The following is a 116,915-nucleotide window of genomic DNA, read 5'->3' as shown; positions in this document are numbered from 1 at the left end:
CAAGGTCCCTTCCAGCTTCTATTCCAGGGGTCCTCAACCTTGGCAACTTTAAGACTTGTGGACTTCAACTCCCAGAATTCCTCAGCCGGCTTCCACAAGTCTTAAAGTTGCCAAGGTTGAGGACCCCTGTTCTATTCTGATTCTATTCTATATTCCATTCCATATTCCATTCCATTCTATTCTGATTATATTAATTCTATTCCATGTTGACACTTTGGGAAAAATGCAAAGAAGAGCAATAAAGATGATTATGGGTCTGGAGGCTAAAACATGCAAAGAATGGTTGCAGGAATTTGCTATGTCCACCAGGACATAGCCTAGCCCAGGGGTAGGCAACCTCGGCTCTTTTATGACTCGTGGACTTCAACTCCCAGAATTCCTGAGCCAGCATGGCTCAGCTTGGAAACCTCTCCCTTTCCCCTCAGCATGGCTGGCTCAGGAATTCTGGGAGTTGAAGTCCACGAGTCATAAAAGAGCCAAGGTTGCCTACCCTTGGCCTAGCCTATCCTGGTGGCTGAGGAATTCTGGGAGTTGAGGTCCACGAGTCATAAAAGAGCCAAGGCTGCTGAGGGGGGGTTGAACTAGATGACCTCCAAGGTCCCTTCCAGGTTCCGTCTTGGGCCCACGACTCTTAAAATATCTTCATAAACGACTTAGATGAGGGAATTGAAGGGGAACTCATCACATTTGCAGAGAACACCAAACTGGCAGGAGTAGCCAACACCCCAGAAGATGGGCTTAGGATCCCAAAAGATCTTGACAGACTTGAACAATGGGCTCTATCCAACAAAATGAGTCTCAATGTGGAGAAAAGCAAAGTTTTATATTTAGGCAGGAAAAATCAAATGGACAAGTACAGATTAAGCGAGACCTGGCTTAAAAACAGCAACTGTGAGAGGGACCTTGGAGTCCTAGGGGATGATCCCTTGACTCTGAGCCAGCCATGTGCAGCAGCAGCCAAAAAAGCTAACACAATCCTGGCTTGTATAAATAGAGGCATAGAATCAAGATCATGTGAAGTATTAATATGTTATATTATAAAACCCTAGCAAGGGTCAGTGTGTCTCTTGTGTGTGTGAGAGAGTGAGTGTGTGTGTGTGTGCGTATGTATGTATGAGTGTGAGAGTGAGAGTGAAGCTTCTCGGAGCTTTTGTTCTAATCCAAATATATACACACTAAGCCAGCTTCTGGCAATGATTCCCCTCATATTACATTTTGTGTGTGTGTCTGTGTGCATATGTGTATACAGATAGATAGATAGATAGATAGATAGATAGATAGATAGATAGATAGATAGATAGATAGATAGATAGATAGATAGATAGAGATAGATAGATAGATAGATAGATAGATAGATAGATAGATAGATAGATAGATATAGATATAGATATAAATCAAGATCATGCAAAGTACTAGTACTGCTTTATAAAACTGTAGTAAGACCACACCTGGAATACTGCAGCCAATTTTGGTCACCATATCACAAAGAAAGACATTGAGAGTGTGGAAATAATTCAGAGAAGAGCAACTAAGATGATCAAAGCCTGGAGACTAAAACATATGAAGAACGGCTGCAGGACTTGGGTTTGGCTAGTCTAAAGAAAAGAAGAAATAGGGGAGACATGATAGCAATATTCCAGTATTTGAGGGGCTGCCACCATGAAGAGGGGGTTAAATTATTCTCCAAAGCACCCGAGGGCAGGATGAGAAACAATGGTTGGAAAATGACCAAAGAAAGAAGCAACCTGTAATTAAGGAGAAACTTCCTGAAAGTGAGGACAATCAACCAGTGGAACAGCTTGCCACCAGAAACGTGAGCGCTCCATCACTGGAGATTTTTAAGAAGAGATTGGACAACCATTTGTCTGAAATGGCATAGGATCTCCTGCTTGAGCAGGGGGCTGGACTAGAAGACCTCCAAGGTCCCTTCCAGCTCTATTCTATTCTATTCTATTCTATTCTATTCTATTCTATTCTATTCTATTCTATTCTATTCTATTCTATTCTATTCTATTCTAATTTTGCTCTAATTTTGCTCTATTCTATTCCTTATTCTATTCTATTCTATTCTATTCCTTATTCTATTCTATTCTAATTTTGCTCTATTCTATTCTATGGTGGCACAGTGGTTAAAATGCGACATTGCAGGCAAATTCTGCCCACTGCCAGCAGTTCGATCCTCACCAGTTCAAGGCTGACTCAGCCTTCCGTCCTTCCGAAGTCTTTAAAAGGAGGACCAAATGGTTGGGGGCAAATAGGCCTGACTGTGTAAACCACTTAGACCAGTGGTTCTCAACCTTTTTAATGGCACGACCCCGCCCCCAACCGGTCGTAAGTCGAGGACTACTCAACTGGTGCAGCCCCGTTTGCAGAATGGGACTTTTGGCGGGCTCAGCAGGGCAGAGACAGCCTGGACAATTCCTATTGGCTTTGGAAAGCCAATAGAATTAGACTCTATTCAAGAGAGTCTATTCTATTGGCTTTCAAAAGCCAATAGAATAAAAGGGAGTAGCACAGCCAAGGAAAAGGGGGAAAAAATGGCGGACTGCGTTGTTTGGCGACCCCCGTGAAATGGTCGTTCGACCCCAAATGGGGTCCCGACCCACAGGTGGAGAACCACTGACTTAGAGAGAGCTGTGAAAGCGCTGTGAAGCGGTATATACTGTAAGTCTAAATGCTGTTGCTATTCCTTCCCTTCTTCCTTCCCTTTCTCCTTTTTTCGCGCTCTTTTCTTTCTACCTTTCTTTTCCTTCCCTCTACTCTCTCCTCCCTTCCCTTCTTTTTTGCCATTTTTTCCTTCTCTCCTGCCCCCTCCGTCTCTTATTTCCCTTCTCTTTTTCTCTCGCTCTTCTTTCCCCTCCTTCCTCCCTCCCTTTTTCTTTCTCCTTTTCTTTCTTTCTTTCTCTTCCTTCCTTCCTTTCTCTGCTAAGAATTGCAAGCTAATGCTGCCCACAGCCAGCAGTTCGATCCTGACCAGCTTGAAGTTGACTCAGCCTTCCAACCCTTCTGAGGTCGGTAAAATGAGGACCCAGACTGTAAACCAGTGTAAACCATTTAGGAGCAGGCTGGAAACCACTATGGAGCTAAAAGCAGTGTTTCTCAACCTTGACCATTTTAAGGCATGTGGACTTCAACTCCCAGAATTCCACAGCCAGCGTTGCTGGCTGTGGAATTCTGGGAGTTGAAGTCCGCATGCCTTAAGATGGTCAAGGTTGAGAAAGGGAGATCCAACATAGAGGTGAGCGGAAATTTTCTGACTGGAAGAACAATTAATCAGTGGAACAGCCTGCCACCACCCCCACCCCCCCGGAGCTGTGGGCGCTACATCATTGGAGGTTTTCAAGCACAGACTGGGATGGTACAAGGTCGCTTGAGCAGGGGGTTGGACTAGAAGACCTCGAAAGCCCCTTCCAGCCCTCAGATTCTATGTTCTGGGTTGTAAGGCCCAGTCTTCGGTACTCTGCCCAGAACTGCCTCTTTTCAGACAGCTCAACAAGACCGGATCCTGTCCAAAGTCGGAGGGAAATCCTGATCAACCACATGCCGGCAGAAATGAGATGGGTCTACGAGCCCAGCCGAGGCGGTTTCAGCTCCGGCTGACCCGAACGAGCGAGTGAGACCAACCACTCTGGCTGACCAGTCAGCCCCGTCGTACGTCCACACACCATTAAGGCTACGGAGACCCCCGTGGCTGTTATTTCTGTAAGCCGGATGGCTACAGCGTTTATTTTTTATTTAAAAAAAAAAGGACACCCTCCGGTTTGCCGTCAGTTCGTTTTCTGTCGGTGTCGTTTTTGTTTGTCTCTTTCTGGGATCTCGAGATTGGGATCCACTCTCAAAAGGACAGGGTTCTCTAAGGCAGAGCAACATCACTGGGCAACGAGGAGGGGGAAAGACAAACAGCACCCCCCCCCTCCCCACCTACATAGTGCAAAAAATATAAAAGGGGCCGAGAGAGTCAGTGGTGGTGGGAGCCGTGACGGGGGGAACCGACCTTCTGGGTTTTTGCACGTGGCCCGTCCGTGTCTCTGAACAAGGCCTGCTGACCAGGCTGGACCCCCGGGCCGGAGAAGGGGGGACGGTCAAGCCCCCCTTGGGGGGGGGACCCTCTTGGCAGCCAGGGTTCTGGGAAGCAAAGCTGCCCCTGACACACGTGCACACACACACGCACAGCCCCACCGACAAGCTCCTTCCACAGTGATGTTTAGGAAGGGAGAAGGGCCCTGAACACAGCCGCTGGAAACTGAGAACAGTCATAAAATTATAATTACAACGATAATTAGGGTACTATAATATAAGATAGTTACGCGGGTCAAGGGAGAGGGGTATCCTTCTCCCCAGTGGGCCTCTGAGGACGGAGCGGGGCCGAAGGGCGCCCCTCGGCGGGCCGCGTCCCCAGGCCATTGCACACGCCCCGGGGAATCGGCTGTCTCTCGGCGGCGGGAGGGGGACGGGGGGGCTTGACCGATGACCGGGACGGCCAGCTCCCTTCCGGCTGGACCAGAGGTTTGGACAAGTCCGCCTTCTCGTCCTTTCGCCTTTTTCCTCTTCCTGCCTTCCGGCGCTTCGGAGCAGGGGAGGGAAACCACGAGGGGCGAGCCTGGCTCACACGGTGGTCTCGTCGGCTTTCTTCTTCAGCAGCTTGGCCGAGAGCAGGGAGTGAGGGGCCGGGGAGGGGTTCCTGGCGTCGGGAATCATCAGCCGGACCTTCTGGTTGGTCCTTCGCCACTCGGAATAGAGCTGGCAGTGGTAGCGGAACGACACCTGGGACGAAACAATAACAATAATAAATAACGATGACGATGATAATGATGATAATGATAATAATGAAGAAGTAGTAGTTGTTGTTGGAAGGGACTTTGGAGGTCATCTAGTCCAACCCCCTGCTCAGGCAGGAGACCCTATGCCAGTGATGGCGAACCTTTTAGAGACCCAAACTGCAACCCGAAACCCACGTATGCATCGTCGGGTGCCGAGTGGGCGTGGCCCATTGGGTGGGTGTGGCCCATTGGGTGGGTGTGGCCCATTGGGTGGGCATGGCCCATTGGGTGCGCGTGGCCCATTGGGTGGGTGTGACCCATCGGGTGGGCGTGGCCCATTGGGTGGGCGTGGCCCATTGGGTGGGCGTGACCCATTGGGTGGGCATGGCCCATTGGGTGGGAGTGGCCCATTGGGTGGGTGTGGCCCATTGGGTGGGCGTGACCCATTGGGTGGGCGTGGCCCATTGGGTGGGCGTGACCCATTGGGTGGGCGTGGCCCATTGGGTGGGCATGGCTGCAGGGGTAACGGCAGACTGGGTGGGACTAAAAAGTTCAATCTATCAATTCCAACTTTGCGAGGTCTTTTTTTATCCCACAAGAAGTTGAGATTGACCGATTGATTGAACCTTTTTTTCTTTTTTTGCACACGGCGGCAGAGGCCTAAAGCGAAAAGGTTTTATAAAACCCAGCTGAAGGCCCAGGACTGGGGCGACAGCGCGCGTGCCCACAGAGAGGGCTCTGCATGCCGCTTCTGGCACCCGTGCCATAGGTTCGCCACTACTGCCCTACACCATTTCAGACATGTGACTGTCTTGCCTCTTCTTAAAAACTTCCAGTGTTGGAGCACACAGAGTTTCTGGAGGCAGGCTATTCCACTGATTAACAGAATTACAGAGTTGGAAGGGACCTTAGAGGTCATCCAGCCCAACCCGCTGCTCAGGCAGGAAACCCTATACCATTTCTGACGAATGGCTGTTCAGTCTCTTCTTAAAAACTTCCAGTGTTGGAGCATCCACCGCTTCTGGAGCACAAGGCGAGGGAGGGGAGGAGGGAGGGAAGGGAGAGGGAGGGGGAGGGGCTTCCAATGGATCTTGCACCCACCCCCACCCCCGCCACCCCAGAGCTCCGATTCCGGCCCAGTAACTGAAACAACACAGGCAGTCCTCGACTTACGACTCACAACTCAGCCCAACATTTCCGTTGCTAAGCGAGACGGCTGCCGAGTGAGTTTTGCCTCCCGTTTTTGCGACCTTCCTTGCCACCGCTGTTAAACGAATCCATGCAGATGTTAAGCCAGTAACCTGGTTGTTAAGTGAAACCGGCTTCCCCCTCCCCCCCCGTTGACTTCACTTGCCGCAAAAGGGGATCATGTCACACACACACACACACACACACACACACACACACACACACACACACACGAACGCTGCACAACCGCCGTGTGAGCCGGTGGCCCAGCCTCTGAATTTGGATCATGGGGGGATGCCGTAAAGGTTGCTAAATGTGAAAAACGGTAAGTCACTTTTTTTCAGTGCCGCAGTAACTCTGAACGGTCACTAAACGCAAGATTGTAAGCCGAGGCCCGCCTTAACCATTGCCAATGAGGAGAATTAGCATTTGCCCTGCCCTGATTTTAGTCCCCCCAGCCCCCCCAAAAGGTTTAAAATACAATATAGTCTCACTCAAAAGACTGGTTTGTAAAGAAAGGTCTGAATTTCCCTTCCAAAAGCAGAAAGAATTGGGGAGGGGGGGGGGCAGGAGAGAGACTGAGTTTTTTATTTTGTCAAGGTAATGATTGAACAGCTGACCAGCTTATGTAATGTAAGATGTAATGATGGGAATGATCAGCAGAGTCTGTGTCCTTTTAAGAGCCAGCAGGGTCTGCGTCTTTAAGCCAGCAGGGTCTGTGTCTCTTTAAGAGCCAGCAGGGTCTGTAGTCCCTTTAAGAGCCAGCAGGGTCTGTGTCTTTTTAAGAGCCAGCAGGGTCTCTGTGTCCCTTTAAGAGCCAGCAGGGTCTGTGTCCCTTTAAGAGCCAGCAGGGTCTGTGTCTCTTTAAGAGCCTGTGTATAAAAGGGAAGGCTCCGCTGATGTGTTTTCTCTCTCTTCCGTTTCTTGTTGTAATTCTGGTGTGTTGGATCCTGCTCTATTAACACGTGTATTGTATATTGTTCCTGGTGTATGATATTATAGGTCGTGTAAGATAAACTATCATTTAATATAGACCACCATTTTACTCCTGGGTTACCTCACGCAATAAGACTATGCGCGGTCTGACATATTTATTTTTTTAATTGGAGATGTTGCCCACCTTAGCTGTCCCCCAAGCTGGAGAAAACCCCTGCTATGGCCCCACCCTTGCTGATGCCTCCAGGTTAAGGATGCTACCCTATGGCTCCCAGCTTCAATGCTGGGGTGGGGGGTCTTTTCTATTCTCTCCCATGGCCGCCTAGCTGGTCTGCTACTCCTTCAGACCAGAGTCCTTTCAGACCAGGGGTGGGGCATCTTGGCTCAGGAATTCTGGGAGTTGAAGTCCAAACCCCTGATTTAGACCCATGCAGAAAACCTTCTGCCCCTTTTAAGCATCTCGGACTAGGAGACTATTTCCCATAAAGCACAGACATCAAGCCAGGCAGATGTGTTTTGGAGGGGGGGGAGAGGGGAAGAAATTCAACAGTGGGAGAAAGGAGATGTAGGTTCAGCTCATCCTGTCCCGGAAGAGCAAGGGCGGTCCAGTCGGGGTCAAAGGAGCGGGACTGGACTTCCCAGTGGTCCACCTGGGGACGATTGTGCATTAAAAGGATGCGATCTGAAAAGGACGTGAAGGGTGAAGCTGAGTCACACGCACGGCGTTGAGAGAAATGGGGGCGGAGGCAGAAACGAGGAGAGCCGAAGCACTGATGGATTACCTTCCTTAGTTGGGTCATGGAACGTCTGCAAGGAAGCCCCCAAGCCCAGAGAGCACCCAGGACCCCCACAATCCTCCTCCCCCTCCTCTCCACAAGCCCCTTTCCCTCCCAGCACTGATGATGTTACCCAGTTGGGTCATGAAACGTCTGCAAGGAAGCCCCCAAGCCCAGAGAGCACCCAGGGCCCCCACAATCCTCCTCCCCCTCCTCTCCACAAGCCCCTTTCCCTCCCAGCTCTGATGATGTTACCCAGTTGGGTCATGAAACGTCTGCAAGGAAGCCCCCAAGCCCAGAGAGCACCCAGGGCCCCCACAATCCTCCTCCCCCTCCTCTCCACAAACCCCTTTCCCTCCCAGCACTGATGACGTTATCTAGTTGGGTCATGGAACGTCTGCAAGGAAACCCCCAAGCCCAGAGAGCACCCAGGACCCCCACAATCCTCCTCCCTCTCCCTCCATACACTGATGACGTTACCTAGTTGGGTCATGAAACGTCTGCAAGAAAACCCCCAAGCCCAGACAGCTCCCAGGGCCCCAGAGCGGGAAGGGGGCCTGGATCAGAAGCAGAGGGACACGCCTGGCATTGCAGGTCAAACGCTAAAAGTGGAGGCCCTTTCCCGAGGCGTGCAAGTGACCGTTATGGGAGCCGAGCCCACGAGCACTGACCAGTGTCCAGAGGACGTAGATGGTGAACAGGGCGATGGTCAGGGCAATGAGACCGATGGCCTCCAGGTGGCTGTTGAACTGCATGTGGTCCTGGGCGCCCCGCAGGCAGAGCCAGCCCGAGATGGCCGCCAGCGGAGTGATGAAGAGGAAGCAGGCCATGTCGCAAAACAGCGTCCGCTTCTCGTTGCGCGGGCCGGGGTGCCTGAGCCACTACAGCGGGAGGACAAAGAGAAGAGAGAACAACACCGTTGGAAGGGACCTTGGAGGTCTTCTAGTCCAACCCCCTGCTCAGGCAGGAAACCCTAGACCATTTCAGACCAATGGTTGTCCAGTCTCTTCTTAAAAAACCTCCAGTTTTGGAGCATTCGCCCCTTCTGGTGGCAAGCTGTTCCCCTGGTTAATTGTTCTCACTGTCAGGAAGTTTCTCCTTAGTTCCAGGTTGCTTCTTGATTAATGTCCATGGAGATTCTCAGCCATCCAAGCCACGGTTGTCCCAAAGGGGCTTTTTCAGAAGGCAACTGGACTCTCTTGTTTTTGCCTTCCAAGACGTTTTGCTTCTCATCCCAGAAGCCCCTTCTTCAGCTCTGACTGAAGAAGAACTTTCTCCCCCATCCAGTCAGAGCTGAAGAATCTTCGGGGAGGAGAAGCGAAAGGTCTTCCAAGAAAAACAAGAAAGTCCAGTTGCCTCCTCAAAAAAAGCATCTTTGGGATGACTCTCCTTGTTGAGTTTCCATCCATGGCTTCTCGTCCTACCTTCAGGCACCTTGGAGAACAGCTTGACTCCCTCTTCTTTGGGGCAGCCCCTGAGATACTGGAAGGCTGCTATCCTGTCCCCCCTCGTCCTTCTCTTCATTAAACTAGACAGACCCAATTCCACCAACCAGTTTTTATATGTTTTAGCCTCCAGTCCCCTAATCACCTTTGTTAACAATAATAATGATAAAGTTGGAAGGGACCTTGGAGGTCATCTAGTCCGACCCCCTGCTCAGGCAGGAAACCCTATACCATTTCGGACAAATGGCTGTCCAGTCTCTTCTTAAAAACTTCCAGTGTGGGAGCATTCACCGCTTCTGGAGGCAGGTTGTTCCACTGGTTAATTGTTCTCACGGTCAGGAAGTTTCCCCTTAATTCTAGATTGCTTCTCTCCTTGATGAGTTTCCACCCATTGCTTCTTGTCCTGCCTTCAGGTGCTTTGGAGAATAGCTTGACTCCCTCTTCTTTGGGGCAGCCCCTGAGATACTGGAACACTGCTATCCTGTCCCCCCTCGTCCTTCTCTTCATTAAACTAGAGTCCAGCCACAGGGGTAGGCAACCTTGGCTCTTTTATGACTCATGGACTTCAACTCCCAGAATTCCTCAGCCAGCATGGGGGAACTATGGCCCCTTTATGATTCGTGGACTTCAACTCCCAGAATTCCTCAGCCAGCATGGGGGAACTATGGCCCCTCATGACTCGTGGACTTCAACTCCCAGAATTCCTGAGCCAGCATGGCTCAGCTTGGAAACCTCTCCCTTTCCCCTCAGCATGGCTGGCTCAGGAATTCTGGGAGTTGAAGTCCACCAGTCATAAAAGAGCCAAGGTTGCCTTCCCCTGGTCTAGACAAACCCAATTCCAGCAACCGTTCTTCATACTTTTAGCCTCCAGCCCCCCGATCATCTTTGCTGCTCTTCTCTACCCTCTTTACTCTTTCCAGTGTCTCCACACCTTCTTTAGAGCAGTGTTTCTCAACCTTTTTAATGCCGCGACCCCCAACCGGTCGTAAGTTGAGGACTACTCAACCGGTTGTAAGTCGAGGACTACTCAACCGGTGCAGCACCGTTTGCAGAAGGGGACTTTTGGCGGGCTCAGCAGGGCAGAGACAGCCTGGACCATTCCTATTGGCTTTGGAAAGCCAATAGAATCAGACTCTATTCAAGAGAGTCTATTCTATTGGCTTTCAAAAGCCAATAGAATAAAAGGGAGGAGCACAGCTAAGGAAAAGGGGGAAAAAATGGCGGACTGCGTTGTTTGGCGACCCCCGTGAAATGGTCGCTCGACCCCAAATGGGGTCCCGACCCACAGGTGGAGAACCGCTGCTTTAGAGGTTGAGAGGAAGGAGAACATCAGGTGGGGAAGAGCTGACATGGGGAAGGGGGGGCTGGAGGAAGGAGGCACGTGGACAAGACGTCACACAATCCTCCTGCCAGTGTCTCCTGCCCAGGGCTGCTTCCACATCCCCGAAATCCATCCGGCACCTGAAGCCCATCTCAAACCACCCAGAATAACCCTGGAAGGAGTCAGACCAAATCGTACTGGTCCACCTGACCCGTCACCGGCTCCGAAGACGGTCCCAGAGGAGCCCACCTAACGCTCTCCTTGCGTGTGACAAAGCCCCCCTCCCCTCGCCCGCTCGGCAGGAGCCCGGGAAACGCACCCACCTCCGACAGGGGCCGGGGCCGCCTTTCCACCACAAACTCCGTGTGGCACAGCTCGCAGTAACTGGTGTTGGACGAGGACAGCCACTTCTCCAGGCAGCTTTTGTGGACGGTCCCCAAGGTGCCGGTGCAGTTGCAGGGCGAGAGCAGGCCCTCCCAGCTTCCGCCTTCATGGCAGATTCGACAGATCGGACCATCGCTGGAAAGGGAGACACCAGTAAGAAAAGGACCACCAGGGCCTGGGGGAGGGGAGGGGAGGAGGAGAGGTCTCCCATCGTCCGTTTTGGGAAGAGTGCCACAACCTTGCTGGAAAAACTCTCCGCTCCCAGGGCTGGCATCCCGAAAGCCGACACTCGGGCCGTCTCTCCGAGAGAAGTCAGCCCAAATTCCAGTTGGTGCGTAATTTCTTAAGCTACTAAAATTCCTCTGTTTGTAACCTACAACTGGCCGAAACGGCGCATCCCAGGGCTGTGGGTTTTGGACTTGATGTGCTTCGGATGGGCTAGGCCAGGGGTAGGCAGCCTTGGCTCTTTTATGACTCGCGGACTTCAACTCCCAGAATTCCTGAGCCAGCCTGGCTCAGCTTGGAAACCTCTCCCTTTCCCCTCAGCGTGGCTGGCTCAGGAATTCTGGGAGTTGAAGTCCACGAGTCATGAGGGGGCCATAGTTCCCCCATGCTGGCTGAGGGATTCTGGGAGTTGAAGTCCACGAGTCGTGAAGGGGGCCATAGTTCCCCCATGCTGTCTGAGGGATTCTGGGAGTTGAAGTCCACGAGTCGTGAAGGGGGCCATAGTTCCCCCATGCTGTCTGAGGGATTCTGGGAGTTGAAGTCCACCAGTCATGAGGGGGCCATAGTTCCCCCATGCTGTCTGAGGGATTCTGGGAGTTGAAGTCCACCAGTCATGAGGGGGCCATAGTTCCAACATGCTGGCTCAGGAATTCTGGGAGATGAAGTCCACCAGTCATAAAGCGGCCTAGGCCTAGGCCAGAGACAGGTAGCCTTGGCTCTTTTATGACTGGTGGACTTCAACTCCCAGAATTCCTGAGCCAGCCATGCTGAGGAGAAAGGGAGACGTTTCCAAGCTGAGCCATGCTGGCTCAGGAATTCTGGGAGTTGAAGTCCCCAAGCCGAAAGCCGACACTCGGGCCGTCTCCGAGAGAAGCTAGCCCAAATTCCAGTTGGTGCGTAATTTATTAAGCTACTAAAATTCCTCTGTTTGTGCAAATGTAAATAAGAAACCATGGGGCAATAAGCACAAATATTTCAAAGAAGAAAGAGGGGGGAAATGTAAAGAAGAGAAGAGTACTGTTATAAACTGCTGTTAACAAGAAAGGATATATTACGTTTGTATGTGTGTAATGTTTGTTGTGTTTTGTTTTGTTGGTCTAAAACAGTGGTTCTTAACCTGGGCGATATTGCCCCCCAGGGGGCGATTTCATTTTTCAGGGGGGCGATGGAATGAAAAGGGGCGATGCGGGGGCGAAGGAACGCAAAGGGGGAAATATGGGGGCGATGGAGCGAGACGTTTTGGGGACACTTTTGAGACTTTTTCGTACAGTGAACCGCTGTATATCTGTCGTACAAAAACATCAGATCGCTCGCTATTAGTGGATTGAACTGTGTTTTCAAATGTTCCTCCAGCTAGCTTCAGTACAGAACGCCGTACATATGTGAAGACGCATCGCTTATCTTCATGCGCGTTGTGCAGCAGCCTCTACCCATACAGTGGCGCATTATTGGCCAGAATATGGGAGATATGGGAAAAAGACTGGAAATAAATGATTTGCATCGATATGTCCCGATGAACAATTTTAAAGAAAACCAAAAAAGTGTTTGCATAAATTGAAGAATTATTTCCTATGTTATGACTGAGAGGTTATGGTGGGGGAAGGGGGCGATAACAACTTCCTCATTGGCTCAAAGGGGCGATTCGTTCAAAAAGGTTAAGAACCACTGGTCTAAAATAATAATAAAAATAAAAGGGGGGGGGGAGAATTCCTCTGTTTGTAACCCTCAACTGGCCGAAATGGCACATCCCAGGGCCGTGGGTTTTGGACTCAATGTGCTTCGGATGGGCTAGGGCAGGGGTAGGCAACCTTGGCTCTTTCATGACTGGTGGACTTCAACTCCCAGAATTCCTGAGCCAGCCTGGCTCAGCTTGGAAACCTCTCCCTTTCCCCTCTGCATGGCTGGCTCAAGAATTCTGGGAGTTGAAGTTCACGAGTCACAAAAGAGCCAAGGTTGCCTACCCCTGGGCTAGCTCAAAGAAGGCATCCAGAATTATGCGACTGAAATTTGGAGAAGCTGTGTCTGTTTCACCCAACTGTCATTGCATAGGCCTCCTGCAAGTTTCCCCAGCGTGGGAAGTCTCACTGGGGAAGCCAGCGGGAAGTCAGCCCTGCCTCCCCTGCCTTTTGGCCCATCTAGGCTCCTTCTGTTTCTTTGCCCAAGTGAGGAGAGACCTGGGAAACAAGGGCTCCATAAGTTGTCCAGTGTTCAACTGACCGTGGACTGATCTGTTTGGGGTATTTAACCAGCCTTGCTGCAAGCCAGGGGTGAAGTCAAGGCACTCAATCAGTTCTTTGGGGGTCCTGCTAAGCCAATGGTTCTCAACCTGTGGGTCGGGACTCCATTTGGGGTCGAACGACCATTTCACGGGGGTCGCCAAACAACGCAGTCTGCCATTTTCCCCCCCCTTTCCTTAGCTGTGCTACTCCCTTTTATTCTATTGGCTTTTGAAAGCCAATAGAATAGACTCTCTTGAATAGAGTCTAATTCTATTGGCTTTCCAAAGCCAATAGGAATTGTCCAGGCTGTCTCTGCCCTGCTGAGCCCGCTAAAAGTCCCCTTCTGCAAACGGTGCTGCACCGGTTGAGTAGTCCTCGACTTACGACCGGTTGAGTAGTCCTCGACTTACGACCGGTTGGGGATCGCGGCATTAAAAAGGTTGAGAACCACTGTGCTAAGGCTTGATCATCCCCATTCTGGCCAGAGACTGGGCCACGCGACCGAACCCCGTGGGGCAGAGGGGATGGGGTTGACTTTGACCGAGAGGGCACTTCGTCTCCCACTGTCTAAAAGCAGAGTTTACCGCTCTTATCTCTGGCCAGGGAGAAAATCCTGACGGGGGAATAGAAACCATTTCCCATCCATGGCACTTCCAAAAGGTGTTTCTCAACCTTGGCATTTTAGGATGGGTGGACCTCCACTCCCAGAATCCCCCAGCCAGCATGGGGAATTGAACCCACATTAAGAGGGGTGGACTTCCACTCCCAGAATCCCCCAGCCAGCATGGGGAATTGAATTGAACCCACATTAAGAGGGGTGGACTTCCGCTCCCAGAATCCCCCAGGCAGCATGGGGAATTGAAACCACTTTAAGAGGGGTGGACTTCCACTCCCAGAATTCCCCAGCCAGCATGGGGAATTGAACTGAACCCACATTAAGAGGGGTGGACTTCCCCTCCCAGAATCCCCCAGCCAGCATGGGGAATTGAACCCACTTTAGGACGGGTGGACTTCCGCTCCCAGAATCCCCCAGCCAGCATGGGGAATTGAACCCACTTTAAGAGGGGTGGACTTCCACTCCCAGAATCCCCCAGCCAGCATGGGGAATTGAATTGAACCCACATTAAGAGGGGTGGACTTCCGCTCCCAGAATCCCCCAGCCAGCATGGGGAATTGAACCCACTTTAAGAGGGGTGGACTTCCGCTCCCAGAATCCCCCAGGCAGCATGGGGAATTGAAACCACTTTAAGAGGGGTGGACTTCCACTCCCAGAATTCCCCAGCCAGCATGGGGAATTGAACCCACTTTCAGAGGGGTGGACTTCCACTCCCAGAATCCCCCAGCCAGCATGGGGAATTGAACCCACTTTAGGACGGGTGGACTTCCGCTCCCAGATTCCCCCAGCCAGCATGGGGAATTGAACTGAACCCACATTAAGAGGGGTGGACTTCTGCTCCCAGATTCCCCCAGCCAGCATGGGGAATTGAACCCACTTTAGGACGGGTGGACTTCCACTCCCAGAATCCCCCAGCCAGCATGGGGAATTGAACCCACTTTAGGACGGGTGGACTTTCGCTCCCAGAATCCCCCAGGCAGCATGGGGAATTGAACCCACTTTAGGACGGGTGGACTTCCGCTCCCAGATTCCCCCAGCCAGCATGGGGAATTGAACTGAACCCACATTAAGAGGGGTGGACTTCCGCTCCCAGATTCCCCCAGCCAGCATGGGGAATTGAACCCACTTTAGGACGGGTGGACTTCCGCTCCCAGAATCCCCCAGCCAGCATGGGGAATTGAACCCACTTTAAGAGGGGTGGACTTCCACTCCCAGAATCCCCCAGCCAGCATGGGGAATTGAATTGAACCCACATTAAGAGGGGTGGACTTCCGCTCCCAGAATCCCCCAGCCAGCATGGGGAATTGAACCCACTTTAGGACGGGTGGACTTCCGCTCCCAGAATCCCCCAGCCAGCATGGGGAATTGAACCCACTTTAAGAGGGGTGGACTTCCACTCCCAGAATCCCCCAGCCAGCATGGGGAATTGAACTGAACCCACATTAAGAGGGGTGGACTTCCACTCCCAGAATTCCCCAGCCAGCCTGCTCCTCCGCAGGGCTGCTGCTCTGATGTCTGCCCCTGAGGGCTGTTTTTTTCTGAAGCCACCACCGCCAGCGTGCCAGGGCTGTGGCCGGGCCCGGGGAAGCCCCCTGGACGCCCAACGCCCGGGAGGCTCCTCTCCTTCCTGGGGGGGGGGTCTCCTTGGGAGCCAGACCCGGCCTGACTTTCTCACCCAGGCAGGTCTGCTCGCAGGCAGCCCAGGTGGGTTTCGCCCAGAAAAAAGGTCTGAAGGGCATCCTCAGCCTTGCCCGCTCCCAAGGGGGCGTTCCTTGACATTAAATGAAAAAAATGAGGACCTAGATTGTTGGGGGCAATGTAAATATATATATATATATATATATATATATATATATATATATATATATATATATATATATACACATACACATTGCTTACTGGTGTACACCGCTTAGAGCAGTGGTTCTCAACCTTTTTAATGCCGCGACCCCCCAACCAGTCATAAGTCAAGGACTACTCGACCGGTCGTAAGTCGAGGACTACTCAACGGGTGCAGCACCGTTTGCAGAATGGGACTTTGGGCGGGCTCAGCAGGGCAGAGACAGCCTGGGCAATTCCTATTGGCTTTGGAAAGCCAATAGAATGAGACTCTATTCAAGAGAGTCTCTTCTATTGGCTTCCAAAAGCCAATAGAATAAAAGGGAGTAGCACAGCTAAGGAAAAGGGGGGGAAAAAATGGCGGACTGCGTTGTTTGGCGACCCCCGTGAAATGGTCGCTCGACCCCAAATGGGGTCCCCACCCACAGGTGGAGAACCGCTGGCTTAGAGAATGCTTGCACTTAAAAGCGGTATATAAGTCTCATAAATAAATAAATAAATAAAACCGGTGGGGGGGGGAGTTGTGAGTCACGACTCACAACGGGTGCAACACAACCTGAGATTCGCTCTAACTTTGGCCCGGCACGGGAGCCGTTGCCTCCCTCCTCTTCAACGCCAACCAGCCGGTGTTCAAGGTTGCAGCCTCCGAGGTGCCCATCCAATTCCTGTCCGTTGCTCTGCTCTTTGGCTGGCCCGCAGCCACCCACCCACCCACCCACACCCACGCACACACACAGAGAGAAACACACCTTCCCCTCAGACATTAGTCAAGCCGGCACGGACCGGGCCTCACCTCTGCGGGCCCAGGGCTTTGATCACCGTGGAGAGCAGCCGTCCGTCCTTGGCGGTGACCTGGGTGACGTACTGGGGGCGCCCCAGATCCGAATCGTCCACTGACTTGGACAAGGTGGCACTGCCCGGACAGTCACACAGCGAGCCAGGGAGGTGGCAGCAATCTCCCGTTGTCATGGCAACAGTGGAGGGGGGGGCACGATGCTGGGTTCAGCACCCAGACAGCCGGTTCATGATAAGCTGCAAACGAGAGAGAGAGAGAGAGAGAGAGAGAGAGAGAGAGAGAGAGAGAGAGAGGATATGAAACGAGAAAGGCCCGTGCATGCTGTTTCGTTAATTAGATTTTAATCAATCCATCCATCCATTTTTATGCCACCTGGAGCCCAGCTGATTCTAGACTCTGTCCTTCAGCCAGAGGTCCAAAGTGGGCTGCAAGGAGGGAACTTGCCCACGCTAATTCATTTTGCTCGGCGCATCCCCTGCATCGGCTAAGGTTTTTTTTTTTTTAATTGAAAAGTTTTATACAAGTTTTAAACAATATCCCCCCCCCCCTAAAATAACCCCCTCCCTCCCCCCTCACTTCCCAGAGCTGGTTACAGGGTTACAAATAAACAAACAAATTCTAAATAAACTTATCCCACTATACAAATAATAAAATCGATAATATACTTTAACTCAGGTTTTTCTTTTTTAAAAAATTAAAAGAGAGCAACACATGCACACACGCACACACACACACACAATATATATCTGTCTACATCTCCACCATGGAGGATTCCACACAACCAAATTTCCCTCAACCAGGGATCCCTGCTACATCCAGACGTACAGTGGCTCCAACTGACCGCCTGGCGCTTGAGCGGAGTCTCTTAGAGCAGTGGTTCCCAACCTTTTTAATGCCGCGACCCCCCAACTGGTCGTAAGTCGAAGACTACTCAACCGGTCGTAAGTCGAGGACTACTCAACTGGTGCAGCCCCGTTTGCAGAAGGGGACTTTGGGCGGGCTCAGCAGGGCAGAGATAGCCTGGACAATTCCTATTGGCTTTTGAAAGCCAATAGAATTAGACTCTATTCAAGAGAGTCTATTCTATTGGCTTTCAAAAGCCAACAGAATAAAAGGGAGGAGCACAGCTAAGGAAAAGGGGGGGGGGGAAATGGCGGACTGCGTTGTTTGGTGACCCCCGTGAAATGGTCGTTCGACCCCAAATGGGGTCCCAACCCACAGGTGGAGAACCACTGTCTTAGAGACAAACAACTTCTCACAAAGAGTCATTAAGACTCTCCAGGCCTCTAGAAGGCCTACAACTAACAGGATCTACGATTCCACTTGGAAAAATTATTGCGGTGGGCGCAACAGGCAACAACTAGACCCATGCAACATCTCTATCCCAGATATCTTGGACTACCTAGCAGAGGGCCTGGATAGGGGGTTAGCACCCAACACAATTCGTAGACAGGTGGCTGCCCTATCAACCATAATACGGCAACTCTGAAACTTTAGCAGAGGAGAGTTGTTTAAAAAAACCCAAAAGAGACAAGAGCAGGTGTGTAAAAACCATCTTCGACACCCCCCCGTTAAAGTTGTGGGTGATAAAGCCGCAAAAAGGAAGAGTTTGCTTGAGCTTCTCTCCTACACCGATTACTCGATAGTCAGGGAGTCAAGCTATTCTCCAAAGCACCTGAAGGCAGGACAAGAAGCAACGGGTGGAAACTCATCAAGGAGAGAAGCAACCTGGAACTAAGGAGAAACTTCCTGACAGGGAGAACAATTAGCCAGTGGAACTCCTTGCCTCCAGAAGCGGTGAATGCTCCAACACTGAAAGTTTTTTAAGAAGAGACTGGACAGGCATTTGTCCGAAATGGTGTAGGGTTTCCTGCCTGAGCAGGGGGTTGGACTAGATGACCTCCAAGGTCCCTTCCAACTTTACTATTATTATGGATCATCGCACAGTCAGCCAGATGTTCAGACTGGATTTGGCATTTTGTCTACCTATCGAGTCCTTACCCAGGACCTGGGATAGGTAGATGTGGATGTTTGATGGTATTACAGGTATCGTCGCAGGATGGAAGTAGTTCCTAATAAGGCTGCCTTTTGCAATTGACTAATAGCGAATTTGTCAATGCCAATGGTGTTCAAGTGTTGCTCCAGTTGTTTTGGGATTGCACCTAAGGAGCCTATTACTATTGGTACTACCCTTGCTTGCTTTTGCCACAGTCTTTCTATTTCTATTTGTAGATCTTTGTATTTTGTTATCTTCTCCAGTTCTTTCTCGTCTATTCTGCTGTCTCCAGGCACTGCAACGTCCACTATCCAGACTTTTTTGTCTTTCTTATTGACAGTTGTTAAGTCTGGGGTGTTATGTTGCAGGTGCTTGTCTGTTTGAATTCTGAAGTCCCAGAGCAGTTTAATTTTATCGTTTTCTATGACTTTCTCTATTTTATGATCTCACCAGTTTTTGCTTACAGGCAAATGATATTTTTTGCAGATCTTCCAATGCACCATTGTTGCTACTTTGTCATGCCGCTGCTTGTAATTATTATTATTATTATTATTATTGTTATTATTATCTTCCTGGAGACGGAACAAAAAAGTTCTATATCTCTGGAAGAAGCAAGTCTCTTGGAGAGGAAGGTGGGGGGAAATCTGCCTCTGCCCTCTTGTTTTCCAAAATAAGGGGCTGGGTCAAAGCAACGGTAGAAGATTGACTGACACAATTTAATCCACCCGTTTTTTTTCTTCAAAAAAAAAAAAAAATGAACGTGCGACGGACTGCTTGAAGGAGCCCAGACGTCTTCCTCTGCGGAAACAGCCTTCCAAAACGGGCTTTGCTAAAGGGGTCTCTCGACCTGTAACTCTTCCTGACCTGATGCAGGAAACCCCCCCCCCCAACCATTAACCTTTGGGCCTGCCGGCTGCAGCAACGGATGGAGACCAAAGGTCCCCTCCCAGACGGTGACGGTCAGGAAGGCCTTTCCCTCTTCTGAGTGACATATGCTGTGAATGCTCCAACACTGGAAGTTTTTAAGTATTCAAAAGCCAATAGAATAAAAGGGAGTAGCACAGCTAAGGAAAAGGGGGGAAAAAATGGCGGGCTGTGTTGTTTGGCGACCCCCATGAAATGGTCGTCCGACCCCAAATGGGGTCCCAACCCACAGGTGGAGAACCACTGCTCTAGAACGTCGTGCACCCCTGATACAGTCGAAATAGTAATAGTAATAGTAGTAAAGTTGGAAGGGACCTTGGAGGTCATTTAGTCCAACCCCCTGCTCAGGCAGGAAACCCTATACCATTTTGGACAAACGGCTATCCAGTCTCTTCTTAAAAACTTCCAGTGTTGGAGCATTCACCACTTCTGGAGGCATATAAAGAACGGCTGCAGGAACTGGGAATGGCCAACCTAGAGAAAAGAAGGACCAGGGGGGACAGCATAGCGACGTTCTAGCATTTGAGGGGCTGCCCCGAAGAAGAGGGAGTCAAACTATTCTCCAAAGCACCAGAAGGCAGGACAAGAAGCAAGGGATGGAAACTGAGCAAGGAGAGAAGCAATCTGGAATTATGGAGAAACGTCCTGACAGTGAGGGCAATTAACCAGTGGAACAGCTTGCCACCAGAAGTTGTGGGCGCTCCATCACTGGAGACTGGACAGTCACTTGTCTCAAATGGGAGAGGGTCTTCTGCTTGGGCCGTGGTTTGGGGATGTCTAGTTTAACGAAGAGAAGGACGAGGGGGGACAGGATAGCAGGGTTCCAGTATCTCAGGGGCTGCCCCAAAGAAGAGGGAGTCAAGCTATTCTCCAAAGCGCCTGAAGGCAGGATAGGAAGCAACAGGTGGAAACTAACCAAAGAGAGAAGCAACCTAGAACTAAGGAGAAATTTCCTGACAGTTAGAACCATTAACCAGTGGAACAACCTGCCTCCAGAAGTTGTGGGCGCTCCATCACTGGAGACTGGACAGTCCCTTGTCTCAAATGGGAGAGGGTCTTCTGCTTGGGCCGTGGTTTGGACTAGACAGAGAGTTCCCCAACCTTTCCAGGTTGGCAGCCCAGGGCAGGGGCAGGCAGGAAGAGGGGATGGTTTTGGGGGGGCGCACGTATGCACGAGACCCCTTGCTCACGCGAGTGGAGCCGCAAGCCCCGCCACGCTTGTATGAGTGAGCTCCCGAGCACGTGACACTTGTGTGAGGGGGGCTGTGTGCACACTGGCTGGCCAGCCACTCCTGCGGCCCATTTGCGAATAGGCCATGAACCAGTCACGGCCCACCGGACTAGAAGACCTCCAAGATCCCTTCCAGCCCTATTCTGATTGGCCAATCGATCAACTGAGCCCCTGGGGTGAGTCCACACAGCCCCCCGTTTATCCCACGGGAATCCACTCCTGGCGGGGGACGAGGGAGAGCAGCCCACTCAGAGTCCCATGGCAGCCGAAAGGCAGAACGGTGGAAGTGGCCAAACGAAGTGACTGCCGCGGTGGGCTTCCCGGCCCCGGGTGACCCCAAAACGGCTTCCGGCTGATGGTGAAAGAGAGCCGCGGCCGAGATTCAGATGGCCTTTGATTTTGTCCAGAGAGTAAACAGGGGGACAAGAAGGTGGGACACAGGTGTGGCTGAAGGAAACGCCTCCCTGTTTAACAGTCAAGCGACCAGCGCAGCTCCCAGAAAAAGAACAATTTAACTCCCACACTCATACACACACACACACACACACACACACTTTCTCACACAAGAGACACACTGACCCTTACTGGCTACATCTGGCACGGAAAGGCCAGACAGGGGTTTGGTCTTAGAAACTGAGCTGTCAGAAGATGGGGGGGGGGGGAATCAGAAACCTGCCAACGCCAACATCCCGAGGCGGTTCATGGGGCCTTCAAATTCTAACACAGCACCGTGGAGATGCGGGAAACGGCCCTGCTTTATTTATTTTATTTATTTATGAGACTTATATACCGCTTTAAGTGCAAGCACTCTCTAAGCAGTGTACACCAGTAAGCAATGTATGTATATATGTGTGTGTGTGTGTATATATATATATATATATATATATATATATATATATATATATATATATGCGTTTAAGAAAATTAAAAACGTGAACCCTGGGAATGTTCATAATGAGAAATAAAATGATCACCAGGGTAATAAAACTATAAAATTTATTAAAAAGCGCCTAGCTTTCGCCGTCACCTGCCGGCATCCTCAGGGCTAGTGCGCCAGGGAGTGAGAGAGTCACTTTTATAGGAGTAGTGAAGTCTGCGCACGACTCCTCGACCTCGTCATCGGGCCTAAATAGGGTGACTGCGCACGATTGGTCTGTTCCTTTCTATTCATTTCAACTGCACGTTGAAAGGAGGATGAACGTGCAGTTGAAATGAATAGAAAGGAACAGACCAATCGTGCGCAGTCACCCTATTTAGGCCCGATGACGAGGTCAAGGAGTCGTGCGCAGACTTCACTGCACCTATAAAAGTGACTCTCTCACTCCCTGGCGCACTAGCCCTGAGGATGCCGGCAGGTGACGGCGAAAGCTAGGCGCTTTTTAATAAATTTTATAGTTTTATTACCCTGGTGATCATTTTATTTCCTATCATATATATATATATATATATATATATATATATATATATATATATATATATTGTCCAAATAATAATGATCACCAAGAGAATATCTATCAAAAATAGAATTTAATCCACCGAGCTTTCGTCAAATACACTTGACATCGTCAGGTTTAAAAGGCAAACGCCAGGGGGGAGTCTTATATACAGTTGTTTAATGCCTGTTTAAACAACTGTATATAAGACTCCCCCCCCCGCGCGACGTATTTGACGAAAGCTCGGTGGATTAAATTCTATTTTTGATAGATATTCTCTTGGTGATCATTATTATTTGGACAATATGAATATTCCCAAGAGTCGCATTTTTGTTTTTATTTCTAATATATATATATATATATATATATATATATATATATTATATATATAATATTATACCTTGCCCCCAACAATCTGGGTCCTCATTTTACCTACCCCGGAAGGATGGAAGGCTGAGTCAACCTTGAGCCGGTGAGATTTGAACTGCTCACCTGCTGAACACAGTCAGATAATATGAACAGAGGAAGAGAAAAGGTGCGTGTTGTGCCCATGCTGGGGAAGCCAAGTTAAACAGCTAGTGTGTGTGTGTGTGTGTGTGCCTTCGCGTCCCTGTGGGGTCCTAACAACTGCCTGGGCAAGTCCCCGTAGTTTTCTTGGCAAGGTTTCCAAAGTGGCTGGCCTCTGCCTCTCTCCCTCCCAGGGATGAGAGAAAGCGACTGGGCCGAGGGCAGCCAGCTGGCCGTGTGCCCAAGGCAGGACTAGAACTCAGGGCCCCAGGGTTCACAGCCTGGGACTTTGAAGTGTCAGTTACTCCAAGCTAGCTGTCAAAAATTAAAGAAAGCAGCTGTTATCAAGGCTGGAAATGAACACAGAGCAAAAAGAGAGTTTTCCACACTCCAAAACTCAGAAGGGGACATGCAAGCAATCCCCTAGAACAGGGGTTGGCCACCTGAAATCTTGTAAGACTCGTGGACTTCAACTCCCAGAATTCCTGAGCCAGCCATGCTGAGGGGAAAGGGAGAGGTTTCCAAGCTGAGCCAGGCTGGCTCAGGAATTCTGGGAGTTGAAGTCCACAAGTCATAAAAGAGCCAAGGTTGCCTACCTCTGGCCTAGGCCTAGGCTGCTTCATGACTCGTGGACTTCAACTCCCAGAATTCCTGAGCCAGCCATGCTGAGGGGAAAGGGAGAGGTTTCCAACTGAGCCATGTTGGCTCAGGAATTCTGGGAGTTGAAGTCCACGAGCCATGAGGGGGCCATAGTTCCCCCATGCTGGCTGAGGAATTCTGGGAGTTGAAGTCCACGAGCCATGAGGGGGCCATAGTTCCCCCATGCTGGCTGAGGAATTCTGGGAGTTGAAGTCCACGAGCCATGAGGGGGCCATAGTTCCCCCATGCTGGCTGAGGAATTCTGGGAGTTGAAGTCCATGCACTTTAAGAGCTGCCCCTGTTGAGAAACACAGGGAGAAACGAGGCTGGCCCAGCAAGACTCTCCTTATGTGCCTGCCAAGTTGTCATCATGAACACAACAGAGGAACAGTGTGGCAGGAAACGAGTCCTGCACAACTTCCTGAAGAGCAAACCAGAGGAGTTGCTCTTTTGTCTTAAGGCTCTCCTAGGCTGCCAGGCCTTAAAGCCAATCCAGTCAAGTACGGCTCCTCTCTTATATTTCTAAAAACAACAACAATAAAGTTGGAAGGGACCCTGGAGGTCATCGAGTCAAACCCCCTGCTCAGGCAGGAAACCCTATACCATTTCGGACAAAGGGCTGTCCAGTCTCTTCTTAAAAACTTCCAGTGTTGGAGCATTCACCACTTCTGGAGGCAGGTGGTTCCACTGGTTAATTGTTTTCCCTGTCAGGAAGTTTCTCCTTAGTTCCAGGTTGCTTCTCTCCTTGATTAGTTTCCATCCATTGCTTCTTGTCTTGCCTTCAGGCACTTTGGAGAATAAGTTGACCCTCTAATCTTTGAAACAGCCCTTGAAATGTTGGAAGACTGCTGTCATGTCCCCCCTCGTCCTTCTCTTCATTAAACTAAACATCCACAATTTCAGCAACCGTTCCTCATGTGCTTTAGCCTCCAGTCCCCTGATCCTCTTTGTTGCTCTTCTCTGCACTCTCAACATCTTTTTTACATCATGGTGACCAAAACTGGATGCAGGTTGTTCCACTGGTTAATGGTTCTCACTGTCAGGAAGTTTCTCCTTAGTTCTAGGTTGCTTCTCTCCTTGGTTAGTTTCCATCTGTTGTTTCTTGTCCTGCCTTCAGGTTCTTTGGAGGATAGCTTGACTCCCTCTTCTTTGGGGCAGCCCCTGAGATACTGGAACACTGCTATCATGTCCCCCCTTCTCCTTCTCTTCATTAGACTGGACATACCCAATTCCAACAACCGTTCTTTGTATATTTTAGCCTCCAGTCCCCTATTAAACCAACATATATAGTTACCCATCGACCAGAAAGCCCTGAGGAGTGATGAGTGGAGCTAGGGTCACAATTTAAAAGAAGGGTCTCCAACCATGACAACTTTTAAGACCTGTGGACTTCCAACTGCCAGAATTCCCCAATCAGAACGGTTGGCTAGAGAATTCTGGGAGTTGAAGGCCAAAAAAAAAAAAATGCTGGCTGGGGAATTCTGGGAGTTGACGTGCACAAGTCTGGAAGTTACCAATTGTGGGAAAACCCTGATTTACATCCATCCATAAGACTAGCCCCATCTGCCAATCATCCCAGGCCATACTATTGATCCTTTGACCCCGGGGCCAAATCAACCCAGCCTTCCGGTAAGCCAGGAAGGTCCAGCCTGTCCCATAAGCCACAGCAGAGAAAGCACCCTGGCCATGCCCATCCTGGGGGACACAGCCACACTCCCTCCCTCCCCCCCAGCCGCCTGCGTAGAAGAGGAGAGAAGAGGAGAGGAGGTGGCCCCACAACAAACTCAAGGCCACCCCAACAGAGCGCACTGCCAATACAGGCAGTCCTCTGACTTACGACGGTTCCTTTAGCGACTGTTCAAAGTTACAGCACTAAAAAAAGTGACTTACGGTCGTTTTTCACACTTACGACCGTTACAGCATCCCTGTGGTCAGGTGATCCAAATTCAGATGCTTAGCCACCGTCTTGTCTTTATGACGGTTGCGGTGTCCTGGGGCATGTGTGTGTGTGTGTGTGTGTGTCATGTGATCCCCTTTTTGCGACAAAGTTCAAGAGGGGAAGCCAGATTGACTGAGCAAGCCTGTCCCCAACCGAAGCAACGCAGAGATTCGCTGAACGACTAGCGGCCAGAAAGGTCGTACCCGGGGGGAGGGAGGGGGGGGCAAAGCTCCCTGTTCAGTTTAATTCGGGAATGGGGATGGAATAGAGCTGGGAGAGACCCCCGGAGGTCTTCTAGTCCAGCCCCCCTGCTCGAGCAGGAGAACCTATCCCCGTCGCAGACGAGCGGCTGTCCGCTCCCTCCTTGATTTCTGGCTCCGTCGTAAGGCGAGGACTACCTGCAGCGGCCATTGACAGGTGACCGAGGCATGGGGGGGTTCTCCCCCCCCCCACACAGAGGACCTAGAAAGGGTGCATAAAATGTAAACCCCCCCCCTCCCCCCTCCTCCTCCCAGGGCTGGAATCGGCCCAGAAGGGGGAGGGGGAAGAGTGAAGTCCAGGGAAAGGAGACCACCAGGAAACTCCAGGGCTGCCGGGAGATGGGGAAGGGGCTTCCCTCACACCCCCCCCACCCTAATGCTGCGAGGGCTCCCCGGAGGCGGGGGGGGCCGAGACCCCCCTGGAAGGGACCCCCCCACACACCATTCCCCCCCCCCAGGCTCACCCCAGGCCGGCGGCAGAGACGGCGTCCGTCCTTCGGGCTCCGCTGCCGCAGCGCCCGCCGAACCGGCCAGGCCTCCTCCTCCTCCTCCTCCATCGGCTCCGGGCCTCCCTGCTGCTGTCACTCAAGCCGGCCTCGCCCCGCCCCTTCTCACCTGCGCCCCGCCCCTTCCGCCGCCGGGACGCTCCTCAGCGTCGAGGTCCGGCCCGACCCATCTCCTCCGGCCGGCGCTGAGGGGGCGCGGGAGGGAGGCCGCTCGCCCGCCCGCCGCCTCCGCCGCCGCCGCCGGCGCTTCTGTCAGCCGCCTCGCCCGACCTGCGCACCTGACGGGGGAGCCGGGCCCCGCCCCTTTTCCCCCGCGCCCCTCCCACCCGCGCGCGACCAACCCGCTTCCAGAGCCGTCCTAGGAGAAGAGCCAATCGGCGGCGGCGTCAGGGCGAAGAAGCGCCCGCCTCTGAGAAGGGAGGGAGGGGGGGTAAAAAAAGAGAGGAAGTTCGCGCATGCGCATCTCTCACCGTGTTTTTTTATTTTTTCCCCTTTCCCACTCCGGCTCGGCTTTTCCGCGACTGGCGGGGAGAGGGAGGACCGGGGAAGCCACGCCCCCTTCCGTGCTGCTCGTTCTTCCTCTGGCTGGGGGATTCTGGGAGTTGAAGTCCAGGCGTCTTAAAACTGGGGGTGGACAAACAAAGCCCTGGACGGCAAAGTCTTCCAGTATTTGAGGAGCGGCCCCAAAGAGGAGGTCAAGCTATTTCCCAGAAGGCAAGGCGAGAAACAACGGATGGAAACGCATCCAGGAGAGAAGCAACCTGGGATTAAGGGAGAAACTTCCTGCCCAGGGAGGACAATTAGCCAGCGGGACGGCTTGTCACCTGAAGTTGTGGGCGCTCCATCACTGCAGGCTTTCAAGAAGAGACGAAATGACCATTTGCCTGGGATGCTCGGCCAAGCACGTGGTACCCGTGTTGTACTTTGATAATAAAGGTTGATTTGGATTTGGATTTGGATTGCGATGCGATAAGGTCTCCTGCTAGAGCAGGGGGTTGGACTACAAGACCTCTAAGGCCCCTTCCACAGCTCTATTCTGATGGAAAGCTGAAAACTCATTCTAAGGTGGGAAACACACCCCTGGAATATTCAGCTAGTCATCATTAACAAGATCATGCCAGGGACATTATGGGAGGGTATGAAATGTTACACCAGTGGTTCTCAATCTTTTTAATGCCGTGACACCCAACCGGTTGTAAGTCAAGGACTACTCAATTGGTCGTAAGTCGAGGACTACTCAACGGGTGCAGCACCGTTTGCAGACTGGGACTTTTGGCGGGCTCAGCAGGGCAGAGACAGCCTGGACAATTCCTATTGGCTTTTGAAAGCCAAGAGAATTAGACTCTATTCAAGAGAGTCTCTTCTATTGGCTTTCAAAAGCCAATAGAATAAAAGGGAGGAGCACAGCTAAGGAAAAGGGGGGGAAAATGGCAGACTGCGTTGTTTGGTGACCCCCGTGAAATGGCCGTTCGACCCCAAATGGGGTCCCGACCCACAGGTGGAGAACCACTGTGTTACACGGGCCATATAGACAGGGTGTCCTTGACTTAGGACCACAACAGCCCAACCTGTCTCTTGCTAAATGAGACTTGTGTGAGTTTTGCCCTATTTTGAAGACCTTTCTTGTGAATCCCTGCGGTCGTTAAGTTAGTGATATGGTTCTTCTGGTTTCCTCACATGACCCCAGGACACTGCAACTGTCGTAAGTATGAGTCAGTTGCTGAGCGGCTGGATTTGGCTCACGTGACCACGAAGATGCAAGGGTCTTAAGCGCGAAAAATGGCGGCCAGTCACTTTTTTCACTTCCTTTGTTAACTTTGAACGGTCACTAAATGAACTGTTGTTAAGTCAAGGACTTATAGCAGGGGTCTTCAAACTTGGCCCTTTTATGATTTGTGGACTTCAACTCCCAGACTTCCTCAGCTGAGGAATTCTGGGAGTTGAAATCCACAAGTCATAAAAGGGTCATGGTTTCCCCATGCTGGCTGAGGAATTCTGGGAATTGAAGTCCACCAGTCATAAAAGGGCCATGGTTCCCCCATGCTGGCTGAGGAATTCTGGGAGTTGAAGTCCACAAGTCATAAAAGGCACTCTGGCTGAGGAATTCTGGGAGTTGAAGTCCACCAGTCATAAAAGGGCCATGGTTCCCCCATGCTGGCTGAGGAATTCTGGGAGTTGAAGTCCACAAGTCATAAAAGGCACGCTGTTACTGGCCATGTTCACTAGATGCTTGATGCTTCAAATCATGCTAGCCAATGAAAGAATGCTTTCCAAAGATTTTTCACCTTTTTAAGGGTCTTCTGGCCTTGCACCTGTGGAAGACCCATCTTATTACTCACGCATAAATAAAAAGATATTAATCTACTTTTCCAGCTCAGATCCTCTTTAGACAAAGACACATAGGGTTAAGAACCTTGCCAAAATTCACGGCTAACACAATGGAATGCTGAATGGTGAACCATTATAAGATGAGGACTATCTATACAATATTATAGATTATTACTTTTCCAGACTGCATGGGCAGAATTGTACCCAAGTGGGTACACTTCGCCCTCTTTGAGGGGCAGACCCCAATAAATCTTTAAAAAAAAATCACCCCAAAAAAGCATTTCTATTGACTCGTACTGTGGTTTGTGTAGTCCAGGAGTCTTCACACTTGGCCCTTTTATGACTTGTGGCCTTCAACTCCCAGAATTCTTCAGCCAGCAAAGCAAAGCTGGCTGAGGAATTCTGGGAGTTGAAGTCCACAAGTCATAAAAGGGCCATGTTTGAAAACTCTTGGTCTAGTCTGAGGCATGAACAATGAAGCAACGTAAGAAATAGAATAGATAGAATCAAGATCACGTGAAGTATTAATGCCACTCTTCAATGCCTTGGTAAGGCCACACTTGGAATACTGCATCCAGTTTTGGTCACCACGATGTAAAAAAGATGTTGAGACTCCTGGAGGCTAAAACATATAAGGAACAATTGCTAGAATTGGGTATGTCTAGTTTAACGAAGAGAAGGACGAGGGGGAACATGATAGCAGTATTCCAATATCTCACGGGCTGCCACAAAGAAGAGGGAGTCAAGCTATTTTCCAAGGTGCCTGAAGGCAGGACGAGAAGCAACGGATGGAAACTAATCAAGGAGAGAAACAACCTAGAACTAAGGAGAAACTTCCTGACAGTGAGAACAATTAACCAGTGGAACAACCTGCCTCCAGAAGCAGTAAATGCTCCAACACTGGAAGTTTTTAAGAAGAGACTGGACAGCCATTTGTCCGAAATGGTGTAGGGTTTCCTGCCTGAGCAGGTGGTTGGACTAGATGACCTCCAAGGTCCCTTCCAACTTTACTATTACTATTATTATGGATCATCGCACAGTCAGCCAGATGTTCAGACTGGATTTGGCATTTTGTCTACCTATCGAGTCCTTACCCAGGACCTGGGATAGGCAGATGTGGATGTTTGATGGTATTACAGATATCGTCGCAGGATGGAAGCAGTTCCTAATAAGGCCGCCTTTTGCAATTGACTAATATCGAATTTGTCAATGCCAATGGTGTTCAAGTGGTGCTCCAGTTGTTTTGGGATTGCACCCAAGGAGCCTATGACTATTGGTACTACCCTTGCTTGCTTTTGCCACAGTCTTTCTATTTCTATTTGTAGGTCTTTGTATTTTGTTATTTTCTCCAGTTCTTTCTCTTCTATTCTGCTATCTCCAGGCACTGCCACGTCCACTATCCAGACTTTTTTGTCTTCTTATCGACAATTGTTAAGTCTGGGGTGTTATGTTGCAGGTGCTTGTCTGTTTGAATTCTGAAGTCCCAGAGCAGTTTAATTTTATCATTTTCTATGACTTTCTCTATTTTATGGATCCCACCAGTTTTTGCTTACAGGCAAATGATATTTTTTGCAGATCTTCCAATGCACCATTGTTGCTACTTTGTCATGCCGCTGCTTGTAATCAGTTTGTGCAATCTTCTTGCAACAGCTTACCAAGTGGTCCACTGTTTCTTCAGCTTCTTTGCATAGGCGGCACTTACTGTCTGTTGCTGTCTTCTCAATTTTGACTTTGTATTCGTTTGTTCTTAAGGCTTGGTCTTGTGCAGCCAGAATTAGTCCCTCGGTCTCTTTCTTCAATTTTCCTGCTCTTAGCCATTGCCAGGTTGTTGTTGTTGTTGTTATTATTATTATTATTATTATTATTATTATTATTATTATTATTATTATTATTATTATTATTATTATTTTGCTTCGAAAATGTCCTAATGTAAGACGTAGCAGCTCAGTCCTGGCATATTTTCAGCCTATTTTAAGATTTCCCCTGTTCAAGGATCTCATCTGTACAAACATCGCTCTGGGCAGAAATTCAGTTTAAAATGATCAAAGGTGCTCCTGCTTAACTGAGCATTTTAAAAAAAACAACAGCTCAGCTCCTGTAATTTTCCTGGCAATACTTGAAATGTGGCTTTCCTCTGGTTCCCTGGAGGTTTGTCAATACGTTAGTTCTGTCGATTTCTGGGGTTCTCTTGGGGCGCCACAATGAAAAACCAAACCCCTGACTCCTCTGAAGATCTGTGTGTCTGGGCAAGCCACAATCTGTCTTTTGTAAATTGCAAAAGGACGATTTTCTGCCTTTCAAAAAATAAAAAACCTGGAGCCTGGTGCAAACACATCACACCGTCCAACCATTTTCGCTTGTGAGTTTTAAGCACCTCTCACTTTGCCAAAGCCCTCAAAAAAGGAGTTTTAAAGCAATTCTGGAATCAGTGGTCAGTTAAGCACCATAATGCATGCTTATATGTAAGATTTATAGATTGTAAGCGGCTTTTGGGCAGTGGATAATTCTTCCTTTGTAACTGGGGTTGGAAGCAACAAAGATGATCAGGGAACTGGAGGCTAAGGCATATAAGGAAAGGCTGCTGGAATTGGGATGTCTAGTTTAATGAAGAGAAGGACAAGGGGGGACATGATAGCAGTCTTCCAATATCTCAGGGGCTGCCCCAAAGAAGATGCAGTCAAGCTATTCTCCAAAGCACCTGAAGGCAGGACAAGAAGCAACGGATGGAAACTAACCAAAGAGAGAAGCAACCTAGAACTAAGGAGAAACTTCCTGACAGCTAGAACAATTAACCAGTGGAACAACCTGCCTCCAGAAGCGGCGAATGCTCCAACGCTGGAAGTTTTTAAGAAGAGATTGGACAGCCATTTGTCCGAAATGATGTAGGGTTTCCTGCCTGAGCAGGGGGTTGGACTCAATGACCTCCAAGGTCCCTTCCAACTTTATTATTATTATTATGGATCATCGCACAGTCAGCCAGATGTTCAGACTGGATTTGGCATTTTGTCTACCTATCGAGTCCTTACCCAGGACCTGGGATAGGCAGATGTGGATGTTTGATGGTATTACAGATATCTTCGCAGGATGGAAGCAGTTCCTAATAAGGCTGCCTTTTGCAATTGACTAATAGCGAATTTGTCAATGCCAATGGTGTTCAAGTGGTGCTCCAGGTGTTTTGGGATTGCACCCAAGGAGCCTCTGACTATTGGTACTACCCTTGCTTGCTTTTGCCACAGTCTTTCTATTTCTATTTGGAGGTCTTTGTATTTTGTTATCTTCTCCAGTTCTTTCTCTTCTATTCTGCTATCTCCAGGCACTGCCACGTCCACTATCCAGACTTTTTTGTCTTTCTTATTGACAATTGTTAAATCTGGGGTGTTATGTTGCAGGTGCTTGTCTGTTTGAATTCTGAAGTCCCAGAGCAGTTTAATTTTATCATTTCCTATGACTTTCTCTATTTTATGATCCCACCAGTTTTTGCTTACAGGCAAATGATATTTTTGCAGATCTTCCAATGCACCATTGTTGCTACTTTGTCATGCCGCTGCTTGTAGTCAGTCTGTACAATCTTCTTGCAACAGCTTACCAAGTGGTCCACTGTTTCTTCAGCTTCTTTGCATAGGCGGCACTTACTGTCTGTTGCTGTCTTCTCAATTTTGACTTTATATGCATTTGTCCTTAAGGCTTGGTCTTGTGCAGCCAGAATTAGTCCCTCGGTCTCTTTCTTCAGTTTTCCTGCTCTTAGCCATTGACAGGTCTTGTTATTATCTGCTTTCCCAGCTATTTTTTCCACGTATTGGAAATTGCAATCTATGCTGTAATCTAAAGCTTTTTAAGTTTCCAAAGTTTTAAGTTTTTAAGTTCCGAAAGGCCTTCTTCGTCAGATTTGTAATGGAAACTGAAGAGGGCGTAAGGGACATTCTTTCTCTCATTTTTCCAGGCTGCAAAAAAGTCACTCAGTGAGAAAAGGGTAATTTTTGAAGCATATTTGTGCACTGTGCTGTTTTGGGGAGGGGGCACTGATCGTAGATGCCTATCAGCCATGTTGATCTGTAGAATGTCATCTTCATTTCAGAACGATCCAGGATCTGAATCTGTCCTGTGGCCTGCTAATGATCCTGTTCAGCTTTCTGAAAGTGTACTGGGCATCTTCTCAACACATCCTTCTTATCCCCGCCCCCCAAAAAATGTAAATTAGCTTTGCGTAGGAAGGGAATTTAGGGGGGGGGGGGATGGGAAGCCTTGCCTCGGAGAACCTGCCACCATACTATCGCAATAACCACACCAACTGCACTGCTCAATCTTTAATAATATTAATAAACTTGGAAGGGACCTTGGAGGTCATCTAGTCCAACCCCCTGCTCAGGCAGGAAACCGGCCTAGACCATTTCAGACAAATGGCTCCCTCCCTAGGCAGGAACCCTAGACCATTTCAGACCAGTCTCTTCTTAAAAACCTCCAGTGTTGGAGCATTCACCGCTTCTGGAGGCAGGTGGTTCCACTGGTTAATTGTTCTGTCAGGAAGTTTCTCCTTAGTTCTAGGTTGCTTCTCTCCTTGATCAGTTTCCATCCGTTCCTTCTTGTCCTCCTTCAGGGTCCTTGTAGAATAGTTTGACTCCCTCTTCTTTGGGGCAGCCCCTGGAAGAACACTGCTATCCTGTCCCCCCTCGTCCTTCTCTTCATTAAACTAGACAAAGCCAATTCCAGCAGCCGTTCCTTATATGTTTTAGCCTCCAGTCCCCTAATTATCTTTGTTGCTCTTCTCTGTACTTTTTCTAGAGTCTCAACATCTTTTTTACATTGCGGTGACCAAAACTGGATGTAGGATTCCAAGTGTGGCCTTACCAAGGGGTTGTAAAGTGGTATTAACACTTCATGTAATCTTGATTCTATCCCTCTGTTAATGCAGCCCAGCACTGTGTTGGCTTTTTTGGCAGCTGCAGCACACGGCTGGCTCATAGTTAAGTGATTGTCTACTAGGACTCTGATATCCCTCTCACAGTTCCTACTATTGAGCAAGGTACCCCCTATACTATACCTGTACATTTGATTTTGCTTGCCTAAATGTAGAACCTCACTTTTTCCACCATTGAATTTCATTTTGTTAGTTAGTGCCCAGTGTTCAAGTCTGTCCAGATCCTCCTGTATCCTAAGCCTGTCTTCTGGAGTGTTGGCTATTCCTGCCAACTTGGTGTCGTCTGCAAATTTGATGAGTTCCCCATCTATCCCTTCGTCCAAATCGTTGATGAAGATGTTGAAGAGCCCTGGGCCCAGAACAGAGCCCTGGGGCACCCCACTACACACTTCCCTCCATGTAGATGCGGTTCCATTGAGGACCACACGCTGAGTACGGCCGGTCAGCCAGCTACAAATCCATCTGGTGGTGATGCTGTTTAACCCACATTTTTCTATCTTATCGAGTAGTAGGTTGTGATCTACTTTGGATGCGTGCGGTGTGTATGTCTATATTTACATATCCAATGGCCGAGAGACAAAATAGAACGAAGGAGATTTTATTCATTAAAGCCTGTATTTCTTTACAAGCAAGGCGTGGAAGGATGGTTACAGATTTTCACTGAGCAAAGCTTGTCAGGAGCAAAGCCCATCAGCTGGGACCCCCAGAGCCAAAGTCCTACTCAAAAGTCCCGTGCTGACGTTTTTTTCCCTTTCAAATCTAGCTGTTCCTCTTCTCCGGATACATCATTCCGTCGTTTCTCCATCAAATACACCGTGGCCAAAATTCCAGGCTGCCGATTCGCCTTCTTTCCTATTCTTCTTCGTTGAACTGTGTTAATGTCTCACTGGGCGAGTAAACCCCCACCCCACCCGAGCATCCCGCCGCTGAAATAAATGCCTACTATTGGTTTTATTTAGGCCGGCGTTTCTCAGCCTGTGTGACTTTTATGGTGAGGAATTCTGGGAATTGAAGTCCACAAGTCTTAAAGTGGCCATGGTTGAGGGCCCCTGGTCTTAACTTTAGCTTTTAGGCTGTTGGCCTTATCCTGTGTATATCCTAGTAACAATGATAATTCTGCGTGCCCATGCCTTAGCATCTTTCCAATTTTCCATATCCCTGCATTTATTGTATCAGCCGGGCATGACAATGGGTTACGTTTACAAAATTAACACCAAGTCCTAGAACTGACCTTAACGTATGAATGCACAATAGTACAGCTCAGCCAGCTAAGACACACACCACCACCCCCCAGCACGACAGATCAGTGGATTGATTTCTTGTATATAATCAATACCGTAAATAAAAGAAGGCTAATATATTAGTCCTGCTCCATTTACGACTCTATTCCATATAGAAGCAAGTCCCTCCAGGTTATAGCACAGAACAGGCTAGCGTTAAGCCCTAGCTTGCTTGGTCAAAGATGATGAAGAACTACCATTGGCTGGATTCAATCGATCAAATTTTAAACTATCATTTGTAAACACCTGCAGACAATGGCCTTTTGGTGTAGTGTGCGATGGGAAGCTGGCTGCTTCAGGAATCAGAGATTCACTCCCTTGTGGAAAGACCTTAACACTCTGCTGACAATGGAGGACTGTGTCGGTCCCAACAAGCCAAAAGAAAAAGCTTGGATGAGATCTCTTTTTTTTTTCTTTCCAGGAATCTCATCTGGTTTACTTTCCCCCCCACCCCACCCCAGCTGAAAGTTTGCCCCAAACACACCTAGGCACAATTCTACTCCTCAGAATTTAAAAAAAAAAAATAAAAATGCAAAAAAACGGCACGCACAGAAGCGGTTTGGTTTGGCAATCTTTATATATCCACAACACAGAGTAACCATGCACAAAACCCAAGGGAGCTATTTACAAAGGGAATTGCACTTAACGGGAAGCAAAGAAGAGGAGGGGGGGGAATAAAACTTTGACTCTCCTCCATCGCTCTACCGCCTCTGGAGATTTTGACAGACCCCGGTGTGTGTGTGTGTGTGTGTGTGTTTCAGTCAAACAAAGGGAGAAGTTCCACGGCCTTTCCACAGTTTTGCCGGCTATTCTGTGGCCCATTTCCAAACCCCGGCATTTGTTGGGGGGTACGGGGAGAGAAGAGAGGCCGTGCAGGACGCCCTAAGCCAGAACAGCCACCTTGCCCTCTTTAAACCCGTTGCAACGCTTGCGGGTTTTCTCCAGAGAGACTTTCTCTCCCAAGCTTGGCTGCTGGTGGCAGAGAAGGGCAGGGGGTCTTCCAACTTGGCCCTTGGATGACTTGTGGACTTCAACGCCCAGAATTCCTCAGCCAGGCACATGCGTGCCTGGCTGAGGAATTCTGGGCGTTGGAAGTCCACAAGTCATCCAAGGGCCAAGTTGGAAGACCCCCTGCGCAAGGGCTTGGCTCTCCCTGTGGCCGAGAGCCAAAGATCCTTCTAGAAACCTTCCTTGCTCACAAAATTGGGGGGGGGGGGAAGCAGGCCATCTACGCACAGGGAGGGAATGGGGCCCGGATCTTCACCCCTGCTTTTAGCCATGCAGGGGCCTAGCAGAAGCAGCCCGGGGTCCCTTCTCCTCCTCTTCCATGGTCTTGGGGTCTTCAGCCCCGAGGGGGCCAGCAGCAGCAGGAGGGGCAACAGAGAGTTAGCAACAGCAAGTCCCCAAAAAAGTGTGTGGGGTGGGGGGGGGGGAGCAGAAGAAGAGCCAAATTCAGCCCGAGGCTAAAAAGAGCATGAAAGAGACCTATGGAATTGAGTCCCGCTGCTATCCGGAGCCGGGAAGAGAGGTCCACGCCCCCGTTATTCCGAGACGCAGACCACGGGAGCGTGCGGAGCGACAACGTGCCCGCGCTTGGAAGGACTGCTAAGGCCCTTTCAGATTGGGAGTGTGTGTGTGTATGTGTGTGGGGGGGGAGTGCGTGTCTTCCAACGCCTCCCGTTCTGCTTCCCTCCATCCTTGCGGAGGCTGGTTTTTGTGACCGTTACGCTTTTGAGGAAAAGCTTCCAGGATCAAAGATGGAAAAAAAAAACACCTACAAACGGGGTGGGTGGGTGTCCCTTGAGATGGGAGTCCTTGCTGTGGGAAGAAGGGGGGGGGGGGATCTAGCCACTCTTCCAAAGGTAGATAATGGGGGAGCAAAGGGTCCCAGAAACAGGATCGCCTAGTCCAGTGGTTCCCCACCTGTGGGTCGGGACCCCATTTGGGGTCGAACGACCATTTCACGGGGGTCGCCAAACAACGCAGTCCGCCATTTTCCCCCCCTTTTCTTTGGCCACGCCCCTGGCACCCGGTGATGTATAAGTGGTTGGGGGGTCACCACAACATGGAGAACTGTATTATGGGGTCGCGGCATTAGAAAGGTTGAGAACCACTGGCCTAGTAGATTCGATCTGCTAGGAGAGGGGTCCTCAAATCCGGCCCCTTTAACTCCCAGAATTCCCCTGCCATGGCCAAGTTTGAGGACCCCTGTCCTAGGAGGTCGGGGGGTCTTGGGTCCAAAGTGGGAAAGGGTTGGGCCCACCGGTATCCCCCCCCCAAGCAAGCCATGCAAGCAGGGACAGAGACGATGGCCACGCTGGATGCTGAGAGTCCCTTCCTGCTTACCCACCCAAACACAGCCTGGAAAAGGGGAGACCCCCCCCCCAAAAAACCCCAACTCTCTTTAAAGTGGGTGGCGGTTCCCTTATTCCCAGGGTGCCAGATTTCCTTCGGCTGGTTATATAATGGCTGAATCGGCACCCTGGACTGCCTTAAGTCAAGCGGGAGAAAGAAATGCCTCGCTGGGCTTCTCCGAGCCACGGCTGCAATGTGTGGCTTTGTGGCTTGGGCAGACTGCAGCCTCCTTCGGCCTCCGAAGAAGAGTCGGGGGGTAGGTGGCCAGGCTCCCAAATAAAGGCTCTTGTTTTTTTCCGCCTGGCGTTGTGAGTCAGCAATTCCACTGGGGAGGCGGACGGGCCAAGCCCACGGAAAAGGCATCCCCCAGAGATCAGCCGGCAAGGGGACTAGAAGCTTCGTTCCTCTCTTCCCAGGCCATCCATAAAGGGGTTTTCTCCATAGGTCAGAGGTTAAAAAATTGGGATTTTTTAAAAATAATAATAATAATAATTGTGAACTGGCTTTAAAAAGCAAGGGTACAGAGCAGGGGTAGGCAACCTTGGCTCTTGGATGACTCGTGGACTTCAACTCCAGAATTCCTGAGCCAGCTTGGCTGGCTCAGGAATTCTGGGAGTTGAAGTCCACGAGTCATCCAAGAGCCAAGGTTGCCTACCTCTGGTATAGAGGAACATAAATTACTCTCTGGAGTAGTTTTGCCCAGGAAAACAGAAGATAGGGCAGCTGTCCCGCTCTCCTGAACGTGCCCCGAATCAATGGGGCCAGAGCCAAATTCCGCCTGCCAAGCACACGGACACACTGCGGCTAGCGGTCCGGCAGTAGCTGCCTCCTCCTGGCCAGGGGCTGTTGCCGTTCCTTGGAAATCCGCAGCCCATCGGCTGTTTTCATCCTGCCTTCAAAAGCCAAGCAGCCAAAAACGACAACAACAACAATAATAACCACCGTATCAAGTTTGGTGGAATCAAGATCCTTTCTTGCGAATGATGGTTTCCCAGCAAATAGTCGAATTAGGGGTACACAATGTTTTACCTTGCCCGATGTTAGATTTTCAGTGCACTAAACACATTTTGGGGGGGGGGAACCTAAATCCTCAGGGGAGGAAGATGAGAGAGAGAGAGAGACAGATAGAGACAGAGACAGACAGACAGACAGAGAAGAGGCAGAGAGACAGACAGAGAGGGAGAGAGACAGAGACACACAGAGAGAGACAGAGACAGACAGACAGAGACAGAGAGACACAGAGAGAGGGAGAGAGACAGAGACACAGAGAGAGAGACAGAGACAGGCAGACAGAGAGAGACACACAGAGACAGAGACACACACTCACACACAGAGAGACAGACACAGAGAGAGAGACAGACAGAGAGAGACAGAGACAGACACACACAGAGAGAGGGGCAGACAGAGAGACGCACAGAGACAGAGACACACACAGATAGAGAGACAGACAGAGACAGACAGAGAGAGAGACAGAGAGAGGGGGAGAGAGAGAGAGACAGACACACAGAGAGAGACAGGCAGACAGAGAGAGACACAGAGAGAGACACACACAGAGACAGAGAGACAGACAGAGACAGCAGACAGAGAGAGAGAAGAGGCAGAGAGACAGACAGAGAGAGGGAGAGAGAGAGACAGAGACAGACACACAGAGAAAGAGAGGGAGACAGAGAGACACACAGAGACAGACACACACACACACAGAGAGAGACAGAGAGAGAGAGAGACAGAGACAGAGACAGAGAGACAGACAGAGAGAGGGAGAGAGAAACACACAGAGAGAGACAGAGAAAGACCGAGAGAGAGAGAGAGAGAGAGAGAGAGAGAGAGAGAGAGAGAGAGAGAGAGAGAGAGAGAGAGAGAGAGAGAGAGAGAGAGAGAGAGAGAGAGAGAATATTAGGGTGATAAGAAATAAGCAGCAAAGGACGCTAATACCAAAATCTAAGATGCTCAACTATCATTAAAAAAAGAAGGGAGCTATCAAGTATTTGCTTCTCTACCACGATTCCTCCGAACCACCTTGGCCAGTGCAAGTGATGTACAGGGCATGAAAAATATTGCTTCACACACTCAATCCGACGGCGAGGGGGAGAGAGGTAGGGACTAGCTGGAGGAGACGAAAGCGACATGCAGGGATGGAATCTCAGAGACACAGGAGGAAGCATTCCTACGGCGAAAAGGGACCCAAGGAAGCCTGGGTCAGCTGGCCCTTCCTGTATTAAATTGCTTAGTGTCATGCCAGAGTGACCAATCGGAGCCAGTTCTCAGGGGGGGGGCGCGCAAGGCTCTGGTGGCGGCTGGCGTGAAGGCCCAGATCAGCACGCACAGACACACTTCACTGTCCCAAAGTGGAAGCAGGGGGGGAGAGGAGAGAGAAAATGAGGAAAGCTACACCCCCCCCCCAAACCCACTTGCACGAGACCGGAAAGAGGGCCAAAGAGAGAGGGGGAAAGTGACCGGGTGGCAGCGCCAGCAATGCGTTTCCAGGTGTGAGTGTGCAGGGGTTTGCACACGCCAACGAGACACAAGGCCGCCCGCAAAGTGGTTTCCTTGGCTTGAGAGTTCTTTCGTCCCTGCAAAGCAGTCTGAATGGCAATCTCCCCCCCTCCCCCCAAAATAAAATAAAATAAAATAAAGCCCGCACAACGCTCCCTTAAGCACGCATCCTTTCCGTTCTTCTACGTGAGGCACGCGTGAGCACGCCCGCACACACGAGAAAACGTTGCCAGGCTCGATGTGGCATTTCGAAGACCCCCCCTCCCCTCTCCCCCAGCATTACATTCACCCCCAGTCTCAGGGAAGGGCAGGTCAGCCCTTTGAGGACGCCCTAAAACGGAAGGGAGGAAAGAGGGCGGGGCCCAGGAAGTGCGCACGTGTGTCTCCGGCTGAAGGGCAGAGCGAGGAGGAGGAAGAGGAGGAGGAGGACGGGCAGCAACGGCCGAAGGAGGTCACAGGTTCTGGCAGCACTGGAGTTTACTGGATTTCTGTCCGTCGGTGGTGGGAGGCACGCTGATGTCCACCACGTTGTTCCCTGGAGACTCGTCGTGGGCAGACCGGTCTGCAATCTGCTTCTGGGACACAATGCGATAAATCTCTGCAAAGGAGACGGGAGGGGGGGGGAGAGTCTGGTGAGGATACATTTCTTAGGTGTCCCCCATCACCACCACCCATAAGCAACTGGGGAACATGCCACAGTGAGGGTGATTCACCCCATAACACCGCCGTCTGGGATCACACAGTCCCAGGTTAAAGGGGGGGAAAAAAACAGCTGGATCCAGCATGTTGCAAGACGGAGTCGTCCACTCAGCATTTGCTGGGACCCAGGAGCTAATGTCCTTTATTGGCTTGGGAATTGTTATGAAAAATCATCATCATCAGCAGCAGCAGCAACAACAATAATAATAAGAGACTGGATGGACATTTGTCCGAAATGGCCAAGGGTTTCCTGCCTGAGCAAGGGGTTGGACCAGATGACCTCCAAGGTCCCTTCCAACTTATTATTATTATTATTATTATTATTATTATTATTATTGATCATCGCACAGTCAGCCAGATGTTCAGACTGGATTTGGCATTTTGTCTACCTATCGAGTCCTCACCCAGGACCTGGGATAGGCAGATGTGGATGTTTGCTTGCTTTTTGCCACAGTCTTTCTATTTCTATTTGTAGGTCTTTGTATTTTGTTATCTTCTCCAGTTCTTTTCTATTCTATCCTGCTGTCCTCCAGGCACTGCCACGTCCACTATACCAGACTTTTTTGTCTTTATTAATCGACAATTGTTAAGTCTGTGGAGTTATTTTGGCAGGTGCTGTCTGTTTGAATTCTGAAGTCCTCAGAGCAGTTTTTAATTTTATCATTTTTATGACTTTCTCTATTTTATGATCCCCCACCAGTTTTGCTTACAGGCAAATGATTTTTGCAGATCTTCAATGCCCATTGTTGCTACTTTGTCATGCCGTGCTTGTAGTCATGCTGGATGATCTTCTTGCCGCAGTTACCAGGTGGTCCATGTTTCTTCAGCTCGTTGCATAGGCGACACTTACTGTCGTTGCTCGCTTCTCACTTTTGACTTGTATGATTTGCCTAAGGCTTGTCTCTGCAGACAGAATTAGTCCTCGGGTCTCTTCTTCAATTTTCCTGCTCTTAAGCCTGCCAGGTCTTCTTATATCTGCTTTCAGATATTTTTTCACGTATTGGCCAATGTAGTCTTTGTCTTCCATGACTCTATTCTGTTTCTTCATTTGGTCGTTCTGGTAGGCCACTTGAATACTAATTTCAGCGCGTCTTCATCATGTCCTTCAGATATTTTGCCAAGCCATGTTTCTTCTTCAACCATCGATGTAATTGTAGCATTCCACGCCCCACTATTTGCCTTGGAGAAAAGTCTGCAGGTCACTTGCCATTACTACTACTACTATACTACTACTACGCTACTACTACTACTACTAAGTTGGAAAAGGGACCTGAGGTCATCTAGTCCAACCCCTGCTCAGGAGGAAAAACCCTATACCATGATTTCTCAACATTGACATTTTAAGCATGGGACTTCAAACTCCAGAATTCCACAGCCAGCATGCTGGCTGTGGGAATTCTGGGAGTGAAGTCCATATGCCTTAAAAATGTCAAGCTGAGAAACACTGTCCTATACCATTGTGGGACAATGGCTGTCCAAGTCTCTCTTAAAAATTCTAGTTGTTAGTGATTACCACAATCACCTTCTAGGAAAATGTCTGCCATTCGGGCTGGCTAATAGTCCAAGTGGTCTCCCAGGCAGTTCCATGTACCAGTGCACGTAAACAGTCCACATGCACAAGGCAAGCTAAGCTACGGAACGCATCGCGAGAGGGAGACTATGAGCAGGGAGACCGAAAAGCTGCACCCGTCCACAGTGCTAAGGGGGGCAGTAGAGTCTTCCAGGATCATCCAGCCTCGGGAGGATACAACAAGGCCAAAAAGCCATGGTTGCCGCAGCACACAAACTCTTGCTCCTGGAGTCCAAAGCTTCAACCAGGGACCCGAACAAGGTGTTTACCTACAGCACAGGTGCCCTGAAAGACTGGGGGGGGGGGAACAAGCTATTCTCCAAAAGCGCTGACCAGGCCAGGACCGGAAGAACGGTGGAAACTACAAGGGAGAGAATCAACCTAGAACTAAGGGAAAACTCCTGACAGTGAGAACAATTAACAGTTGGAACTCCCTGCCTCCAGAAGTGCGTGAATGCTCCAACACTGAAGTTTATAAGAAGAGACTGGACAGCCATTGTCGAAATGCGGTAGGGTTTCCTGCCTGAGCAGGGGTTTTAGACTAGATGACCTCCAAGATCTCTTCCAACTTATTATTATTATTATCGTACAAACCGCTCCAAAAATATTAGCCATTAAAATGAGCCTGTAAAAACTGGGAAATTAAAGGAGACTAATACAGATGAAATATATGTTGAAGCATGGCATGTCTCAGTTTAACGAAGAGAAGGACGAGGGGGACAGGGATAGGCAGTGCTCCAAATCTAGGGGGCTGCCCCAAAGAAGGGGAGTCAAGCTAGTCTCCAAAGCGCCTGAAGGAGGACGAGAAGCAACGGATGGAAACTGATCAAGGAGAGAAGCAACCGGAATAAGGAGAAAACTCGGACAGTGAGAACAATTAGCTCAGAGAACACCTGCTCCAGAAGCAGTAAATGCTACCACACTGAAAGTTTAAGAAGAGAGACCGCGACAGCCATTGTCCGAAAATGGTGTAGGTTTTTCTGCCTGAGCAGGCGGTTGGACTAGATGACCTCCAAAGGTCACTTCCAGAAAAACTTTTTATTTTTTTTTAATTTTAATTATTATGTATTAGGGATCACGCACAGTCAGACAGTGTTCAGACTGGATTTGGCATTTTTCTAACCTATCGATGCCTTACCCAGGACTGGGATAGGCGATGTGGATGGTCCTTAAGAAGGCCGCCTTTTGCAATTGACTAATAGCGAATTTGTCAATGCCAATGGTGTTCAAGTGGTGCTCCAGTTGTTTTGGGATTGCACCCAAGGAGCCTATGACTATTGGTACTACCCTTGCTTGCTTTTGCCACAGTCTTTCGATTTCTATTTGTAGGTCTTTGTATTTTGTTATCTTCTCCAGTTCTTTCTCTTCTATTCTGCTATCTCCAGGCACTGCCACATCCACTATCCAGACTTTTTTGTCTTTATTATCGACAATTGTTAAGTCTGGGGTGTTATGTTGCAGGTGCTTGTCTGTTTGAATTCTGAAGTCCCAGAGCAGTTTAATTTTATCATTTTCTATGACTTTCTCTATTTTATGATCCCACCATTTTTTGCTTACAGGCAAATGATATTTTTTGCAGATCTTCCAATGCACCCTTGTTGCTACTTTGTCATGCCGCTGCTTGTAATCAGTTTGTGCAATCTTCTTGCAACAGCTTACCAAGTGGTCCACTGTTTCTTCAGCTTCTTTGCATAGGCGGCATTTACTGTCTGTTGCTGTCTTCTCAATTTTGACTTTGTATGCATTTGTCCTTAAGGCTTGGTCTTGTGCAGCCAGAATTAGGCCCTCGGTCTCTTTCTTCAATTTTCCTGCTCTTAGCCATTGCCAGGTCTTCTTATTATCTGCTTTCCCAGCTATTTTTTTCATGTATTGGCCATGTAGTGCTTTGTCTTCCCATGCCTCTATTCTGTTCTTCATTTGGTCTTTCTTGTAGGCCACTTTGATATACTAATTTCAGTGCGTCTTCATCATTGTCCTTCAGATATTCTTCCAAAGCCATTTTTTCTTCTTCAACCATCTGATGTACTTGTAGCATTCCACGCCCACCTATTTGCCTTGGTAGATAAAGTCTGTCAAGGTCACTGCCATTACTACTACTACTACTACTACTACTACTACTACTACTACTACTACTACTAAGTTGGAAGGGACCTTGGAGGTCATCTAGTCCAACCCCCTGCTCAGGCAGAAAACCCTATACCATGATTTCTCAACCTTGACAATTTTAAGGCATGTGGACTTCAACTCCCAGAATTCCACAGCCAGCATTGCTGGCTGTGGAATTCTGGGAGTTGAAGTCCACATGCCTTAAAATTGTCAAGTGAGAAACACTGTCTTATACCATTTTGGACAAATGGCTGTCCAGTCTCTTCTTAAAAACTTCTAGTGTTAGTGCATTCACCACAAGCACCTTCTGGAAATGTCTGCCATTCTGGGCTGGCTAAAGCTTCCAAGTGGTCTCCCAGGGCAGTCCCATGTACAGTGCACTGTAACAGTCCACATGCACAAGGCAAGCTAAGCTACGAACGATCGCGAGAGGAGACTCTGAGCAGGGAGACCGAAAGCTGCACCGTTCACAGTTGCTAAGGGGGCAGATTAGAGTCTTCCAGGATTCTCAGCCTCGGGAGGAAACACACGGCCAAAACAGCCATGTTGCCGCAGCACACAACTCTTGGCTCCCTGGAGTCCACAGCTTCAACCACGGGACCGAACAGGTGTTTACCTCCAGCACAGGTGCCTCTGAAAGCCACTGGGGGGGGGGGAATCAAGCTATTCTCCAAAGCGCCTGAAGGCAGGACAGGAAGCAACGGATGGAAACTCATCAAGGAGAGAATCAACCTAGAACTAAGGAGAAACTTCCTGACAGTGAGAACAATTAACCAGTGGAACTACCTGCCTCCAGAAGTGGTGAATGCTCCAACACTGGAAGTTTCTAAGAAGAGACTGGACAGCCATTTGTCCGAAATGGTGTAGGGTTTCCTGCCTGAGCAGGGGGTTAGACTAGATGACCTCCAAGATCTCTTCCAACTTTATTATTATTATTATTGTTACAAACCGCTCCAAATATTAGCATTAAAATGAGCCTGTAAAAACTGGGAAATTAAAAGGAGACTAATACATATGAAATATATGTTGCAGGCATTGGGCATGTCTAGTTTAACGAAGAGAAGGACGAGGGGGGACAGGATAGCAGTGCTCCAATATCTCAGGGGCTGCCCCAAAGAAGAGGGAGTCAAGCTATTCTCCAAAGCGCCTGAAGGCAGGACGAGAAGCAACGGATGGAAACTGATCAAGGAGAGAAGCAACCTGGAACTAAGGAGAAACTTCCTGACAGTGAGAACAATTAGCCAGAGGAACCACCTGCCTCCAGAAGCAGTAAATGCTCCCACACTGGAAGTTTTTAAGAAGAGACCGGACAGCCATTTGTCCGAAATGGTGTAGGGTTTTCTGCCTGAGCAGGCGGTTGGACTAGATGACCTCCAAGGTCACTTCCAACTTTATTATTATTATTATTATTATGGATCATCGCACAGTCAGCCAGATGTTCAGACTGGATTTGGCATTTTGTCTACCTATCGAGTCCTTACCCAGGACCTGGGATAGGCAGATGTGGATGTTCCTAATAAGGCCGCCTTTTGCAATTGACTAATAGCGAATTTGTCAATGCCAATGGTGTTCAAGTGGTGCTCCAGTTGTTTTGGGATTGCACCCAAGGAGCCTATGACTATTGGTACTACCCTTGCTTGCTTTTGCCACAGTCTTTCTATTTCTATTTGTAGGTCTTTGTATTTTGTTATTTTCTCCAGTTCTTTCTATTCTATTCTGCTATCTCCAGGCACTGCCACGTCCACTATCCAGACTTTTTTGTCTTTCTTATCGACAATTGTTAAGTCTGGGGTGTTATGTTGCAGGTGCTTGTCGGTTTGAATTCTGAAGTCCCATAGCAGTTTAATTTTATCATTTTCTATGACTTTCTCTATTTTATGATCCCACCAGTTTTTGCTTACAGGCAAATGATATTTTTTGCAGATCTTCCAATGCACCATTGTTGCTACTTTGTCATGCCGCTGCTTGTAATCAGTCTGTGCAATCTTCTTGCAACAGCTTACCAAGTGGTCCACTGTTTCTTCAGCTTCTTTGCATAGGCGGCACTTACTGTCTGTTGCTGTCTTCTCAATTTTGACTTTGTATGCATTTGTCCTTAAGGCTTGGTCTTGTGCAGCCAGAATTAGTCCCTCGGTCTCTTTCTTCAATTTTCCTGCTCTTAGCCATTGCCAGGTTTTTTTATTATCTGCTTTCCCAGCTATTTTTTTCATGTATTGGCCATGTAGTGCTTTGTCTTCCCATGCCTCTATTCTGTTCTTCATTGGGTCTTTCTTGTAGGCCACTTTGGTCTCTCCAGTAGTTAGTAAACCTTCCTGATATACTAATTTCAGTGCATCTTCATCATTGTTCTTCAGATATTCTTCCAAAGCCATTTTTTCTTCTTCAACCATCTGATGGACTTGTAGCATTCCACGCCCACCTATTTGCCTTGGTAGATAAAGTCTATCAATGTCACTGCGTGGATGAAGGGCATGATTCCTTGTCATTATTTTTCTGGTCTGCCTATCCATTGCTTTTAGTTCTGCTTGAGTCCAGTCCACTATTCCAGCTGTGTACCTAATGACTGGGATTGCCCAAGTGTTGATTGCCTTTATGGTATTTCCTCCATTGTTGTTGTTATTATTATTATTATTATTATTATTATTATTATTATTATTATTATTAACTGCCACCCCAGCTCCCCGCCCCGGGTTTGGTGCTCCCGAGGGGGATTTCCTTCTGAGAAGGGAACGCCACCATTTGGGCCCACCCAACAACAGGTGGAAGCCCTGGCCCCTGAGCATCTGCTTACCTGGGATTAAGGCTGAAGGCTGGGCCAGCAGGAAGGTGGAACTGTCCTAAAGGTCCTTTTTTTTTTTTTTTTTCAGGAGGCAGCTGGACTTTCTGGTTTTTCCTTGAAGACGTTTCGCTTCTCATCCCAGAAGCTTCTTCAGCTCTGACCGGATGGTGGGGAATAATGGAAGGATTTATACTCCTTGCAGACTGCTGGTCATTTGTCCTAGAGGAGATCAACCCCGACTGCTCTTTAGAAGGCCAGATCCTGAAGTTGAAACCCAAATACTTTGGCCACCTAATGAGAAGGAAGGACTCACTGGAGAGGGCTAATGCTGGGAAAGATGGAGGGCAAGAGAAGAAGGGGACGACAGAGAATGAGGTGGCTGGATGGAGTCCCTGAAGCAGGAGGCGTGAACTTAAATGGACTCCAGAAGATGGTAGAGGACGGGAGGAACATCATCCATGGGGCCGCGATGGGTCAGACACGACTTCGCAACTAACAACAACAAGACTAGAGAGTCTTTGAGCCATTTAGGGTCCAAGTGTGCTCAACTACACTTTGAAAGGATGCAAATGACCGGCTCTCTGCAAGGAATACAAATCCTTCCGTTCCCCACCATCCAGTCAGAGCTGAAGAAGCTTCTGGGGTGAGAAGCGAAACGTCTTCAAGGAAGAACAACAAAGTCCAGTTGTTGGACTTTGAACTGAACAAGTCCAGTTGTCTCAAAGGTGAAAAAATCACCTTTGGGACAACCATAGGGGACTGGAGACTAAAACATATAAGGAAAAGCTGCTGGAATTGGGGATGTCTAGTCTAACGAAGAGAAGGACGAGGGGGAACATGATAGCAGTGTTCCAATATCTCAGGGGCTGCCCCAAAGAAGAGAGAGTCAAGCTATTCTCCAAAGCGCCTGAAGGCAGGACAAGGAGCAACGGATGGAAAATAATCAAGGAGAGAAGCAACCTAGAACTAAGGAGAAACTTCCTGACAGTGAGAACAATTAACCAGTGGAACTACCTGCCTCCAGAAGCTGTGAATGCTCCAACACTGGAGCTTTTTAAGAAGAGATTGGACAGCCATTTGTCTGAAATCGTATAGGGTTTCCTGCCTGAGCGGGGGGTTGGACTGGATGACCTCCAAGTTCCCTTCCAACTTTATTATTATTATTGTTGTTGTTGTTAGCTTGGATGATGGAGACTCTCCATAGGCTTCTAGCGAAGGTGGAATTGGTTTCTGATACTGACTCTACTTTCCTATGATGGGCCCAACACCCCAGGTTCCCACCACATCTGCCTCAACATCTGTGTACAGGAAGCAGTACTAACCCAAGGCCCCTCGTTCCCCCTACTCCAGGGATGGGCAGTTCATTTTCCCAAGAAACTGGGACAGTTACGGGAGATCCCCAACAACAAGAACAGTTGCCACACAGTTGAATCACAGTTACGTGGCCACAGGGATGCTGCCACAGTCGTAAGCCCGAGGACCGGTCGCAAGTCCCTTTTTGAACACCGTTGTCATGTTGAATGGTCACTAAAGGAATGGTCGTATCTGTATGAATGGTCAAGGCCCGTTCTCCACTTTACACGTGCTTGATGTTCCACTTGGATTTAACACACCTTCTCCTCTTTCTCCCATCATATTAAACCAGGGGTAGGCAACCTTGGCTCTTTTATGACCCGTGGACTTCAACTCCCAGAATTCCTGAGCCAAGGAGTCAAGGTTGCCTACCCCTGTACTAAACGGAGGGTTAATTTTGTTTCTGCAAATTTAGCATGGCAAATGAATTCTGTCCTTCGGTGTGCAGCTTTCTACCTGCCCTTCAGTTAGACCAGGAGCTAATGCTAAACTTTGGTGTGAATCGTATTTTATCCAACGGAAGAGAGAAACCGTATACAAGATGTGACGAGGCTAGCTTTGGCAAGAACACACAGGAGGGGTGGAGGCCATTCCAGTTTCCATCGGGCAGCACCATCGTGATAAGACCCATCCTAGAAACCACCATTTTCCCCTCCCTTTTCCTTGGCTGTGCTGCTCCCTTTTATTCTATTGGCTTTTGAACACCAACAGAAGAGGCTCTCTTGAATAGAGTCTAATTCGATTGGCTTTCCAAAGCCAATAGGAATGGTCCAGGCTGTCTCTGCCCTGCTGAGCCCGCCAAAAGTCCCATTCTGCAAACTTACGACCGGTTGGGGGGTCATGGCATTAAAAAGGTTGAGAACCACTGGGCTAAAGAAATAGCTACCGCGGGTGGGTGAGGAGAAGAGGACTCTGGTGGGCTGCGCGAGACAGAGAGAGAGAGAGGGAGGGGGGGGAGAGGGAGAGAGATTCGAAGCAGTGTTTCTCAACCTTGACCATTTTAAGGCATGTGGACTTCAACTCCCAGAATTGTTGCTTCAAATGCAACAAAATATGTGAACCTGCGTGGAAAGAGTACGTTAATCTGTGTACCATCGAATCGATCTGTTTTTAATCCCAAAACGGGCGGGGGGGGGAGAGGGAAGAAGCGTGCAATTAAAGAAAGAGGCAATTTTACGTCTTTCCATTCCCGTGGAAGTCGAACCTCTCCCCCCCCCTCCTCTGCTCTCCGTCTCGCGTCCTTCTAGATTTGCCACAGCGAGGCGCAGGGCGACCACGACCACCGGCTGGCCCAGCCCAAGGGAGGTAAGGCACCCGCTGGGCCCCACGCGCGCCAGCAACCCTCCCTGCGCCCGCCGGCCTCCCACCTCCCACCCCTGGCCCTCTTTGACTTACATTTAGTTGCTCAGCAGCGAGGGATGGAAACGTCCAGAAAGCTCGCCTGAGCTGGAGAAAACGTGCAGCACCATTTGGAGACTGGGGCTTTTGACGGGCTCAGCAGGGCAGAGACAGCCTGGGTCATTCCTATTGGCTTTCGAAAGCCAATAGAATTAGACTCTATTCAACAGAGTCCATTCTATTGGCTTTCGAAAGCCAATAGATTCTATTGGCTTTCGAACGCCAATAGAATAGAGTCTCTTGAATAGAGTCTATTCTATTGGCTTTCAAAAGCCAATAGAACAGTGGTTCTCAACCTTTTTAATGCCGCGACCCCCCAACCGGTCGTAAGTCGAGGACTACTCAACCGGTCGTAAGTCGAGGACTACTCAACTGGTGCAGCCCCGTTTGCAGAATGGGACTTTTGGCGGGCTCAGCAGGGCAGAGACAGCCTGGACAATTCCTATTGGCTTTCGAAAGCCAATAGAATTAGACTCTATTCAAGAGAGTCTATTCTATTGGCTTTCAAAAGCCAATAGAGTAAAAGGGAGTAGCACAGCTAAGGACCCAGATTGTTGGGGGCAATATAAAATATATATATATATATATACATTGCTTACTGGTGTACACCGCTTAGAGAGTGCTTGCACTTAAAGTGGTATATAACTCTAATAAATAAATAAATAAATAAATAAATAAGGAAAAGGGGGGGAAAATGGCGGACTGCGTTGTTTGGCGACCCCCGTGAAATGGTCGTTCGACCCCAAATGGGGTCCCGACCCACAGGTTGAGAACCGCTGGCTTAGACTTATATACCGCTTCACAGCCCTCTCTAAGTGGTTTACAGAGTCAGCCTATGAGCCCCCCCCCCCGGCAATCTGGGTCCTCGTTTTACCGACCTCGGAAGGACGGAAGGACGAGTCGACCTGCAGCCTGGTCAGGATCGAACTGCCGAAGTGCTGGCGGTCAACACAAGTAGCCTGCAGTACTGCGTTCTAACCACGGCACCACCGCGGTGCACAATTGCAAAATCCAAACCCTTGCAGCCACGTGGGACAGCGCCCGCCCTTCAAGGGGAGGTGAGTTTAGGTTCCTTTACCTGTCAGGATGTTCTTGAAGGCTTCTTCGACGTTTGTTGAGTCAAGTGCCGAAGTTTCAATGAAGGAGAGGTTGTTCTTTTCTGCAAGGCGAAGAGAGGGGAAAAAAATACCGTTTCAATCTTAAGGACTACTTCCCCCTAAAAGAGTGTTTCCCAAACTTGACAATTTTAAGGCATGAGGACTTCAACTCCCAGAATTCCACAGCCAGCAACGCTGGCTGTGGAATTCTGGGAGTTGAAGTCCACATGCCTTAAAATTGTCAAGTTTGGGAAACACTGCCCTAAAAGATTAGTTCACTGACCGGAAGGTGAATAACCGATCTGGGTTACACATAGCCAGCATAACCAGCCGGGGTCAGCCTCTAGCCCAGTGGTTCTCAACCTGTGGGTCGGGACCCCATTTGGGGTCGAACGACCATTTCACGGGGGTCGCCAAACAATGTAGTCCGCCAGTTTTTCCCCTTTTCCTTAGCTGTGCTACTCCCTTTTATTCTATTGGCTTTTGAAAGCCCATAGAAGAGACTCTCTTGAATAGAGTCTAATTCTATTCGCTTTCCAGAGCCAATAGGAATGGTCCAGGCTGTCTCTGCCCTGCTGAGCCCGCCAAAAGTCCCATTCTGCAAACGGGGCCGCACCAGTTGAGTAGTCCTCGACTTACGACCGGTTCAGTAGTCCTCGACTTATGACCGGTTGAGGGGGGGGGGTCACGGCATTAAAAAGGTTGAGAACCACTGCTCTAGCTAGCCCCGTGCCTCTCTTCCAACCCTGGAGAGGATCAGACAGCTCTATTTCTTCGGCTTTACATGAAGGAGAGTCGCTGTTGCCTCCAAAATGGATGTTTGTAGCTAGCTTTCACTATGAACAAGGAAACGAAGTTTCGTTATGTTTTCAAACTGGCTTAGTTTTGCCAACTAACGTGAAGCAGAATCAAAGTTTCCTCAAGTCAAACTGGAACCAGAGATTTTATTTATTTATTAAACATGGCTGCCCAGCTCACATAGAGGTGGCTTGCAATAATCCCCTGTCTGGTATAGGTTCTCCTGCTTGAGCAGGGGGCTGGACTAGAAGACCTCCAAGGTCCCTTTCTGCTCTGCTCTATTTTATTCTATTCATTATTCTATTTTATTCTATTCTGTTCTACTGTATTCTATTCTATTCTGCTCTATTCTAATTCTATTCTACATTATTCTATTCTATTCTGCTCTAATTCTATTCTATATTCTACTCTACTTTATTCTATTCATTATTCTATTCTATTCTAATACTATTATCTTCTATTCTATATTCTATTCTCTTCTGCTCTAATTCTATTGTATATTCTATTCTATTCATTATTCTGTTCTATTCTACTCTCTCTTCTATTTTACTCTATTCTGCTCTATTCTGCTCTGCTCTATTCTATTCTATTCCACTGTATTCTATTCTAATTCTGCTCTATTCTCTATTCTCTTCTGCTCTAATTCTATTCTATATTCTACTCTATTCTATTCATTATTCTATTCTATTTTAATACTGTTCTCTTCTATTCTATATTCTATTCTATTCTGCTTTAATTCTATTCTATAATCTATTCTCTTCTGCTCTAATTCTATTGTATATTCTATTCATTATTCTATTCTACTCTGCTCTCTTCTATTTTACTCTATTCTGCTCTATTCTATTCTATTCTATATTCTATTCTATTCCACTGTATTCTATTCTAATTCTGCTCTATTCTCTATTCTAATTCTATTCTATTCTACTGTACTCTATTCTGTTCTAATTCTGCTCTATTCTCTATTCTATTCTATTCTGCTCTAATTCTATTCTACTCTATTCTATAACATAAAAATCCATAAACCCCACCCCATTTCAGCCCATGGGGTTCATGCAATTTGATACTGCAATCAGCTTTCCACACTCTGCCCCAAACTAGTAACTTAAACTACAATTATAGTAAGTCTCAACCACTGTGGTGTAAAGATCAAGGCTGGACCTGAGGCAAGAGTGTCTCACCCACTTAACTGTGAGGGATTGCAGAATGGGATTACTGTCTCCCGACAAGGGTCAACGCAAAAATGTAATAATTCTAAGATATATTAAGGCTTGGCAAGTTCAAAACAGTATTTTGTTTATGCTCAAGAGCACTGGTGCCTTTAGCTTCTCCAACCTCCTGCTTAAGAGTCTCTTCTCATGATCATTCGTAGCTTAGTTGCCTTGTGCATGTGGACTGCTACGATGCTATACTATACACGGGGCTGCCCTGGGAGACCACTTTGAAGCTACATGTCAAGGTAATGATTTAATAGCTAACCAGCTTATGTAAGGTAAGATGTATGATGGAATGATAGGAATGACTCAGCAAGGGTCTATGTCCCTTTAAGAGCCAGCAGGGTCTGTGTCTCTTTAAGAGCCTCTGTATAAAAGGAAGGCTCCGCTGCTGCGTTCTCTTCCGTTTGCGAAGAAGAAGAAGAAGAAGAAGAAGAAGAAGAAGAAGAAGAAGAAGAAGAAGAAGAAGAAGAAGAAGAAGAAGAAGAAGAAGAAGAAGAAGAAGTAGAAGTAGTAGTAGTAGTAGTAGTAGTAGTAGTAATAGTAGTTGAGAGGGACCTTGGAGGTCATCCAGTCCAACCCCCCGCTCAGGCAGGAAACCCTATACGATTTCAGACAAATGGCTGTCCAATCTCTTCTTTAAAAGCTCCAGTGTTGGAGCATTCACCGCTTCTGGAGGCAGGTGGTCCACTGGTTAATTGTTCTCCCTGTCAGGAAGTTTCTCCTTAGTTCTAGGTTGCTTCTCTCCTTGATTAGTTTACATCCGTTGCTTCTTGTCCTGCCTTCAGGCGCTTTGGACAATAGCTTGACTCCCTCTTCTTTGGGGCAGCCCCTGAGATATGGGAACACTGCCATCCTGTCCCCCCTTGTCCTTCTCTTCATTAAACTAGACACACCCAATTCCAGCAGCCGTTCCTTATATGCTTTAGCCTCCAGTTCCCTAATCATCTTTGTTGTTCTTCTCTGTATTCTTTCTATATACATACACACTGTGGTGTGTATGTATATTGTTATGTATGTTTTCTGAGGTTTTCGCGGGTGTTTGTATGTAGGTCTTTGGTTGTTCAGGTTTTCTCCCGCGTAAAATTGGAAGTGTCTTGGCGACGTTTCGACGAAGTCCCATTCATCATCTTCAGGCTGGTGCTTTCAGCTTCGTGCTTAGAGGAGCAATGTGTGGTCTTAGCTGTTTCTTCCTTTTAACTGCCAGTGGAGGTATGAACTGATTGTGTGGGAGCTTGGCTGTGTTCTGATTGGGTGGAGGTGTGTTCTGATTGGTTAGGGGCGTGGCTGTGCTCTGATTGGCTGGGGGGTTGGCTGTGCTCTGATTGGCTGGGGGAGTGTTCTGTTTGGTTGTGCTCAGGTTAGTCTTGAGTTGCAGGGGGGTTTAAGATTTTGGGCTGCCTTGCTATTTTTTGGCTTCGCGTTCGTGGTCGTGCCTCACCTTCATGGAGGGTGTCAGTTTGCTTCATGTATGGATTGGAGGGGTTTAAAGTGGCTAATGATGTAGCTGTGGTCTGGCTTCTGGTTTGTGGTCGTGCCTCATCATCGGTGTGGCTTTGGGTTTGCTTTTTGCGTGGATGTGTGGTGGTGACATCCTGTGTGGTTTTTGTGAGTGTGGGTCTGGTATCATTTTTTGTGTTAGGGAGTCGTTTGTCAATAAGGGCGGGTTTCCAAATGGCTGGTAGGCGGGAGGTATCATCTCGCTTGTTCATGCTGTGTGGGCGTTTTTCTATCTCGATGGCTTCTCTGATTATTCTGTTATTAAAATGTTCACTTTTGGCAATGGTTCTGGTATTTTTAAAGTCAATTTCATGTCCTGTGGCTTTAAGGTGTTGGACCAGGGAAGATGTTGGTTCCTCTTTTTTGACTGAGTTCTTATGTTCTTCAATGCGTGCACTTATTCTTCTGTTGGTTTGTCCGATGTATGTGTTGGGACAAACAGTGCATGGGATTTCATATACTCCTTGATTTTCTAAGTCAATTTTATCTTTGGGGTTTCTAAGGATGGTGGATATTTTTCTGTTTGTGCAGAATGCTGTTTTGACGTTGTGTTTATGGAGGTATATTGTTATGTATGTATATTGTTCCTGGTGTGTGATATTGTAGGTAGTGTAAGATAAACCACCATTTACTATAGACCATTGTTTGCTGTGTTTACTTCTGGGTTATCTCGGGCACGCTCCAACACTGCAGCTGGTTCAGAATGCAGTAACGGGCCAGTGATTTCCAAAAGATGCTTGGGGAATTCCCTAGTTTTCCAGGGGCAGCGTGGTGCAGTCGCTCCTGAGCAGTGGATGCCATTGTTTCTGAGGTATCTCTGGCTAGGGGGCATATTCTTATTCTAGACCAAGGGTAGGCAACCTTGGCTCTTTTATGACTCGTGGACTTCAATTCCCAGAATTCCTGAGTCAGCATAGGATAGCTGGCTCAGGAATTCTGGGAGTTGAAGTCCACGAGTCATAAAAGAGCCAAGGTTGCCTACCCCTGGTCTAGACTTTATGGGGTGCTTCAAAATCCCTGCAATCCTTCAGAAATCTGCACAAAGCTTTTGTCAGGCAGGCACTTTCCCTTCCACTTCCCCCCAAAGTCTCCGGGCGCGTTGCGGAAGGCAGCCTGCCCTGCTCTGTGTAATCAAGGCTAGAAAAAAAGACGTCAACAGCCCAAACCTGCGAAAGCGCGGGCTTCATCCGTCGGCACGGCTCTCAGGTGACGCAAATCGCTCTTGTTCCCCACCAGCATGATGACAATATTGTTGTCTGCGTGGTCCCGCAGCTCCTTCAGCCAGCGCTCAACGTTCTCGTAGGTCAGGTGCTTGGCAATGTCATACACCAGAAGGGCCCCCACAGCACCGCGGTAGTAGCTGAAAGGATTCCAAGAGGATTACGCAAACCGAAAGCCCGACGCCACACAGTCTCTTGATCCCAGCACGAACTACGAGGGGCCCATCTATGATCTTGTAGCCAGGAGCGTTCATCAAACGGGCATCCTAAGCTCTCATAAGACAGACGTGTCAAACACAAGGCCCGGGGGGCTGGATGCGGCCTGCGAAGTGGTTTCATGTGGCCCGCGAAGCCATCCTGGCAACAGTGAGGGAACGGCCCCCGCTGCCTTGGCCCTGGCCCAAGCCAGCCGGGAGCCAATGTACAATTTTGTGATGGCCATCTCTGCTGAAACGCATTCAGTCTTAGCTCCATAAGCCCCCCCCCCCATGGCCTGAGAGGAACAGTGAGGCTCCTCCAGTGGACCATGCCTTGGCACTTGCCCCGGTCCCCCCCCCTTCTGCCAGAGACCCCCAGATCTATCCCACTCCTGCCCAGGCCCCCACTGGCACCCTTGACACGAACGAGGTAGAGCTGACCACACCCACCCAGTAGGCCACACCCACTCCATCCACGCCCACCCAGTAGGCCGCACCCACCCTGGCCACACCCGCCCGGCCCCCTGAGGGCAACCGCAGTGCTGATGCGGCCCTCAATGAAATTGAGTTTGACACCCCCGTCGTAAGAGCACCTCCTGGTAATCCTCCACTTACAACCCTTCGTTTAGTGACGGTTCAGAGCTACAACGGCACTGGGAAAAAGTGACTTAGGACCAGTTTTCACTCTTGTGACTGTTGCGGTGTCCCTGAGGTCCCGTGATCAAACTTCAACTGCTCAGAAAGCGGCACGGATTTAGGACAGGTCGCTTTTTGTGACCTTCTGACCCGCAAAGTCAATGGGGAAGTGAGCCGAGGTGGCGCAGCAGTTAGGGTGCAAGTACTGCAGGCCACTTTAGCTGACTGTGTTCAGCAGGTCAGCGGTTCAAATCTCACCGGCTCAAGGTTGACTCAGCCTTCCATCCTTCCGGGATATATATATATATATATATATATATATATATATATATATATATATATGCAGGAAGTTTTTCAGACAGATGTCTAATTGATTACACCTTGACATTTTTTAACTGCTATACTGCAGTTTTACTTTTTTACAATCTCTTTTGCCTTGCAGCCCCCAACTAGGGGCGTTAAGCAGGCTCAAGTCGCAACTGCGAAACATTACAAATCCAAATTTCTTTTTCTGACAAAGAGTTAAAGAATTAAATTGGGAGACTAAGATGGCCATTTCGAGCTCATTCTGCTCTCGTCAGTTAGCCACACCCTTTATGGGATTCGAACCTGGGCAGTTTACATGCTAGGCAGTGATTTAACCACCAAGCCACAGGCTCTCCTCCCTCTTTGCCAGCTGAGTCAAGGGAGTATATGCAGGAGTATATGCAAGGCAAAAGAGATTGTAAAAAAGTAAAACTGCAGTATAGCAGTTAAAAAATGTCAAGGTGTAATCAATTAGACATCTGTCTGAAAAACTTCCTGCATATACTCCCTTGACTCAGCTGGCAAAGAGGGAGGAGAGCCTGTGGCTTGGTGGTTAAATCACTGCCTAGCATGTAAACTGCCCAGGTTCGAATCCCATAAAGGGTGTGGCTAACTGACGAGAGCAGAATGAGCTCGAAATGGCCATCTTAGTCTCCCAATTTAATTCTTTAACTCTTTGTCAGAAAAAGAAATTTGGATTTATATATATATATATATATATATATATATATATATATATATATATATATATATATATATATATACACATACACATACATTTCTTACTGGTGTACACCGCTTAGAGAGCGCCTGCACTTAAAGTGGTATATAAGTCTCATAAATAAAAGTGAGATGCACTTAAAAACCCTGTTACTTAAATGATTCGCTTAAGGACCGTGGCAAGAAAGGTCGTAAAATGGGGGCAAAATTCACTTAAGTGTCTTGCTTTTAGCCTTGGAAATTTGGGGGCTGAATTGTGGCCATGCGCTCAGGACGAGCTGTAAGGACCTTAACTCCCCCACCCCCGTTAGCCCCCCCCCCCGAGCCCTGCCGAGCCTTACGCAGAGGTGATGGCGCGATAGCGCTCCTGGCCTGCCGTGTCCCAGATCTGGGCCTTTATCGTCTTCCCGTCTACCTGGATGCTTCTGGTGGCAAACTCCACCCCGATGGTGCTTTTGCTCTCCAGGTTGAATTCGTTCCGTGTGAAACGGGATAAGAGGTTACTCTTCCCCACGCCGGAGTCTCCAATCAGCACCACTGCCGGGGCAGGAAAAGACAACGCTCCATCAGTATTACTTCATTCACCCTCTGGAAAGGGAGGGAGGGAGGGAGGAAAGAAGGAAGGACCATTCTGGGATGGATGGATGGATGGATGGATGGATGGATGAAAGGAAGGAAGGAAGGAAGGAAGGAAGGAAGGAAGGAAGGAAGGAAGGAAGGAAGGAAGGAGCCATTCTGTTATGGGATGGATGGATGGATGGATGGAAGGAAGGAAGGAAGGAAGGAGCCATTCTGTTATGGGATGGATGGAAGGAAAAGGAAGGAAAAGGAAGGAAGGAAGGAGCCATGGAGGGATGGAGGGATGGGTGGAAGGAAGGAAGGAAGGAAGGAAGGAAGGAAGGAAGGAAGGAGCCATTCTGGGATGGATGGATGGATGAAAGGAAGGAAGGAAGGAAGGAAGGAAGGAAGGAAGGAAGGAAGGAAGGAAGGAAAAGGAAGGAAGGAAGGAGCGAGCCATTCTGTTATGGGATGGATGGAAGGAAGGAAGGAAAAGGAAGGAAGGAAGGAAGGAAGGAAGGAAGGAAGGAAGGAAGGAAGGAAGGAAGGAAGGAAGGAAGGAAGGAAGGAGCCATGGAGGGATGGGTGGATGGGTGGATGGAAGGAAAGAAGGCAGGAGCACCATTGGCAAATTGCACACAAGAGGACGGTGTGGCTAAGAGGAAGCCTTCAAATTATAGCTGAATGTCCTGCAGGATGGCTGGATGCCACTTTTTCCATTCCACGTCTCCGCACCATCCCAAATTTCCTTCAATCAAGCTCAATTACTAGGGACGGCCAGGAGATTCCATTTTATGTTCTTGGCAGCAATACAGAAGTGATTTGTGACTGCCTTTTTCCAGGATGCTTCAAATGTTAAGAGAGCTTTGCATTTCTTGGTGGTCTCCCACCCAAATACTAATCAGATCCAACCTTGTTTAGCCTTTTTTTTATTATTTTTTTAAAGATTTCCTGAAGCTACTAGGTCAGGGGTAGGCAACCTCGGCTCTTTTATGACTCGTGGACTTCAGCTCCCAGAATTCCTGAGCCAGCTATACTGAGGGGAAAGGGAGAGCTATGCTGACTCAGGAATTCTGGGAGTTGAAGTCTATGAGTCATAAAAGAGCCGAGGTTGCCTACCCCTGTACTAGGTGCTCCCACTTACTTACTTAGACTAAATTCTGTCAATGAAAACAGTAAGGGAAGCTAATTAACAATATTCCTAGAGCTACCTTGTGCCCCTCTGCATCTGCCTCCTGATACAGATGGTTGTGCTACTTGGTGTTGGGAGATCTGATAAGAACACAGGAGATTGTTCCAGTCTAAAGGCCACAGAGGACCGTTTATGATATCTACAACTTAAAACAGTCACTTTACCTGGACTAAGAAGATAATAAAAGCAGAGACATCACCCTGCCAACAAAAGTGCGTATAGTCCAGGCCATGGTTTTCCCAGTGGCAATGTATGGCTGTGAAAGTTGGACCATAAGAAAGGCTGAGCGCCAAAGAATGGAGGCCTTTGAACTCTGGTGCTGGAGAAGACTCCTGCGAGTCCCCTGGACTGCAAGGCGTTCAAACCTGTCAGTCCTAGAAGAGATCAACCCAATCAATCAAATACTTTGGCCACCTGATGAGAAGGAAGGACTCACTGGAGAAGAGCCTAATGCTGGGAAAGATGGAGGGCAAGAGAAGAAGGGGACGACAGAGAATGAGATGGCTGGATGGAGTCACTGAAGCAGGAGGTGTGAACTTAAATGGACTCCAGAAGATGGTAGAGGACAGGAAGACCTGGAGGAACGTTGTCCATGGGGTCGCGATGGGTCGGACACGACTTCGCAATTAACAACAACAACAAGAAGATAACAGAAGCTCTTAGGGTGAAACAGAAGAGTTTAACCACAGTGAAAAAACCTAAACAGTGCTTTCATCCATCTCTCTCTCTCTCTCTCTCTCTCACACACACACACAGAAATTAAAAATTGTAAAGACAGTTAAATAAGAATAAACACCTGGGAGTAGAAAACCCCCTCAATATAAGCGTAAGCATCAATTGCTATGTCCAATGCAGATGCTGTTTTTTTTTTTAAAAAAAATCCCCCTTTGTTTAATTTTCATAAATGATGGAGAACACGCCAAATACTCCTTCCTCCCCTTCTTTTCACCCCCACAACCACAATCCTGTGAGGTGGGTTGGGCTGGCTTTCGTGGCTAAAGCAGAACTCACCATCTCTGAGTTTCTAGCCTGGTGCTTTAACCACTAGACCTCACTGGCCCTCGTTACATTGGCAACAGTCCGTACAGAAATTCCAGCCTACCCTACAAATTATGCCTCTTGCGTCCACTAAAAAAGCTTAGTGGCTAAAAAGATTCACCCTCTCTAAGCTTTTATTTTTCCTTTCGTGCCCGAGAGTTACTTTCTGTGCCCGTTCTCACCTTCGACTTGCTTTCTGCAGTGACTTTCCACAGCTTCAACCTGGGGTCTTCCAACTTGGCCCTTTGATGACTTGTGGGCTTCAACTCCCAGAATTCCTCAGCCAGGCACGTGCCTGGCTGAGGAATTCTGGGAGTTGAAGCCCACAAGTCATCAAAGGGCCAAGTTGGAAGACCCCTGGCTAAACAGCTCTAAAGAAAAGCAAGCAGGAACGTCCGTTTCCCCATCATCAGAACTGCTTTCACAGGAATCAGCAAAACACTGGCCTCCAAGGTCCCCAGCGTGGGCTGTAGGAGTGTTTGTGGGTTGTTGTTTTTTTATTTGCTAAATTTCATTACTACCTTAAGTTACATCTTCATGCCAACAAGGTCTGAGAACCACAGCCTAACATCAGGAGCCCGAGATCCACATATTCTCTAGATCAGGGTCAGTTGACGCCAGCTCCATGGTGCTAATTGCAACTCAAATGTGATTGGATTGTTACTGCAACCCAACGCTGGCAGTTTCTGCATCTCTAGATGCCCCAAATATGCCCGCGAGGAAATAATCACCTTTCTTTCTCTGACAATCTCCCACCCCACCTCTGCTTTTAAGCCCAGCCAGGCCCAGTGCGAGCATGTGAGCATCACAACAGCTTATCAATGGCACTGTTCTTTTACGCATCACGGGATAGGACACACACACACCCCGCCGCCAAGAAAGCAAGGGGACGACAAAGACCTACGGAAAGCATCCACCACATTTTTTTTGACTGAGAAGACACTCCTGAAACAATACAGAACAATGAGAGTTGGAAGGGATCTTAGAGATCTTCTAGTCCAGCCCCCCGCTCAAGGCTGAGGTCTGATGCTATTCTAGACAAACAGCTGTCCAGTCTTTTTCTTAAAAGGGATGGAAAGTCACTGTCTCTGGAAGCGAGCCCTTCCACCGATTAAAGAAGAGGGATTGCCCAATATTATTATTAAATTTATATGCCACCCATCTCCCTATCAAGCCACTCTTAGTGGCTTCCAACATCGTAAAGTAGCAATGTATCACCACCCAAATATGAAAAGCCTTCAAAACACAGAAGGTTAAACATGAAATGTATGGGGTATAGGTGTGTTTGTGGGTGGGATGGTTGGTTGGATGGATGGATGATGGATGGATGGATAGATAGATAGATTAGATAGAGAAATAGAGAGATAGAGATAATATAGATAGATAGATAGATAGGTAGGTAGATAGATAGGTAGATAGATAAATTAGATAGAAATAGAGATGATAGGTAAGTAGGTAGATGATAGATAGATGATAGATAGATAGATTAGATAGAAATAGAGATGATATATATATATATAGGTAGATAGGTAGGTAGGTAGATTAATAGAGAAATAGAGAGATAGAGATGATAGGTAGGTAGGTAGGTAGATGATAGATATAGATAGGTAGGTAGATTAGATAAATAGAGAGAGATAATATAGATAGATAGATAGATAGATAGATAGATAGATTAGATAGAAATAGATATATATATATAGGTAGATACATAGGTAGGTAGATTAATAGAGAAATAGAGATAGAGATGATAGGTAGGTAGGTAGATAGATAGATGATAGATAGATAGATAGATAGATAGATAGATAGATAGATTAGATAGATAGATAGATTAGATAGAAATAGAGATGATATATATATATATAGGTAGATAGATAGGTAGGTAGATTAATAGAGAAATAGAGATAGAGATGATAGGTACGTAGGTAGATAGATGATTGATTGATAGATATATAGATAGATAGATAGATAGATAGATAGATAGATAGATAGATAGATAGATAGATAGATAGATTAGATAGAAATAGAGATGATATATAGATATATATATAGGTAGATAGATAGGTAGGTAGATTAATAGAGAAATAGAGATAGAGATGATAGGTAGGTAGATAGATGATAGATAGATAGATAGATAGATAGATAGATAGATAGATAGATAGATAGATAGATCGTATGTGTGTTATGTATGTGTACCGGTAGATACATATTTTCTTTTGAGAGCAGGCAACAGAATTTCAGGTTTAATGTGTGTGCTCATACTAAAAAATGACAATAGAGGTTATCTTATTTAAAAAAAATGAGGATTGAGAGAGCTCACTTTACACTTCACCAGAGGGGAGTACAGTAGACACAACCCCTCCTAGAAGTCCATTCAGAAAAGCACTCATCATTCTGAAATGTAATAATACTAATAATTATTAACAATTTATACTTTTAGTTTTATCCTTTTTTAACACCGTAAACCACCAGAGTTACAGAGTTACCCTGTGGCAAGGTGGGGGGGGCTAACACATTTAATAAAAAGTAAATAATAATTCGTTAGATTCATCTTGCCCCCCGATTCCCAGAGATCCTAGTCGGGTTTCAGCTTCTTCGGGCCGAACCCAAAGGCAGGATCTCCTAAACATCCATTCAGAAGAGCGCCCCATCGGCTTCTCAAGTTCAATAACACTAATCATTATTAACAGTTTATACTTTTAACAGTATTTTATTCAAATGACATTATGCATCCTGTACAGTTTTATCCTTTTTAACACCGTAAGCTGCCCGGAGTTACAAAATTACCCCATGGCAAAATGGGTGGCTAACAAATCCAACACAATAAATGCTCCAACACTGGCAGTTTTTAAGAAGAGACTGGACAGCCATTTGTCCGAAATGGTGTAGGGTTTCCTGCCCGAGCAGGGGGTTGGACTAGATGACCTCCAAGGTCCCTTCCAACTTTACTACTACTACTACTACTATTATTATTATTATTATTATTATTATTATTATTATTATTATTATTCAGATTCGGGATGCCAGCTTGGGGAAAACCCAAAGGAAGAACAGGGTCTGGCTAACCCCCCCCCCATATTTAAGCAGGGCTGGCTTGAAATGGCGCCCCTTCCATTTCCCCCATTATTTTTGTTATTTCAGAAACCGGGGGGCCATTTCCCCCCATTGTTTTTGTTATTTTAGAAACTGGGGGGCCATTTCCCCCATTATTTGTTATTTTAGAAACTGGGGGGGCCATTTCCCCCATTATTTTTGTTATTTTAGGAACTGGGGGGGCATTTCCCGCCATTATTTTTGTTATTTTAGAAACGGGGGGCCATTTCCCCCATTTTTCTATTATTTTAGAAACAGGGGGGCCATTTCCCCCATTATTTCTGTTATTTTAGAAACTGGGGGGGGCATTTCCCCCATTATTTCTATTATTTTAGAAACAGGGGGGCCATTTCCCCCATTATTTTTGTTGTTTTAGAAACCGGGGGGGCATTTCCCCCATTGTTTTTGTTATTTTAGGAACTGGGGGGGGCATTTCCCGCCATTATTTTTGTTATTTTAGAAACGGGGGGCCATTTCCCCCATTTTTCTATTATTTTAGAAACAGGGGGGCCATTTCCCCCATTATTTCTGTTATTTTAGAAACCGGGGGGGGCATTTCCCCCATTATTTCTGTTATTTTAGAAACTGGGGGGGGCATTTCCCCCATTGTTTTTGTTATTTTAGAAACTGGGGGGGGCATTTCCCCCATTGTTTTTGTTATTTTAGAAACGGGGCGCTTTTCTCCTCTATTCTTGTTATTTTAGAAACGGGGGGGGGAGTTAAGAGATGGCTTGGGGGGGGCACCGCGCTGGGACCCCCCGAGGGGAGGGGCGGGGGGCGGGGAGGAGGGGGCGGCCTTCACCCGAACCCCTCCCCCAACAACGGCGGGGGGAGGGGGGTTTCCGAGCGGCCCTTGCGGAGGAGAGGCAAGGGCGACCCCTCCCAGAAAACGGGGGGGGGGTCTTTGGGGTGGAGGGCTCCCCTCCCTTCAGCCCCCACCCCACCCACCATTCCTCCGGAGGGGGGGGTCTGCCCGGGGGCCCCAGGGAGGGGCCGGGGGAAGAAAGACCCTCGCCCTCAGCCCCCCCCCCCACGGACCCCCCTCCCAGTAGGCCCGCTCCGCGCTTCCCGCCGAGCCCCGCGGCCTGCCCGGCGCACCTTTGAAGAGATAGTCGTACTCGTCGTCGCGGGTGCCCATGGCGGCGCTGGCCCCGTCCCGCTCGGGCGGAAGGCAGGCAAGGCGGGCGGGCGGCGGGCGGCCGGAGCGATCCGCGCCGGCCCTGACAGGCTCCCCTCAGGCAGGCGAAGGGCGGGGCCGGCGCGGAGTTGACGCGGACGCCGGGAAGGGCAGCCCGGCCCGCCTATCAGCGGCGGCGCTCGCGCCCCGGGAGGCGGGACTTCGGCCGGGCGGCTGCCGGGGCTGCACGAGCGCGAGCGGCGGCTGGGAACCAATCGGAGGGCGAGCGGGGGGGGGGAGGGAGATGGTGGAGCCGCTCGGGGGCGCGGCCTATGGGCGTTTCGGGAGGTTCCAAAAGGTGGCGGCCCCGCCCCCTGCTGCTTAGCATTTCAAAGGCGGGGAGGGGAGGGGCGTCAACCTGCCCGCCCCGCCCCCGCGGCCGCCCCCCCCTCAGTGTTTCTCAACCTGGACCGTGTTAAGGCATGTGGACTTCAACTCCCAGAATTCCACAGCCAGCATTGCTGGCTGTGGAATTCTGGGAGTTGAAGTCCACATGCCTTAACATGGTCCAGGTTGAGAAACACTGGCAGAGAGAGAGAGAGATGGATCAATGGATGGATGGATATATTAGACAGATTAAATAGATAGATGGATAGATAGATAATGAATTGATTAATAGATGATAGATGGATTGATAGTTGGATAGAAACATGACAGATAACTATGCATTCATATGTTTTGGATATTGTAATTTTGAGGAGGTTAAAGAAATCTGATATAGATATTGAGGGATTGATTGTTAGATTATAAAGCATATTAGAAATAGAAAGGCACTTTTTTCACTTTTTTTCTGTTTTGTTTTTGTTTTTCCTTCTTGTTCTTTTTTTTCTGATATGAAATATATATATATATATATATATATATATATATATATATATATATCAGAAGAGTAAGTTTGGCTGATGAGGGTTAAAGGAACCCGAAATAGCTATACCATTCTCTCTTTATTCTTTGTTAGCAAAACCTAAAAATGTAAAAAAAAAATGATGTCGCAGTTAGTGACTGCTGCTTGTGGATGGCTCTAGATTGAGCTGATACAGGCAAAAGAAAAGAAAAGAAAGAAGATTTCTTTCTCCCATATCTGGGCTGACAGGGTGTTCATTCAAGGTAAATATCTCCTCCCCCTGTCTCTCTCCTGGGAGCTAACAAAGTGGGAGAGAACCCGTGGCTTAGAGGTTATAACATCTGCCTAACATGCAGATAGCCCAGGTTCGAATCTCAGAAGAGTAAGTTTGGCTGATGAGGGTTAAAGGAACCCGAAATAGCTATACCATTCTCTCTTTATTCTTTGTTAGCAAAAACCTAAATATATATATATATATATATATATATATATATATATATATATATATATATATATATATATATAATGTTTTCTGAGGTTTTCGCGGGTGTTTGTATGTAGGTCTTTGGTTATTCGGGTTTTCTCCCACGTAAAATTGGAAGTGTGTATATATATATTAGAACTGATAGTCACTTTGTAATGGAGGAGGAATAGGGAAAAAGAAGAAATGATATTAATAAATGTTTATTGAATATGTTATGGGAAAAGGTAATGGGGAGACTCCCGAAGTGTTAACTATGTACTTAGATTAGAAATATGGAATATATTAATTGAAATACTAAGCTTCATACAGGATCTGGATTTGTGGATCTATTTAGATGAAAAGTTATTGAGGATTGATATGACTGATCTAGTCATATTGAAATATATTAATTTGAATATAATATGTTATTAGAGGGAAAAGAGAGGGGTTTCTTTAATGATTTAATCTGAATTCTATGAATTTTGTTGTGTGGATAATTGATTGCCCTGCCACAACGTTGTTTCTTAAGCACTTGTTTGTAAAACGAAAAAACTTGTTTAAAAAAAAAAGAAACATAACAGATAACAGATAGGTAATTGATAGATGATAGGCAGATGGATAGATAGATAGATGGATGGATGGATAAATGGCTCTCCAATCTCTTCTTAAAATCCTCCAGTGATGGAGCACCCACGATTTTTGGAGGCAACTTCTGTTCCACTGGCTAATTGTCCTCACTGTCAAGAAGTTTCTCCTTAATTCCAGGTTGCTTCTCTCTTTGGTCAGTTTCCATCTGTTCTTTCTTGTCCTGCCCTCAGCTGCTTTCGTGAAGGAGACCCTGCTCAAGCATCGCTTATATGCCACATCCTGAATGGGAGGGAGGGAACTGCCAATCATCTTTTCACCCATCCTCATCACTTCTCTGCACGGGCTTCCTGTCCGAAGCAGGGATGCTTCCAAACTAGACTGTGATGCAGGGTGTTTAATAATAATAATAATAATAATAATAATAATAATAATAATACCATCAAATATCCACATCTGCCTATCCCAGGTCCTGGGTAAGGACTCGATAGGTAGACAAAATGCCAAATCCACTCTGAACATCTGGCTGACTGTGCGATGATCGATAATAATAATAATAATGATAATAATAACAACAACAAGAAAGACCAAATGAAGAACAGAATAGAGACATGGGAAGACAAAGCACTACATGGCCAATACATGAAAAAAATAGCTGGGAAAGCAGATAATAATAAAACCTGGCAATGGCTAAGAGCAGGAAAATTGAAGAACTGAGATCGAGGACTAATCTGGCTGCACAAGACCAAGCCTTAAGGACAAATGCATACAAAGTCAAAATTGAGAAGACAGCAACAGACAGTAAGTGCCGCCTATGCAAAGAAGCTGAAGAAACAGTGAACCACTGGTAAGCTGTTGCAAGAAGATTGCACAGACTGACTACAAGCAGCGGCATGACAAAGTAGCAACAATGTTTGCATTGGAAGATCTGCAAGAAATATCATTTGCCTGTAAGCAAAACTGGTGGGATCATAAAATAGAGAAAGTCATAGAAAATGATAAAATAAACTGCTCTGGGACTTCAGAATTCAAACAGACAGCACCTGCAACATAACACCCCGACTTAACAATTGTCGATAAGAAAGACAAAAAAGTCTGGATAGTGGACTTGGCAGTGCCTGGAGACAGCAGAATAGACGAGAAAGAACTGGAGAAGATAACAAAATACAAAGATCTACAAATAGAAATAGAAAGACTGTGGCAAAAGCAAGCAAGGGTAGTACCAATAGTAATAGGCTCCTTGGTGCAATCCCAAAACAACTGGAGCACCACTTGAACACCATTGGCATTGACAAATTCGCTATTAGTCAATTGCAAAAGGCGGCTTATTAGGAACTGCTTCATCCTGCGAACTATACCTGGGTAAATACCATCCAAACATCCCATCTGCGCTATCCAGGTCTGGCTGACTGTGGCGATGATCCATAATAATATAATAATAAAATAATGATGAAGATGCACTGAAATTAGTATATCAGGAAGGCTTACTAACTACTGGAGAGACCAACCTGGCCTACAAGAAAAGACCAAATGAAGAACAGAATAGAGGCATGGGAAGACAAAGCACTACATGGCCAATACATGAAAAAAATAGCTGGGAAAGCAGATAATAATAAAACCTGGCAATGGCTAAGAGCAGGAAAATTGAAGAAAGAGACCGAGGTACTAATTCTGGCTGCACAAGACCAAGACTTAAGGACAAATGCATACAAAGTCAAAATTGAGAAGACAGCAACAGACAGTAAGTGCCGCCTATGCAAAGAAGCTGACGAAACAGTGGACCACTTGGTAAGCTGTTGCAAGAAGATTGCACAAACTGATTACAAGCAGCGGCATGACAAAATAGCAACAATGGTGCATTGGAAGATCTGCAGAAATATCATTTGCCTGTAACAAAAAACTGGTGGGATCATAAAATAGAGAAAGTCATAGAAACGAGAAAATTAGAAACTGCTCTGGATTCAGAACTCAAAAACAGCCAAGCACCTGCAACATAACACCCCAGACTTAACATTGTCAATAAGAAAAGACAAAAAGTCTGATAGTGGACGTGGCAGTGCCTGGATCTACCGAATAGAAAGGAAAGAAACTGGAGAAGATAACAAAATACAAAGACCTACAAATAGAAATAGAAAAATTGTGGCAAAAGCAAGCAAGAGTAGTACCAATAGTAATAGGCGCCTTGGGTGCAATCCCAAAACAACTGGAGCACCACTTGAACACCATTGGCATTGACAAATTCGCTATTAGTCAATTGCAAAAGGCGGCCTTACTAGGAACTGCTTCCATCCTGCGACGATATCTGTAATACCATCAAACATCCACATCTGCCTATCCCAGGTCCTGGGTAAGGACTCGATAGGTAGACAAAATGCCAAATCCAGTCTGAACATCTGGCTGACTGTGCGATGATCCATAATAGTAATAATAATAATAAAGTTGGAAGGGACCTTGGAGGTCATCTAGTCCAACCCCCTGCTCAGGCAGGAAACCCTACACCAATTCGGACAAATGGCTGTCCAGTTTCTTCTTAAAAACTTCCAGTGTTGGAGCATTCACCGCTTCTGGAGGCAGGTAGTTCCCCTGGTTAATTGTTCTCCCTCTCAGGAAGTTTCTCCTTAGTTCTAGGTTGCTTCTTTTCTTGATGAGTTTCCACCCGTTGCTTCTTGTCCTGCCTTCAGGCGCCTTGGAGAATAGCTTGACTCCCTCTTCTTTGGGGCAGCCCCTTAGATATTGGAACCCTGCTGTCATGTCCCCCCTCGTCCTTCTCTTCGTTAAACTAGACATACCAAATTCCAGCAACCGTTCCTTATATGTGTGCACATTTATTAAGATACTAACAAACAAAGCCCATTTTGGCTTCACGCGTTCTGTAAACCTAACCATTAGGACCATGGTTGGTAAACAGCTTAGTAATGTAATTGGCAGGTTGATTTCAATGGGGTTCCCCCCCCCTCCAGGCTAATCCTCTAATGGAGCTCTTGAAGACTGTAATCCTTTCCAATTAAGAGCTCCGCTTAAACAGATTCATCCATTTCTTTTTATTCCAGTGATGAGTCAGCCAGGAGGGTTCAGCTGAATAAGCAAATTATTTTGGCAAAATTACATCTGAGGCTTATTCCTCAACCCCAACAATATACCATCGGTCCTGTGGCTCTTGGACTCAAAGGAAGTACAGGTAGACTTCAACTGCTCCATCACTGGGGGCTTTTAAGTAGAAACTGTCCGGAATGGTGGAGAGTCTGAGCAGGGGGTTGGACTAGATGACCCCTAAGGTCCCTTCCAACTGTGCTCTGATCGATTGAAGGAAGGTGATTCTCAACTGCTCCATCACTGTAGGCCAGTGGTTCTCAACCTTTTTAATGCCGCGACCCCCAACCGGTCGTAAGTCGAGGACTACTCAACCGGTCGTAAGTCGAGGACTACTCAACCAGTTGTAAGTCAAGGACTACTCAACTGGTGCAGCACCATTTGCAGAATGGGACTTTTGGCGGGCTCAGCAGGGCAGAGACAGCCTGGACAATTCCTATTGGCTTTTGAAAGCCAATAGAATTAAACTCTATTCAAGAGAGTCTATTCTATTGGCTTTCAAAAGCCAATAGAATAAAAGGGAGGAGCACAGCTAAGGAAAAGGGGGGAAAAAATGGCGGACTGCGTTGTTTGACGACCCCCGTGAAATGGTCGTTCGACCCCAAATGGGGTCTCGACCCACAGGTTGAGAACTGCTGCTGTAGGCTTTTAAGTGGAGATTGTACAGCAGTTTGTGTGAATTGGCCTAGGGTCTCCTGTCTGAGCAGGGGGTTGGACTGGATGACCTCCAAGGTCCCTTCCAACTCTTGTTATTGTTATTCTGACTTATGACCACAAATGAGCCCAACATTTCTGTTGCCAAGAGAGACATTTGTTAAGTGAATTTTGCCCCATTTTACGTCCTATCCTGCTTCTTAAGTGAATCACTGCAGCTGTTAGCAACACGGTCGTTAAAGTGAATCCGGCTTCCTCCATCAATTTTGCTGGTCAGAAGGTCACCAAACAGAATCACGTGATTCAGGGACACCGCAACCGTGATAGAGACACGTCAGTTGCCAAGTGTCCAAATTTTTGATCACCTGACCATGAGGACGGTGCCATGTTCTTAAGCGTGAAAAAGTCCTGGTTTTTTCAGTGCCGTTTTAATTTTGAACTGTCACTAAATGAACTGTTGTAAGTTAAGGGCCACCTACAGCCCATTCACCTCTGCTTCCCAGAGGTCTGAACTGTTACAAGAAAAACAATATTGGAAGAGACCTTGGAGGTCATCTAATCCAACCCCCTGCTCAGGCAGGAAACTCTATACCATTTCAGCCAAATGGTTGTCCAGTTTCTTCTTAAAAACTTCCAGCGTTGGAGCATTCACCACTTCTGGAGGCAGGTTGTTCCACTGGCTAATGGTTCTAACTGTCAGGAAGTTTCTCCTTAGTTCTAGGTTGCTTCTCTCCTTGATTAGTTTCCATCCGTTGCTTCTTGTCCTGCCTTCAGGCGCTTTGGAGAAGAGCTTGACTCCCTCTTCTTTATGGCAGCCCCTGAGATATTGGAACACTGCTATCATGTCCCCCCTCATCCTTCTCTTCATTAAACTGGATATCCCCAATTCCAGCAGCCATTCCTTATATGTTTTAACCTCCAGTCCCCTGATCCTCTTTGTTGCTCTTCTCTGTACTTTCTGTAGAGTCTCAACATCTTTTTTATATCGTGGTGACCAAACCTGGATGCAGGATTCGAAGTGTGGCCTTACCAAGGCATTGAAGAGTGGTATTAATACTTCACATGATCTTGATTCTATCCCTCTGTTAATGCAACCCAGCACTGTATTGGCCTTTTTGGCAGCTGCAGCACACGGCTGGCTCCTATTTAGGTGATCGTCTACTAGGACTCCGAGGTCCCTCTCACAGTTACTACTATTGAGCAAGGTACCCCCTATACTATACCTGTACATTTGGTTTTTCTTGCCTAAATGTAGAACCTTGCTTTTTCCACCACTGAATTTCATTTTGTTAGATAGCTCATATTTAAGCAATTGTCCACTAGGACTCCGACGTCCCTCTCACAGTTTGTCTCTCTAGACAATTTATTTCTCAGATCATGTCCTTTGTGAGCGGACTAGATGTCCTCCTGGTTTCCCCCCTCCCTCCCTCCCCCAAGTGACAAAATTCTGGATTTCAGAAACTTAAACGTGTCTTCGCCAGGGTGCGTAGCGTCCCCAACCTCCTGGCCAGGTGGATCGCGTGAACGAGGACCGTCCAAAAACCTTCAACCTCCCTTTTTAAATCGTCCCGCAGTGCCGCCAAAAGAATCCAAAGGGGGGGGAAGAAAAAAAAATATCCCGTCGTTTTTAATCATTACTCATCAAAGACATGTCACTGACCACAAAGTCTTACACCTAAGTATAAAAAAAGTTTTGTTTTTTTTTTTAAAAAAAAAAGGAAAGAGGAAAACAAAACGAATCTCCCGTTTCTTACGGCGAGCATCCGAAGCACAGTTTTGGTAAAGTTTACACGACAATATTCATTGGGCGATGGTCCAGTTTTAATATATATATATATATATATATATATATATATATGTATATATATATTATATATATGTGGAGGATTGGAAAAGAGAGACGAAAAACACACCTAACACGTAACCACCGCCTCCCCGCTGCCCCCCCCCCCGGACAACTGTCCTGCACAAGACCAAGGAGCATTTTTAAGTCAATATGACCCAAAGAGGATCTGAATAGAGGGGCGCATTAAATCCAAAGAAGCGAGTTTGGAGGCTCCGTAAAAGAGGCCCCCAGCATATGCATGGGGGAGTGGCCTCCCCCCCAGCTCACCGCCCTCCCCGCCAGCCCCATAGCTGTCTCAATCCTTTTGCACAGATATTTTTTTGGGGGGGGGAGGAGAGTTAGCCACATGTGTTTTGCACATGGATGTGGCACAAAGTCAGCGGAATCAGCCGCGCCGCACCCCAAAACTTTCCCGCGATCCCAGGAGTCCGAGAGCTGGGGTTCCCAGATTCCTCTGCCTCCCCCAGATGACATCACAACACAGCAGCCTCCCCCCCCCTATGTGCCCAGGTGCTCTCCCCCCAATGGCCAGGCTAGACGGAGGCCAGCTGCGTCTCGCGGGAACCGGCAAGGAGCGCCGTGCCCAGTCTTTTGAGTGTATGGAAGGGGGGGGGAGCTTAGGACCCCCAGTCTGGCTCTGCAGGGCGGATTTTCATGGCAGCGTATCGCAGGGGGTAGTAGCGCCCCCGCCAGGTCTTCCAGAAGATGCCTTGCTTTCTTTCGTGCCGCTGGCGTGGGATGGAGCGGAAGTATCTGCCGTTGAGGTTGACGTGGCCACAGTAGCTGAACCACCAGCCCCCTGCAAGGAGAGAAGGGGCAGAAGACGGGGGGGGGGGGGTCAGCCAGGCATGTAAGCCGACGGGGGGGGGAATGCCCTTCCCAGGGCCCCAGCCTGATGGGTAATTCTCGGGTTATGGCCACAATTTCTGTAGGCATGTCAGTATCACGGATGTTAGACAAATATTAAAATACACCATCCTGTCGGCAATCTACTTTCCCCACAACAGTCCTGTAAGGGAGACTGGACGGGGGGGGAGAGAGAGAGAGAGAGGGAGGGAGGGAGACGGGGGGAGGGAGGGAGAGAGAGGGGGGGAGGGAGAGGGAGGGAGGGAGAGAGAAAGAGAGAAGGAGAGAGAGAAGGAGAGAGGGAGGGAGACGAGAGAGAGAAAGAGGGACAGGGAGACAGGGAGGGAGGGGGTGAGAGAGAGAGGGAGGGAGAGGGAGGGAGAGAAGAAGGGAGAGAGGGGGGAGGGAGAGAGAGGGAGAGAGAGAGGGAGGGAGAGAGAGAGGGAGGGGGAGCGAGGGAGAGAGGGAGAGGAGGAGAGGGAAGGAGGGGGAGAAGAGAGGGAGGGGAGAGGGAGGAGAGAGGGACAGGGAGGAGGGTGGTGAGAGAGGGAGAGAGTGGAGAGAGGGAGAGGGGCGAGAGAACAGGAGGAGAGAGGGAGAGGCAGAGAGAGAGAGAGAGGGAGGGAGGGAGAGAGGGAGGGAGAGAGGGAGAGGAGAGAGAGAGAGGAGGGAGAGAGACAGGGCAGGGAGGGGATGAGAGGGAGAGGGAGGGAGAGACAGAGGAAGAGAGAGGGAGGGAGAGAGGGAAGAAGGGGAGAGAGAGGGAGGGAGAGGAAGAGAGAGGGAGGGAGGGGGAGAGAGGAAGAGGGAGGGAGAGAGGGAGGGAGAGGGAGAGAGGGGGGAGAGGGAGGGAGGGAGAGAGAGAGGGAGGGAGAGAGAGGGAGGGGGAGAGACAGGGAGAGGGAGAGAGGGAGGGAGGGGGAGAGAGAGGGAGAGAGAGAGGGAGGGAGAGGGAGGGAGATGGAGAGAGGAAGAGAGAGAGGGAGGGAGGGAGGGGGAGAGAGAGGGTGGGAGGAGAGAGAGGGAGGGAGAGAGACAGAGGCAGGCCCAAAGTTGTCTCCCTTGAAGCTTTCACCTCCTCCCTGCCCCCCTCTGGGATCTCTGCTAGGTGCTCGATCTTTCTTTGCCAGGAGAGAGTGGCCAGAAAAGTCAAGATGGCGGCCGCAGTGCTACATTCAAAGCTCCCAGAATTCCTCGGTCAGCATGGGGAAGTGAACCAAATTTAAACCGGGTGGGCTTCTGGGAGTTGAAGTCCGCTCCTCTGAAAGGGGAGGGGCTTGAGAATCGCCCTGCTGGGGGCTTGCCGGGAGCCATCTCTGCTGACCTGAGAGGTGCTTAGCGCAGTTGGTGTCGCCCTTCAGGTCGTGGTCGCGATCCCGGGTGGAGAAGGGCAGCTGGGGGAAGTCCCCCATGGCGCTCTCCAGCTCCCCCCGGATGGGTCCCAGGAGGCTGAGGGTGTACGCTGTCTCCTCCCCGCCCAGCCGGAAGAGGAAGTGGGCTTTCTGCCCGTTGCCTTCCCAGTCCTGCAGCTCAACCAGCAGCCGGAAGGCCTCTGCCTTCACCATCCGGTGCGTCTTCTCCAAGCCCAGCCAGAAATCTCCTGAAAAGCAAAGATAGCGGTCAGAAAAGCAGCAGTCCTCGGCTTACGACCGCTGTTAAGTGAGACATTTGCTCGGTTCAGGTATAGCCTCCCTTTTACCACCTTTTTCCTGCCACGCTGGTTCAGCGCTAGCAACGCGAGTCGATAACTCAAGTCACCCGGTCGTTAAGTGAATCCGGCTTCCCCGGATGACTTTGCTTGTCGGAAGGTCGCAAAAGGGGGGAGGGGAGGGGGAGAACCACGAGACCCCGGACACTGCGGCCGTCATAAATACGAGACAGTCGCCAAGCATCCGAATGCAAAGTCACTTTTTTGCAGTGCTGTTGTCGTATCTTGCAATGGTCACTAAACGAACGGATGTAAGCTGAGGACTACCGGCGTAGTTAGTCCCCGGCTTAACGACCACAACCGGACAAGAATTTCCATTTCCAACCATTTTTTTTGGGGGGGGGGGGGATGCAGTGGCTGAGCAAAACGCTGCCGTCGTTGTCATTAAGCCAATCCATCTTCCTCCAGTGATTTTGCTTGTCTGGGATGGTCGCAAACGGCAATCTCCTGACCCCAGCCAGTACATGCTGGTTGGCCAAACCCCTGGATTTTGATCCCCTTGATTGGGGACGTGGGGGTGCGGAACGCTGCAATGGTCATAAGTGTGAGGACCGGTCATAAGTGTGAGGACCGGCCCCAAGTCACTTCTTTAGGTGCCGTTGTAACATTGAACTAAACTAAATGAATGGCAGTAAGTGGTGGACTTCCTGTTTGTCAACGTTTTAACTCAGGCGTCTTCAGACTTGGTCCTTTTATGACTTGTGGACTTCAACTCCCAGAATTCCTTAGCCAGTGTGCCTTTTATGGCTTCTGGACTTCAACTCCCAGAATTCCTCAGCCAGCACAGGGTAACCATGGCCCTTTTATGGCTTGTGGACTTCAACTCCCAGAATTCCTGAGCCAGCATGGGGGAAACTATGGCCCCCTCATGATTGGTGGACTTCAACTCCCAGAATTCCTGAGCCAGCATGGGGGAACTACGCCCCCCTCATGACTTGTGGACTTCAACTCCCAGAATTCCTGAGCCAGCATGGGGGAAACTATGGCCCCCTCATGACTCGGGGACTTCAACTCCCAGAATTCCTTAGCCAGTGTGCCTTTTATGGCTTGTGGACTTCAACTCCCAGAATTCCTGAGCCAGCATGGGGGAATCATGGCCCTTTTATGACTTGTGGACTTCAACTGAGCCAGCTTGGCTAGCTGAGGAATTCTGGGAGTTGAAGTCCACAAGTCATAAAAGAGCCAAGTTTGAAGACCCCTGCTTTAAATCAATAAATAAATCTGGGAAATTTATGCCGTTAGAAGGCAGCTTCAAAGCTAGAGTCGCCAAATCTCTGCTGCTGGGTTCTTTCCCCAACCCGGTGCCTTCTTCTGTCTGCCAGGGGAGCAGAATTCTGGGGGGTCACCTCCCCCCCCCCACCGTTCACCCACCGGTCAGATTTCCAAAGCCATCCTTATAAGCGTCCCAGAGCCGATCAAAATCCACCGAGCCGTCTTGGCGCCTCTGGATCACCGTCCAGCCGCCCTCGTCTGCCAACAGAGAGAGCAAGAGTTAGGGCACCGCGGAAGGGGCGAGACCCCCCCCCAGCTTGGTATTGGAGGGGCTGCCACAAAGAAGAGGGGGGGGTCAACTTATTCTCCAAAGCACCAGAGGGCAGGACAAGAAACAATGGATGGAAACTGATCAAAGAGAGAAGCAAACCTGGAATTCAGGAGAAAGTTCCTGACAGTGAGGACAATTAACCAGTGGAACTGCTTGCCACCAGAAATCATGGGCGCTCCATCACTGGAGATTTTTAAGAAGAGGCTGGACAGCCACTTGTCTGAGATGGTATAGGCCACGTTTCCTGCTTGAGCAGGGGCTTGGACTAGAACAGGGGTAGGCAACCCAAAACACTCAAAGAGCCACTTGGACCCGTTTCCCACCAAAAACAAAACACCGGGAGCCGCAAAATCCTTTTGATATCTAAAATGAAGATAACACTGCATATATCCTTTTTTACCTTTATTATAGGTGTGTGTGTGTTTGTGTGTGTATATGTGTGTGTGTGTGTGTGTGTATGTATGTATATACACACACACACACACACATATATACACATACATACACATACAGGTAAAAAAAGGATATATGCAGTGTTATCTTCATTTTAGATGTCAAAAGGGTCTCTCTCTGTCTCTCTCTCTCCCTCCCTCTCTATCTGCCCTTGGTCTGCCTGCCACTCCTCTCCCCCCACTATCTTTCTTTCTCTCTCTCTCTTTCCTCTCTCTCTCTCTCTCTCTCTCTCCCTCCCTCCCTCCCTCTCTCTCCTATCTGCTGCTCACCTGGCAAGCTTCAAGCTGTTGTCCAACAAGCTCAGGGGTAAGCAACCTCGTCTCTTTTATGACTCATGGACTTCAACTCCCAGAATTCCTGAGTCAGCCTAGCTGGGCTAGCTAGCTCTCTCCTGCCCTTCCTGCTTCCTGCAGAGAGGCAGCAAAGGGAGGAGCTCCACCCAGTAAGCTTTTCAGCTCCTCGGAGAACACTGTGAGTGCACTCTCTTTTACACACACACACACACACACACACACAGAGAGAGAGAGAGAGAGATAGAGAGAAGGAAGCAGGGAAGCGCAATTGCCTCTCTCTGTCTCTCTCTGCAAAGGCAGAGGAGGCTGGGAGCCACAGGGGAAGGCTCAAAGAGCCGCATGCGGCTCCGGAGCCGCAGGTTGCCGACCTGTGGACTAGAGGACCTCCAAGGGTCCCTTCCAGATTCTATTCTATTCTATTCTCCATTCCATATTCTCTATTCCATATTCTATTCTATATTCCATATTTCATATTCTGTTCTATTCCATATTCTATATTCTATTCTATTCTATTGCATTCCATTCCATTTCCTCTTCTCTTCTCTTCTCTCTTCCTTCTGACTTTTTTTAAAGTGGAAGCAACACGCAGGTACACACTCTCTTTCCCAATCAAATCAGCCAGCTCCTCGCTATATAGAGATTTGAACCCAGGCTCTTCCCTTCCCCCCCCTCCCCCTCTGAACTTACCCATGTCACAGAAGACTTTGAAAGCCTGGCCTCCGGGGGGCTGGATATCAAAGACCCCACTGCTCTGCTGCCCCTCGAGGAAGAGACTGTGACAGCTGGCTGGAAGCTCTGCAAGCGAGAAGAATAGAATAGAGCTGGAAGGACCTTGGAGGTCTTCTAGTCCAGCCCCTTGCTCAAGCGGGAGAACCTATATGAAGGAGTGACTGAATGAACCAACAATTACATATGACCCTAAAGTGAATAGAATAGAATAGAATAGAATAGAATAGAATAATAAAATAGAATAGAATTACAGAATAGAATTACAGAATAGAATAGAATGCAGAATAGAATAGAGTGGAATTACAGAATAGAATAGAATATAGAATAGAATAGAAAAGAAAATGGGAATAGAATAGAATAGAAAATAGAGAATAGAATGCAGAATAGAACAGAGCAGAATTACAGAATAGAACAGAATATAGAATATAGAATAGAATAGAAAATGGGAATAGAATAGAATTGAATTACAGAATAGAATTACAGAATAGAATAGAACAGAACAGAGTAAGAGAATAGAGAATAGAATGCAGAATAGAACAGAATAGAATTATAGAATAGAATAGAAAAGAAAATGGGAATAGAATGCAGAATAGAACAGAGTAGAATTATAGAATAGAATAGAATATAGAATAGAAAAGAAAATGGGAATAGAACAGAATAGAATAGAGAATAGAATGCAGAATAGAATTACAGAATAGAATTACAGAATAGAATATAGAGAATAGAGAATAGAATAGAATAGAATAGAGAACAGAACAGAACAGGCATGTTACGGAAGCCACTCTGCGGAACAAGAAAGATTCCGCCTCTGATCAGCCGCCAGCTGCAAAGACCCCCCAGATCCACCAAGTGAGCCCAGGGATTTATGTCGCTAAGTGAAAAACGTGTGGAGTTTTGCCCCGTTTTACGCAAAGGAATCCCTGCGGTTGTTGAAGTGGTCACCCGGTTGTTAAGCGAATCAGGATTCCCCCAAGTAGTTCCCAGGAGGTCGCCAAAGGGGATCACATGACCCCCCCTCCTCCCGGGGACACTGCGGCCATCATAAATAGGAACTGGTTGCCAAGCGTCCGAATGTAAATCACGGCTGCGACTGTCCTTAAGTGTGAAAAAGGGCCCTACGTCCCTTTTTTTTTTTCAGGGCCTTGGTAACTTCGTACTGGTCACTAAGTGAAACGGTCGTAGGTTGGGGACCACACATACAAGGCCTTTGCAACTGCAGCTATTAAAACCCCCAAAAATCAGACTCTGAAAAAAGTGAAAGCTGGAATTCTACTCGGCACAAGAATCCAAATGTCAGTATTTTCCACGGGACAGTATGAGTACGTACAGCCCTCCGCTTACAACCGTTCGTTTAGTGACAATCTGAAGTTACGACAGCACTGGGAAAAGTGATTTATGACCCTTCTTCACACTCACAATCGTAGCAGCATCCCCATGGTCACGAGATCAAAATTCAGACGCTTGGCCACTGACTCGTATTTACGACGGTCGCCGTGTCCCGACAAGCAAAGCCAATGGGAGAAATCCAGATTCGCTTTAACAACCATGTTGTTAACTTAATAAGGGCAAGGATTCCATCCACAATTATGGGAAGAAAGGTCAAAGAAGGGGCAAAACTCATTTAACAACTGTGTGGCTTAGCAACAACCTTGGGCCCGATTGTGGTGGTAAACCGAGGACCCCCTGTATAGAAAGAGAAGGTCATGGGACGCCACACTCCAGTGTGTTTTGTTTAACCCTTTGTGCTCATGATGATTTTCATTTTTATAATATAATTTGCTGGTTTTTGGGGAAAAAAAAGAAAAGAATTGGTTATCAGGATTACTCCGTTAAATCAAAGTCCAAATTTTAATTTTGCTCATTGACATTAATAATAATAATAATAATAATAATAGGCGCCGTGGGTGCAATCCCAAAACAACTGGAGCACCACTTGAATGCCATCATCGGCATTGACAAATTCGCCATTAGTCAATTGCAAAAGGCGGCCTTATTAGAAACTGCTTCCATCCTGCGACGATATCTGTGATACCATCAAACATCCACATCTGCCTATCCACATCTGCCTATCCCAGGACTCGATAGGTAGACAAAATGCCAAACCCAGTCTGAACATCTGGCTGACTGTGCGATGATCAATAATAATAATAATAATAAAAAGTTGGAACGGACCTTGGAGGTCATCTAGTCCAACCCCCTGCTCAGGCAGGAGATCCTATACCATTACAGACAAATGCCTGTCCAGTCTCTTCTTAAAAACTGTTGGAGCATTCACCGCTTCTGGAGGCAAGGAGTTCCACTGGCTAATTGTTCTCCCTGTCAGGAAGTTTCTTCTTAGTTCTAGGTTGCTTCTCTCCTTGAATTAGTTTCCATCCGTTGCTTCTTGTCCTGCCTTCAGGTGCTTTGGAAAATAGCTTGACTCCCTCTTCTTTGGGGCAGTCAAGCTATTCTCTAAATATTCTCCATTTCAGAAACTCTAGTTTAGTAGGCACAATTTAAAAAACAAAACAAAACAAGAAACATAATCACTTTTTTCAGAACGATGTCTCATGGAGCAAAGAGAAAAAAATCTGAGTAAACAAGATTTAGCACCGTGCTGGAGGCATTGGGGGTTCAAAATACACAAAACGGTGCTGCAACCGATGCCCTGCCCGGTTTGTATATCTGTGTAAACACTCCTGAGAACATGGCACAGTGCTTAATTAATTTCCTGAGATTCATCGACCAATGGGCAGCATTTTAAAAGCTGAAGCAGCAAAGCACAGCGCCCTCGGGCAGCGTAGTCTTTTCACACCATTCCCACGGAGTTAGACTGGGCATCGCTGGGATTCTGGCACTAACTCTGCTCTTTCATTCAACTGCCTCCAGTTACCACTCTCTCTACCGCTTGGTAAGGCCACACCTGGAATCCTGTGTCCAGTTTTGGTCACCACGATGTAAAAAAGGACGTTGAGACTCTAGAAAGAGTGCAGAGAAGAGCAACAAAGATAATCAGGGGACTGGAGGCTAAAATATATAAGGAACGGTGGCTGGAATTGGGTATGTCTAGTTTAAAGAAGAGAAGGACGAGGGGGGACAGGATAGCAGTGCTCCAATATCTCAGGGGCTGCCCCAAGAAGAGGGAGTCAAACTGTTCTCCAAAACGCCTGAAGGCAGGACAAGAAGCAACGGGTGGAAACTGATCAAGGAGAGAAGCAACCTAGAACTAAGGAGAAATTTTCTAACAGTGAGGACAATTAACCAGTGGAACAGCTTGCCACCAGAAATTGTGGGTGCTCCATCACTGGTAGCTTTTAAGAAGAGACTGGACAGTCACTTATCTGAAATGGTATAGATTCTCCTGTTTGAGCAGGGGGCTGGACTAGAAGACCTCCAAGGTCCCTTCCAACTCTGTTATCCTGTTTCTCCATTATTCAGTTCAGAGGGACTGAATAAGGAAGATTTGCTAGCTAGAGCAGTAGTTCTCAACCTGGGGGTGGGGACCCCATTTGGGGTCGAACGACCATTTCACGGGGGTCGCCAAACAACGCAGTCTACCATTTTTCCCCCCCTTTTCCTTAGCTGTGCTACCCTTTTATTCTATTGGCTTTTGAAAGCCAATAGAAGAGACTCTCTTGAATAGAGTCTAATTCTGTTGGCTTTCAAAAGCCAATAGGAATTGTCCAGGCTGTCTCTGCCCTGCTGAGCCCGCCAAAAGTCCCATTCTGCAAACGGTGCTGCACCCGTTGAGTAGTCCTCGACTTACGACCGGTTGAGTAGTCCTCGACTTACGACCGGTTGGGGGTCGCGGCATTAAAAAGGTTGAGAACCACTGAGCTAGACGCTTTTGTGGCACCTACTGACAGACCCAGACTGGTTTCCAGTCAGACAGGGTTGGCATCTGGACACAGCCGAGAGGCGAGGAGGAGGGACGGAGCTCCACGGCGGCTGCAGCATCAAGGGGCAGCCCCAAAATGGAGGAAATGCAGGGCAGGCAATGAAAAGGACAACTCTCTTTCTCTCTCATTCTCTCCTCTCTCTCTCTCTCTCCTCTCTCTCATTCTGTCTTTCTGTCCCAATCTCCCTCTGTCATTCTCTCTCAATCTCTCATTCTCTCCTGTCGTTCTGTCATTCTTTCTCTCTCTCTTGAATCTCTCTCTCCCCCTCATTCTGTCATTCTTTCCCTCATTCTCTCTCATTTTCTCCTCTATCAATCTCTCATTCTCTCCTGTCATTCTTTCTTTCTGCCTCTCATTCTCTCTGAATCTCTCTCCCTCATTCTCTCTCTGTCATTCTCTTATTCTTTCCCTCATTCTCTCTCTCAATGTCTCATTTTCTCCTCTATCAATCTTTCTCTTGTTTTCTGTCATTCTTTTTCTCTCTCATTCTGTCAGTCTCTTACACTTTCTTTCTTTTAATCTCTCTCCCCCTCATTCTGTCATTTTCTCATTCTTTCCCTCATTCTCATTTTCTCCTGTCTTATTCTCTCCTGTCATTCTTTCTTTCTCTCCCTCCCTCATTCTCTCTCTCTCAATCTCTCATTTTGTCATTCTCTCTCCTGTCATTCTTTTTCTCTCTCATTTTTAATCTCTCTCCCTCACTGTCCCTCTCATTCTCTCTCTCAATCTGTCTTTTTCTCCTCTGTCTTTCTCCTGTCATTCTCTCTGATTCTTTCTCTCTTTCTGTCACTCTCATTCTTTCTCTCATTCTCTCTTAATCTCTCCCTCCCTCATTCTTTCTTTCCCTCATTCTCTCTCTCTCTCAATCTCTCATTTTGTCATTCTCTCTCCTGTCATTCTTTCTTTTTCTCTCTCATTCTTAATCTCTCTCTCCCTCATTGTCCCTCATTCTTTCTCTCATTCTCTCTCAATCTGTCTTTTTCTCCTCTCTCTCTCTCCTGTCGTTCTCTCTCCTGATTCTTTCTCTCTCTCATTCTTTCTCTCATTCTCTCTCTCAATCTTTTTCTCCTCTCTCTCTCCTGTTGTTCTCTCTGATTCTTTCTCTCTCTCTTTCTGTCACTCTCATTCTTTCTCTCATTCTCTCTTAATCTCTCCCTCCCTCATTCTCTCTCTCTCTCAATCTCTCATTTTGTCATTCTCTCTCCTGTCATTCTTTCTTTTTCTCTCTCATTCTTAATCTCTCTCTCCCTCATTGTCCCTCTCATTCTTTCTCTCATTCTCTCTCTCAATCTGTCTTTTTCTCCTGTCTCTCTCCTGTCGTTCTCTCTCCTGATTCTTTCTCTCTCTCTTTCTGTCACTCTCATTCTTTCTCTTATTCTCTCTTAATCTCTGTCATTCTCTCATTCTTTCCCTCATTCTATGTCTCATTTTCTCCCGTCATTCGCTGCCTCTCATTCCTTCTCTCATTCTCTCTTAATCTCTCCCTCCCTCATTCTTTCTTTCCCTCATTCTATCTCTCTCAATCTCTCATTTTGTCATTCTCTCCTGTCATTCTTTCTTTTTCTCTCATCTTTCTTAATCTCTCTCTCCCTCATTGTCCCTCTCATTCTTTCTCTCATTCTCTCTCAATCTGTCTTTTTCTCCTCTCTCTCTCTCCTGTCATTCTGATTCTTTCTCTCTTTCTGTCACTCTCATTCTTTCTCTTATTCTCTCTCTGTCATTCTCTCTTTCTTTCCCTCATTCTATCTCTCATTTTCTCCTCAATCTCTCTCTCATTTTCTCCCCTGTCGTTCGCTGCCTCTCAATCTTTCTCTCGTTCTCTCCCTCTCAATCTCTCTCTCTCTGTCACACACCTACACTCACACATCTGCAAAAAACGGAGGCCAGAGCAGGCCTGTTGATTAAGAAGCCCTGATGTGTGTGTGTGTGGGGAGGGTTTGCAAGGAAACAGAGGAGCATCCTGGGTGAGTTCCAAAGAGGCAGCTTATCATCCTGTGGTCGTTCGTCACCACCACAGAGAGTGAACATCGGCGTGCAAAGGCGCCACACTCCACCGGGCTCCCCCCCCCACCAGAGAGAGGGCCATCTGCTCCAGAGACTTGGGGGGCGGGGGGGGGGCTGGCTCCGATGTCTGCTGACGAAAGGGCAAAACTGAGGATGGGTGTAGGACAAAAAGGGGAGGGGGGTAACCAGCTCTGCTTTCCTAGCCCAGATGCCATCCAGATGTCTGTGCTGGAAAAGGCTGGGCCACTTTTTTCGGGAAAGCAGGGTGCAGCCGTCGCCCCGCTCAGGATAGAAAAGGCCCGTTAAGAAAAGCTGAGCTGAGCTCTGCGTGCTTGGGTGCGTTTTCCGGCATTGCCCAACGAGGTCCCCACACCCCTGCTGGCCCAGGAATTCTGGGAATTGAAGTCCACAAGTTGAAGTCCACGATCATGAAGAGGCCAAAGTTTTCCCTCATGCTGGCTGAGGAATTCTGGGAGTTGAAGTCCACGAGTCATGAGGAGGCCAAAGTTTCCCTCATGCTGGCTGAGGAATTCTGGGAATTGAAGTCCACGAGTCATGAGGGGCCAAAGTTTCCCTCATGCTGGCTGAGGAATTCTGGGAGTTGAAGTCCACGAATCATAAAAAGGCCAATGTTTCCCCCATGTTGGCTCAGGAATTCTGGGAATTCAAGTCCACAAGTCATGAGGGGGCCAAAGTTTCCCAATGCTGGCTGAGGAATTCTGGGAATTCAAGTCCACGAGTCATGAGGGGGCTAAAGTTTCCCTCATGCTGGCTGAGGAATTCTGGGAGTTGAAGTCCACGAATCATAAAAAGGCCAATGTTTCCCCCATGCTGGCTCAGGAATTCTGGGAGTTGATGTCCACGAGTCATGAGGGGGCTAAAGTTTCCCTCATGCTGGCTGAGGAATTCTGGGAGTTGAAGTCCACAAGTCATGAAGGGGTCAAAGTTTTCCCCATGATGGCTGAGGAATTCTGGGAGTTGAAGTCCACAAGTCATGAAGGGGTCAAAGTTTCCCCCATGTTGGCTGAGGAATTCTGGGAGTTGAAATCCACCAATCATAAAAAGGCCAATGTTTCCCCCATGTTGGCTCAGGAATTCTGGGAATTCAAGTCCACAAGTCATGAGGGGGCCAAAGTTTCCCAATGCTGGCTGAGGAATTCTGGGAATTCAAGTCCACGAGTCATGAGGGGGCTAAAGTTTCCCTCATGCTGGCTGAGGAATTCTGGGAGTTGAAGTCCACGAATCATAAAAAGGCCAATGTTTTCCCCAGGCTGGCTCAGGAATTCTGGGAGTTGAAGTCTAAAGTTTCCCTCATGCTGGCTGAGGAATTCTGGGAGTTGAAGTCCACGAATCATAAAAAGGCCAATGTTTTCCCCAGGCTGGCTCAGGAATTCTGGGAGTTGAAGTCCGCGAGTCATAAAAGAGCCAAGGTTGCCTACCCCTGGACTAGCTGCAACAGCTGGACTTTGCTTCGGGCCAGGCCAGCCGCTGCCGGCAAGCCAGGGCAGGGCAGGGCAGGGCAGGGGGGCAGAAGGGGAGAGGCCCGGACGTGGCAGGGCCCAAGGGGACTTTGCCCAGAGCAGAGGGAGGATGGGGGGAATGGCAGCCCCAGACAAAGAGAAACCCTGTTCTGGTTCTTGCATGGAGGGGGGGGGGAATCAGCATCCTCGGAATTGCAAGGGGGGGGGTGGCCTCCTTCCTCCCAGCCTTGGATAAATTTAGCCGAGGTTCTGGAAACAGCTGCCTGGGGCAGGAAGCCAGAGAACAGGCTGGGCTGTGGAAGGGGGGGAGGCGGGGGGGGGAGAACAGACCCTGGAGTGTAAACATGAACTTTCCCCCAAATTCCTCCTTCTCCTCCTCCTCCTCCCCCCCTCCAGAGGGAGGGAGGGGGCAGCTTGCATCATTCAGCCGGCAAGGGACGTGACTTGTTGCTGCACGCCAGGCAGTTGCAAGCACCCGCACGCGCATACACACACACAAACACCATGCGAGGGGGGGGGTGGGAGGAGAAGAGGCTGAGTTGCATCAAGGACAGCCCTGGGAAAATTTGAGCTGGCCAGGTCAACCTGGCTGCCAAATTCTTGAGGACTACCACCGCAAGCCAGCCCAGACCTATCCAAACCTTCTTCACTGTCTAAGACCAGGGGGGACATGAGAGCAGTCTTCCAGTATTGGAGGGGCAGGACGAGAAACAAGGGTTGGAAACCGACCAGCGAGAGAAGCAACCTGGAATTAAGGAGAAACTTCCCTTGATAGTGAAGAGTTAACCAGTGTTAATACTAATAATAAAGCTGGAAGGGACCTTGGAGGTCATCTAGACCAGTGGTTCTCAACTTGTGGGTCGGGACCCCATTTGGGGTCGAACGACCATTTCACGGGGGTCGCCAAACCATGCTGTCCGCCATTTTTTTCCCTTTTCCCTAGCGGTCCTACTCCCTCTTATTGGTGGCCACACCCACTTGGGGGTCACCACAACATGGGGAACTGTATTATGGGGTCGCGGCATTAGAAAGGTTGAGAATCACTGATCTAGTGGAACAGCTTGCCACCAGAAATCGTGGGTGCTCCATCACTGGAGGTTTTTAAGAAGAGACTGGACAATCACTTGTCTGAAATGGTATAGGTTCTCCTGCTTGAGTGGGGGGCTGGACTAGAAGACCTCAAGGTCTATTCCATGCCACTCCACTCCACTCCACTACATTCTATCCTATCATTATTCTATCCTATCCTCCTTCTATCCTATCCTCCTTCTATTCTATTCTATTCTATTCTATTCTATTCTATTCTATTCTATTCTATTCTATATTCTGCTCTATTCTATTCTATTCTATTCTATTAATTCTATTCTATTCTATTAAATTCTATTCTATTAATTCTATTCTATTCTATTCTATATTCGGCTCTATTCTATTCTATTCTATTAAATTCTATTCTATTAATTCTATTCTATTCTATTCTATTCCATTCCTTATTCTATTCTATTAATTCTATTCTATTAAATTCTATTCTATTAATTCTATTCTATTCTATTCTATTCCATTCCATTCCATATTTTCTATTCTATTCTATTTTATTCTATTCCATTCCATTCCTTATTCTATTCTATTAATTCTATTCTATTAAATTCTATTCTATTAATTCTATTCTATTCTATTCTATTCCATTTCACTCCATATTTTCTATTCTATTCTATTCTATTCTATTCTATTCTATTCTATTCTATTCTATTCTATTCTATTCTATTCTATCCCATTCCTTATTCTATTCTATTCTATTCTATTCTATATTCTGCTCTATTCTATTCTATTAAATTCTATTCTATTCTATTCTTATTGTATTGTATTGTATTGTATTCTCTCCTTCTTCTCTTCTCTTCTAATTCCATTTCATTCCATTCCATTCCATCCAATCCTATCCTATCCCATCCCATCCTATCCACATCCGATTTGGGATCAATCACCCACCATTTGACCTAATTGATTTGCAACAGGCTCAGCAAAAAAACCGAAAACATTGGGGAAAGAGCTTAATGCTGTTTCCCCAGAGAATTTTTACCCGTTTGTGTAAGGGGTGTGTGTGTGTGTGTGTGTGTGTGTGTGTGTGTGTGTAATGCACAACATGCCCAGACCCTTGGCATCCCAGGCCTTTGTCATCGGCATGAGTCACAATTCTTCCACGCTGATCACCACCCATTCTGGGAAGAATCTCTGCTGGGGAACAGGCCTGCCCCCCCCCCCATTCCAGCCCCCTTTATTTGCAAAGTCCCACTCCCCTCTCTTAGACCTGGACCGAGAACGTTCGGCAACTAGCCTGAATTGCCCCGCCACCCTGGATGTGACGGTGTCCCTTGCAAACTGGGATAGGCTGATCTTTTCGGCACTTTCAGGTAGACTGCCCTGACACCTGGCTGTCCAAGGGTTAATTATCCCCCAATAGAGCTGCACTAGGTTTCTAAGCCTTTTTAGGTGGGGGAATTGAGGACTTTCTTGGGGTGAATTGGAAGCTTTGGATTGGCCCTCTTCAAGCCCCCCCCCCAAAAGAGATTACCTCTAAGAAAAGTGGGGACAAACCTAGAATTAAGGAGTAACTTCCTGACAGTGAGAACAATTAACCGGCGGAACCACCTGCCTCCAGAAGCGGTGAATGCTCCAACACTGGAAGTTTTTACGAAGAGACTGGACAGCCATTTGTCTGAAACGGAATAGGGTTTCCTGCCTGAGCAGGGGGTTGGACTAGATGACCTCCAATGTCCCTTCCATCTCTATTCTGATTGATTGATTGATATGGTCTAGGCCAGTGGTTCTCAACCTGTGGGTCAGGACCCCATTTGGGGTCAAACGACCATTTCACGGGGGTCGCCAAACAACGCAGTCCGCCATTCCCCCCCCCCCTTTTCCTTAGCTGTGCTACTCCCTTTTATTCCATTGGCTTTGGAAAGCCAATAGAATAGACTCTCTTGAATAGAGTCTAATTCTATTGGCTTTCAAAAGCCAATAGGAATGGTCCAGGCTGTCTCTGCCCTGCTGAGCCCGCCAAAAGTCCCATTCTGCAAACGGTGCTGCACCAGTTAAGTAGTCCTCAACTTACGACCGGTTGAGTAGTCCTCGACTTACGACCGGTTGGGGGTCGCGGCATTAAAAAGGTTGAGAACCACTGGTCTAGGCTCTCCTGTTTGAGCAGGGGGCTGTACTGGAAGACCTCCAAGGTCCCTTCAAGCTGTATCCTGATTGATTGATTGACTGATTGATTGATTGAAACAGTCTAGGCTCTCCTGCTTGAGCAGGGGGTTGGATTGGAAGACCTTCAAGGTCCCTTCCAGCTCTATTTAGATTGATTGATTGATTGATTGATTGAAATGGTCTAGGGCAGGGGTAGGCCACCTTGGCTCTTTTACGACGCATGGACTTCAACTCCCAGAATTCCTGAGCCAGCTTGCCTACCCCTGGTCTAGGCTCTCCTGCTTGAGCAGGGGGCTGGACTGGAAGACCTCCAAAGTCCCTTCCAGCTCTATTGTGATCGATCGATGGACTGAAATGGTCTAGCTAGGCTCTCCTGCCTGCGCAGGGGGTTGGACTAGAAGACCTCCAAGGTCCCTTCCAGCTCTCTCATTCTACAGTCTGCAAATCCATGATCCTGCTTGGGAGGTCTGCTTCCCTAAATAGGAAAAAAAAACCTTCTGTAGATTCTGTGTTAGCCAGAAATTCTGCAAATTTTCTCTCCTGAGAGGCAAAGCCCCAAATCCAGGCTGGCTGGGAGGTTTGGGGGGGGGCACATTTTCCTGGTGGTTGGGAACGGAGGGGGGGGATGCAAAAGCAAGCCAGCCTCTCTGCAGGTTTCCGCTGCCTTTCCTGGGGTAGATCTGGATGGTTTCTGCATATTTTGGAAGCCCGGAGCAGGAATGGGGAAAGGGGGGGGGGGTTGGCCTTTCCCCTACTTGGAGAGAGGCCAGCCTTCTCCTTTGCTTCCCACCCCCAGGAGCCCCCCCCCCTTTTTCCTGGCACACCAGCTATTAACCCCGCAGCTCCCGGCACCCGTCAAGCTTTCCGGCTGAACCTTCACACACTTGGCAGACGGCCACCCACAATGGGGAGAAAGGGGGGGGGGAACAGTGCTTTCTCTAACCGGCAGCCTCCAGATGTTTGGGCTAGGCTCCTCCCTGCACATCTGGAGGGAGAAGACCAAAGCAAGCCCAAAGAGGGAAGTCCGGGGTCTGTTAAATGGGGGTCGGGGGAGGCAGCTGCTGTTGGTCAAGGTGGTAATTATTAAGATTTAGGGCAGGGGTCTTCAAACTTGGCCCTTTTATGACTGGTGGACTTCAACTCCCAGAATTCCCCAGCCAGCCACGCTGGGAGTTGAAGCCCATAAAGACTTTGAGGTTGCCAAGGTTGGGAAGAAGGAAAGCAAGGGGAGAGGATGAGGGCTCCCGAGCATGTACAGACGCACAACTCCGAAAGGTCCAGGCTGAAGCCGGGTGGATCTCAGCGCAAGTGCAAGTTGTGTGTCTTTTTCCGCTTTGTGTGTGCCCTTTGCACAACAGGCTGGTCAGCTGGGGTCTTTTTGCACCAGCCGTGAACCCACCTAACCTTGCAGTTTGGGCCTCTGTAAAGCCCCACATTGCTTATTTTATATATATATATAATCTTCAGGCTGGTGTTTTCGGCTTCGTGCTTCTAGGAGCACGAAGCCGAAAACACCAGCCTGAAGATGACGAATGAGACTTCGTCGAAACGTCACCAAGACACTTCCAATTTGACGCGGGAGAAAAACCCGAATAACCAAAGACCTACATACAAACACCCTCAAAAACCTCAGAAAACACACACACACACACATACACTCTTCGATTTTTAGCATTATTTTTAATATAATATATATATACACACACACATACATACATAAGCCTCAGGATCTGTTGGGCTCAAGAGCGTCTGTTATGCAGGGATAGACTGCCCCTGAGCAAGGATGCTCCGTTGAGCAACGCGGGCAGAGACCCTGTTCTTGCTCAGCCTGCCCCAATCCAGTACAGTTGGCAAATCTTCTGGTGTGGATGGAAGAATTCGGGGAGTGGGAGGTCCCCCCCGCCCCATTTAAACGTTCACAACTTTGAAAAACTGTTTTTCTAGTTTTCAGTCTGGGCATCCCGGCCCGTCACCCGCTTCCCTCCCACCTCGACTTACGACAGCTCTTTTAGCGACCGTTTGAATTTACAATGGGGGGGGGAAAGACACATGGCTGTTTTTTCACACTTTGAACCGTTGCAGCGTGTCCCCCCCCTGATCAAAATTCAGACCTTTGGCAACTGGCATGTACTTAGGACGATTGCCATGTCGCGGGGGGGGGGGTCACAGGATCCGCTTTTGCGACCTTCCGACAGTCAAGGGGGTGAAAACCAGTTTCGCTTAACGACTGTGTTGCTAATTTACCAACTGCAGCTGAATGACTGTGGCAAGAAAAGTCGTAAAATGAGGTGAGGGAGTTCAATTAACAACCGTCTCGCTTGGCTTCAGAACAACCTGCCTCCAGAAGCGGTGAATGCACCAACACTGGAAGTTTTTAAGAAGTGACTGGACAGCCATTTGTCCGAAACGGTATAGGGTTTCCTGCCTGAGCAGGGGGTTGGACTAGATGACCTCCAAGGTCCCTTCCAACTTTACTATCATTATTATTATTATCATCGTCATCATCATCATCATCAAATGTTGAGCTGAACTTCGGTCATAAGCCGAGAACTAACTAGCAATCCCCGACCCCTTTTTTGGCCAACCTGCTGACGTAATGAATTACGGCTAAAAGGACGGAAAGAGCACTAGTCCTCATGATTCTTCCTGGGGAAAGTAGGCCGGAGTCCCAGGACAAAGATTTAGGCTGACTGGAGTTTTTTTTTTCTACAAAATCCTTTACCCACAGGGTGTCTCACTTAACAACAGAAATTTGGGGTTGAGCTGTGGTTGTTAAGCTGAGGACTGCCTGTATATCTGTCTCTTTCTGGGTTTTAATTTTTTTCCAATTTGAGGGCACCCAGAGAGCTGCCCCAGGCCTGATTCACCAAGATCAGGGGTAGACCACCTTGGCTCTTTTATGACGCGTGGACTTCAACTCCCAGAATTCCTGAGCCAGCATGGGGGGACTACGGCCCCTTCATGACTCGTGGACTTCAACTCCCAGAATTCCTCAGCCAGCATGGGAGAACTAGGGCCCCCTCATGACTCGTGGACTTCAACTCCCAGAATTCCTCAGCCAGCATGGGAGAACTAGGGCCCCCTCATGACTCGTGGACTTCAACTCCCAGAATTCCTCAGCCAGCATGGGAGAACTATGGCCCCCTCAGGACTCGTGGACTTCAACTCCCAGAATTCCTGAGCCAGCATGGGGGAACTTTGGCCCCCTCAGGACTGGTGGACTTCAACTCCCAGAATTCCTGAGCCAGCCTGGCTCAGCTTGAAAACTCTCCCTTTCCCCTCAGCACGGCTGGCTCAGGAATTCTGGGAGTTGAAGTCCACCAGTCATCAAAGAGCCAAGGTGGCCTACCTCTGACTAGGATGAACTGAACTTTTGAATTTGCCCAGCTTTTTCCCTGCCAACCTAAAAAGTGTTGTAACACCGACATGTTGTTGGCAGCTGGCTCTCGGCCTCTGGCATCGCCAAGCCAGTACTTGTGCAAAAGGAAAAAAAAAAAAGAATTTCTTCCAAACCCGTGTGTGTGTGTGTGTGTGTGTGTGTGTGTGTGTGTGTTAAATAAATAAATAAATAAATACAGCCAAGATGGCTGCCTACTCACTCGAAGCTTCTGGGCTCCCAGCAGGCTTTGCCAACTGGCTGTGGTTGACCGCTTGACCGTCCGCGCTCCGCTGGACGGTCACCTTCCACCGGGGCCTCTGCAGGTCCTTCTCGCTGCGGTGCAACGGGATGAGCGTGTTGACCTGGGAATGGGGGAGGGAGGGAGGGAGGGAGGGAGGGAGGAAAAGGATTTTATTTATTTTTTTTCAATTTTCAAAGAGAAGGAAGATGGCGGACAGAATCCACAGGCAACCTATTTGGACTCTCCTCCATCAGAAGCAGTTTGGTCTAGTGGTTGAAGCACTTGGCTACAAAGCAGGAGTTGTAGTCCCGCTTTAGGTGTGTAAGCCGGCTGGGTGACGTTGGGCCAATCACCAGGTGACGGCGAGTTCTAGTCCTGCCTTAAGTATAAAAGACAGCTGGGTGACGTTGGGCCAATCACCAGGTGACGGCGAGTTCTAGTCCTGCCTTAAGTATAAAAGACAGCTGGGTGACGTTGGGCCAATCACCAGGTGACGGCGAGTTCTAGTCCTGCCTTAAGTATAAAAGACAGCTGGATGACGTTGGGCCAATCACCAGGTGACGGCGAGTTCTAGTCCTGCCTTAAGTATAAAAGACAGCTGGGTGACGTTGGGCCAATCTCCACGTGACGGCGAGTTCTAGTCCTGCCTTAAGTATAAAAGACAGCTGGGTGACTTTGGATCAATTACCAGGAGATGGTGAGTTCTAGTTCTGCCTTAAGTATAAAAGAAACTGGGTGACTTTGGATCAATTACCAGGAGACAGTGAGTTCTAGTTCTGCTTTAAGTATAAAAGAAACTGGGTGACTTTGGGCCAATCACCGGGAGACAGCAAGATCTAGTCCCGCCTTAGGCATGAAAGCCAGCTGGGTGACTTTGAGTCAATCACCAGGAGACAGTAAGTTCTAGTCCTGCCTTCACCATGAAAAGCAACTGGGTGACTTTGGATCAATTACCAGGAGACGGTAAGTTCTAGTCCCAGCCTAACCATGAAAGGCCAGCTGGGTGACTTTGGGCCAATCACCAGGAGACGGTGAGTTCTAGTCCTGCCTTAGCCATGAAAGCTGGCTGGGTGACTTTGATCCACACGGTTGTTGTGGTGGGGGAAAGAGGAAGGGGGCGTGTTGGATATTTGTCCCCTTGAGTTATTTGTAAAAGTAATAAAAGGTGGGATACAAAATAAATAAAAACCTGGTCCCGTCTACCTCTCCTGGTAGGCCTCAAACTGCCTTAGACAAGCCACACCCTTATACAGGTAAACCCTTGTTTGTCTGGTGTTAATCCCTGCTTATCCGAGTTTCTCTTTCTGCAGATTCCTTGCTGGTCTCCGAGCTTGGTGATTTTTCTTAAAGACCTTTATTACTCAACTAGGTAACGTTATCAGTGCTATTTATATACCGCCAGCGATGGTAGAGGTGTGATTTTAGCCCCCTTGATAGTTGCTTGATTGGGGTATTGTTTTATGCTTGTTTGTCCGGTGTTAATCCCTGCTTATCTGGGTATGGATTGGTGGAAATAGTCTTTTATTCTCCAACGCAGTGCCCTCCAGACACGTGGCTGTACCCATTCCCAGAATGCCAGCTATGGGATTCTGGATCTTCTCCCACTCTTGAGGGCACAGGACACAATACGGGAGTGGGCTTACACAATACAGGAGTGGGCTTTCTGTACCAGCCTTCAACTGACGGGGCACTAAGAAAGAGGGCAGATGGAGGAGAGAAACTGAGAAACTCAAGATAAGCCGGGATTAACACCAGACAAACAACCAATACTCCTCAACTTGCAATCAAAATTGTGACTGGCACGTCCATTTCTAAGCGACCGGTTGCTAAATAACTCCTGCCTAATTTCAGGCATTAAGCGAATTACAGAGCTGTGAAGAAAATCCAGCTGGCCTCCCTTGAATCTGCTTAGCAATCACGTGATTCCAGGACGCCCCGGTCATAAATGCGAGGATCGGTGGGAAGTCACTTTTTTCCAGTGTTATCACTTGGAACCGTTGTTAAGCAAATGGCCGTTAAGGCAAGGACTGAAAGAAGATCCCGGAGAACTAAAACTTTCCCACCCGATGTAGGAGGGTCACAGTTGAATTGAGCCCCAAAGGAAGCAGCTGATGTTGTACGTCACAAAGTGTGAGCTTGCCTGGCAGAGAAGGACAGATCTGCTTATCCATCACTTATAGCAGTGCTTCTCAACCTGTGGGTCGGGACCCCATTTGGGGTCGAACGACCATTTCACGGGGGTCGCCAAACAACGCAGTCCGCCATTTTTTCCCCCCTTTTCCTTAGCTGTGCTACTCCCTTTTATTTGATTGGCTTTTGAAAGCCAGTAGAATAGACTCTCTTGAATAGAGTCTAATTCTATTGGCTTTCCAAAGCCAATAGGAATTGTCCAGGCTGCCTCTGCCCTGCTGAGCCCGCCAAAAGTCCCATTCTGCAAACGGTGCTGCGCCAGTTGAGTAGTCCTCGACTTACGACCGGTCGAGTAGTCCTCGACTTACGACCGGTTGGGGGGGGTCGCGGAATTAAAAAGGTTGAGAACCACTGACTTACAGGGAAGCTGAAAGATCTTTTTGGACCAGATTTCTTTGCAAGGCTGGTCCCTTGCAATTCATTTTCAGGGGCTCTCCTTGCCCTAAGAATCGGCCAGCGGATACATTTAATAAATAAGTTTTTTTTTTAAAAAAAATTATAAATAAAGACCTCTCTCCACCAAACCCTTCAGGGCGGATGATCTGGCAGAGAGAGAGAGTTGGGTTGTCTGGAGCCAGAGATCATAAAAAGTGAGGAGAAATACACCCCCTTCCCCGTAAAAACTTCTGGGCTGTTTCCCCAAATTACAATTAAAAGAGAAAACACACAAGTGAGCCGGGCAAGAGCTGAGTGGGAGGAAATATCCACCAGATCAAAGGTCGAATTAATGTTCAGCCTGCGGCATATGGAAATTAACAAGTTCACTCTCACATTTTTGTTTTCAATTTGAGGAAATTGATTGTCCCAACCTGGGCGGATTTTAAGACGGGTGGACTTCAACTCCCAGAATTCCCCAGCCAGCCCCCTCCGGGGCTGGCTGGGGAATTCTGGGAGTTGAAGTCCACCCGTCTTAAAACCCACCCAGGTTGAGAAATGGCCAGTCTCCTGCCCTTTGCCATCTGCATTACCCTAACTGTAAAACAAGATTCTTCACCAAAGGCAAGGGTGAGACTACATGACCTCCACAGTCCCTTTCCCATTCTGGAATTCTCTGCCTTTTCTTTCTCTGCCTTGGTATTTGGACTGGAAAGGTTTGCAAGAAAAACAGGTGGGGGGGGGGGGAAAGAGCGTATCTAGGTGGTCCCTCATAGGAGGCATTTCCCCCCTACACACACACACACACACACTAAAAGTCAGGCAGCTACAAAATTAAGCCCCTTCCCCATCTTAGTTGGAGAAAAGTAATTAAAGGGGAGGGGCCCAGGTTTCCTGCCATGTTGTCAGCCTAACAAAGCCTCCCCCCGTGCTGGAACCCTGGAGATGTTGCCTACCACATCCCCCATTATCCTCAGCCGCCGACCACACAGGTCTGAGCTGACATTTCTGGAAGGTTTTTTTTTTTTTCCCCAGCTGAATTTCACCTGCCATTCCCCTCAATTCCCCGTTGGTGGTTTTTTTTCCCCTTCTCCCCCCCCCCCCCACAGTGCCCTCCAGCCCATGGGCCACTGCCCTTCTAGGGAGCATGAGACTCCAAGACCTTATGCCAGGTTTCCCCCCACCCACCTACCCACCAAGTCAAGACAGCCTCTCCTTCCCTTCCCCATTCAACTCCCACTCCCCACCCCTCCCTCTGCCCCTCACACCCCTTCCCGCAGGTGATCTGCTGGAATGCCTCAACTGCCCTCCAGAAAAGTGGGGGGGTGGGGGGGTTTCAGCCTGCAGGAGGGCCCCTCCCCTCCCTCCCTGCACCCCCCCCCCAAAATACCTTGCTCTGAAGGCTCTTAATCTGCAGGTTCTGTTTGTCCATCCGGAACTGCTGCTGCTTGATCTTCTGGAGCAGCTCCTCAATCCTCACGTTCTGACGCCTGATCAGGTTCTAGGACAGACAAAGAAACAGGCTGGGGGAGATCAACGTGGCTAATCTGGGGTGTGTGTGTTGTGTGTGGAGGAGGAGAGCGGTGGGGTGGGGGAAAAAAAATCACCAGAATCCTAGCCATCTAAAAAAGACCTGAGCTGAGCCACCAACCACATGGGGGGGGGGGAACCAAAACCCTGGACTAGTGTCCTCCATCCCCACAACCTCTTGGACACCAGGGGACCGGTTCCCCGGAGACAGGGCTGCCTGCTTTCGCCTGCCTCTTGCATCCCGCGGAGGCGGCTTTGCTCGTCGTGCTGCGGACCGGTGCCGGTCTACGGACTCCCCCCCCCACGGGGGTTGGGGACCCCTGCCCCGGAGTCATCCTCAAAGCGCAGCTCCGAGCGCAGGACGGGCACCGCGGCCGTTTCACTTCGGGGATCCGTTTGCACAACCCGGGAGGCGAGCGGGGGAACCGGGGTGGGTGGAGGGGTGGGAGGGGGGGGCGTCTTGCGCAGACCACCACCCGGTCCCCCTCTTCTTTTCCACGAGCGCCTTCGCACCCTCGGCCTCCTCTCTCCACTTTGGACGCCTCCGGGACAGCTGGCAGACCCTCCTCCCCAAGGCGCTTTTACGCACAGATTTGCCTGGCGCGCAACTTTCCCCAGCAGTTTTGGCGATTTGGGAAGCCCTCGGGAGGGGGGTGGGGGGGGGAGAGAATCCGAGCCAGGTTTGAATTCCGGCGGGGGAAAGCCCGGGCAGCCGACTGCCGGCCGAGCCCGTCCAGCCAAGGGGAAAGGAGCCCCGGGAACGAGGAGAAGGGCGGCTTTCGGCTGCCCCCCTGCCCAGCCTTCGGGGGCCGCTCTCGGCTCTGAAAGGCAGGACGGGACGGGCGTCAGGCGACGCAGACAAAGGCTGCCTCTGCCCGCGTGCAGAGCGCCCGGGGGCGGCGCGCTCGACCTCTCGATCCGGGACGCACCTGCAGCGCGCCCTGCTCCTTCTCCGCCGCCGCCGGGCCGTTCCCGCTGCTGTTGCCGGCTCCCGCCTGGCCCGTCCCGTCCAGCCGGCGCTCCAGCCCGCGCAGCCGCCCGTCCAGCTCGGCCCAGCGGCCGTCGAAGAGGCGCTGGGCGCGGGCCAGCTGCTCCCGCTGCTCGGCCGCCGAGCGCTCCAGCCCGGCCAGCGAGGCGTTGTGGGCGCCCAGCCGGCCGCTCAGCTCGCGCAGCTGCCCGCCCAGCCGCTCGACGTGCTCGCGGAGCCCGTGGCCCAGCTGGAGCAGCCCGTGCGCCAGCACGTTCACCTCCTCCCACGAGGCCGCCTTCGGGGCGCGCTCCCGGCGCGGGGAAGCCGGGGAGGCCCAGGTGGCTCCGGCCAGCAGGGCCAGCAGGCAGGCCAGGCTCCGCAGCGGCGGCCGGGAAGGCATCGCGGCCACCAGGCGGGCGCGGGAGGGAAGGAGCAGAAAACACACACCGCCGCCACCGCCTCGCCGGCTGCGCCCGCTTTGGACAGGAGGCGGCGGACGCGGCCCCTTTTATAGACGCCGCCCCCGCCGCGCGCACATGGCTGGAGGGGCCCCGCCTCCTCCTCCTCCGACACCCCCCCTCCCCGCCCCTCCCCGCCCCGCGTGCGCTTTTCCTCGCGCATCAATAAATGCTGGGGGGGGGGGGGGAGAGGGCAGTGCCCGGCAAAGCGCTTGCAGCCCGCGGTCGCCCTGACTCTCCTCGCCTCCGCCCCAGTGGCTGGGGGCCAAGTTCGCCCGAGGGTGGGCGCTTCCCATTTCAATCGATCCGAATACAGTTGGAAGGGACCTTGGAGGTCTTCTAGTCCAACCCCCTGGCTCAGGCAGGAGACCCTAGCTCAGTGGTGGCGAACCTATGGTGCGCCTGCCAGAGGTGGCACGCGGAGCCCTCTCTGTGGGCACGCGCCATCGCCCCGGCACCCAGGCGGTCTCTAAAAGTTCGCCATCACTGGCCTAAGGCCAGCCAGCCTGCAGCCGCCACTGGGGAGCCCACCATCCCACCTGCCAGAGACTCCCTGGATCTCCCCCAACCCTGCCCAGCTCCCACAGGTGTCCCTCCCCAGAAGCAATATCAAGGTGGTCGTGCCCACCCAGCCCATGCCCGCCCAGTCTGTCACGCCCACTGTAGCTGCACCCACCCAATGGGTCACACCCACCCGGCACCTGGCAATACATAAGCGGGTTTTGGGTTGCAGTTTGGGCACTCGGTCTCTAAAAGGTTCACCATCGCTGGTCTATGCTCAAGGCTGGAAACTTGAAAATATACCAGCTAATGATATGATTATTTATAAGGTATTAGAACAGCGGTTCTCAACCTATGGGTCGCAACCCCATTTGGGGTCGATCGCCCATTTTTCGGGGGTCGCCAAAGGCGGCGATCCGCCATTTTTCGCGGTGCCATGCACGCGCGCCGCACATGGGGGCGCCGCCGCGCATGCGCGCCGTGCATGGGGGCGGCACCGTGTACGCGCGCCGCACGTGGGGGGGGCATCGCGCATGCGCGTTGCGCATGGGGGCAGCACCGTGCACGCGCGCCGCGCATGGGGGGGTGGCACGCATGGGGCACGCATGGGGGCGTGCCACGCATGCGCGCCGCGCGTGGGCGCCCCGCCCCCATGCGCGCGGCCCGGCGCATGCGCAGAACGTTTGTGTGACGGGGGTCGCCGTCACACAAATGTTGAGAAGCACTGTATTAGAATGTACCGAGGTGTATAAGCTTACGCTAGAAATGAAAGGCAAGGAAGAAGCAGAATTTTATGAGGTGTGGGATAAGTGGTATAATTGGTTAGAACAGAGACACAAAAATGTATAGTAATAAATGTAAATAAGTGTAAGAGATACACAACACAGTACCGTTAAAAAAAATGCTTAATGTTTTGTAAATTGGAAAAATGAAAAATTAAAATCAAAAAAAGTGTGAGTCATAAGTCCCTGTTTTCAATGCCGTTGTAACTTTGAATAGTCACTTAATGTAAGTTGAGGACTATACAATTGGAGACAAGTGGCTGTCCGGTCTCTTTTTACGGGCTGCGAACAACTGGACCGGCACCAGATGGCAGAGCGGAGCGTGACACTTCCGCTTTTGGGTATTCTCACCTGAGATCGGAGAGCCCTGCCCGTGATCCTCTTCCCGTTTAGGATGAGCAGCACTTTTGGGAAAAGAAGGCGGGACTTGTCAGAGAAAAGAGAGCCAATTCTCTGCTAAACTGGCTCGCCCCCTAGTCTTCTCCATCCCTTTCTCTGCGTGCACACAAGGTCTCTTCCTGCAGCTCCAGCCGCTGCTTCCAACATGGCCTCTCGTTGCTTAACATTCTCACCTGGGATCACCTTTCCCAACAGTCCAGCTTCATCCAGGGCAAAACTCCCCTGAGTAAAATTTGAATCCAGGAAAAACCTTCCAGTCTCCGCTCGCTCGGCGGCTACCGTAAATTACGGGCAGTCCTCGGCTTACGATGACAATTGAGCCCAAACATACGGTTGCTAAGCGGGACAGTTGTTAAGTGAACTTTGCCCCGTTTTTACAATCTTTTTTCCCACGGTTGCTAAGCGAATCCACACAGCAGTGGCTAAGTAAGTAAACAGGGTTGTTTAATCAGGCTTCCCCCCCTGTGACTTTGCTTGTCAGAAGTTTGCAAAAGGGGAGTCACGTGACCCCGGGACCATCATAAATAGGAGTCCGTCGCCAAGTGAATGAATTTTGATCATGTGATGCTGCAAGGATCATCAGGGTGAAACACGGTCGTTAAGTCCTACGGTGTGAATCCATCCGGTGTCAATAGCGTGTGGTATAAATAGGACTCCATCGTATATTTGAACAGAACAGAAGAATAGAGCTGGATGGGACCTTGGAGGTCTTCTAGTCCAACCCCCTGGTCAGGCATGAGACCCTACATACCAGGAGTCCCCAGTCTAGGGTACCAGGCTGCGGCCTGTTGGCCACCGTGCCCTGGGAATAGCTGGCGAGCCCCTCCCCTCTCCTGGTAGTAGCACCGCACGGGCACTAGCAGCCCCATTTGCACACGCGCACAAGTGCTTGTGCACTAGCGCATGCCGTGGGTGGGCACAGCCTGTTCTGCATGCGCACAGGCGCCAGCACACACGCCGCAGATGAACACAACCCACTTGTGCATGCCATCCTGTGCGCGCCCATTTCCCTGCTGTTCCTTTTCCTTCTGGAAAGATTAGGGAATTCTGCTCTATACCATTTCAGACAATGGGTTGATTAATCTAGGCCAGGGGTAGGCCACCTTGGCTCTTTTATGACTGGTGGACTTCAACTCCCAGAATTCCTGAGCCAGCCACGCTGAGGGGAAAGGGAGAGGTTTCCAAGCTGAGCCATGCTGGCTCAGGAATTCTGGGAGTTGAAGTCCACGAGTCATGAGGGGGCCATAGTTCCCCCATGCTGGCTCAGGAATTCTGGGAGTTGAAGTCCACGAGTCATGAGGGGATCATAGTTCCCCCATGCTGGCTGAGGAATTCTGGGAGTTGAAGTCCACAAGTCATGAAAGGGCCGTAGTTCCCCCATGCTGGCTCAGGAATTCTGGGAGTTGAAGTCCACGAGCCATGAGGGGGCCATAGTTCCCCCATGCTGGCTGAGGAATTCTGGGAGTTGAAGTCCACGAGTCATGAGGGGGCCATAGTTCCCCATGCTGGCTGAGGAATTCTGGGAGTTGAAGTCCACGAGTCATAAAAGGACCAAGGTTGCCTACCCCCCCGAACTAGGCCAGCTTTTCCCAAACTCGGCAAGTTTATGATGGGTGAACTTCGTCTCCCAGAATTCCCCAGCCAGTGGAGGCTCTGTAGTAGTGGACCCTCAGCCGAGGAAACCCGGTGTCATGGAAACCCAGGCCCTTTGTGTTAGGATGTCTTATGAGTCGAACATTCAAAGGCAGGGTGTGGTTTCTGTCTCGGCACAATACGTTGCGGGAATTGTGTTTTGCAGTCTCCCTTGAGAGCAATTCCTGCTCTCTTTTAACCCGAGCAGGAATTGCAGTGTTGATGCACAGAGCACTCAGAGCTAAGTTGAATCCAGGTTGTCATCAGTGTATATAAATAGGGTCACAGACTGAATCCCTGGCTATATTCACATCGTACACAAACCATTGTACACACCCACATACACACCCTGCCCTCTTCTTCCGTCGCCAGGGTTTGGCCATAATTGGAGTCTTTCTGTCCTGACTGATTGGTGTCGTGGTGAAGACATCAGGGCAGTAAGCACAAGACCGTGAGTTGTTGTTCTGCCTTAGGCACAAACCCAGCTGGGGGAACCTTGGGCCAGTCACTCCCTATCAACCCTGGGAAGAAAGCAATGGCAAAATCATTTCTAAACAAAAAAAATACTTTGCAGGGACTTAGCCAGACTGTTTACCAGAATACAGGACATGATTGAACATAACAACAACAACAACAACAACAACAACAACATGGCAGTGCCTGGAGACAGCAGAATAGATGAGAAAGAGCTGGAGAAGATAACAAAATACAAAGACCTACAAATAGAAATAGAAAGACTGTGGCAAAAGCAAGCAAGGGTAGGACCAATAGTCATAGGCGCCTTGGGTGCAATCCCAAAACAACTGGAGCACCACTTGAACACCATTGGCATTGACAAATTCGCTATTCGTCAATTGCAAAAGGCGGCCTTACTAGGAACTGCTTCCATCCTGCGACGATACCTGTAATACCATCAAACATCCACATCTTCCTATCCCAGGTCCTGGGTAAGGACTCGATAGGTAGACAAAATGCCAAATCCAGTCTGAACATCTGGCTGACTGTGCGATGATCCATAATAATAATAATAATAATAATAATAATAATAATAATAATAATAATAATAATGATAATGATAATAATAAAATCTGGGCTAAATCCAAGGAAATACCTCTTGGCATACCTAGAAACCAAGATTTGCTTTCAAATGGCAATAATTCCACGTGCAGCCGAGTCTACCTGGCTCAAGCATCCGGTTTCCTATCAAAATGGTGGTTTATTTATCGCGAAGGCAGGACAGGAAGCAACGGATGGAAACTCATCAACGAGAGAAGCAACCTGGAACTAAGGAGAAACTTCCTGACAGTGAGGACAATTAGCCAGTGGAACAGCTTGCCACCAGAAGTTGTGGGTGCTCCAACACTGGAAGTTTTTAAAGAGAAACTGGACATCCATTTGTCCAGAATGAAATAGGGTCTCTTGGTTGAGCAGGGGGTTGGACTAGAAGATCTCCAAGGTCCCTTTCAACTCCTATTCTGTTTTCCAAAGCACCATAAGGCAGGACAAGAAGCGACAGATGGAAACTAATCAAGAGAGAATCAACCTAGAATTAAGGAGGACTTTCCTGACAGTTAGAACAATTAACCAGTGGAACAACCTGCCTCCAGAAGTGGTGAATGCTCCCACACTGGAAGTTTTTAAGAAGAGACTGGACAGCCATTTGTCCGAAATGGTGTAGGGTTTCCTGCCTGAGCAGGGGGGTGGACTAGATGACCTCCAAGGTCCCTTCCAACTCTCTTACTCGATTCTGTTCTGTTAAGTTTTGTGGCTTAGGGAGTGTTGCTTAACACTTCCCGGGAAGATTGTGGGCCAATTTCACAATTCCACAGGACTAAATCAACACTGGTTTCACAAGCCTTCCCGTCAGCCCTGCAAAGTAGGTCAGTGCTATTTTCCCACTGAGCTCCTTCTTCACTCCACAAAGTTCGGAGGATTCCTGGGTGAAGAATAGAATAGAATAGAATAGAATAGAATAGAATAGAATAGAATAGAATAGAATAGAGAATATGGAATAGAATAGAATAGAAAACATAATATAGAATAGAATAAATAGAGAATATATAATAGAATAGAATAAATAGAATAGAATAGAATAGAATAAATAGAGAATATGGAAGAGAAAACATAATATAGAATAGAATAAATAGAGAATATGGAAGAGAAAACATAATATAGAATAGAATAAATAGAGAATATGGAAGAGAAAACATAATATAGAATAGAATAGAATAAATAGAGAATATGGAAGAGAAAACATAATATAGAATAGAATAAATAGAGAATATGGAAGAGAAAACATAATATAGAATAGAATAAATAGAGAATATGGAAGAGAAAACATAATATAGAATAGAATAGAACAGAATAGGGCAGAGCAGAGCAGAACACAACAGAATAGAAGAGAAGAGAAGAGAAGAGAAGAGAAGAGAAGAGATGAAGAATGGAATGGAATGGAATAGAGTAGAGTACAGTAGAATAGAATAGAGAAAAAGAATAGAATAGAATAGGAATAAAATAGAATAGAATAGAATAGAACAGAGCTGGAAGGGACCTTGGAGGTCTTCTAGTCCAGCCCCCTGCTCATGCAGGAGAACCTATACCATTTCAGACAAGTGACTGCCTGACTGACTAGATGATCTCTTTTTGCAAAATGAAAACACATTCCTTCCCCCCCAAAAAAGCCACAGCTCTGATTTCAGCCGGCCGACTTTAGCAAGTGCTCCAACTGTTAAGGAGCTTTTAAAAGTCTGCCCATGTCTCCAACCTTCGGCAACTGTCTGCTAAGATTGATGCTTTCTGCCCCCCCCCCCCAGAACCGGGTGAGCGCTTCAGATTGTTTCTCTTGGTTTGGCCTTGGGGCCTGTCATTCCTTCCCACGTTTGACCCAGAAGGTCACTGTGTAAAAGTTCAGGACAGAACAAGCTTGAACAGATTGTGGTTGCCCCACCCAGCAGGCTTGGGCTCACGTCATCCAGTTGGCCACGCAAGGGATCTCATCTGCACACAGGGTTGGCCAACCTGGGTGGCAGTTCTCCAGTCCACCACTAGATGGCTGGCAGCAAAGAGTGGTATTAATACCACTTTACAAGGCCTTGGTAAGGCCACACTTGGAATACGGCATCCAGTTTTGGTCACCACGATGTAAAAAAGAGGTTGAGACTCTAGAAAGAGTACAGAGAAGAGCAACAAAGATGATTAGGGGACTGGAGGCTAAAACATATAAGGAACGGTTGCTGGAATTGGGGATGTCTAGTTTAAAGAAGAGAAGGACGAGGGGGGACAGGATAGCAGTGTTCCAATCTCTCAGGGGCTGCCCCAAAGAAGAGGGAGCCAAGCTATTCCCCAAAGCGCCTGAAGGCAGGACAAGAAGCAACGGGTGGAAACTAATCAAGGAGAGAAGCAATCTAGAACTAAGGAGAAACTTCCTGACAGTTAGAACAATTAACCAATGGAACAACCTGCCTCCAGAAGCGGTGAATGCTCCAACACTGGAAGTTTTTAAGAAGAGACTGGACAGCCATTTATCCGAAATGGTGTAGGGTTTCCTGCCTGAGCAGGGGGTTGGACTAGATGACCTCCAAGGTCCCTTCCAACTTTACTACTACTACTACTACTACTACTATTATTATTATTATTATTATTATTATTGAGGCTTGGCCGCCCTCTAGTGGACGTCCCGAGGCTTGCAGCCTCTCCGGGAAGAGAGATATGCCAAGATAGGTCAGTGGCTGCTTGTGCTTCAAGAGGTTTTTCCATGGGGTTGTGTAACAAAAGCCACAGCTGTCTCCACCCCACACACTAAGCCAGTGTTTCTCAACCTTGACCATTTTAAGGCATGTGGACTTCAACTCCCAGAATTCCACAGCCAGCATTGCTGGCTGTGGAATTCTGGGAGTTGAAGTCCACATGCCTTAAAATGGTCAAGGTTGAGAAACACTGCACTAAGCGGTCGTTTGCTGAATACGCCTCCCTTGGCTGAGTTCGCCAAGCTAAACGTCCATAAAACAGAGCTTCTAAACCAGAGCGGCTGTCTGGTGCTCGGGCTCGAAACAACTAACCTGGTTTAAAACTAAGCCAGCTTCCTGCCTGCTCCAAAGGTATTGCTATGTCTTGAGTAGATCTGTTGTGTCGCACAGTCCTGGTCGAACGGCCGCGACAGAGGCTATCGCCACTGTGGTTGCTAAGCGCAGGTCATCCTCAACTTACGACCACAACATTTCTGTTGCTAAGGAAGACAGTCGTTGAGTTTGGCTTGCCACAGTTATTAGGCGAATCACTGCAATTGTTGCGTTAGTAACACGGCTGTGAAGTGAATCTAGCGTTCCCCATTGACTTTGCTCGTCAAAAAGGTCGCAAAAATGACGTGACCCCTGGAGACATTGCAACCGTCCTAAAGTACACGCCAGTTTCCCAGCGTCCGAATTTTGATCATATGACCGTAGGGGGGGGGATGCCGCAACGGTCATTAAGCGTGAAAAATGATCATAAGTCTGTTGTTTTTTTTCAAGCGCCATTAAAGGAACTCTTGTGATCCTGTAGTGCGGTCCTGCCATGTTCCGCCTAACGGCCGCTTCATTTAGCAACAGAAATTCCGGTAGCGTTGTTAAGTGAGAACTACCTGTGTAGAGTATGGCCCCACCCTTCCCAGCTTGAGCAACTTCACCGGGGGGGGGAGGGGAGGAATTGAGATGCTTGAAAATTGGGGGACTTACAGGACCCAGGAGATTTCATTTCCTTCAGCTTCATCGGGTTAGCTGAACGGAGCCTCCATGGACAGCTGCAGTTTACCAGATATTGCCAGCAAAAGGAAGCCAATCCCCCAGGGTCAGAATGAGAGGATAACAGAGTTGGAAGAGACCTTGGAGGTCATCTAGTCCAACTCCCTAGACCAGGGGTAGGCCACCTTGGCTCTTTTATGACTCGTGGACTTCAACTCCCAGAATTCCTGAGCCAGCCATGCTGAGGGGAAAGGGAGAGGTTTCCAAGCTGAGCCCTGCTGGCTCAGGAATTCTGGGAGTTGAAGTCCATGAGTCATAAAAGAGCCAAGGTTGCCTACCCCTGAACTAGACCATTCCAGACAAGTGACTGTCCAGTCTCTTCTTGGAAACCTCCGGGGTTGAGAGCATACCCTGTGCTCCACCCAAGGCTCTGTTCACATCGCAAAGCTTAATCATGGCTTGCTAAACAAGCCACAGGCTTACCCCCCCCCCCCGTGCTAAATCGTAAATGTGATGTAGGAATGATTTCTGGTACGTATATTTATATTTCTTAATCATATAATCTCTCAATTATATCAGTTGAGGTCACTCCCTTTGTCAAACCACCAGCCCTGACACCACCAGCTTTTGCTCCCTAGGAAAGGGAACAAACCCTAACCCTCCACAAATCATAGTTAAAAACAATCCACGGCTAATTAAACAGTAATTTCTGTCTAGGGCAGTGGTTCTCAACCTGTGGGTTGGGACCCCATTTGGGGTCGAACAACCATTTCACGGGGGTCGCCAAACAACGCCATTTGCTACTCCCTTTTATTCTATTGGCTTTTGAAAGCCAATAGAATAGACTGTCTTGAATAGAGTCTAATTCTATTGGCTTTCCAAAGCCAATAGGAATTGTCCAGGCTGTCTCTGCCCTGCTGAGCCCGCCAAAAGTCCCATTCTGCAAACGGTGCTGCACCAGTTGAGTAGTCCTCGACTTACGACCGGTTGAGTAGTCCTCGACTTACGACTGGTTGAGGGTCACGGCATTAAAAAGGTTGAGAACCACTGGTCTAGGGAAGCAGTTCAGACTGCTCTGCCTGTCTGCCCCATCCTAGCCTGGCCACGCTGGTTCAATGTAACAGGACAGAACAGAACAACAAAGGCCGGAAGGGACCTTGGGGGTCTTCTAGGCCAGGGGTCCCAAACCTGTGGGCTGTGGCCCAGTAGTGGGCCGTGGCCTGCTGGCCACCGGGCCACGGGACAGGCTGGCCAGTGTGCGTGCGTGTGCGCCCACACTCCACTTGTGCTAGTGCTGTGGCCTCGGGACGCAAAAACAGCCACCGCTGCGTCTTGGGTGGCGGAAATGGACCACTGCCACGCGACAGGGTGCCAAAATGGGGTGCAGCCGCACCATGGAGTGCAGAAACGGGGTGCCGCCGTGCTGCAAGGTGCAAAAATGGACACTGCTGTGCTGCAGGGCACGGAAATGGGTCACCGTCGCGCTGCGGGGTGCAAAAACGGGGCACCAGGGTGCCGCAGGGCGCGGAAACAAGGCGCTGCACCACGCAAGAACGGGACAGGCCTAGTATCATGTGGGTGCTAGCCCCGCCCTGTTTGTGGCACGCGCATGCTCGCAGCCCCGTGCCCGCACGCGCGCACGCCCGTGTATAAAATGCTTCCTCCTCCCTTTTCTTTGGGTCCGCCAACCGACAAAGGTTGGTGACCTCGGTTCTAGTCCCATCCTGCACTCGAGTAGGAGACCCTGTAAGTCCTCAACTTACAACAGTTCATTTAGTGACTGTTTGAAGTTAAAACGGCACTGAAAAAGGTGACTTATGACCATTTTTCACACTTACGACCGTCGTTTTTTCACACGACCGTCGTGGCGTCCCTGTGGTCACGTGATCAACATTCAAATGCTCGACAACTGACTCACATTGGTGACGGTCGCAGTGTCCCGGAGTCACCTGGTCCCCTTTTGCGACCATTGGACGAGCAGAGCGCAAGGGGAAGCTAGATTCAACGCCCGCCTTACTAATTGAAGAACTTTAGGGATTGACTTGGCGAGAAAAGTTGTGAAATGGGGCAAAACTCACTTAACAAATTTGTCACTTAGCAAGATACATTTTGGGCTCAAGGACTCTCTTCTTAAAAGCCAGGGAGCACCCACCACTTCTGGTGGCAAGCTGTTCCACTGGTTAATTGTTCTCACTGTCAGGAAGTTTTTCCTTATTTCCAGGTTGCTTCTCTCCTTGGTTACTTTCCATCCGTCGCTTCTGGTCCTGCCTTTGGGGACCCCTCCCCTCTTCTTTGGGGCAGCCCCTCAGATCCCGGAAGGCAGCTTCCATATGAGCGGAGGTGGCACAGCAGTTAGAGTGCAAGTACTGCAGGCCACTTTAGCTGACTGTGTTCAGCAGGTCAGCGGTTCAAATCTCACCGGCTCAAGGTTGACTCAGCCTTCCATCCTTCCCGGGTAGGTCAAATGAGGATCCAGATTGTTGGGGGCAATGTAAATATATATATATATATATATATATATATATATATTATATATATATATATATATATATACATTGCTTACTGGTGTACACCGCTTAGAGAGTGCTTGCACTTAAAGCGGTATATAAGTTAGTTGTCATTCATTCATTCATTCAGGGAGGGAGAGGAAGGAAGGAAGGAAGGAAGGAAGGGAGGGAGGGAGGGAGGGAGGGAGGGAGGGAGGGAGGGAAGGAAGGAAGGAAGGAAGGACCCATTCTGTTATGGATGGATGGATGGATGGAAGGAAGGAAAGAAGGAAGGGAGGGAGGGAGGGAGGGAGCTGAGGTGGCGCAGCAGTTAGAGTGCAGTACTGCAGGCCACTTTAGCTGACTGTGTTCAGCAGGTCAGCGGTTCAAATCTCACCGGCTCAAGGTTGACTCAGCCTTCCATCCTTCCGGGGTAGGTCAAATGAGGACCCAGATTGTTGGGGGCAACGTAAATATACATATATATATACATTGCTTACTGGTGTACTCCGCTTAGAGAGTGCTCGCACTCAAAGCGGTATATAAGTCTCATAAATAAATAAATAAATAAATACTTTGAGCCAGAAACTAGCATAGGGAGCCGCCGCAGGGACAAACACGCATCTACACAGGCAACCGTGGTTGGGTCGTGCGAATGCAGCCTGAAACATCGATAGAGAGCCCACCGACCGGAGGAGACGGGGTGCAGGAGAGGCAGGCACCCCAGCCGCCCTGCCTTCCTCCCGGCCGACTCGGAGGAGAGGAAGGAGACCCCAGTGGGCCAAGGGAAGGGGAGAAAGCAGGGTGCGCGTGGGTCTTCCGGGTAGCCCAATTGTAACCCACTCGAGGAAAGGGGGGGAAGCTGTGTGGCGCGGATGACCTCCGTGGCGATCTTGGGGTCGCTCCCACTGGGGGGGGGGAAGCACAGAAATGGCCTTTTTGCCCACTTGAGGAGGAGGGCTATTGAGGGAGGAAAGGCCGCGTTTTCCCCACGCAGGCATCCCCATTCTGGCTCCTGCCCTGCCAAAGACACCCCACGTCAGAAATGCCTCCGGAAGGCCAGCAAAATTTGCACCCTGAAAACCATCTGCTTGCCAGGATTCAGAGCAAATTGTTCCAGAAGATGCTTAGGGTGTGTTACGAGGTAGGAGGATAGGATAGGAATAGGATAGGATAAAGAATAGAGTAGAGTAGAGTAGAGTAGAGTAGAGTAGAGTAGAGTAGAATAGAATAGAATAGAATATGTGGAATGGAATGGAATGGAATAGAATAGAATAGAGAATAGAATAGAATAGAATAGAATAGAATAGAATAGAATAGCATAGCATAGCATAGCGTAGCATAGCATAGCGTAGCATAGCATAGCATAGAATAGAATAGAGCAGAACAGAACAGAATAGAATATAGAATGGAATGGAATGAAATAGAATAGATAATAGAATAGAATAGAATAGAATAGAATAGAATAGAATAGAATAGAATAGAATAGAATAGGAATAGAATAGAATAGAATAGAACAGAACAGAACAGAATAAGAGTTCTGGGAATTGAAGTCTACAAGTTTTAAAGCTGCCCCGGTTGAACACCCCTGGACTAGATGATCTCCGAGGTGCCTTTCCCTCCCTCTCACTCTGTGATGCTCGGAGGGCGGGCAAGGTTTCTCGGAGGGCAAAAGGGAGGGTACCTGCCAATCAAAAGCCACAGATAAAGGCAAGTTGTTTACTTCTGCTTTCGGCTTGGCTCCATTGCACACTTTGCCTCTTGCACAAAACCCCCCCGTTTTGTGTGGCTTGGCCAGAGCCCTCTTCAGCTGACCGGTCATAGCATGAGCTGACCTCGGCAAGTCATGATTGGAAAAATCAGGAGGTGTGTGTGTGTCATACGAGAGTGTTCGCAAGCCGAGGACCTGGTCCCAGACGGGCCCCCCTTTTCCGACGGGGCTTCATTGAGAGACCAGCAGCTGGCTGTCTTCTCCCTTTTGCCCTCTTAGTAATAGTAGTAAAGTTGGAAGGGACCTTGGAGGTCATCCAGTCCAACCCCCTGCTCAGGCAGGAAACCCTATACCATTTCGGACAAATGGCTGTCCAGTCTCTTCTTAAAAACTTCCAGTGTTGGAGCATTTACTGCTTCTGGAGGCAGGCTGTTCCACTGATTAATTGTTCTCACTCTCAGGAAGTTTCTCCTTAGTTCTAGGTTGCTTCTCTCCTTGATTAGTTTCCACCCGTTGCTTCTTGTCCTGCCTTCAGGTGCTTTGGAGAATAGCTTAATTCCCTCTTCTTTATGGCAGCCCCTGAGATATTGGAACACTGATATCATGTCCCCCCTTGTCCTTCTCTTCGTTAAACTAGACATACCCAATTCTAGCAACCGTTCCTTATATGTTTTAGCCTCCAGTCCCCTAATCATCTTTGTTGCTCTTCTCTGTACTCTTTCTAGAGTCTCAACATCTTTTTTACATCGTGTGACCAAAACTGGATGCAGTATTCCAAGTGTGGCCTTACCAAGGCATTGAAGAGTGGTATTAATACTTCACGTGATCTTGATTCTATCCCTCTGTTAATGCAGCCTAGCACTGTGTTGGCCTTTTTGGCAGCTGCAGCACACTGCTGGCTCATATTTAGGTGAGTGTCTACTAGGACTCTGAGGTCCCTCTCACAGTTACTACTATTGAGCATGGTGCCACCTATGCTGTACTTGTGCATTTGGTTTTTCTTGCCTAAATGTAGAACCTTGCTTTTTTCACCACTGAATTTCATTTTGTTAGTTAGTGCCCAGTTAGTGGCCTGCCAGTTTTCAACCCTGAGCACGGAAGCAGGGCATGCCCGCCCGGCTGGCATCGTTTCGCACTGTTTGCACAACACCGTCGGGATGGGTGGGACGTCACTCCCGCAGCTGACCTTCCGCCCCCAAAGTCTACAGTTGCCTCCACCTGGAACCCATCTAGACCAGCCATGAGGAACTCTGCCAGCCAGCTGCAACGTTTGGCACAGCTGGCCTGACCCACCCCCTTTTTGCCCCCCCCCCCCGTGTCAAGCTGGTTTGCTTCCCAGAATCATTAACCAGCTTTTCACAACTGCTGTGGGCCCTTTGTTCACCAAAGGAAGGAGGAAAAAACCCTAAAACCTAGAACTTTTACTGCTTTGGCTGGCGACTGCAGCTCCCATCATCCCCGGCTGCATTGCCCAGGCAGGCACAGGCTACTCTAAGCCACCTCCCTCCTGATCACATGACATTCAGCAGCCCCCCCCCTCCACCGCCCCCAGGCTTCAGCAGAGAGCCCCTTGGGAGCCCCCTCCCCAGAGATGGCATGTTGGGTTCCCGACACATCTGGGTTTGTTTAGAGCAGGGTTTGTGAACACTTGGCCACTTTGAGATGGATGGACTTCAACTCCCAGAATTCTCCAGCCAGCATGCTTTGAGATAAATATAGAATAGAATAGAATAGAATAGAATAGAATAGAATAGAATAGAATAGAATAGAAGCTGGAAGGGACCTTAGAGGTCTTCTAGTCCAGCCCCCTACTCAAGCAAGAGAACCTATACCATCTCAGACAAGTGACTATCTAGCCTCTTCTTAAAAATCTCCATTGATGGAGCACCCACGATTTCTGGTGGCAAGCTGTTCCACTGGTTAATTGTCCTCACTGTTAGGAAGCTTTTCCTTAATTCCAGGTTGCTTCTCTCCTTGATCAGTTCCAACTGTTGTTTCTTGTCTTTCCTTCTGGTGCTTTGGTGAATAACATGACCCCCTCTTCGTTGTGGCAGCTCTTCAATTATTGGAATGCTGCAATCATGTCCCCCCTATTTCTTCTTTTCTCTAGACTGGCCAAACCCAAGTCCCACAGCTGTTCTTTCGTATGTTTTAGTCTCCAGTCTCCTTTGATCATCTTAGTTGCTCTTCTCTGAACTTTTTCCAAAGTCTCAACATCTTTTTTGTAGTATTCTTGTGGAAAACGAAAGGACCCTTAGGAATTCGAGAGGGTTTTAGCAGAGAGATTTATTGTGCAGGTTCAGAAGCAATAGCAACAAGCAATTCTGAACCCCGAGGGCGGATTCAGACTTCAGTTTTATACTTTTCTTTTTCTCAGGAACAAAGGAATACACATTGTAATACACATTGTAATACATTAGGTTCGTTTCTCACGGGTATACATTGGAGAGTTTGCTACATACATTGTTTCCAAGTGCAATGCACATTAGGTTAGTCACATACTACTAACACAGCACTATTCCAGTAATTATGCAGACACATCATTATTCTAGTGATTGTTCATTATTCCACATTGTTGTTCGTCCATCGATTTTTCGATGAAGACCTTGACATCTTGTGGATTATGGGCCATCAACGATGTGTCCGTAGGTGGCTAATAAGACTGACGTTAGCATGGAATGTTCTGCCACATACTGAACAAAGAAATGTAGACACTGTTACTTCAGCATTTACAACTCTGGCTTTGCGGCGTGCTCGCTTTTCTTGTGCCAAGGTTGTCCTTCTGTGTTCATATGTCTGGCAACCCTGGTACACCAAGGTGCGCCATGTCGGTCGATCATGCGCCAGAAGTTCCCAAGAGATGGTGTTAATATCCAGGTACTTGAGAGAAACTTTCAACGTGTCTTTGTATCGCTTCTTTTGTCCCCCGCGCGATCGCTTTCCTTGAGACAGCTCACCATAGAAGAGCTGTTTAGGGATGCGATGATCTGGCATTCTTACAACATGGCCTGCCCAGCGCATCTGGGCTTTCATCAACAGAGTGTAAACTGATGATAGGCCTACTCTGGAGAGGACATCTGTGTCTGGTATCTTATCCTGCCACCGGATCCTCAGAATTCTACGAAGGCAAGTCATGCGGAAGTAGTTCAGTTGCCTAACGTGCTTCCTGTACACTGTCCAGGTCTCACTAGCATACATCAGGGTAGTTAGCACTGCTGCCTGGTAAACTTTAAGCTTGGTAGCAAGGCTTATTCCACGGCGGTCCCACACGTTAGTCCACAATCTGCCAAATGCAGAACTTGCCTTGGCAATTCTACAGTTGACCTCGATGTCAACTGTCACTGCACGGGAGAGAGTACTACCAAGATACGTAAATTGGTCCACTGCTTGCAGCTTTTGTCCCTTTACTCTGATGGTAGGCTCTTGATATTGGGCTTTTGGAACTGGCTGCTACATCACTTCAGTTTTCTTCATGTTGATGAAGAGGCCAAAGTTGTCACAAGCGGCTGCGAATTTGTCCATGCTGGCTTGCATTTCCTGCTCCGATCCTGCATTAAGGGCACAGTCATCAGCAAAGAGGAGATCTCGTAGTACAGTCTCCTTTACCTTGGTGACAGCCTGAAGTCTTCGCAGGTTGAACAATTTCCTATCGGTTCTGTACCTCAGATTAACTCCCACTGAACTGTTCTGAAAGGCGTCTGACAGCATGGCTAAAAACATTATGCTGAACAGGGTTGGTGCCAGCATGCAGCCTTGCTTAATGCCGTTAGTGACAGGGAAGGCCTCTGAGGCTCCACCGTTACTCAGAACACGAGCCGCCATGCCATCATGGAACTGCCGTACCATCAGAATAAATCTGTCAGGGCACCCAAACTTCGACATAATGCGCCATAATCCTTCACGACTAACTGTGTCAAAAGCCTTGGTGAGATCCACGAAGGTGGTGTATCGTTCACAATTCTGCTCCCGACATTTCTGCTGGAGCTGTCGAGCTGCAAAGATCATGTCCACCGTGCCACGCTCTTTGCGGAAACCACACTGTGTCTCAGGTAGTATACCCTGTTCCAGATGGTCAATCAGGCGATTTAGCAACACTCGTGCAAATATCTTGCCTGCGACGGAGAGAAGTGATATTCCTCTATAATTATTGCAGACTTGTTGATTTCCTTTCTTCTTGTAGAGGTGCACGATGGACGCATCTTTCAGTTCCTGAGGAATGGAACCTTGTTTCCAGAAAGATCAGAACAACTGGGCAAATTTTTCAACAAACACAGCACCGCCAGTCTTATAGACTTCCGCTGGGATTGCATCAGATCCTGGCGCCTTACCACTGGAAAACTGACTGATGGCCTGTGAGGTTTCAGCCTCTGATGGTAGGGCATCCAGGCTATAGTTGATATCTACCTGGGGTATCCTGTCAATCGCCTCATTATTGATGGTGGATGGGCGGTTCAGCACAAAGTGGAAATGCTCAGCCCAATGCTGTAAAATCAGGGTCTTCTCAGTGATAAGAGTTGCACCACTCGAATCCAGTAAAGGAGAGCTTCCTAAGGGCTGAGGTCCATACAGGGATCTAAGGGCTTCATAGAATTGTTTGGCATCGTTTCTATCAGCAAACGTCTGGAGTTCATTTGCTTTGGCACTCAGCCAGGAGTCCTGCATCTTGCGGAGCTTGCTCTGTACAATCCTGCGAGTGTTTATAAAAACTTTTTTTTTTTTTTTTGCAGTTGACGACGGGTTGTTCTGATGAGCACAGTAGAGATGGTGTTTTTCAGCAAGCAAGGCCTTAATCTCTTCATCGTTTTCATCAAATCAGTCCTGCTGCTTCCTATATGAGGGTCCAAGAACCTTAAGTGCAGAAGAGTGCAAGATGTCCCGGAAACATTCCCAGTCCTTCTCAGCATTTTCCTGTATTTGCAGCTCCAGGAGTTGATTGTCAAGATCTTTTACTAATGAAGCTACTATGTTGGGGTTTTCCAGTGTACTGACGTTGATCTTTTTCATCACAACTCTGTTTCCCTGTGGACGATTCTTTGGCTTGATGTGAATATTTAACTTGGAAATGATGAGTCTATGGTCAGTCTAGCAGTCAGCACTCGGCATAGCCTTAGTTACTCTTACATCTTGCATGTCTTTCCTCCACACAATGACATAATCAATGAGATGCCAGTGTCTGGAGCGTGGATGCATCCAGGACGTCTTTTTACGAGTAGGTAGGCGAAAGATGGTATTAGTAATGACCAGATCATGAGCAGCACATGTCTTCAATAGCAACAGGCCATTGCTATTACACGTGCCAATTCCATTTTTACCAATAACGCCATCCCAGGTAGAATGATCGGACCCCACTCTCGCGTTGAAATCGCCAAGTAAAATCAGCCTATCGGTGCGCTTCACGGATGAAAGTAGGGCATCTTCATAAAACTTGTCCTTTACTTCATCTGGATTTGTCATTGTGGGTGCGTAGGCACTGATCAGTGTGGCTTGCTTTCCACTTAGTAATGGGAGATGCAGTGTTCATGAGTCGATCATTCACACCCTTAGGAAGACTGGCAAGTTGGCGAACAAGATGGTTCTTAACCGCTAAGCCAACTCCAGACTCACGACGTTGGTCACTGCTACATCCACACCCAAAAAATGCGTAGCCGCCTCCTGTTTCTGTGATCTGACCTTCATTGGCTAGACAAGTTTCACACAGGGCCGCAATGTCAGTGTTAAATCTTGCAAGCTCTCTGGCTACCAGAGCTGTTCTTCTTTCTGGACGATTTGCTAATGGATTGTCTTGAAGCATACGTACGTTCCATGTACCAATAATAAGTGGTAACACCTTGTGTTTGGTCTTAAATTTTGTATTTCGACCGCATGAAGTGGGATCCCCTCCAACCGCGGTAGGCTGTACAGGGTTTGAAAGAAGCAACAATGTTTAGGGCACATTTTCTAGCCCAGTGGTTCTCAACCTTTTTAATGCCGCGACCCCCAACCGGTCGTAAGTCAAGGACTACTCAACCGGTCGTAAGTCGAAGACTACTCAACTGGTGCAGCACCGTTGCAGAATGGGACTTTTGGTGGGCTCAGCAGGGCAGAGACAGCCTGGCTAGTCTATTCTATGGGCTTTCAAAAGCCAATAGAATAAAAGGGAGGAGCACAGCTAAGGAAAAGGGGAAAAAAATGGCGGACTGCATTGTTTGGCGACCCCTGTGAAATGGTCATTCGACCCCAAATGGGGTCCCGACCCCACAGGTTGAGAACCGCTGTTCTAGCCCCTTCCTCATACTACGGAGGTGAGCAGTGTGATCCTAAAGACGGCTGCTCAGTCGCTCAGATGGACGCCGAATCCAGCTGTTGCTTTATCAGCAAGAAGCGACCATTAGACCTGAGCCGCCTGTGTGCAGGTCCGCGTCCACCGCTCCCAGTGATTCCACACCTGCTGCTTCTTCGCTCGCCTATTGCCACAGGACTTTAAGATTGGTCGGAATTAGGGAAAGTCAAGATGTCAAGACTTGCATGTGGATTGGATTTAAGTGAGGGAGAGGTGCGCCTAGTAGGCCTCACTCTCTCTTCCCAGATTCCATCTTATTCCAATGGCAGGACAAAAGTCGAGACAGTTGGAGATGGGCTGGGCGCAGTGGTTGACCAGGGCATCTTTCGTGTCTTGCCAGCGTACCACGTCGCTTGCAGAAACTGCCTTCATGACCGTTGGTTCTATTTTAATAGGTCTCATCCGCTCAATTCGCCAGAGTCTGTCTTCACATGCTCGGGTTAGACAAATCCCTTGCTCACCGAGTGTCCAAGACACAACGGCTACTCTCAACCTGGTTTGGCCAGCCTGTCGAAGCTGTTGCCTGGGTTGTGGCCGCTGCGCATGTTACAGCTATTAGGAGCCACAGGTGAGAGCTGAGTGTCAGGTGGGGACCAAAGGTGTACGAGCTACCCTAAAAAGGCACGATATGCCCTACACCAGAAGTACTACCCCTCCCTGAACACCCCATTAGTATGGTGACCAAAACGGGGTGCAGTATTCCAGGTGTGGCCTCAGTAGCCAACACAGTGCTAGGCTGCATTAACAGAGGAATAGAATCAAGATCACGTGAAGTATTAATACCACTTTACAAGGCCTTAGTAAGACCACACTTGGAATACTGCATCCAGTTTTGATCACCATGATGTAAAAAAGATGCTGAGACTCTAGAAAGAGTACAGAGAAGAGCAACAAAGATGATTAGGGGACTGGAGGCTAAAACATACAAGAAACGGTTGCTGGAATTGGGAATGTCTAGTTTAATGAAGAGAAGGACGAGGGGGGACATGATAGCAGTATTCCAATATCTCAGGGGCTGCCCCAAAGAAGAGGGAGTCAAGCTATTCTCCAAAGCGCTTGAAGGCAGGACAAGAAGCAACGGGTGGAAACTAATCAAGGAGAGAAGCAACCTAGAACTAAGGAGAAACTTCCTGACAGTGAAAACAATTAATCAGTGGAACAGCCTGCCTCCAGAAGCAGTAAATGCTCCAACACTGGAAGTTTTTAAGAAGAGACTGGACAGCCATTTGTCCGAAATGGTGTAGGGTTTCCTCCCTGAGCAGGGGGTTGGAATAGATGACCTCCAAAGTCCCTTCCAACTTTATCGTTATTATTATTAACAAAGATGATTAGGGGACTGGAGGCCAAAACATACAAAGAACGGTTGTTGGAATTGGGGATGTCTAATTTAATGAAGAGAAGGACGAGGGGGGACATGATAGCAGTCTTCCAGTATCTCAGGGGCTGCCCCAAAGAAGAGGGAGTCAAGCTATTCTCCAAAGCGCCTGAAGGCAGGACAAGAAGCAACGGATGGAAACTAACCAAAGAGAGAAGCAACCTAGAACTAAGGAGAAACTTCCTGACAGTGAGAACAATTAACCAGTGGAACAACCTGCCTCCAGAAGCGGTGAATGCTCCAACACTGGAAGTTTTTAAGAAGAGACTGGACAGCCA

The 116,915-nt window shown here is 48.6% G+C and overlaps 3 protein-coding genes across 6 annotated transcripts; all 3 read right to left on the bottom strand.

Moving 5' to 3' along the window:
- Positions 1-3,688: 3,688 nt before the first annotated feature.
- MARCHF2 (membrane associated ring-CH-type finger 2) lies at positions 3,689-26,233 on the bottom strand. Of its 2 annotated transcripts, none has more exons than XM_039324541.1 (5): positions 26,050-26,233; positions 16,503-16,741; positions 10,750-10,945; positions 8,332-8,541; positions 3,689-4,764 (listed from the first exon to the last, which is right to left on the bottom strand). In XM_039324541.1, exons 2-5 carry the CDS (start codon positions 16,676-16,678, stop codon positions 4,606-4,608), a joined length of 741 nt encoding a protein of 246 aa, XP_039180475.1. In that variant the 5' UTR covers positions 16,679-16,741; positions 26,050-26,233; the 3' UTR covers positions 3,689-4,605. The 2 variants fall into 2 exon arrangements, with proteins under 2 accessions (XP_039180475.1, XP_039180474.1); XM_039324540.1 differs by lacking the exon at positions 26,050-26,233 and adding an exon at positions 25,899-26,042.
- A 12,404-nt stretch (positions 26,234-38,637) lies between these two features.
- RAB11B (RAB11B, member RAS oncogene family) lies at positions 38,638-64,053 on the bottom strand. Of its 3 annotated transcripts, none has more exons than XM_039324536.1 (6): positions 63,878-64,053; positions 57,243-57,438; positions 54,989-55,182; positions 50,295-50,375; positions 49,214-49,349; positions 39,770-39,909 (listed from the first exon to the last, which is right to left on the bottom strand). In XM_039324536.1, exons 1-5 carry the CDS (start codon positions 63,915-63,917, stop codon positions 49,216-49,218), a joined length of 645 nt encoding a protein of 214 aa, XP_039180470.1. In that variant the 5' UTR covers positions 63,918-64,053; the 3' UTR covers positions 39,770-39,909; positions 49,214-49,215. The 3 variants fall into 3 exon arrangements, with proteins under 3 accessions (XP_039180469.1, XP_039180470.1, XP_039180471.1); XM_039324537.1 differs by having other exon boundaries at positions 49,214-49,342; XM_039324535.1 differs by lacking the exon at positions 49,214-49,349 and having other exon boundaries at positions 38,638-39,909; positions 63,878-64,048.
- A 7,708-nt stretch (positions 64,054-71,761) lies between these two features.
- On the bottom strand, positions 71,762-96,727 carry ANGPTL4 (angiopoietin like 4). Its single transcript, XM_039324551.1, has 7 exons — positions 96,216-96,727; positions 95,147-95,257; positions 91,171-91,312; positions 76,969-77,076; positions 75,364-75,462; positions 73,609-73,884; positions 71,762-72,237 (listed from the first exon to the last, which is right to left on the bottom strand). Exons 1-7 carry the CDS (start codon positions 96,654-96,656, stop codon positions 72,056-72,058), a joined length of 1,359 nt encoding a protein of 452 aa, XP_039180485.1. The 5' UTR covers positions 96,657-96,727; the 3' UTR covers positions 71,762-72,055.
- Positions 96,728-116,915: the final 20,188 nt, after the last annotated feature.

This window comes from Crotalus tigris, unplaced genomic scaffold (assembly GCF_016545835.1).
Source record: "Crotalus tigris isolate CLP2741 ecotype Arizona unplaced genomic scaffold, ASM1654583v1 scf7180000024302.2721777, whole genome shotgun sequence".
In the NCBI taxonomy this organism is placed as follows: domain Eukaryota; kingdom Metazoa; phylum Chordata; class Lepidosauria; order Squamata; family Viperidae; genus Crotalus; species Crotalus tigris.
This window is presented reverse-complemented; position numbering and strand designations above follow the sequence as displayed.

Excerpts from the sequence above, each read along its gene's own strand:
- RAB11B (XM_039324535.1), bottom strand. The coding sequence starts at position 63,917 with ATGGGCACCCGCGACGACGAGTACGACTATCTCTTCAAAG. Across the intron at positions 55,183-57,242 it reads TATCGCGCCATCACCTCTGC|CTACTACCGCGGTGCTGTGG; the intron begins GTAAGGCTCGGC and ends GAATCCTTTCAG. Across the intron at positions 50,376-54,988 it reads TGAAGCCCGCGCTTTCGCAG|AAAAGAACAACCTCTCCTTC; the intron begins GTTTGGGCTGTT and ends TTCGCCTTGCAG.
- ANGPTL4 (XM_039324551.1), bottom strand. The coding sequence starts at position 96,656 with ATGCCTTCCCGGCCGCCGCTGCGGAGCCTGGCCTGCCTGCTGGCCCTG. Across the intron at positions 95,258-96,215 it reads AGGAGCAGGGCGCGCTGCAG|AACCTGATCAGGCGTCAGAA; the intron begins GTGCGTCCCGGA and ends TGTCTGTCCTAG. Across the intron at positions 73,885-75,363 it reads TGGCTTTGGAAATCTGACCG|GAGATTTCTGGCTGGGCTTG; the intron begins GTGGGTGAACGG and ends TTTGCTTTTCAG.
- MARCHF2 (XM_039324541.1), bottom strand. The coding sequence starts at position 16,678 with ATGACAACGGGAGATTGCTGCCACCTCCCTGGCTCGCTGTGTGACTGT. Across the intron at positions 10,946-16,502 it reads AAAGCCCTGGGCCCGCAGAG|CGATGGTCCGATCTGTCGAA; the intron begins GTGAGGCCCGGT and ends CTCCCTTTCCAG. Across the intron at positions 8,542-10,749 it reads GGCCCCGGCCCCTGTCGGAG|TGGCTCAGGCACCCCGGCCC; the intron begins GTGGGTGCGTTT and ends CTCCCGCTGTAG.